Consider the following 125,477-nt stretch of genomic DNA (forward strand, 5'->3'; position numbering starts at 1 on the left):
TCTTCTTTTATTTTCTATGAATCAGTACGTCATCAATCATTTATTTTCGCAAGCATTTATTTAACTATTTTTTAAAATTTAAAAATCAATTCTCGTGTTATTTAATTTTCGAAAGAACTACTAGGAATACAGGAAAGGGTAAGGTAAAGCTTTAATATTTTTTTAATTTTATTAAGTAATAATGTTACTTTATCTAGTGTCAAATTAATACCAAAATTATTTCAATCCTTTTAAATACTTTAAAATTACATATATCGTCATATTTTTTCTGAACATGAAAATACAAGTTAAATGTTTATAATATAAATTTAAATAAAAAACGTTGCATTCTATTAAGTTCAAAACTATGTAAATAAGCTAGATGTATTACAAGAGAACATCGTTCAGACAAATAAAGTATATTATAGTAGGTAGCCCATAATTCTTCAGTGATAACGACGTATCGGCCTCATCGCTGTGTTATTTAGGCAGCTTGATTGATGGAGACGAATATTCAGACGGGCGGCGCCGACAAATCTTGGTATATTTCTACTGTGATCTGCCTCGTTCCCGTTTACCTTCTCCAATTGCAATATAAATCTTACACGACAACGAAATTCTCAAGTGTTGCCTGTTGAGCTAAAATGCAAGCTTATGTACTAAAATAAAAACTAAGTTGTGCTAGTGAACTATAGTGGATACCGAAATTCCGTCGTATTTATTTGCATGACTGCCTAAAATATAGGCTTAGAAATTGTTTTTATATCCTCTTCAAACAATGCGAATGATAATCTTCAATACGTCGATGTTCGATTTATTCTTGTATTTCCGTAATATGATTCGTATTTTCTAATGGATACAATTAAAATCCGTCAGGCTTATTAATCCGGATCGTTCTAGAACCAATGGACTGATATTTTCCTCGTGTGATAAAATAACGTTTCATTTATGCATATTACACAAGGTGTGTAAAAAAAAATTGAAATGTTTTTTTATTCCCTTCTACTTTAATATGTATCTCATATCTAAATAACTTATTTTAAAAATTGAAGATTTAAAATTTTCAAGGCAATGATTCAAATGTTTAATAATTCGTTCGAAGATTTTTTTTTAATCACAAAAGTCAAACATACTTTCAATAAATATATATTATCTTATAAATTTAATAATAACTATTATTATTATTTCTATCATTAAAGCTACATTGATCCGCCTATTCAGCAGAAAAGTGGTTAACCGAGTCGAATTCGCAGATAGTTTGGTGATTAAAGACCGATAATGTAACTATTAAGCAAATTCGTAGTAAACGATGCATCGATGGTAAAGCGATGGCAGAGTAGTCGCCAAATTACTTGCAGCTTCTAATTTGAACGACAAGACGCTCCGAGTCTTAGCGTAAAACCCATTGTCTACACGTTCCTTGAATTACGGGTCGTCTTAATCATAGTTAGAGATTAATTTCGTCACTCATATACATACATACCTTAAAATATATGTACATATATTTTTTTTTTATATTAAATAATTATTTATGATTTAGATATAATGTTCCTACTATAGTAATAACTTGAAGATGGAACAAATACTAAAAATAAATACCACTATTTAATGATGGTAAGTAATAGAGATATATTTTGATGAATACCAAATTTATACGTCATATAGTTTATGACGGAGTAAAATAGAGGAACACCACATGAAACTCTATTCGTTTTAAAAAACAGATATTTTATTATATACGAGCTATATATAATAACCCGTATGTTAGCGTGTAACTAACCTAAAAACAAAAGCATTCCCCAGGTGTGTTAGCGTCAGGCACGCAGCGGGTCGTAAGTCTGCCAAATCATCGTTTTTTTCAATACTTTAAAAATTATGCCGATCCTCAGTTAAGATTATAACGTAAATCGAATTATTACATAAAATAAGATTATAATGAATATAGGAATTATAGTCATTGATGCCTTTTATAAGTATAACAAATCTTAATTAAAAAGGGATATTGTATATAAAACAAAACATGACCACATCAAATGGTGACAGAAATTCTAGCAGCGTTTGACGTTTCTCTGTTGAGTTACAAATCTGATTCTGTGGACTGGACAGGGCTGGATTAAACAGCCCTGCTGTCACAAGTGGACGCAATAAGTCAAAGTATTATATGTTTAAGAAATATGTTTCCATTGATACTGCCTTGGAGTATTAAATTCAACTACAAATGGCCCAAATATATTCTTCGGTATTAGATATGAATAATGTTTATCTGTATGTTTATACTATATACAAACAAATACACATAATCATAAAATGATTTTGTAATGTTATATGTTCCTTTATTGCGTACAAAATTTGTTGCAGTAGGTTTGAGACTGTGGATTTGAAATTCACGATGCCGTAAAGAGTGCACTCGAGATGCAAAATACAGCAATAAAAGACTGAAGGCAGATCCTTGCTGCTTTAACCGTTCTCATAACATTTTGTTGACATTTTAGAGCTAGATGTTGATACTAACCATTGAACTATTGCGTCGTACTTATTTTAAATGTTCTAGTCAAATAAATCATATATATCTGACACTTTTTATATAACATAAAATTGAAATTGTCAAATAATGCTTAAGAAAGGGTTAAAAGGGGACAAAATTACATTAAACAGTTATAAAATTTATAATTTTTTAGGTACTTTTACACAATATTAATTATTGAAAACATATAAGTATTTAAGTATAACAAACATATAAATAAATTGAATTTCAATTAAAACATATATAAAATCTAAGAAAATTAAAAATATTATTTATTTAAGTTTACATTTTTGAAAACTAACATCGATAAACATCGTTAAGTTTTACATGATATGATATGTGTAGTTTTAAACAGAGAGTACCTGATGAAATAAACATCACTCGCAACTTGTGACTCAATATTTTATAGAAGTCACAATCACTGAGCATATTTATAGAAGCTAGAACTCCCTGAAATGTTAGATTTATCTGCCTTCTGTTGTGGTGAATGCACCGCGGGGAACGAACGTACATTTTCTATCGGGTAAAGTCAATCCAATTTACGGCGTGGACGGAGTGGTCGCGTTGTACGTTTTATTGTTAAGCGTGACCCGCTACCACAATAGCACAAATAAAATCAACATTTGTTGTATTCTTTGGCAGAGTCATGATTCATACGATTAATCAGACGGTACTGCCTTTCTTGTAACAATATATATTACAACGAAACCCAATAAGAAATTGTGGTTGATACTGAAAAATTCTCAACAGAAGAAAATCCATAACTTTCTACTGTTCCGAAACAAGATTTAAACACAAAACCTGGAGATTTGCATATAGATGAGCTACTCATTCAATTAACGAAACAGTAATATAACCTTTAATGGAATAATTATAAATATATATTTTTTTGTTAACATCAATTAACAATATATTTGTTTAACAGGCCTCTGTGAATCTTCCAATAGAGATGATCCAACCGCCATCAGTTTGTTTCCCAGAGGGCTCGACATGTGAATCTATTTATAAAACCTTTCTTTCCATACCTTCTTAAATGCTACATTAATCTTAGTCGCAGTCGGACATTTACGGTTCTCGTAGCTTTTCCCAAATGAATTCGTATATAAAGATCGCTTGTTGTATAGTGATATAATTATGTGAAAGCCGAAACACAACATGATTACATGAAATATTAATAAGGGTAATTATAAATAAGGATTTAATACAATAGTTTATTTAAATTTAATTTTAAACTATCTGTCTGTTTCGTATTCGTAGACTCTTATTTAACTTCTGTACTAGTTCACATAATCGTAAAACTTAATTCAACCTGAGAATGTTTATCAATAAAATAATTATTTATTTAAAAAACAGTTTTGTTTTTACATTTCGCTAAAGAGAGTGATCCTGTTTACGTTGAAAGTTCTAAAGATTATTATCAGAATAACACCTCACAATTTCCTTCGTAGATTATTATTAATTACACAGTTCTAAGCACGCTCGAGTCAAACGTTGCTCTGCGGGGGATACGAATCGATGCTCACCAAATTACTTGCAGCTTTTAATTATACCTCTTACAGATGAATTCTTAGTAAACTCTTATATTTAGTATATTTAATTAACATTAAAATAGTCTTTATAAACTGTAAGCCATAGATAATGTATAATTAAATAATTTAAAAAAGGCTTTTTGCTTTTATTTTATTTTTATATTTTTGGTTATCGCTGGCTAGGTTTCGGAGTCTGTTCATCATTTAACGCATCATTGTTGCAAGGTCAAACGTCAAAAGTACAACATTGTATATTTAATTATCTATATTTAAATAGACAATTTAAGTCGCTTTGAAATAACATTGAAGAAATATATCTTCAAAGAAATACGGCATCACAGCGTATTTTGTAATAGTGCGTCTATAACTACAGTTAAGTTCAAAGCTTAACGATGTTTGCCTTGTTAACTAACTCCAAAGCGTAGTTGAAGAAAGTGGCAAACCAGAAAGTTTATGTAAACCGGCTTAAATCATTATTGTAGGCACCCTTTTCGGCAACCGATACCCGTTTCAGGATTTCGAAATACTATTGGGCCTTATATTTAAGTTAACGTTTGTTTCAAATTAAACTTTTAATATTGAATTAAGCTGAATAATTAATTTACAATTCACCGTTAATAATTTCTTTTTATTAATATACTAGCTTTTTATGAATTCTAGTTTTTATACTGGCAAGGGAAGTTTAAGTTCTCTTTTCTCTATTATTATAAAATATAAACCATCTTTTGAATCACTCTTTATTGATGAAATCCGCATTAAAATTCGTTGCGTAGTTAAAAAGATCTAAGTGTACAAACGGCGGGAAGCATCGTGCTTTTATACTCTGTAGAGATAATACTATTTAACTTATCACATTTTAAAATAAATATAAAATAACATAAAATGTTTAAAAATATCTTGCATCAGTAGCGGAGATTTGTCAGATTACTGGTAGTAACAATGAGACTGAGGAACTTCCTCAATATACGTGCCGTTTCTAACAACACAGACTTCTGTAGCAGGTTCTTGAATCAATAACTAAGTTAAAGTTCCTTTAGGTGTTGGTCGAAATCCTTAACTATTAGTCTGAGGTTCGTCTATCATATTAATAATAATAATTGTTCCTATAATCAGGTAAGGGATCCGAAATTCATACTATAATTATTATACAATTAAATTATTAGTAATACAATCATATACTCTAACAAACAATATAACAAACTTCGGGTACGTGAAATAAATTACAAATGTACGAGAATGCGTAATAAATGTATGCGTAATATACCAGTGGTAGATCATTGTGGATCCGCAGACCTGTCAGGGACCAATAATATAATCATTCTACCAAAAATACCCAATACTTTGTCTTGCTGCATTTTAGGTAGAAAGGTTAGTGAGCCAAGGCACAAGCTTATTGTATATATTAAACTCGTGTAAACTCATGTCTCATCGGTTCATATCTTGTTCATTCAGTGCCAGAGTCTATTTATCTATATAACATTTATTATAAAAATTCTTTTTCTGCATGTACATGACAAATTAAGTAAGAAATGATTAAATAATTAAATGATTACAACGCTTACATTATTTATTGTGTGTTTTAATAAATTCTGTAATAATAATAATTAAGATTTAAATTAATTTAGTTTTTTTTTGTAAAAACTGAATAACGTTGATATTAAATAAGACGCTACTTAGACTCGTCTGTCCATTATTGTGAATCATGTGATTTGTAGTGAGGCTTATAAAAGTGAAGTAAGCTCCTTACAGAACACTTTTTCCTGGACCAGAAAGGTGTGTTACATTTAAGTGTTGTGTACATTTAAGGTATGATATAATTTTGTGATAAAGTATATAATTGTTATCGCTTTTTAAATGATTCATAATATATAAATTGTTTTTTTTTTTTTGCAATTATCAAGATACAAAGTTAGTATTAAGGTAATTAGTGATAATGTAAATAATAATAATACAATATAACGATTAGGTACTACGGCTATTATAATGATTAAATAAATATCTGTGCTTCATATAATTTTTAATCGGCTTATAATATTAAAATATTGTAAAGTAATAAGGAAATAGAAATTCCTCTTAAAATATTCTATCGTTAAGTCACTACAAATAAATCTAACAAATACATGTTTTTGCAATTTATAAAAATATTTTTTTATGGCATCGGCAGGCGGGCTTGCAAAATTACCTGATGTTAAGTCGTCACCACAACTCATTTACATTGGCACCGTATGAAAATTTTCAGACACAATCAATGCACCATCAAGCTTGGGACCTAAGATGATATGTCCCTTGTGCCTGTAGTTAATTTGGCTTACTCAACCTGATGGAAGCTTGCTTCTGGTTGATTTTATTACACATCTAATGTAGGCTGAAGTCTGATAACAATTTATTTTGCTTACGTATTGTATAGGATTGCTTAATTATGAGTTTACATTTTTTTATTGAATTACTAGTGTTTATAAACTTCGTATGTGTATCTCATAATGTTTGTAGTCTTCTTATCTGTAAATAGCATAGGAAAAACACGTTCACCCCTTTAACTCAAATGCAGGTAAGCTTTGAAAGGAATTACAATTTGCTCCTGATTTAAAATAATTTTAAAACAATCTTTCTCTATGTTTTCAAAACAAAGTGTCAGTTTCTCATATCCTGGTGCAGAGATTAGTGTTGTTGACTGCGCGGTCACGTAGGCCCCGTGTCAAGTATCATGCGATGGTGAAAATGCAAGGTACCGTGAAGCGTCTCCGCAGTTTATGCCCATGCACGTAGCACTAGCACATAGATTTTTATAGTAACCTCGGCACATGAAACATTGTTTTTTTACCTCTAATATATAAATATATTAGAGGTAAAAAAACAATGTTTTTGACGACCTCCATGGTCGAGTAGTGTGTACACCGGTTTTCATGGGTACGCCACTCCGAGGTCCTGGGTTCGATTCCCGGCCGAGTCGATGTAGAAAAAGTTCATTAGTTTTCTACGTTGTCTTGGGTCTGGGTGTTTGTGGTACCGTCGTTACTTCTGATTTCCATAACACAAGTGCTTTAGCTACTTACATTGGGATTAGAGTAATGTATGTGATGTTGTCCAATATATATATATTTAGGAAACTCATTTGTGCTATATAAAAAAAAAATCATTTTAAGGCGGCGTACGCCCGTACGTAGATTGGGTATTCTGTTCTTTGGCTTCGTACAGAACGGTAGCTAAAAGTATTTTTGTTTGTATTTTTATTTGTGTTTTATTTTGGTATAAAGGTTATGTAATTATATGAGTACATGAGTTTGTATTTTTGTTTAATTTTGTTATTATTTAATTAAGTGTAAGTTTTTTTTTGTTAATAATTTCTGCTTCGAACTCCTAAATATATTTATTTAAATTATGTTTTTAATAATTAATCTTTTATAACATTATTTTGATACAACTTATTTAACTATCTTTTGAAATACTCTAGAAATCTAAAGACATTGATATTATTAAAACTGATATAAAACGACACATATAATTTACTATAGTAATACGATAGTATTACTACGGATTAACAATAGTTAACCGTATAGGATATCCACCGGGAACATTTTTCAAAAATTCACGAAGTTTCTTTACCGCTTGAATTTTTTGGTAACCTGCATTACCCATCATTTTATCTCGATCACAGTACAAAGTCTGTGTTACGATGAATGTCCTTGTAAACTTTCATCGCCGTTTCTCCCTCTTACAGAATTACTTACAAAAATATACCTAAACATCGGTTTAGATATTTCTACCATCGAAAAAGGTGAACTTCCATATTCCCAATTTCATCCTCTTGGATAATGATAAGGGGAGCACTTTCACATAAATAGAAGCTTAAACACCGATTTCCATGTTTGAAATGGCATACTTCCAAACAAACTTAAATCCCCAATTTTACCTCCTTAAGTGATGAAATTTCAAACAGTCAATTTAAAATTGTCCTCAGTAAAAATGGCTATACTAGCGATCTGCTGCGCACGGTTGCAATTTAGTATTAAAAAGACTCAGAAGTGCCCACAGTAAAAATTGTTTGAGTCATAATTTTATTATAAACGATTAATACTTCTTTATCAATATTAAATAGATAAGAATAATTTTGATTTTACTTATTATTGATTGAAATGAACCATTGCTCTAGTTTATATTATGCTCGTAATGTAGATTTTTTTAATCCAATTATATAAGAGTTATGTGACTAAAATTTGAGGGATAGCAAAAATTACTTAAATATTATTATCGAATATTTTTCGTATTTTTTTTTTTTAATTTTAATACGTATATTTTCAAAGTCAAGAAAAGCCATATTTCTTTTGTGTGTATGCCATAAGTCAATTCAATTATGTGAAAAATTCGTATTCACTTTGTGAGCTTATGAAAAGGTATGCTTGAGAACGACGGTCTCCAAGGTCCTAGATCGTGTACATTGTTTGCGGGAGACCGAACTCTAGCACTTTCTAAATAGGGCTTGAACCAGCCCAGAACCAAAACAGTTAAGTCGGAGAAGTTAGGGTACCGTCTTGCATGAGTCCGGAAGCATAGATTGCGACATTCTGGCCCATATAAGCGGTGCTTGTGACCATATAATACCGCCCAAGCTCAAAGGACAGATGTATAAGAGCATCATCCGATCGGTCCATACGGAAGCGAGTGCTGGCCAGCACTATCTCGACACGCTCGAGATGAAAATGCTAAAGTGGATATGCAACGCAACGCGGGCTGACCGAGGTAGTGTCGGGGTCCGGGACGAGCGGATAAGCTCCATGAACGCTGACTGAGGTGGCATGGCCATGTCGTGCGTTGATCTAAGGACTATGTCGGGGGAATATGCCTTGATATATTTGTACCTAGAACTAGGCCTCCCGGGCGCTCAAGGAAGTGATGACTGGACGTCGAGAAACAGGACACGAGAGCCAATGAACACATACACATACACAGGATGACGCTAAAGACCGTGTAAAGTGGAGTAGGCTTAGTCGGAAGATGTTGTATGATGTATGTTTAATTAGTGTTAAAAATAATTAATCTCATGCTCGGCATAAATGAAAACATCTTGAGGAAACCTGCAAGTTTTTGCAAAAAAAAAACCCTGCAAGTGTCGAATGAAAATCTTTCACCAACCAGCATTGAAGGTGCGTGTTAGAATAAATTCCAAATCATTTCTCACAAAAGGAGGCCTAAGCCCATCAGTGGAACTTTACAGTTTGATATTTTTTTTGGCTAGACATATTCCTCTTAACTTATTCAAGGTAAGGCATGTCGAAAATTTAGCAGAGAAACTCGTAAATCACACCTTCATAGTCCTTGAAATTTCTTCTATTATTTTGATAGAAACCCTTGTCAGCTCCATTACGCTCCGACATGGAGACAGTTGTGATCCGCCCGTCCTTCATTTACGCGAATTACGGCCTCCTCGTATTTCCTTCGTAACATTCAGATGATGAATTTTAAAACTCGTTTAAACATCATTTATTGTCCATTTATAGGTATTAAACACACGTTACTTTACGCTGATACTATTTATATATTTTACAGAAATATACAATCGTATATTTTAATATTTGTTATCGCTATTAACAGAAACGGACAGGCGGAACTATCTCACTAGACGAAAGCGATACGACTTATATTACATTGAAGCCACGGAAAAGTGTGCTATTTATTGTTTTTGTAAAATAAAAAGTAAGTTCACGTCGTTTCAATTTCAAATGACTGATTGTATTGGTTTTGATTTTGTCTCAAGTAATGAAATATTTGATTAATTATTCGATTGCCAATATTAATCCCTATTTGTGCTACGAACCTTTCGAAATTGTACATATAAATGGGCCAGGAACTTTGAAGTGGGATTATATTAGATAATTAATTCATATCGAGATTTTCGTTATTACATTTTCTCGGGCTTGTTTTCATACTTTACAATTTTGAGATAATTGCTACACTCAAAGATATTTAACGGATAATTAACGCGTATGAGTACGAATTTTGCATGTTATATCTATATTAAGGTACGCTATAAGATATTCTTGAAATTCGTCGTCTGCAATTTTTTTTTTCTTAAATTCTGTACACAATCTTAACCTGTAATCAGTAGATCTATTGAATGTTTATTTCTTACTAGCTGTTACCCGCGGCTTCGCTCGCGTAGAAAAAGAATATATTTAGAAATTAACTTCAAATATTACGTTAATGTAAGATGTATGTATTTCAGCCCTTAGGGTTGAATATCCAGAAACGCTTAAATGCGAATCAACGCATTTTTAATCGGTAGCCCAAAAAAAATATTTCATGCTTCTAACTTCAAAATGACGGACTTCCAAAATAACTTGTATACGAAATGTCAACCCCTACTTTTTCCTTTTAGGCGTAAAATATCAAGAAATCCTTAAATACGTATCAACTCATTTTTAATCAGTAGCCCAAAAATAAAGTTTCCTGCTTCTAACTTCAAAAATCACGGACTTCCCGACTATCCTATATACGAAATGTCTACCCAATTTCTCTTCTTAGGCGTAAAATATTCAAAAACGCATAAATGCGAATCAACTCGATTTTAATCGGTATCCCAAAAATAAAACTTTTAGCTTCTACCTTAAAAAATAACAGGACTTCCAGACTAACCTGTATACGAAATGTTAACCTCTATTTCCCCCTTTAGGCGTAAAATATCCAAAAACGCTTAAATAGGTATCAACTCATTTATTATCAGTAACACAAAAATAAAATTTCATACTTCTAACTTAAAAAATTACGGACTTGCAAACTAATCTATATAAGAAAAGTCAACCCCTATTAAAGCCCTTAGAGGTAGAATATCGAGAAACCATTAAATACGTATTTAATCGTTTTAATCAGTATCCCAAAACTAAAGTTTCATGTTTTTAACTTAAAAAATGATGGACTTTCATAAAAACTTCCAACCCATATTTCACCCCCTTAGTGGTAGAATATCAATAAACACTTAAATACGTATTTAATCATTTTTAATCAGTATCCCAAAAATAAAGTTTCATGTTTCTATCTTAAATAATGACTGTCTCCCATAAAAACTTCCGACCCCTATTTCACCCACTTAGTGGTAGATTATCTGGAAATGCTTAAATAAATATCTCGTCATTTTTAATCAGTATCAAAAAAATAAAGCTTCATGTTTCTAAATTAAAAAATTACGGACTTTCATACATACTTTCATCCCTTACTTCACCCCCTTAGGAATAGAATATGCAGAAACGCTTAAATATTTTTGTACTCATTTTTAATCAGTATCCTAAAAATAAAGTATTATGTTTCCAACTTAAAAAATAACGGACTTCCATACAAACGTTTAACCCCTATTTCACCCCTTTAGGGGTAGAATTCCCAAAATTCCCTTTTTAGTGGGTGTTATGATATGTTATATATAACCTAAAATATAAGTTTTATGCTTCTATTTCTAAAAATGACAATATTTTCAACAACTTACAACCTTTCATCCCCCTTTTCACCTCTTTACAGCACTTTATTTCATCTCTAGACTATTTGTGTACCAAATTTCATTTAAATCGATCCAGTAGTTTTGGTGTTTGGTGTCAGACAGAGTTACTTTCGCATTTATAATATTAATATGGATTTTTTCGTGCTTCCTTATTTCAATATTTATTAATTAATATAAATATATTAACATCAATAGAAACTCGCACAGACTTCGCCGGTAACAGATATTTTTATTATCTGAGCTATCGTTTTTAGATTTGGAATGGAGCATATAATCAAATATTTTAAATCGAACAGCATCACGTCATATGCTCTTGTGCGATTCGCGGTTTAATCTTTGATGATAATTGTTCTTCCCTTAGAACTTTTGTTGAAAACCTTTCGAGTAAAAGATTATTTTCTATTTTATTTGTAAATAATGACTAAATTATTATTTTATTTATATTGGTAGATTTACATCCTGTTTTAAATGGATAAAGTTAGCGTTATTTTTAATAAAAAAAGGGACGTAATCAACTATCATTACATAGTATAAAACACTGCCTGTCTTGTGTATGTTTTAATCTTTAAAATTACTGGACGGATTTTCATGCGGTTTTTTTAAATTGATAGATTGATTCAAGAGGAATGTTAAAATGTATAATACATGCATAATATAGTAGAGAAACACTGATTATTTTAGAGGTATTTAAAGTGATGTCGAAAATAAGCACAATTTTTTGCGTTACATTGCAAACGCTGACTGAACCCTACGAGATAGATCAAAATTATATACTATAGTATGGTACAACTTAAAAAGGTCTTCAAAATATCCACTGGTATATGTCTGTCTCTTAGGGATAAGTCACAATAACCATTTTTTATCCTTTACTTTTTACGCGAAATAATGGCTTATTTTCGAAGCGATTTTAAGCAACACAGCATTAATCCCTATCCAATTAAGTACCTTAAATACACTGTGCATTTAATATGGATCAATATGGCCCTTACAGCATGTAATTTAAATGAATGTTTTCGAAGATATCACAGATTTAAAACATAGCGGTTTGTTTTGTCTAATGACTGAAAAGCTGTGCATTTTGTGTAGTGTATTTACTATTGCACCCGTGCGAAACCGGGTGGGTCGTATCTTATAAAATCTATCTATTTTGTAATCATAATGTTTACTGCGTTATTAAAAATAAAAAGTACGCTTACGAGTTTATCTCTGTATTAAAAATATTTTAATTTCAGAATGAAAACTGTCTTTTATATAAAGAATATTTCTGCTGTCGCGTTCTGTGCATGTTCGCTCGTCGTTAATCCAATCAAATCATACTTTTTTATTTATTTATTTAATAATATCCACGGGCTCACAGTTACCCGTGCCTTTTTTTACTTCATATTTTTATTTGATGGTAGCGGTTCACTATTTACTTATTGGCTAAACATAAACAGATCGTCGCTGGGGTTGGAGCTTGCCGTTCTTCTCGAATGACGTGGCCCATACTCATTTTTTTTTGTTGTGTTATTTTAGTAGTTGTTGTTCGTACTTGTTTAAAAGAATGAAATAGATGGCGCGCGAGAAGGTGCAATGATCGCCGCTTTTCGCAAATAATACATAACGGAACTTATACAACGTTCAGGATATACCGGCTTAACCGAACACATTATAGATGTAACTGTAACTGCAGACTGTGCTACAGAAGTCGGTTATAATTCCAAGTAAACCTCATATACTTCTGATTATGCATTTCAGTTCACGAGAAAGCAATTCAACATTTAAATTTGTTATGATTTAAGTTGCAAGGATTATTTTATTTAAAATAAAATCCTTTTGATAAAGCAATTTTTTACATATTTTTCTTCTGCGCGAACTGCTCGGAATAGCAGCTTGTTTTTTGCCGTCAAAAATGGTAGGAAGATTGAGTATTTATTTGTTCTGAGACTCTGGAATGCGATTCATCAGGAAAATGATACTGATAATTGCTATTTGTAGTTCTGATTTGTTGATATTCGATCAAGTATTTTATCATAATATTGTAATATCATTAAATATGCAACAATTATGCCCATCCTCGTACCAGATACCAAAAAACGATTGCATTTGGTTTACCGCACTATGAAATTCCAATTTTATGCACTTAAATACATTTTATTCATTTGATTTTGTTCAAACAAAATCCACTGAATTTATTTTAATTAAAATTACATTATAATACGATAATTATTCATTAAATATCGCACTAACTGACATGCATACACACACTACACTTTCGTCTAAAAACGCAGAATGTATACGCAAAATCGCGCGCAAAGTCGCAACGTAGTAAGATATTTTATTATTATTTATGTCATCTAAGTAGGCAAAGTAGCCTATAGGCCACCTGATGTAAGTGGCCACTATTGCACATAAACATTGACAAGTATGTATGAAATATTATTCGGTACAATATCAATGCGCAAACCACAAAAAATATTTATTTCTTAACATAAAAATATAATAAACTGGTACATGTTGAATTATAATTAACATATAATTATAAATAACAAACAAATATCAATTATTCTTTATATAATATTTTTAAGAAATGTAGCACAGATTTCTTAAATATCTATAGACAGTATAATTTTTTAAGTGAGATGGCCAATCCCGAAATAACTAGGAATACCGACTAATGCTCAAAGGAGTCTCGGATTCTGTTCTATATTTGTCGCGAAATTATGTTTAGTTAGCCTAAGCCATATTTTACAGTAAAAAACCTTTAATATAATGGCTTGAAACAAAAAGTACTTATATAAATAATATGTTATAATATAATAGACAGGGGATAACACAGGAGACAGGGCAATTTTAGTAGTTTATTTTTGTACGTTGTAAATCAGGTATTTGCACATCGGTATGTACCTACGACAAATATACTTTAAAAAAAACAATAACAAAAATGATTTAGTCGGTATATTAGTCAATAATTGCTATATTACCTCACTGAAAAGCAAGACTTAGAACTATGCGAAAGTTCTTACTGCTTGGTGCTCTCAAACCGTAAACACGTAGAACTTGTTCTACACAGTAAGTTATTTTCAATTATTTTCAATATTTATGTAACAATTTTTAATATATTACTTAATAATAGAACGATATTTTATAAAATTATAAATAGTATATAATTTTATTGAAATAATTTATTAATAATGTCAACCAATTAATGAATATAAAGAAAAATAAAACAAAATAATAGAGAATAAAAAAAAAAACTGCAGTTTACACAAACACGCGAAGAAGTACCCGCAAAGGTTGAAATAAGAGAAAAAGTCATACATCTTTCAAGGTATACGAGTGCAAGAATAGACGTTTCACCTAAAAAATAATTAATAATAAATATTTATTAATGATTCACAGATTTTCTAATTCATATTCTAATCATTACAAATTTCTTAAATTCGTTCAACTAAATGCAATTGTCAATATTAATCTGTGATTAACAAACAATTCATTAATGAAGCATTTGATTGCGGAACAAAAGACATACAAGTCCCAATTATGTAAATCGAAGGTTGATTCGAGACAAGGGTCGACAAGCGTGTAAAATAATTTCAGTAGATTAAGATGGCGAATGGTGGAGATTGTTTCAGAGTAATTATATACTACAATTTCTACAAATTTACATACATTGTCTTAAAAAACTTTATACGATAAGCTCAAAAATTACAAATTTGTAAGCATTCGATTTAATGCGCACCTTTTTTTTTAAATATTCGAAACAAAGCAGAGATGTAACTTTTTTCGGTTTCCAAAATTTATCCAATAAATTATATTCAATTAACTCATAATATCTATATTTTCATAATATATTAAGATAACGTCGCGTTAGAATTGTTTGTCTACAAAGTTGTGATTTATGCGGGTTCATTATAACTTTATGCGTATATTTTAGTCATAACTGTACGTGGAATCATTCCTAGGGTTAATTATAGGATTATTATAAGAACTGCGAAAAGCAACGTATTTACAATACATATTATTAAGATATGACAAACTAAATAAATAATACAACGTAGACTTTCTTTCCTCTTTTAATACTACATTAACTTTATAATGTTTAAGAGTAGCTACAATTTTCATATAACGCTCTCTTTCATAAGTTACCGCGACATAATAGTCTCAGAGACAAAGAAAGCGATACTTCACAATGCTTTATTACCAGTTTTTAATCTTCGTTTCGAGTTCAGCGCTATTCGAGTTTACAGACATATTTAGGCGACAACGACGAATATTTTGATGTTGCAGATACAATCTCGTTTATAAACCGTATGATTGGGTTAATTCAAAAACTTTACAAACGTAATAAATTCTTCTAAATATTCAATGTTTTTGCTATCTACTAGCCGCCCGCGAATTTGTGCGCGTTTGAATTTAACAAAAAGTTATTGTTGTAGCCTAACTTACTCCTTATTACAGCGGCTATCTGTCAGTGAAAGTCGAAAAATCGGTCGGAAACCACCGAACCGGATTAGCCGGAACAAACAGACAGACAAAATTGAGAAATATGTTATTTTGTTATATGTATCGTGTATGTGCATTTAGTAAAAAGCGGTTATTTTAATATTACGAACAGACACTACAATTTTATATGTATAGATTGTATATTACAGTGACCATTTGAATTACAAACGAGTCAAAACTATAATTTCAAGATAAAATAATTTTAAACTCAACTTCTCTATTAATTCGTACAAATGTTAATAGAGTATCCGTTTTTGTTTATATAAATAACTTGCACAATTGTACCTTTACTGTTCAAATTGTTTGTTTTCATTTTGGCGGTAGAACTTTTCATCGCTCCGTATATTGCTGGTGGATTCAGGTAACATATTCTTCGTTCTCTGTGGAAAATTTTAATATTAAAGCTAGCACGTAGATGAGCAAAGTTTCTTCATCGAGCGATGCGAGTTTTTGTATACACCTACATTGTCTGTTGTGAAAGCAAAAGAAGAAAAATGAACGCGCCTACTTTCAAAATAAGCACAATGTTTGTTTAAAGGCGCTCGAAAAACGCACATAATATCTCCAAAGACACATTCAACGATAAATCTAAAGAATAAAAATTTAAATTATATTTCAATCTAATACAATGTATCTTACAATCTGTCAGTCGGTCGTAAGTCGGTCGATAAAATCATACTTGATTTGCAAAGTTTGTTTTGTATAAAATATAAGTTTAATCATTAATAATTGCAACAGGTAAATATCAGGCACTGTATAACTACTACAACTTTCTAAAACATAATATATAACTTTAATAACTGGAATATGACACTGCAACACTATTAATAACGACCTCCTCCCATCCCGACGTTGTAGACATCTAGCAAGCCATTGGTCTTAACTTGATATAATGGTAGATTCCCACTAGACTTACGTATCGCATCGTGATTAGTAAATGTTGGAAAATCTTATAGAATTTTTATAAAGATCATGTTATAATTTAGTACATGCCATTCTAACATGATCCGTTTTGATTCTTCCGACGTATCACTAATTATCATACTATAGGATACAGTTTGAAATGTCGTAAGAAGGCAATACGATATATTGATTTGCACGATAGTCTCAACATAAAAACTCAATACGACACTGCTTGGAAGTCTAGTGTGAATCTGCCTTAATACACTTGATCCACTGCCACACTTGCACTTTAAATGAAATCATAGGTTACGCTATTGTAAATTAACAGAGCTATTTTAGAATATTATTAAGTCTGCGTATGATCTAGTATTTGAACTTGTATTTGTATAAATATTTATAAAAACTCTTAGTGTGAAACTAAGTAGTTATTTGTACTTAAAGTTATGTATTATAGAAATAGCAAATATGTAAATGGAACGAATAGGATTGGATTTTCGAGAACGTTATAGAATATTAATATTTATTTATTTATTGATCCTTTATTGCACCCAAACTTAAAACTAAAAATTACATTATTGCTACACAAAGTTGCATGAGGTGCAACAGGCGGTAATATATATCCCATCAAAAACATAAATGTAAAAATGAGAGCCAAGTTAAATATTATGATATATACCTTGGTTGTTGTCTTCAACGACAAAAGAAGTGAGATCTAAATTTGTGCCAAGTTAAATAGTCTTTTCTGAAATTTATTTATAACTACATAAAATATCATTTCTTCTTATAACTTGGGGTAATATATTGTTGCCTAAGGTCTGACTTGGCTAGTTCTTATATGTTTATCAACACATATTGTAGTTTGTGTTTAGAATAACAAATTATAACTCAGAACATCTAAGAAGAATTGAGGACAGCTCAGTATTGCTTAGTTAGTATTAACGTACATTAAGAGCTGCGATGGTCCAGTCACTAGAAAACATGAATCTTAACCAGATATTGCGATTTCATATCCAGACAAGTACCATTGAATATTTGCGTGCTTAATTTGTGTTTATAATTCATTTGTAACAGGCTTAGAACTTACGAAGGCTATAATATAATTCGTATATGAGAACTAGCCAAGTCAGACCTTAGGCAACAATATATTACCCCAAGTTATAAGAAGAAATGATATTTTATGTAGTTATAAATAAATTTCAGAAAAGACTATTTAACTTGGCACAAATTTAGATCTCACTTCTTTTGTCGTTGAAGACAACAACCAAGGTATATATCATAATATTTAACTTGGCTCTCATTTTTACATTTATGTTTTTGATGGGATATCACTACTTTTTGTATATAAATTATTAGTAGGTACTTATTAATAACAAAATTAATACCAAATGGTTTTTGTTAAGCTATTCTATTTTCTTATGTTTACGGGGTATAATTGTCTTTTTTTTGATACGTTCTTATTTTTCTTGTAGGTACCTCTGAAATGTTCTAGTGAATTGCCCATTCAGTGTCCGGATATTTTTTACGCGTTTTCTGTTTATACTTAATTTGCCCAAGTAGGGGTGGTATAATGTACGCAAACGGTTGTACACTACAATAGAGCTCTCTTGTGTCTTGATTTGACTTGGACCTAAATTGATAAGATGTACTCCATCTAAGTTTTTAAATCTAGAGAGGCCAACGTAAGCCTGCTCTTTACTAAATATAGAGGAGCCTATGTCGAAAAGAACACCGTCAAGGCGAAGGCCTTGTGATTTGTGTATAGTAGTAGAATATGCTAAGCAAATAGAGAATTGTTTCCTTTGAACATATATGTACATTACTTAATATCTGTAACTTGGTTTGGCTTCTAGTTCGCAAATTAAATTATGTTTAAACTGAATTGTTATTTTACGTGCGCTATTGCTGTCATAAGTTTTGATTGCTGGTTCTTACATCATTTTTTTTATTTTACAGTTATTACAGGAACTATAAGTATATAAGTGTTCCTATAGACCCAATAAAATGAAAAATTATAATAAAATGATAAAAAATTACCAGTTTCAGATTTTTTCCTTTATATTGGCCTAATTATCTACCTGCATGCCAAATTTGAACTTTCTAGGTCACCTGGAAGTAGGTTATAGTTTTGATCTATAGGTCAGTCAGTGATAAAAATGACGATTTTTAGACGTTAATATCTAAATAACCATTTGAGATGCGTTTATGAAATTTGGAACACATATGTATCTCACGAGTCTCAATATATGAGCCAAATTTGACACATTGATGTCAAATAGTTTTTGAGTTATGAGGAGGTCAAAAGTGGCTCCAAATGGTTCGTGTAATATTACACACGGTGCTGCACGCCAGTTCTGATACTAGAACTTGGCTGACACGCTACCGCGTGTCTAGATTTAATATGATAGTAGTGGTAACATTTATAAGGTTAAAAGGGATTCGTTAATAGGGGGCTTTCGGGGTGGTAGCATGGCTCATGCATCAAAATGTTATGAGACAAACATTGCATTACAATATAAATATTTAAGATTTAATCTTTATTTATCAATGAATTTACCTAATTATCAATTATGCATATCATCATATCAGACAGTGTAGTATAAATGTAACAAATTTTTTGAAAGTAGGTATATGTTACTAACTACTACACTGTCTGATATGATTGAAATCTGTTTATTTGATAAGATAGAAAGTTAAATCATATCAAATTTGTTTTGTCTAGAGCAATTTCATATCATGAAATGGACGCGACAGCTTTATTTGAGTGCACAGTTAAATACGAAAATAATATATAACAGTTTAAATGCCCTGTAATTAAAATTAGATATTAATATGCATACATTTGTTATAATATTAAACACAACGAATATATTTAAATATAAACGAGAGCTATAAAATATATATATGATTTTGGATGGAACTCATCAATTTATGCGAAAGTTTAAATAAATGGATACTTAAAAGCCAGGCTTAAAATTCATTTAATGTAGTTTAAAATTGTGCATGGTATTCCATTTACAATTATTTATTTAAAATTGTATTTTTGTTCATTATTTTATATTTTAAATGGACCAATGATTTGAGTTGTATACGAAAAATGCGTCATGCATTTTTCGTATACAACTCAAATCATCATGTTATTTATCATACTTATAATTTATACTCTTTGTTATTTTTACTCTATCCAATATTTTTGCCATAAGTGTATCGGTTTATGACATTAGTGTATAGTGCCATCAAATTGTTAATATTATTTAACAAACTTGATAACAACAATACTCATACAAATATACAATCCAATAAAATCTACATCCAATTACTCTTACAATTCTCAAAGAAAGACTGTCCCGAAATTGACTCGAAAATAATAGCGAATATAATTATTAAATGTGACAGACTTTTTATATTATAATGGCTCAGAATGGTTGTTGTTGTCAAAAACGAATCGTATGTGTTTGTTTCACAAACGCACACAAAGGATCTGTGACATCGATTAGACCTTACACTTGTCAAATTTTCCGTCATGGAGTAATATTGCAACTGTTTTATGAATATTTTAAAGTGAGACTGAAAAACAAATAATATCGTATTTTTTTCATGACACCAGTAGAGTTTCTGAATAAACTTTTCTGATTAAAATAAATAAAAAAATACTTCATAAGTTGGTTGTGGGATAGTGCGAAGTTATCATTTTTAAATCAAATATTTAGACGTATACGATATAACAATTGGATTTGGAGTGTGTTTAACACATGCGACAAACATTATGATACAAATATTTACATGCACACATACAGGCATACATCCTACTAAATAATAAATAAACTCCGAAAATAGAATTAACGACTTACAATGCAATTGTAAAATAAATGAATAAAACGTGTTATTTATTGGAACAAAAAATAAAAGTAAAAGTAACGAAATTATATTTATGACTACGACGTTACACTACGAGTTTTCGAAACGAGGGCGCATTTCTTTTCTATCCCGGGAGTAATATTAATGCAGCTGTCTGCGCGGTCACGTAACCATCGAGTCGAGAGTCGAAGAGCGTCGTCGAAGGGAGCGCAACGACATTTTCATGGCTTATGCCGTTGCACGCTACGCGTCACCACCTCTGCCTTTGTTCAACTTTTTAGCTTTTGAGCTAAAATTTAAGTAACTAAAAATTAATAAACTAGAAATAGTTTGTGATAGTTAGGCAAGACAATTTCAGTATAACTTTACATATACTGACATACATTTGAATATACCTGATATATTTTAAATATTCGTGTAAGAAATGTACACTACAAATTTTATAGCAAATTTATAATATAATTTTTATAAAAAGACAGAATTTAAAATGCTTTTTATGTTTCAATGTTTTAGAAATAAAGTTGCAACAAACAAAGATGCGAGTTTTTTGTAAAGAATTACGCGGTCGTATTTTTTTATCCCTAAGGAGAAGTATTTCAAAATACTCATCTTAAGAAGATTTTTCTTCATACCGAGTTTTTTAAATTATAGTTTTAAATAAATTTGTCACTTTAGTGTTTTTACGTGTAATAAAACTATTGATAATATTACTAGGCTCACATCCTGCATATCCGACAGCTTTTTTTTTTACATTTGTGTCAAACTACTACAATATAATTTATTGCTAATGATTCTCTGATTTCGTCGCGTAATGATAATTAACAAGCAAACAGACGATATTATTGTCGCTTTTGTAAGAGTATAGATTTATCTAAAATCATATATTGAATAATTATTTATTACAAATTTTATATTGACTTTGGTACTCTTAGTTGAAGTCTGTAGGTACAAAAGATATTTTTATTCATCAGTTAGTGAATAAACCCTTTAAGAAAGATATCCGTTGTTGACCTTGCTTGAGAGGGCGTTACCGATAAATATCTCTCACCACCTGTGCCCTGTGTTTACGGAGAAAAGTGTCACAAGTCTGTTCAGCTCGATGTCTCGACTCGCACTGATTTGTTAGCCGACAGAGGGGCTGCACTGCGATTTACGAACATTGTTGCAATAATGAGCCAAAGCCTTACGAAATTAATCCGAATAATTACGTAAACAATAAAATTTTTATTTATATTCTGTTATATGTAATTATTTTTTGTGGAAAGAAGAGGAAATGCTTTGAATATTGTTAATTAACACAATGTATATTGTTTAAGTTTTTTCGATAACGATTACATAAAAAAAGGTTTAAGTGAAACTCAAATAATGTCACTTTACGCAAACCCACGCCTTAAAAGTTGTTTCCGCGAGACTGCTTGACAAAATCGTTCTTCACTTTATCCCCTACGTGTCCACATCATCATTGATTTGTAGGAAACCTTCACACCATACGACCTTTACACAATTCATGTGTGTTGTGATTCAAAGCTGATTAATAACCGACTAACACCCTTTCCATAACCATCAATTATTTCAGTATGTTTACTGAAAAGGAACATTTTAATGAGAAATAGTATATAATAGTACAATAGATATTAATTTTGTAGGTTACCTAATAGACTTAATTAAATACAGAAATATTGAGTGATGAAATGTTTGTGAATGTTATAAGTTACGTTAAAAATTGTACTATAAAAATATAAAATAATCGTCTTCTTAAAACTGATTTGTTATGCAGGGTATAACTTTTTCATGAAATTGTACGCTTAATGAGACCTCATAAAATGATCATACCAGAAAGAATACAATTAAAAATTTTATCAAAACTTCGTCGTTCTCATTTAGGAATAATAAAAACTGGAGCAATATTAATTCTGGTTTCTGGGCGTTGATAATACGATTGTAAGATTAATAGGTTCTCGTGAAACATGAATTTGGCTTTGGATAACTCTCAGGATCCTTCCGTGACGTCAGAATACCCGTAACTTTTAAAACTGCCATTGATATTTTAGGTCCGCTTTATGGGTTTACATATTTAATTATAGAAGACGCATGTACAAATTGGGCAGAGCGCACAATATGAAAAATTCTACGGTGACGCCGTTGAATTTTTCGATTATTTATCGAAAAGAAGTTATAAAAATAATTGATTTATGAGAACATTCGGCTGTATCAATAACTATTATTAGTAATAGTGACTCATTTTGTATCTCATATTTTCCAAGTAAAGTGTTAATTTATTGGTATTTTGCAAGTGATGTACCTAAACCAACGTTATAATACATTTTAAAGGCAAATAGTTGGCTTATTTCCTTTTTTCGCACAATTGTTTAATATATTATATATTCATACATTTCTATTATCAATACGTTCTATAATTTTATTGTAAATAAAGTGCAAATCATAGGTAAATATGTACGTTATCTAGTCTAAATTTGCATGCGGTGACAACCTGAAGGTGGAATTATGTGTAATCTGTGTGTAGTGGTTCTGTTTAAAAAAAAACGAAAATAAAGTTATTTGAGTCTTAAATTTTAATTTACGAAAAACTGTTACTTTATCATTTGAAACTATAGAATTTTATTTTGTTGAAGATTTGTTTGATCGCTATATTTTTATTACCCTAACAATATTAAACAAATACATTAACAATTAACAGTACTATTAGTTTAACATATACAGTCAAGGGCCTTTAACTTTACCTAAACTTTCTAAGATTGGAATGCAGTTGAATTAGGTCAATTGGCGGTTAAGTCCCATCCGGATACATTTAACATTTAACCGCAGCATGTCGAGGTTAACTTTAGTAAAGCTAAATTTTACTTTATTAAATAAATATAGTTCAAGTTATAATAAATCTGTAAACAACACAAAATAATGAAGACTGAGAAAATCAATAATGATATTCCAATTGTAGATTTTTCAAATTCAAAATATCAATTGCAAGTCGTAACAGCCAATCAGAAACATGACACAATTCCGATATCGGTCATAAACGAAGAATTCTCTCGAGGAAATATCACAAATACAACAATTTAATCAACTACACTTATAACGTCCGTATTACTCGACTCAACGAAAACAAAAAGTAACATAATACGAGACCATTAAAAATACCTACGTCCTTATGGAACTCATAAAGAACTTCTCTGTACTCATCCCTTTCTGAGAACCCGCATCGCTCAATTCAAACATTCAGGTATGGAATTTCCTTACTTTCTTGTCCTACGCCAAATATTAAATTCTCTTACCGACGTATTAATATTCGCAATGACGGGCGCCCGACCTCACCTTTTCTCTTGTGCTCTAGAATTTTATATCTGGCAGTTATTTGAGAAATTACGAACTCGGCTTCTTACCATTTATTTTATTTTCAGTACTATTAGTAATGATTATTTATTAAAGAAATATTTACTGTTAGACGAAAGGAAATATTAAACATATTCTATTCGTTCTTATTCAGTTAATTATAACTATTAAGGCACCGCTTATCACTAATAAATAATTACTAGAAATGGCGTCAGGTTCGATACTTGTAGGGAGTTAAATAATTTTCTTTCCCCTTATAAATTTGTCAGTACGAATAAAATTAAATACAAACCACTGGAACCTAAAATATGTAATTAACTAACGATTAAACCGAAAGGAGAACTTAGTTGGGTCATCTTACAAAAACACAACTTATTCAAAAGGTCGTTAACGCCATATTCATCATTTGTTAGATTAGAATGGCAGTGCTGAGATGTATGTATATATCAGCTTTTCTAATATTAAGCAAAAAACAGAGTGGAGCCACAAATAAAATTTTTACCTTAGCGATATTTATATTTACTTTTTTCTATTCTAAAAGGTAAAACGGTATACTTGTATTTGTTCCATATTTGTTCATGCACGTACATATATAGTTTCAATTTTTGAATAAAGTTTTTAATCGTCGGAATTAAAAATATCCGTTATATCTATCACGTTGTGTACAAAATTTGGAATTTAGCTGAATTTCAAAAAAGGAAGCGGTTAAAATATATTCCACGCTCAACGTTTTTATTATACTAGTCAAAAACGGCTTAACTTATTTTAGATGAATAAATATTTATTTTATTGTGATAGGTTATCGGAACCACATATTTTCGTTGACGATTGTCATGTCATAAATGAATGCTTTTCATGTAATTTCTTATATATGTCAATAATGTGACAACCTATTTAAATCACTTAAACTAATTCATATAAGATATGGACATAATTTATTATTTTTATAGATATTGAATCATTAGATGCATAGATATGTATAAATGCCGCTTTCTTTAACGGCCAATTACACTCGTTTCCCCTTGTCACGAAATTTTTCAACAGAAAATGCACTAACAGCAATAAATAATTTAAAATTTTCAAGAAATATAGACATGTACCGTGTAATATAAACAAATATTAAGAAAACATATCGGATAATTTTTCAATGAAAAGCATCATCGTTTTTTTATACATTAATCTTTTTTTTTTTATTTACAGTGTGTATTTAAAAAGGTGATGCATCAACAACAGAACAGCCTGGTTGAATAAGCTTAAGGGCAGAGGAGGCCTTTCCCCGCTAGAGACGTTAGTAGCACCGGTCTTTAGTTTTCACCAAATCTATTTCAATTTTAATTACTTTCATATAAAGAATATGTAATTAACCCTTTCAAGTAATAAAAAGCAAGCTATCCTCTTGCATAATAAGTTTTTATAATAAAGTTTAGTTTTATATTCTTTTGAAAAATAGAATCACCGTAATACTCTTAAATCATTAATTGAATTGATAATACGCAGAGTGCAGTCGCGGTAGCACTTCATTATTCGTTTGTCTGAAAACTTTGTATGGAGAATGACATCTCCATAAATTTTACATTATTCGACTGTACCGCGGTCGGTATTGTCTTCTAAAACAGCCTGAGCACGGCTTGAACAATAAAACTCATTCATTCCTTTACAAGACAAATGTACACCTCCAGATTAATGGTTAAATAATTAAGAATTAAAATAAAAGTTAGAACATTATAATTTCATATTTCAAGTAGACGTAATATTCGGTATGATTTTTAACTTATATATATACTATACATACCTATATAAAAATAGAGCTTCTGCCCGCAGCTTGATCCATGAGTTACTTGAGGTGACCTTTGTATTAAGTCGAACATATCTCTATACTATTTCCAAATATACAAAACGTTTATATTTAAAATATTACATAATTATACTATTAATATATTGATGGTTTTAATAATAAACATTGTGTAGCGGGCGAGTTATATTGATTCCTTGTTCCGTCATTTACAATCATTTGAAATTCGAAAATAGAAGACAGCATTGTGTTACCACACAATCCGTAATACAATTTTCTTTTTATTTTAAATAAATAAATTATATGTAGGTAGAACTATGAATCTATACTAGTATTATAAGTGTGAAACTTTGATGCCTAACACCTGACGTCTAACCCCTAAAATACGAACAAACCTATAAATGTTACAACATAAGTGACAACCTATAAGTGTTAGATAGTGATTGAATAGTTAAACAATGATGTCTTCTTCTTCGGAATGTTAATTCAGTGATTGGAATTCAATGAGAGAAAGAGGTAAACAAGTTTTAACATGATTATCCAACACGTTACATACAATGTCATATGTGTATATTAAAAATATTTATTACGAAACGTTAGATATAAGTTGACTAACATTAATACCAGGAAAATACAATTATATAGGAATTGCAAACATACAAAAGTGCACATAAAATCATTTTTTTATAATTCAATTCCATTTGTGCAAAACCGACAAATTATGATAAAGTTTTATTATGATGTACTTATTAAATATACATTTAAACGTAGTATGTTCTTTTCGCGTTCTCATAAACAATCATAAAACAACCTATTTGATAAAATATAATTTAACTTGAATGCGATTAAATTTTTTAATAACAAAAAAAAAAAAACAGATTAAAAATTTTAATATAAATCTACAAAAAATAATTGTATATTTCTTTGCCTAGATGTAAAAAAAAAGTATTAAATCGTCAAACTACAACGAAGCAAAAGTATGTCAACAGATAAAATAGATGACTTTTACTTAGTCTGTGGGTGAAACATAAATAGGAAATCGCAATCGAAATAGGCCGATATAAATATATCTGTAACCGCTTCGTAAATGTCCACGATATGAAACATCTATAATAATGTGCATTAATAATTTGCGACAAAAATGCGAAAAATAATTATTTAACCAGATTACTATGGGCTAATTATAATACAAATCGTATAGTTCAATTAAAATAATAAAACACTGAATTCTTCGCATTTTATACGTAATATTATTATACAAAAACCGACCGAATTTTCTTAAGTATTTGAGTTATTCGTTTCGCAGAATATATTAAAATGCACAAGTGTGTGTATGTGTAAGTGTGCGTGAAGACATAAGGGCACTCTCTATTCCATGACCTTTATAATCCAATGGGACGGCAAATTTTACAAGACCGTACAGCATTTAGGCGGCTTTACGTCCTTTTCGAGATATGGAAATATAAGCACTGCCTACTTCCAGAATCTGAGCTTCTACAGAGAATTTCTCAACAAAATAATCAATAACTTCTATGAGCCCAAATCGTGGTTCAAACCCATAAGCTCATGGTTTACAACCTTGTATGCTACCCACTAGACTAACGAAGTATTGTTTACTAAGTAGATTGCCCACATATGTGAGCATAACGTATGGTTAACTAAACTAAAAAGTTGATTGAGTTGTCCATAGAGAGTGAGAACTAAGAAATTATCAGCCTTCGTTGCGTTGATTCTTTAAATACTTTCGTAAGCAATTACTGAATGCGAGACTGGTACCACACATTGTACATTGATGGTACACTACCAAAAAACTTACACTAATACAACTGTACTTAGTTTCAAGTTAATCAAACGAACGTTGCGTGAGCGCAACTAATACGAGCACAACGACTAATTCTATTTAATTTCCTGCATGTATTATCATATTCGATTTACGCTAAAATATTATTCCTCCTCATCCCTGCGATTGTCATGGTAATCGGTGGAATGGTACAGAAATAGATGCGCTGCTATATCATCAAGTTGCAAATTACAACAAATTAAATAGTATTAAAACCTATTCTATGAAAAAATACGTATGTATACGGCAAACTTTCATGATGATCACTTAAGCAGTATTGAAGTCTAGGAATTTCAAGCAGATATCCATTGATAAATAAGATGAGATAATAATAATAAGATTAATATGATGTGTTCAAAAGATAAATAATTAAAAATAATTTCAGGCGCCTGTTCATTAGATATTTTAATATACGTCAGACTGCAAACTTTGATAAGAGACTTACTGATAAATTCTATACTATTTGAATATACGACAATGGATGTCACTTTAAGTAGGTCGAGCTAAAGCTGAGACAATATTCATTACTTTCCTTAGGCAAAGACGAGAACTACAAATATGAGGTTAATAGGTTGAACGTAATATTACTTATCAAGAAAATCTTACGAAATCTAATAATTAAAATTAATTTGTTTGTCAAACGTAAGCGAAATAATCTTCTATCTATATAAAATAACATGTCCTGACTGACTGATTTATCATCGCCGAGCGTAAACTATTGAAGTTAGGACCATGATATTTGGTGAGTAGGATCGATTTATTGAGTAGACACCCTTTTTTTTTTTTGTTTAACGAGGAGGAAATGCATTTACGCATGCCGCCCGGTCGGGGGACCGGGACGGGTATGTGGGACTCAACCGGGAACTAATGCCCCGTGCCAGGGCACGCTAGTGCTAATGCCCTGTCCTACCCACTAAAACCATCCTCGGGTTTCCACCATGCCGCCGAGTGGTGAGGCCACGGGATCGCCAAGAGCATGCAACCGCGACCCCACCAGCGGCAGCCGCCGTAAGGCGGCTGAATATTCATGGAAAGCGCGCCTAGTGCGCGCCTTCCCCCTCATCCTCCACGCGGGAATGTGACGAACTCCCCCGAGTCCGCCACTAGAGGCTGGGCGTCAACGAAGCTGACGCCCTGCGGCGGATAAGATGGTAGGCTCCGCCGCTGACCGCCGGTGTGAAACACCTGGGAGTCTCGAGTAGCGAGCCCTCCCACTCCCTCCTAGCCAACGAAGCCACTCACATGGTCCGCCCTGATGCCGATCAGGGACATACCAGGAGCAGCCCCGCGGCATCCCTCCCGCCAGTCTTAGCCGTGGCCGACGAGCAAGCTCAAGCCGGCCCCGTTGCCCAGGGTACACCACGAGGAGGTGACTGACATGTACCCCTATTGAGTAGACACCCACTAAGGAAGGAATTTTGGTAATTATACCCATAAGGGGGTGAAATAGGGGTTGAAAGTTTGTATGGAAGTTTGTCCTTTTTAAAGTTAGAAACATGAAACTTGATTTTTGGGATACTGATTTGAAATGAGCAGATACATATTTAAGCGTTTCTGCATATTCTACCCCTAAGAGGGTGAAATAAGGGTTGAAAAAGTGTATGGAAGAAACAGTATATATTCCACGGATACCTTTGATACCATCAGAATACCTCTTTAAGTTCAAGAGAGTATGGTTTGCGCTTAAAGTCTGCTTTGGCAAGTCAATTAATAAAGAACAAGGTCAAATTTTTAAAATGGCCGGAGTAGACCTAAGAGAACTCTGTTTTTTGAATGGACAAGACAATGAAGTTTTAAATAACCTGTTCGAGAGTGCGCTATACAAACAGTCTGGTGGATCTAGCCCACGAAAGTCGAACCACAAATGTGGTATACAAAGAGGTCTAAAATTAACGTAATATTTTATATTATTCTGTAGATAATCAATTTCCAAAAGCCGCGGGCAATAGCTAATAAACATAAAGTTATACGGAAAGAAACGAAAAACAGCACATTGGTACGAGTATAGTTAGAGTAATTATAATCAAAGAAAATACAAAGACAACTCAAACATTCATGGGAAAAAACCAACGAACCCCTATGAAATATTTAACCTAAATAAGGGAACCGCAAAGATCGTAAATTAATGTGACTCGCTCGGAAGCAGTCGCTGAGTGCCGCCTCTATTAAGTAACGTTCACCGCATGTTAAAGTATTTATACTTCACTTTTACGCTCGTATAAAATAGTAACATTTGATTTTAAATTAACATTTCAGTGACTTTATAGATGTTTATCAAACATTTACATCATTAAAACTCTTACTTATCCATATGATAATTATTGATATCTGCTTTGTTTATACATGACTACTAACCAATCTGGAGTGGTATTTTATGACTGTTTGAACAGATATTCCTAGCGTGTAGGTTTTAGGAAAACCTTGAATTTACTGCAATGTATTATTAAACATTTATTTTTATTTTTTGGCTGTTCGTTTTTTGTCCAGAAGATCGAAATTGGGATTCAACGGGAAATGCTAAACTAGCCACCACACCACGCGGTTATGATTTATACTTTTAATTGTTATTTGTTAAGGACGTAAAGTGTATTTCTAAACTTATGTAAAATAATTTACTAGATTTTTTAGGCGAAAAAAATAAAATGTAAGCACTTAAAAAGTATTTAGAAAAGCCAGAAAATTTGACTAGTTTTAAAACCTCTACTTTATTCGTCATTCATTTTTTATGAGCCCGCAATGAAGCCATGATCAATTGGTCGCCCTAATCCATCATCTTCTCGGTATAGACAAAAAAACAATTTGACAAACTTTAACGATTAGTTTGCATGATATGTGCGAAATGTTAATGTGGATGCCTACTTGATAGGAAGAATCCCGCCATTCTGGTCAAATCACCATTTTTGTAGTACGTATTATTAAAGTAATAATTTCTTGATAGTAGATTTATTTAGTATTTTTAAAAATACGCTTAAAATAAAAAAGCCTTGCTTCGGACCCTCACTACACACCGATCAAGATAGAGTGATGATATTATTCTTAATGACAAAACAACTCTAATGTACGCCTTCAAATAATAATTGAACAACCTAATTTAATAAAGATTAGCGCAGCTTACGCACCAATATAACTTGGCATCTATTTGTAAAACTAATTAATTGTATAAATCTATGAAATAAAAGCAGGGTGAAGACAAGCTGCCAGTTAACTCATCGCGTATGGCCAAGGACACGACGACCGTTGGAGCTTACCCCTCGAGTTGAAACCGCGGGTCGGCAAACGCAGCGTAGAGCCCTCCAGCTAGGCGGATCGCTGACCTAAAATAGTTGATGGAACTCGACTGGACGCAAAAGATAGGAGTGCCGACTTTACCCAGTAAGAGTAGTTTCTTTTATAGCTTTAGTAAGCGGACGAGCAAATACGAGATCAGATCCATTCATCGATCGACAATTCGCCACCAACCATGTGAACGAAGATTTTATGCACCCTTGTACCTATAGTTACGCCGCTTACTCAAAGCAAACAATAAATAAAGGAACAGAACAATACTAAGTTTTACTGTTTTTTCCGTACAATGAGTAAGTGGTGTCAACCCAGCTTGTTATAATCATTCAACTCATATTTATATATTTCAATCTCTTATTTTAACAACAATATAAATTACATTATGACGTATACATATAACATTCAGTAACAAATACATACAGTCTAATATCTATCTGCCTAATATGCAATAAAATTATTCTTCAGTGAATTTGAAAATATGACATATATTGAATAATTTACATGAACTACAAAAGTTACGATAAAAAAAATTAACTTCATATTTCCTTAACTTCAATATGTTTCATATAAACGTCGGGTAGCTTCACAAGAGTACAATAAGAGCCTATTTATATAGATTGAAAAGCATACATTACAAGCAGAATCATTGTATTTTTTCGGCTGGGAAAGTTAAAATTCGCGGCTTTTCTCTACTAAAATATGCATGTATTATACATATAAACCTTCCGCTTTAGGTGTATAATATATGCAAATTTTAGTAGGGAAAAAAATCACTCAAATTATTGATGAAAGCCGCACAACAAATGGTCCTTGTCCGGGTTTATGGTGATGTTGATGTCGTAATGTAGATTGGTAAATCCACATAAATGATAACAAAATTTTAACTTAGAGTGACAATCGCATTAAAATTGGTTTATTTTAGCAAAAGACTAGTTTATCTAGAAACACAAATTTGGGCTTTATTTAATAATCTCGTTTAGTTTCATGCAGTGTCCTCGCAAATAACCATAAAACGACCGCTACTTTAATCCCTTCTAAGTACGGTCGGTCGCGAAAGACGCTGTACAGAAACGTATCTACTTATCTTTTCTACTTTTATTTTATGTAAAACAATTTTAACATATTACTTTCGCCTGAGGTTTTGTTCATCAAAAATATTGTTATATATATTCAGTTACTGCAATTCTATTAGAAGCAAGTTTGAATTATTATTTGTCGCAACTATCATCTTCCATAAATTATAATATACTTGGTGGTAGGACTTTGTGCAACCACGTCAGGGTAGGTACCACCCACTCATCAGATATTCTACCGCCAAACAACAGTACTCAGTATTGTCGTGTTCCGGGTTGAAGGGTGAGTGAACTACAGGCACAAGGGACGTAACACCTTAGTTCCCAAGGTTAGTGGCGCATTGGTGATGTAAGGAATGGTTAATATTTCTTACAACGCCATTGTCTATGGGCGGTGGTGACCACTTACCATCAGGTGGCCCATTTGCTCGTCCGCCTAACGATATTATAAAAAAAAACTTTTGTATGTTTGTTCTCTATGTATTGCTACACCTTTCATTCGATGGTGATCAAACTTGGGTGAGCTACTCTGCTTACATTTGCAGAGGTCCTGGCGCTAAAAAGTATTAATATTTCTTTGTTTGTTTGTCCCTCAATATAAACGTTTTGTTAACTTTATTCCACCCATCTGAAACCGAGACGATAAACGACTTAATCAATATTATAATCAATTTTAATCATAAATAAAATATAAATATCGCAAGCAGTCAAACCGATAAGATATTACACGAAAGTATGTCATCATTGTTCTGTAATAAATTATTCATAGAGAGATATGATTAATAATGTTAATAGTTATGGTACGTAAACAATATTTATCTTCTATATCTTGTATTAATATTTTACTATGCCTTCTCGTAAAAAGCAATTCATGTGAAAGTAATTGTAGCGAAGCATAAAAGTACTTCTTAAAGAAAACAATAATACACAAGATCTACACGAGTATTGCGAATTACGCGTGGAGTGAATATGTATGAAAAACAATAAAAGAAATAAGATTGCTTGTTTACTCGTTTATATACATATATGCACGATGTATATGCTATATGGCTAAAGTATGATACGTAAATTGATGAATTAAACATTCTTTATAATAATTTTATCTTCTTTATCATTTGTTAAGTTGATATATACCATGGATATACTTTTTTATAAAATACTTTGTTGGAGCGAAATGTTTTACGTTAAATAAAAAAAATAATCTAAATCATAATAATGAGTTTTATGATAAATATAATGTTGGAAACAATTGTAATTTACAGCCCGCAATCACATGCAATTGTAATGATGGCGTATCGTCATCACGGACGATCCATTGACGTCCATTATCGAACAGAAGCCTTTTCTCCTTTATAATTCAATCAGGACTGTAAATAATTGTTATTATATTCTGTGTCGGTAGAAAGATGAAGACTTTTATACTTAATGGGCAATTGGTTACTGATGTTAAGTGGTTAACCATTCCTTACATCGCCAATGCGCCACCAACCTTGGGATTGGGAACTAAAAGCTATGCCCTTTGAGATTGTAATTACACTGACATAATTAAAACCCTTAAAATCAAAAGACAGCAATTCTAAGCAGATCTGTTTGGTAGTAAAAAAAGTGATAAATGGGAGGCCTACTATCAGTAAGCAGCACAATTTTGGCACCGAATATCGCCTGTGTTAAGATTTTGTACTCCTTTTTTATATTTAGAAAAAATACACGTTTCGGTTTAAGATATACGAACGAGACTTTATATAGAACACCGCATTGCAGTCGACTTAACTATAACTTTCAGTTATCATAAACATAATTCAAATATCTTAAATCTAACTTGTTTTCTTTTTCGAAACCCTTGAGACTGTCTCTTTCAAATATTGATACAAAATATACGAGTTATATTTTTATTAGAAGCCTATATTCTTTTACAATATTTACTGCTGAATATAAATTAGGTCAATAATATTTAAATAACAAATACATATACGTTACTTTATTTAAATAATAAATTAAGGGGGAAAATATCTCTGATTAATTTCTTTCGATAAAGTTAAGATAGATTTGTGCATTGTCTTATCGAATATTAAAAATATACGAGTATATTTTTATACGTTATACAAAAGTATATATTATATCAACGGAATGTGATTAGAACAGCTGTCTGCGTAGTTACGTAGCCGTGGCGAATGACATCATGTGCGGTCAGAGACTGCATATTGAGATTTTCACATAACCTTATATAATATATATTATATCATTAAATTAATGTAAAAAGCTACCGGTATTACATATAATTGATAACGGTTCATAAAAGTTAAAAAAGACTTAAAGGCAATATCACGACTGATATTAAATTCTACTGCATTATAAATAAATGAAGTAAGTACACTTACTATGTAGTAGTAAAATTAAGTAAATATCCCACTGCTGGACAAAAAAAAGCAAAGACTAGGTTTGACGCTTATTCCAGTACAAATGATGGATATACATACATTTGGTAATAGTACGATGTGTTCTATATCATAGACCATAAAATAAACTATTTTGTAATTATAAATTAAGCATATGAAAAGTCAATTATGCTTAACCGAATTTATTTATTTAATTAAATGTACATTTTATTATATGTTCAATGTAATAAGTTTAATGTAAATAAGAACGATGTAACAAATTTATCCGTACACCCGTATTTATCCGATTTATCCATACATCGGTATTCGTTGTCAACACTTATAGGCTTAAAACTACAATAATAACAAGATTCAAATATAAAAGAAATGTTTCTTTCAAATCAAATCAAATCAGGTACATAGCAAATAAATAATGCTATAATTAGTTGTTTTTTCATAAAACTGCGATAAGTAGATTGTATTATTTAATAATAGTAATTATAATTTAAAACCGTTATTTTCGATAAAATAGAAATTAATCGTTTCTACATCAAAACGATTAATAAAAAAGCAACTATTAAATTAATTAGTGATCTAATAATAAATTAGAAAAACTTTAAATTAAACATGAAACAAAATAACTTCGTTACTTCCTCGGTCATATCACTCTGAGTTTTAAAACAGACAGTTTCGCAATACAGTTAAATAAACTATTTTTGTAGGGCAGATCACGAGTAAGGCTCGCTCACAATTATTACTACAGTAATTGAAATGAACAGTTAAGTACATATTTTAAGCATTTAAGCGTTAAAGTATTTGATTTGTCACGGTACGCTAAATATATTTAAAATATCGAAATTAAATCAAATAAAATCAAAAATATATGTAGTTTATTTATTTTTACAATAAAATATAGCAAGGAAAATAGAGTATACTCGCCACACAGACGCAATGGATTAAAGAGCGGCGGCAGAGAGGGGAGACACGGTAAGATGATGATAATGAGCGAACAGTCTTTCCCTTAAGTCACACCAATAGACGTTTCACCTCAAATTAAACAAGTGTTTTAATAAAAGTTATAATGTCGCATTATAGCAATATCGTTGGATAACAGCAAAACAAATTCGTTTAGAAAATACGGCTGAGTTCTAAAAACACTAGCCTACTACCTATATTTTGTTTTACCAATCCGTATTATATTCAAACAACTGTATCCAAGCCTTGAGAAACTTTAAAGTCATATATTCTTTACCTAAAGCGTGAATGCAAAAAAGAACTAGATAATTAATAAGGTGAAAATTTCTGTCTTAAGTTTGGTAAGTGTTTCACGAGAAACTTAAAAAAGAAAATAAAATAATGAAAAATTAGTTTTTTTTTTGTAAATTTTTAAAACTCTAATCTGAAATAAACTTTTCTTACATGAACTTTTACTTTTATTACAAGTCTTGAATAAGCGTAATTTTTCTGATTAGCCTAAAGGTTGTTTATTTTAGTACCAAATATAAAAATACTCTTATTAACGATAATATTTACCTCGAGAACAAGAGCCCTTAAAATAATTTTACATTTTATTCTAGAAAAAATCCGTCCATTGAAATCTAATTAATCTGCACGCTTTTTCTATCTCAACGCTTCAGTCCTTCAAATTCAAATGTTTTTATAGGCACTTTTTAGACACCAATTAACAATCTATACTAATCTATACTAATATTATAAATATGATAGTAACTCTGTCTGTCTGTCTGTCTGTCGCTCTTTCACTACCAAACCAATGAAACGAATTTGATGAAATTTGGTACAAAGTAAACTTGAACTCCAAGGAAGTACAATGTATATAGGTTACATTTTTGCCTAACACATGACAACACAACCCCCCACCCCCCAACGAATCCCCTAAAACGCGAGCGAAGCCGCGGGCGACAGCTAGTACTAAATAAAATATGTAGCATTACATTTTATTTTTACATATCACACCATATTTGAATATATTAAATACATTTTAGAATGTACATAGATGAACCAGCAAAAAACCAACAAACTTAATGCTTACTTTTTACAAACTTTTCTTAAATGAAATAACTGTGTAACTATGTGTGGTTCATTTTATGAGAAATTCCACCCAGGCCATTGAGGGACAAGCTCAGAATTTTGTTAGTGTGTTTTAAAGATTTGATCGAATCTGATCCGTAATTAGAAATACCAAAAGAGTTTTTTTTTTATTATTATGTCGATTTGCTTATTATTAACATTTGCTAATTGTGTTTGAAATAATATAAATTGCATAATAACTTCAAAGTCATTAAAATGTAATTTTTCAGACGGTTATGTGACTGCCTCACAATAAATTCGTATCATACTCAATTTCTCACCAACTCTAGACAAGGGTAGACAAGTGTATAAAATAATTTACAAAGTGAGTTGAATTGGTAACGACTCTAGAATCGCGTGAAAACTTTTATATTTGTCCGTTAGAGGAATGTGAGAACATTTTAACTTAAATTATAATACACATTAATATCATAATTCTTTAATCAATATATTTTCTAATTGATTAAATAATTCATATAAATACCGATTGTAATTTTTTTTTTCTACTTAAAAATTCGACTACTATGATTGATTGCTACGTCATGATTTGTACTGAAGCTATTTTTGGTTTTGATTTATAGTATACATATGTAGTTATACGCCGATTGAAACTATAAATTAAAATAATTGTTCTAAATAAATCATGTTGTAAAGCATATTAATATTTTTCTTTCTGAACATGTTATGGCTACCTTAAAGAGCAATTATGTTATATTTAACTTCAAATGTTTCGAGTGTAGCTGTTACTTTACTTTTACTCCGTAATAAATAAACAAATAAATAATATAACTAAAAAAACTAATCTTTTTTTTATGAGATGATTTTTTTTTCTGGAACGGTAATTTTTTTTTAAATGTTGTACTATGTGTATAACTCAAGTTATAGACACAGTACAATATTTTGACAACCAACATATAAAAATCTTAATTATCTCTTCTTATATTTAACCTATTTAAGCAATCAATTATACTGATACAAGTTTGTATAAAGAATGTATTCCTAGAAGTAACATAACTATTCTATCATTTTAAAATTATCTGAGCCGTGAGAGTTTACGTAAGTTCGAATTGAAAGTTATAGTTTTTAATAATCACGAGAAACTATTCAATTTCGTGTAATGAAGACCATGTTTTAATTAAGTAAATTTAAAAATTCAGAGTTACATGTGCACTGAGATACAAGCACACAACTGATAGTTAGATGTTTCGCAAATTGTATATAAGACCCTTTATCATATTGTTACAGATATATGAATATATAGAGAAGATGCTATAATTCCCGGATTAACTCTCGGGAACTTTGAAGATTAATATAATTAAGTACAGTTTAATATAAACTTTACTAAATCGTTGCGAAAACTGATAACAAAAATTATACGTAATATTTATATTCAAACAGTTCACATATCGAACTTTATATATACGTGGTAAGGTTAGGTAGATATTATTAATACTATATATAGTTTTATATATCACCTAAGAACGGTTGGGAGATCCAATGATAACAATTAACTAGGACTGTCGTTATAACTAGGTAGATACCATTATTCTAATACGTGACTAGTAAGCTTAATTACCGTCCCTTTAAAGGCTCACCCTTAAAAGAATCTTTTGAACAATGAACCACAGAGATTCAGTATTCGTTAATATGTAATTAGTAAACGTTTCAGCATACTAATATTATAAATAGTTTAGTTTAGTTGGTTTTAGTTTTCCGGATATACCAGAAAACTTCTAATCCTATTTATATAGAACTTTTATACGACGAGCCTGAAACTACTGGTGATTTCAGGATAGATAAAAACTGCAAATTTGTTTACGTATAGCATTTTTTTTTTGATGTTGGTTATTATATCAACGTAGGCGTTGAGAAAAATGTTGGCTCGAACGATTTTCAAGTAAATTCTAAAAAAAACCTACATATAAAATATGCTTAATACCGTAGTATTAATGAATAAATATTAATTAAATGACTCTTCGAAAAAGCCGCGATAACATATGTAATTGTGTTAAAGTCATTGTAAGTATTTTGTTGGTCCTTGAGTAAATAATTAATTATTAATTTTATTAGTAATTTCGCATTACAATATGATTTTTGTCCAGTTTAAATAGTAAACAAACGATCGATTACGAGGGACGATTGTCTACGAGTACGAGGTGTAATTTAGAAGCTCCTGTTACTTCGCTACGGACAGTAAGGAAAATTTATGGAGATAGAAATGCTACATTAAAAAAGCTATAAGCGTCAAATATACAGTTCTACTAAGCGTAAGCAAAACGAGTCGTTGTTAGAATTGGAATATTTGCACGATAAAATTATTATGTAATAGGACAGGATTGCCAGAGATATTACCTATTGTTTAAATTTTGACTATAATATTTGTATATGTGGTATGGTTCAAATCCTTATTTTACTTGTGCAAAGCCGGTTTGCCAGGTTAAGTCAGGCTTATTGCACAGTGATTATAATTTTAAATTACTTATTTTTTTAATATAAAATATGGTAAAGCTAAAGCTTATTTACACATGACAGAAAATATATTCTGAAACAATTTCATGTGATTAAAATTGTCATCTATGAAAATGTCAGCTATTTTCCAACTGTAATGTTATAAACATATTTTAATGTCAAGCTCGATGCCACTCTGGTTCTGTGAGTTTTGCTGATGTATTCGCAAACCACGCTTATAAAGGCTTGTTTACATTTTAATGAAAGGAAGGGCTTGTAAAATTGCTGTTTATTTTAGTAATCACGCCGTAACCCGCAAGTATGTACAGGATGTTTTTAATATTACAAATCATTTTATTAAATTAAAAGACTGCTGACTTATGTACGATTTTTATAATGCTGGTGTATTATTTCAACAAAAATAAATTGCTTCCGAGACGAAGGCTGAAAGCTACGCTGTGGAGATAATATATTGCGGTGTCAACTCAAACAGATTGGATGAAATGTCTGTAAGGAAAAAATTGTCACTCATTGTTTTATACGCGGCGTACTTTGTTTGCTGAATATTATTACATCATCGAATCATTTCTATAGAACGACAAAACAAATTACGTAAATGAGCTAATTCGTTTTATAGAAGCAATTCCTAAATTTAGTTTAAGCAAATTCTAAAACAACTCTTCCGAAATACGATCACAGTCAGTTACGAAGAAAGGGTGTTCTTAAATCACTAAGATTAATTTTCTGTGCACATAATTTATACCAGCAAACCAGGCCGTCGGCCGACGAGACCATGAGGCAATTTACAAACTCGAAAATCGCGGAAGTTCGTTAATTATTCGACGGGAGCAGCTCGGGTGCCCCGGGACTCACGTTTATTGACAATTAAGACAAGGCTCAACCGCTTCACGCGCCTTATTGCTCTTTCCGCGGTCGCCACCTAAGCCCGATTCGATATTCCCTATCCAATAAAGTATATTGATTCGGTAAGCTCCTCGATATTTTGAAAATTCAAAATCTTATCAAATAAAACTTTAGTAAGTATGATGCATAGGTAAGGTTAAATAGAATGTTATAAAGTTCATTTGTGAAATGAAATTTACCACCCATTAAAATTGAAAAAAAATGCACATCAATGTTTAAATATTATATTTAGTTACCTTAATAACATCTGAGATATATGAGCTGAATCAATATATAAAAACCTTTGTTTTATGATACGAATATCAAGTTATGAATAACTAAGTTACGCAATTAAGCTATTGATAAGTCTAGTTCGATTATGATATATCAAAAATATAACGATCGGATATGAAATAATATAAAGTTAAACTTCTTACGAAAAGATTTGAAGCATCACTCTGCTCCAATGCGAGCTGGTGGATACATGTGGCAGACTTTCATCTGACACTTGCGGGTTTCCCCTAAATCTTCTTCTTCACCGAGATGAATTACAAACAAATTAGACACATACAGTTCAGTGGTACTTACCCGAGATTGAATCCACAATTATCGGTGAAGATAGAACACTTGAATCTTCTGGGTCATCTTGGCTCACAAAATAATTTACGTAAAGCAAAATATCCCCACAAAATTGACGTAGACAAATATTACTTTATGTTTAATAAAATATAGTCAAGCTTCGTAACCCGAGAACGGTTTACAGCGCGATAAAGCGAAAAGAAATTTTAGCTCGTGATTCGATCGCATTAAAACATTTATTACATAATTGACAAGTTAAATTGAACATCAAATCATAATGAAATTGAAAATTAAATTATAATCCAATCCTACAGAAGTGTAAGACAGATATTAACATAACATTATACGAATATCGCCTACATATTTTTACATCATTATATTTTACAAATTAACACATTTACAGTTCCTTTTCAACGTCTGCAAGAATAGATTGATGTTCTATATTCTACGCCAATGATTTTTATGTATATATCTGTTTCTCGGAGCATTTCACTGATTTTAAATGTAACTCCAGCTATATTTAAATAAGATAGTTTCAAGGTCCCATATACATTTAAAAACATAAACATTGCACAGATTTACCAATCACAGACGGAGGCTCTCCTATTCACGGTCTATGTCCGGATCACACTCAAAGGGCGTCTATCACCGTCCAAGGGACGATGATTAAGGTTCAGGTCTAGATAAGGTATCTGCCTGATCCTGGACGGAAGATGGAGCTTCGGGCAACATTTTGTCCAACTCAGCCCGAAGCTCATCAACGCTGTTGCAGCCTTGGAGCGCCTTCTATCCAACACCTTAACGGCGTTAATACAATGGCGCATCCATGGCATTGCATCCCTCACCGCAGAGACCGCAGAGGTTCGTAGCGGTGAGAGCTATACGAGGTTACCGTACTGTGTCGTGGATAGCGGCACAACTTCCGCCCTGGCAACTCCCGACAGAAGTCCCAGATTGGTGGAGATTCAGGGCTCTAGCCTACATAATGTGGGGAAACGAGTTAAGGCGTTTTTCCTGAAAAAATATATGTAACAACTAAAAAAAAGGAATAATTGCCTATATTTCATCGTCATCGGTTCAGTTGTTTCTTACTTATATCGTTTACCTATACACAACCCTTATTACCGACGTTAATCGGTTTGTTGTTTATTTAAGAACTTTTAATAAAAAACCGAGAGCTGAAACCCAGTTGGAATACAATTACTTGACAAAATAATAGAACTTAACAAAGTTTTTGAATATATAAATGACAATGATAAATTGTTATTAAAAAATAAGTTAAAACAATATTTTATTAAATTGTATACAATAGAAAGAGACAGAGAGAAAAATATAGCGAGGGGACGGTAGCCTGGACATATGACGCTTTTACCTTACGTGATGATTTCTGCCAGTTCACTCTACTGTAAACCGCGTAAAAGAACTTCGTTTCAAAAAAACCTAATTGAATTATGTGTCACTGTTTTACTCTCTGGTTCACATAAAATATTATAAAATGCACTTTATGATATATTTTTGTGTTCCATGGTTTTGTTTTTTTTTTTAACTTCACACTTTGTACAGTTTCAGTATTAAAATATAAAAGGGGATCAAACTAAGTAATATGTGTACATATGTTTCTTTGAAGTCAATATCTTAACACTACAATAGTAAATATTAGTTTCTGCTACACGTATTAAATTTACATTATAGCAATACCAAAAACAACAATATTTATTTAAATAATATAAAATGTTTATAACTACTAAAACTAAACTTTTATAATGAAAGTATATAAGATAACAAATAATATATGAAAATAATTTATTATCCACTACGAGAATATCTTTAATATGGTCCCTTAAAGTAAGCACTTAAGACATGAAACCCGGATCGAGTTACTGTCGCCCCGAGAGAGCGACTTCTTATAATAAACCTTCAACTTAAATTCGTGATTTGTCTCCTGATATTCACAACTTAACCGAAATAAAGCTTATAGAAAAGTAAATACAGAAACAAAACACCTTGATAAGTGCTAGTGCATAACATTTGAAAAATATATTAAAATATACTCATTTTTCTACACAATGATTTTAAGGTTTTGGCTTTGACTTGATTTATGAGATTACACTTTATTATTTTCTTGGTCACCAATAGTACCTACGAGTGTTATAATAAATTTATTTCACATCTATTAAGTTTCGTTTGACGAGGCCAAAGTCTGCAATTTCATTTTATTGTGCGTTAAAGTATAAATAAATAAATAATCACGGAGCATAAAATATTTGTAGCATATCTCATTGCTCAGGGAAGACCTACTCTGCTCTTAAAGATAAATTTGGAGTTTATTTCACCAGACTCTGCTCCAATGCGGGGGCGATTCGTTGATACATGAGCGGCAGAATTTCATCCGACCATGCAAGTTTCTTTACGATGTTTCCTTTAACGCCGATGAGATGAATTATAAGCACAGATTGAGCATACAGAAACTCAGTGGGCTTTAACCCGATTTCTATTAAACAACTCCTAGATTTTTTAAAATTTTCTATCTCGATAGAAAAATATCCCGGTTTCTTGATACACGCTTAAAGGTTAATTATATTTTAATATATCAAATGGTCGTAACAAAACTATGAATAAAATGCGAAAATATAAAATGTGACACTAGCAAAGTTAATCTACATCGCTTTTGAAGCTCAACAAGTATTTTCCTGATAACAGAAATAGTATAATAATGCCTACGTAAATCATTTTCGATGTGACATTTGACAAATGGTTTCAAGTTACATAATTTGGAAAGACAATTGAATATATGACTGATTCAATTTCATAACGAAATTGAGGTTCTCAAAAAAAGATCAACTTAATTATTACACGTAGTATTTCTATAAGAGAATAAAAAAAATATTAAAATAATACCGAATCATTAACAGCCTGTAAATTTCCCACTGCTGGGCTAAGGCCTCCTCTCCCTTTGAGGGGAAGATTTTGGAGCATATTCCACCACGCTGCTTCAATGCGGGTTGATGGAATACACATGTGGCAGAATTTCGTTGAAATTAGACACATGCAGGTTTCCTCACGATGTTTTCCTTCACCACCGAGCACGAGATGAATTATTATAAATACAAATTAAGCACATGAAAATTCAGTAGTGCTTGCCTGGATTTCAACCCGAAATCATCGGTTAAGATTCACGCGTTCTAACCACTGGGCCATATCGGCACAAACGATACCGAATCAAATGCCTCGATTTATTTATTGTTATTTAAGAATTGGTTTTGGCTGACTTTGCCGATAACCAATAAAAATAATGTAGAGACACTAAAAGAAGTCAATCTGAATCGTATGTTTCTAAAATAATATGAAGACAATTTAAATCCTACAAAACTTATAAAGCTATGATACATTCTATGAAGATTTTATATTAAAAGTTGCACAACCCGTCGCGGCTTAATGTCATAAACGAGTTGATTGAATAAAGTTGAAGATTGAGAGCGCCTACTTTAAATAATATGTATATATGTGTAAATATGCGTCAATTACGTCACTGCGTTATGAATCGCCGAAACCTAAACATTTTAATATGAAATAGATATATACTATAGGAAACTATAACTTACCATATTAAATTAATTTTAAATATTATTTTTAAGGCATAGCGAGAAAACTGACTACTGACCGTTCACCTGACTGATCACAATAGACAACTGTAACACCAGAAGGCTTGCAGATGCAAAACTGACTTTTAAAAAAAAATCACCTCATAAGGTGGTTTCTCAATCAAATCGGTTCGGAAAACCACAGGCGGTATCTGGTTCCTCAGAACGGTTGTGCGAAGCAGAAAATGTCTTAAAAAATGCACTTTTGTGGATTTACTAGACATCGAGGGAGTATGGATGAAATTTGAAATTTAAACGTGATGTTCGTAGGTGTAATTCAGCTGCTGGTATAATCTGAATAATTACTCGAAGCATTCTCCGTGAAATTTGCCTAAAAAATGCGAAGTGATACGCCATCTTTGCCCAAAACCGAAGGATCTTGATCGTCAACAATTTCAGCCGCTCTACGTTAGGCTCCCACATAATGGTTAGAGCAGTGCTCCATTTGGGTTCAATCTAAGATTATGTTTATTAAGACTCGATTCCAGGCACAAATTTATTCCAAATCTTGTTATCTTGTTCCGAAAAATATTAGCAAGGATGGTGTATAAGGTGTCTACAGTGCAGTCTTCTGCATAGCAGTAAATATTGTTAATTTACAACAAGTCATTGATATGTAAAAGAAATAAAGTAGATGATTTATGACATGTGCAAAAAAGCTGTGGATCCAGTTGCATAATTTCCTGGAAAGCCCATAGGATAGAAGCTTCAAATAACGCGCATTGTACTAAATCAAAAAATCAAAAGCTTCTCCAAATCAGCTATGCATTTCTCCAAATGCTGATATGCTACAAACTGGCAGCTAAAGCGTCCCCCTAAGATTTAATTGCATCTGTCTATCTATGCTTCAGGTAAATGAGACGATAACGAGATCAGTGAATCCCATATAAAAACCATATTTGCGGTCTATAATCAACTGCTTAGACGATGAGCCTACAGGAATCTGCAGATAAGAATGGACTCCAATATCTTGAAGATCAAGGGAAAAATGTCCTTAGACCTATAATGAGCAGTTGCTAAAGCATCAATAGCACCAAAGAAGTCTTCTAGGAGTTCGGAAATCTTACGCTTAATGCGCAGATTTACCCGAAAAGACGCGTTAAAATCTAAACAGCACAGCAGCAAAAGACCATAACGCACGTTCTCCTGATGGAAGACGCACTAATCTCTAGCCAATTCTTCCAATATAACTTCACCTTAACAATAACGTATACAAAGGACCTAGAGACAGAGTTGTATTCCTTTCTGAATTTGCTGGTATTTACATCGAGACGCCATGAGTATTGTAAGTACTCTGTCATCTCTTAACTTGTTTGAGGTCGTAGATTGCCTTTGTATCCACACTCTTTATTAGCTGTCCCTTATAATGTAACATATATAAAAGATCACCTCTTTATATCATAATAAATAAATATAAACCTTAGTTGTTGCTCTTTATTTATTCCCATTTCTGGGAAATGGAATTATATATGTACATTGTGTTATGTTTAGAAGTTAATATAAGTAAACAATGCGAATATAATAATTAACCTGGAGTTTAGTCATGTCATATATGAAAAATGATTTATTCAGTTATTGTTGTGTTTTGCAAAACAAAAAGTTTCTAATCTACGATGTGTAACAGATAATCGTAACTTTTTTGTTCTTTTTTTTTAATAATGACATTCAAAATATAATTTACTAATTTAAAACCTAATAATCATCGAAAGATCAGTTTAGCATTTAATAACACTATTTTTTAAACATTTACTGTTTACTCGTTGATGTTACGAATAATGTTTCATATTTCGTTTAACGTAAGCTTTTATGTTGGCAATTAATTGTTTCACGGCTGTAAAAGTTTTAAATGCGATATGCATTTACCAAAAATTGCATATCACCCAGCACAGACAGTGGTAGTTTAAATATGTGGACTCAGTAAATTGTCTCTTAACGATGGTATATATATAGGTGTTTAAAATAATTCATTCAGGTAGTACATGATCTCGTTCATGTGTATATAAATAATTCATTGAAATCCGGTCCGCGGCCGCAATACGAGCTGGCAAAAATCGTTTTACGTGTGGGAACTCGCGGACGGGCTGGGCTACGCCTGCGTTGATATAACTCGGTACAGGCGGCACGGCGCAAACAAATTGGATGCTTAAAATTCAATTTAAAGGTTTCATGGTCCGCTTCATCTGTTCGCCTCGTTCGTTACGAGTCGGACTCGTTCACATATCCAAATGGAAACGCAATTATTCTGTAGTAACTTGGGAATGCTTGAATGTTTATCATAGGCAATGTAGCGGTCAAGTAATGTCGCGTCATATATGTCGAAATAAACGTACGGATGAACATATATTGTTAGTTTACTAGTATATAATAAGTAGAGGAAAACTGTTTTAACTAGTTATTACGACGTTTAAGCATTGGTGAGCGAACTATTTATGACAGTTAGATGAGTGATCTCTTCTCGGTTGAAGATTAACCAACTTATCGTTCTTTTTTTAAATTCAATTAGGAAGACAGAAAAATGGGCCATCTTATCGTTATTAATACTTCAGATTTTGCCAGTATAAGGAATATTGATTATTACGATCGCCGTTACTGATTTGTCAACCATGGGAACTAAACTGTTATGTCCCTATGCCTGTAATTAAGGACACTGGCTTACTAGCCCTTCCAACCACCAACCAATATATAGAACCAGAATACTGTAAAATTAAATTATAATGTTGAACGGTAGACTAATTGAAGTGACTTGTATCTAACCGGACAGTCTTGCACGAAGCTCTATCATCCACTTAATGTTGTAATATATTTATGTGTTGAAAACAATGATTTAAAAAAAATCAGATAAATTTAAAGTAGTGGCCACTTTGTTGAACAAGTTTGTTACCAAAGCAAAAACGAGCTTGCGGAATGGAACCAAATCTGTAATACTGTTTTATGCAGAGGAATTTGTAATAACTGTAAGAAGTTTCCTTCCCGGACTTGCAAACTTGTAAGAATAGGATAAAGTTTCCTGAAGATGTAAATTGATGAAGATGAATATTCTCTTTTAAGAAAATCTATAAGAATTAGAACAATCGAACTTAATATTAAGCAGGAAAGTCTGCTTACTTTTCTTATATCGTTCATTAAAAAATCTTTATTAATCTTCAAATAATCGAGATATTAAAAACTCCTGAACCCATCGATATATCTTTCTTATTTGTTCTGAATAATTATAGATCAAATGTACATACAAACATATTATATGCGAACGTAATGATAAAAATACTATTAAAAAATAAGATTATTCGATTCACGCATTATAAATCTCGTATTTATTAGCTACTAAAATCTGATAGTATTTTTCATGCGAGAAAGTTCGACTGGGTAACTATTAATTTAACGATCGAAAAGACGATTACGTCAATTTATAAGCAGATAATAATCAAGAACAAGACTTAATTTAAGAACATGCTCTGTGTATGAGCGAGATGTCCCATTTGATCAAGAATTTAGACATGAAGAAAACTTTCTTCATGTCTAAATTTGTGTTTAATAGATCTCTTCGTGATGAAAAATATTTAGTCTAAGACGAACTTAATGTACGACGTGTGTCACTAATTTAAGCAGCGTTGTAGAATAAGTTCCAAATGTTATCATTTAAAGAACCAGTAGTCAGTAGTGGGCCACAGGCTAGGTATATAACTTTACTATTTAACAAATAGGTATAATTATTTTTTACAAACAATATTTAACCTAAAACGATCAAAACATACGTTCCAGACAAGATCAATAAAATAAGTTTGCTCTTAAAAGTTTTCTTATTCTCGAACTTATCTAATATTATGTACAGCGCTGTCTCGTATTAATAAAGTTATTCTTCCAATGAAAATAATGTCGTATTCCTCATCTCTAGTAAAGTTACTTAATTTAAAAAACCGACTAATTAAAAATCACATATATGATTTTGACATATTAATTTAAAGGCATGGTTACGTTTACATGGTAGGGGGGCTTTGGAAAAGTCCATCTAAGTAGGTACTATCCACTCATTATATATTTACTTAATATTTTTGTTTAAGCGGTGAGTGAGCCAACGCCTGAGTGAGCAAGCCTGGTGATACCACTATGAGAATACGTTAGGACAAATCAAGAGCCTAAGACTTGACTCATTAAAAGACCTATATTACCTAGTAATGATGTGTAAATAACCATAACCATACCAACCAACCACCAACCATAGTCTATTTTAATAAATATTTATGTAATTTTTTTATAAGTCAACAAATAAGTCTAGATTCATAATAATGATTGTATGTGATCTAACGCTACGCTTTGTGATCTACGCTAACGTGTTCTAAACAAGAACATTCGTTCAACTAATTCTGTGTGTGTGAAATTCCATTCGATAATGCATCTTAGTAGTGCTTTCAATCGCTGAAATATATTTACTCCGTTCCAAACATGAATTAATCACGGGCTTGTATTTTGACTGGGGTAAATTTGGTCAGTGCAATTCCGAATACGTCACGTCGTATCCTGTCGCTTTGTAGCCAAGTAACGTACGACCTGAATGAATGATCACACAACACCTGCCGGTCAGCGCTTTCGTTAACTATACTTTTAACACCATATCATTTTTCTATATATATATGTATGAAATTTATTTGTATATGTAATATACAGCCAATAAAGAAATAGTAGCTTAAATTATTGCAAGACAAATCGAATATAAATTTGAATGAATATTCCTTTGGGATATTTTTATTTTTGAGTAGGACTTTGACCTTTCAATATTATATTTCATGCAATCGACCAGTTCACTGTAAATAAAGTAAGGGCAGTGAATGTACCGTGATAGGCTTAGGCTACCTCTTCTTTGCGGACGAAGATAAGAGTTTATTCCTTTACGCTGTTCCTATGCCGGTTACCTTACGATGTTATCCTTCACCGTAAAGCAAGATATAAACTACAAACATACATGAAGCACCTGAAAAATCATTAGCGCTAGCTGGCACTTAAGCCCCTTAATCATCGATCAAGATTCACGTGTTCGATTGCCTCATCAAATATCAATATTTTTATGAATGAATGCAATTTATGAATGCATTAGACAAACGTATCAAGCTGGAAACATTGATATATTTTTTTAATTCGCGGACGATGCCGCTAGTAACCGCTGCTAGTAGACGAGGACTAGTACACGTAGTTCTAGTTGAAAACGACATTTGAAACTATGTTCGTAACATTCATCGACTGTCACGATCGCTGATGGATTTTTCGCTGAACAATGAAGAGTTCCGAAACACATCTGCTGTATCTACTTTTTTTCAATTTATTACATCGTTTATAATGAATGTAAATTATAAAATATTGTTATTGTTACATAATTATTATATTTAGAGTTAAATTATAACTTTATTTACAACCAAATATTTAACACGAATAAATCCTTTAGCAATTCGACAAACGGGTACAGATCTCGACAACGAGCTTAAAATTTCGTCAGCCCGGAATTCCGACGGATGGCGCCTACTTCATAATACTTGGTAAATTAAATTACTTACATCCCGCTTCGTTCTTAAAAACGATGAGAATTTTATTTATTACTAGATGTGTCCACGACTTCGTGCGCGTTTGAATTTAACAAAAAAGTTATTGTTGTAGTCTAAGTTACTCCTTATTACATCAGCTATCTGCTAGTGAAAGTCCCGTCAAAATCGGTCCAGCCATTCCAAACAGCCAGAGAGACAATAATTGAAAAAATGTTATTTTGTTACATGTAATGTGTAACATTATAATACTGTTGTAAGAAAGATAAAAATTGATTGATTTGTTTTCGATTTGTATTTTTAATTTACTACGAAAACACACTTAAAATATTTACTACTTAGCCTGTCCTTTGCATATATACAGTAAAATGCATATATCTATCTATTTCAATAATTTCGTGCAGGTCTACGATCTGATCGAAACCTATGCATAATTATAGAACGGTAAAAAAAATATTATTTTTAGTGGACAACATATATCAGCAAAATTCGTATAACCGAGATATTTCGAAATTAAATCCAAAAAATTCAATGACATGACAGTTCAAAAGGGCGACCATGTTTGACGTTTACGAGTGCATTAAGAAAGTGTGTTCCAAATAATAATTTCGTGCTGAAGTACGGGAGACTCGATGGAAACTTATCCACGATAAATTATTGATTAACGTTTATGAAAAAAGTTATATGTTATATTAAGAATAAAGAATAAACCGCATTTGTTTAGTTTTTATTATTTCACCCTAGCGAAGCCGGGTTTTCATCTAGTATATATATGTATATTGTATGTATATGACGGAAAGCCGGCAAAATTTTTTGATTCGGGGTCACCATCTTCGTCATACATATTCATGAAATAATACAACAAATCGATAGCTCTATTATCGTATATTGATTTTTACAATATTTCATAGGCCGCGACAAGATCTGTCATCTCCTTCTTGTCAACCGACATTCCCTGTTTTTTTTTAACGTGACAATCAAAGTATTTAATTATCTGACGCTGTGACATATACATAGGGTTATTTTAATATATTGGTAATTCGACGTATTCCCGTTAGGAGGTGATAGGGGTGGTTATTTGCAATAATTTTAACCCCCATATGCATAATGCAAAAGTGAACCATTTTTGAGTTATAACGTTTTTTAGATTTTTTCAAAATAAGTCAAAATTGCAACTTCAAAAATTTATTCAAAAAAAAGTATCAATTAAAATCTATTTTTTTCTTCTGATTTATAAAAACGATTAAACACTGGTTATTTGTCAATATTAAAATAGTAATTATCCGTATAAATTTAAAAATGCGAGACGGAAAAAGATATTATTTCAATATTTGTTTGATTTTTTTCCCTCAAATATGCCTGAAAAACAAAAAAATCATTATGAAACTTGTTCTGCAGATTAATTTAAAAACATAATCGTTTCCTTAGCTTTCCGAAAATGTATAAAAACTAGGAATTTATTTCAAAGCAACCGAAATAAAATGATCAGAAAAGACGCTGGTGGAAATTCGTATTCGAACATGACCGAATTCGTACTATCACCTCCTAATGGGAATACGTCGAATTACCAATAACCCTGTATTTAACAAAAATGTTAAGTTAGAAAGAAAAAGAGTTCATTGCATCCTGCTTTCGTGAGATAAACCGCGTTAAACTCATTAAAAGCGAAAAAGAAATAAGAAAAATAACTTACATAAGCTAATATAACAACTTGAGAGTTCATCATTACGAAAGTAAATGTCATAATAATTTTAAAAAAATTTCGTACATAAAAATTGCTGCTTAGAAACTGTTCTTTAGATGAGTAGTCGGAGATATCACAAGGAGAAGTGGAGCGAGCAGTACGTATGAACGAGTTCATCAGCATGGCGCTATTGTAAATGTAAAAGGTCGTATGTAAAATTAAGTTTCAATTTACATCCGCATAAAATCCTATTTAACTATTTCATATTGATAGTATAGTGTTCTTTAAACATTACTCAATTAAATATATGCTTTTAAAAATAACAGGGTACAAATTCAATAATTATGATAGCCGTTTAAACGTATACCTGTAGCCTGTGTAATAAAAACGCAAATATACACGCCGATATCTACTCTTACAGGCCATGGATAAATAAAATCTTATTATATATATAAAACAGTATTACATACCTATCTTTAATTATTGTGAAACAATTTATATCATTCGTGTTCTTTAAGAAATTTTATATCGTATGTTTGTATGAATTTTAAAAATCTGGTATATTTTTTGTGCTCACCAACTGGCTCGCGTCATTGAAAATGAATACAACGGCCCCTGGACATCTACGACACCGGGTGCCTCGCCGTGCAAGTGCGTCGCCGGCTTTTGAAGGAATAAGTTCTCTTCCAAGAAGTAAGATTCGTTTCTTGAAGGTTCCAATAAATCCCAAAAAATCCCAAGTCATATTAGTTCGGAAAAACCGCCGCAGAAAACTGGTTCCACAGAATGGTCGTGCGAGGCAAATAATGCGCCCTTAACTGCGAGGGAAATAATATGTATGTACAAATAGGTACAAATCGGTATTTTATCGTAAAAACTATTTTAAACATTTTACAAATTTTAAATTTATTATTAACTATCGTTATTTGAAATGCAGTCTGCGGTGCGGACAAACTATGCGGTGAGTTTCGAGTTTGTTCTTACAGAATACATAGCACGCATCAAAATAGCGTATCGCCGTAGGTAGTTTGGTAGTTGGTTTTTAACATTTTACGTACATATGCGATTATATGGATCAAAATAATTACTTACAGAAGCGTTATGTATTAATAAATAATATGGACTTGTAGATTTTATAGAGAGCGGAATACGTTGCATCGACATTTACTGGACGTTTTACATGTATGTCAGCTAATAATTATTATTAATTAAAAAGTATTAATAATTATTAAGATCTCATAAAATAAACTGTTTTAAGTTAGGTTTGATTTTTATATTATAGGTAAGTGGACGACCAAATGAGCCACCTGATGGTAAGTGGTCACCACCGCCCATAAACAATGGCAACGTAAGAAATATTACATCGCCAGTGTGCAACCGATCTTGGGAACTAAAATCGTATTTCCCTTGTGCCTGTAGTTACACTGGCTCACTCGCCTTTCAGTCAGGAACACAAGAATACTGGGTACTGCTGTTTAGCGGGAGAATATCAGATGGTATAAAATTTTGGACTATTGAGTTGATCGCAACTAAAATTTAATACAAATAAAAAAATGAATTATTTTGATAACATTTTAGCTAATTTTACTGTAAAATTCGACTTCTAGATTTTTTAGTAAAATAAATGCTTCCTCGCTTGTCCTAGACTTATTCAAGAATACGATTGTAAAGTGGCTCCTCACCCGTTCATCGACCTTTCCATACGTGGAATATCACCCTATCTTCTTAAGCACATTCAATTTAACTCACCTCGCTTAGACATTACAAAATGCGTTCAGGTTAGATGTTTAAAAATAAAAGCTTTTCATCGCAAATTAAAGTTTTAAAATTTCATGTTTTTTATTTAGTTTTTGAAATTAATCGAAGTATAATTGAGTTGGGTTGGGGACTATTATTTTTTTAGTTAATATTAAACGTATTATAAATGATGAATTAATGTGTAATTTTAATATTATTTATATTACAAAACATTTCTTAACTAGAAATGTCATGACAAATGATTATAATATGAGACCCTATTTTTTAAGGCAGAAGTTTGTAACTTAATGCAATGAAAAGCCGTCGAGAAGATCCGTTATCTCCAAAGATTTTCTCGAAAGTGTTAGAGTTGGTTTTCAGAAGTTTAGACTGGGAAAACGAGGGAATAAAAATAGCTGGGAAATACCTAAGCCAAGTCGCTTCGCTGATTACATCATAGTATAATAGTGTTTTTTATGTCAATGCAAGAGAATTTGAATTAATGACCATCGGATTTTAGAAATAAAGTAATAATGTGAGAACATAAAAAATAAAAATACATATTGAAAAAAAACGGTATTTTTTTCGAAAATATACTCGTTACAAGTGGACATTAATATAATATATTAAATATATATATATATATATATATATATATATATATATATATATATATATATATATATATATATATATATATATATATAAAACAGTAAGTAAGCAATTACTAAAAGAAACCAAAGTAAAAAACGAGAGGTGTCTTGAGACAATCGCTAGGAACGCTTTTGCTATAATTTATGTAATAAATAACGAACACAATTAACTAAATTAACAATGTTTGAGAATAATTAAATAACATTTACAAAATTGTTCTTAAAGTCCCGTGTGAATGAAAACAATAACAACAAATAAGTATAAATGATATTGTTCCAGCGTAAACTCAACAACAAAGCATTTACAAAAAGCAAACTGACGTCAACAACTGCGATTGGTCCTTCAACGCTTTTCTAAAATCATAAATTGTAACGACTGTTACGATACGAACCATCTCTGAAGAAAAGCGCATACTATTTTTTAATTCGCTTTTTTATTTTTAACTCCGACCGTTAACATATATTTATATAAAACCGATTACAATAGAGCGAGCGATCTCTTACTATATACCTTACATATTCGTTTTTATATAGAGAAAGAGAAAGAGAAATAAAGGTCTTCGAGAGGGCTTTTTCCTCGTGTGATGATTTCTGCTAGTTCACTCTATTGTAAGACGCATAAAATAACATCGTTTGAATTATATTAATACAATACGACCAAAAAAACGTAAAAGGACAGGCATCTTTGTATAGTTGAACTCCATTAGAAGAAAACAAGGCCATGGTTGAACATTCATATCTATGAATAAGTGTGGATTGATATGGACATCAAACGCACGCAAGCGCAAAGTATGCAGAGTTCCAGAGGATGCTACTCCGTAATAGTTGCCTGTAAAAACAGGCAACTATTACGGAGTTACAACAAAGTCTAAGAATTATTCATTTAATTCATCCGTATCCGTAACTGAGGTCAGATAAGAGTCAAAGTAATATAAAAGTTACCAAATTTTGACACACACAAATAAAAAGTCAAGATATTTAATATACATTGGGCAGCAAAAGAGGATGATACACTGTTATTGTTTTTTTCCTTCATGAATGACTCGATCTTCCCTATCTATTTCTAAACCGGTGTGTATTATTATCTTTTATGATTATAAGTCATATTTGATTATTTAATCACTACAAGTGTAATTATTATAACAGAGGTCGACATAAAAGTAAAAACTAAAAAAAAACTCTTACAAAGCCTTCTGACGTACTGTCAAATGTAAAAAAGACAATACTAATCAAAGACAATAAGATTTTAGATATTTACTATTTTACTACTTTTTACTCATTTAATATATTCCTAACAACGTACATTATTGATTATGAATAATACAAATACATTGAAATTGAATAAAGATTTTATTTCTACATCACATTCTTAATTTTGTGACCGAATCATAATTAAATTTGTCTTATATAATCATGGGCAGTGATCGTATCTTGCGTAATAACGCTTTCGAGAGAAAAATTAATAATCTAGTTATTATGTTAGGAAGACTTTGATTAAAATTTCTTTATAAGTTATTTTTATTCTTAAAGTCCAAATGATTGCTACATTTTTATATTTATAGAGGGACTTATAATAAATCGAAGGGATGCAACTAGAACAATGATCAGATGACAAATAAGATATTATTTTTTTACATTTTACAACTATTTTTATGATAATTCCGAGCCTGGATATTTCATTCTTTCGTTTCAGAATTAAACATATTAAATTAAAAATTAAATTAAGTATAAACAAATAATATAGTACATTTGTTTTTTTACAAATTTTAAGCACTGAAATGCAAAATCGTATTGAAGACTTTAATTTAGTTGAGCAAATCAATATGACAGGTCGGAATTTTAATCCGTATCAATACCACATGAACAAATTATAGACCAAAATGCTGACCGTCTCCCTATCCATTACGTTCGTGTCAATAAGTTATATCAACGATATCAAATTACGAGCAATATAATATAGCTCCGACTATTTGTTGTTGGGGCTTCTATGTGAGCCGCGCACAATTAATTTATAAACAGATTACGTAACTATTGTTTTGTCGTCTTAGATCTATTTTGATTACTTCGATATTAAGCTTTCTGTTGAAAGCTCACGTATCAGATTTTGGTCTTAATAAACATATAAATTTATAATACGATATCGTAGTATCGGTTTATTAACTGTTTTGTTTTTAAAATATTAGAATTTACTAGTTTTCCTACAAATTTAAATGACTCTTTTCTTTTTGGTAATTAAATAGGTTCAATTTGGCTACTTATATGATATATCTTCGAGTACAAGGTTGGTGATGCATCGGCGATGTAAGGAATGGTTAAAAATGTCTATTAACACTTAGTAGTGGTGACAACTTACCATCAGGTGACCTATTTGCCCATCCGTCAACGAATAACGATAAAAAATATATTTTAAGCAGCCGCATCCACAGAACTGGCAAGTCAAATAAAAACCCATCTTAAGTATAAGTCATCCAACAGCCTATTAGTAAAATATTTATGTAACAAAAAATCAAACCATCGAAACTTTTTTTAAAAGCAGAATAATAAAAGGTTTGCGTTTTAGTCGCTTAGTCATTATATAAATATTTATAAATTCATGAACAAACGGTACTTTTTTTAAGTTGCTTAAAAATATACTTTGGTTTAGAGTACTTAACTGTGTATTTTTTAATTTATAATATGAAAGCGGGCCGGAAAAATGTCACCTAATAATGAATGGTCAGCACAACCCATAGACTTTAGAGCTGTAAGAAATGTTCGGCTTATTATTGTTTCGGTCGTTAATGAGCCAGTGCCACCAACCTGGCGAACAAAGATATTACGTCATTTTTACATGTAATCATACCGCTCACTTTTACTCATTACTTACCCTTCAAACCAGAACATATCAATACTAAGAATTGCTAAATAAGTGTGATAGGTACCACAAATCAAAGTTATCAAATCAATCACCAATGCTACAAAAAAGTTTTTTTAACTTACGGTATTTTAGAAGAATGAAAAACAATTTAAATTTCAAATATTTTATTTGACACCATATTATACGCAATCCATTTATATACCAAATTGTAACAAAATGTCGATATTTATCGCTATTTCACAATAACAGTTTTAATTATCTAAGAACAATATTTAGCTACAGAAATCTCCAAATTGTTTTATCACAAAATTAAAAAAAGTAAAAAACATTAAAATATAAAATTTCTCAATCATCATTGGATAAGATTTTTTAGCCTTGTCATATCAATAACGTCATAACTTTCAACATAACATCGTTACTTGTAGTCGTTAAACAGAAGCACATAGAATTTAAACACAATCATTTAACACAATTCCTTTCAGGAAAAATTCAATAGATTTTATTATTTTTATATAATTTATGTCAATACAACAATCATCATATATAAAAGAATTTATCACGTAAGATACAAAAAATTATAATAGCTAAAAATTCCGTTATTAAATTCCATAACAGTCGTCGTAAACGCTGCGATTTCAAAATCTTATCATTATTAATAGTAACGCCCTTATTTTAATCAATTCCACAGTTACATGTATGATGATGAATATATTTCGGGTTTCGTTACCTATAAATTTAAACTTATCCTTAATGTCACATTTTGTCACAATGTGGATTATGATGGTTAATATTACTAAATCACTCATCATTACTTATTCATCAATTCCTGCGAAGATAAAAGTTTGGACGAGTACAATTAGTATAGTGATAACGTTTCGTTAATTACTTTCGCAACAGTAATTATATATTTCAATGAGAAAACAGATGATAGTTAAACAGGGGAACCGTTGAAACCTATAATAACATATTTATATCGTTGTTCAATGGAATATAAAATAAAAAAGTATTTACCCTGTTTACCTTAAATTTAAATTAAAACATTAATTAGTTTGGGATTATGAACCAGATTTGAATAATCATACAAACTCGTACTCGCCCATTCGTCGTAATGTAATAGTTTTCAATATTTACTTATCAAAAACTACTTAAAATTATAATATATCATTCAAATTAAGTTTACAAAAAATTACATATGCAATATAAATAATTTATCCTACGTCATTGAAACACTTTTTTCGGAGATAAAATTATGATACACCTATTATTTCTTTAGTCTTTTTGCACTATGTTATTGTTATATTCACATTTATTAAGTATACGAGTCAGGTTACAATTAATCTACAAACTTTATACATTAATCCTCTGAGCTGAAACATCTAATAGTAGTCAAGACATACGTAATTATAACTTTCAGGATCTCGTGTGATCTAACTAACCATTTATATTGACTGATCTTGTCTTATCTCCTATTAAACACATCTGTAGCTCAAATAACCTCTCCTCGACTTCGCAAAAAGTTTAAAACTAACCTATATTTACAACCTATTTTCACATACGCAAGAGAATCGCATCGGTACTTTTGAATTTACTTACGCATATAAATATTACTTAGTTGTGTTAGGTTTACATTATTTACATGATAATCAATACATTTGGTTTTGAATAAATTATTTTAACATTTATTTACATGGCAATAAATTTGAAAATCACAACTTTGTCCGTGTATTCACTACAACTTCCGCAGTGTCTAATATCTGTAAATCTCATACAGATATTTCTTGTATTTGCACTCGCTTTTTCATAATTCCCGGAGGTGCAGGTGTTGTAGCTGCTGGCGGCACTCTTAAAATACCAGAGCCGCCTGCAGCAATAGATTCAGAATCACCATTCGTATCTGATGTCACATCCGACGAATCCGTTATCGGCCCAAATTTGACTTGAGTAGAACTATCTACAACGCGTGGTTCAAAAGTACTAGTTCTACCAATAGCATCTGAATTACGGCCATCAACTCTTTGTATATCTGGTTTTTGAGTATCGATACAAACAACACTACCCGCCTCTATCGCGCTTCCGACACTTACATCCGGTAACGAACTGCGCGCTGCTCGATGTTTCTCATCGTAACAACTGTACTCGCCAAAAGTGGGCTCTCCACAATCCGATAACGTCCGCAAATCGAACTTGGAACCCGAACTGCGCGGCACGTGTGCAGATTTACACTCGAACCCGAAACCTTTTCCGTCAAATGCTCTCACCTCGTAATCTAATTTGCCATCGTAATTGTCTGAAGATGAAGAGCTCCCGGCCTCGGCAAGATCATCTTTGCAACGCCGAGGCCGGGAGCCTCGCTGGTGATAGATTCCCGCGAATATCAGCACGTTTAAAAGTAAAAGAAAACAACCGACAGCTATGGTTACAGTGAGGGCCGCGGTGTAGGATTGATAATGGGATGAAGCTAGCCGACGCAAAAGAGCATCATCGGGTTGTATGGGCGTAGTCGTAGAATTGGGAGGACATTCCGTTGATAGCGCAGGAGGAGCTGGAGACGGTTTTGGCTGGGCTGATCGTGGTGGAGGAGTACTGCGACCTAATTCCCCACCACGACTTCCGACGTCAATGCTTACAACATGCGGTACATGTGCGCGCGAAAGTGATTGCGTTCTTACTGCACCTAATAATAGAATAGATAAAATACATAAATTAAGAATTCATAAACCAAAAACATTTGTCACAAAACAGCTATGATTCTGCGATTCTTATTTAAGAAGATTTAAGAAGTAAGTAAGTACCTTCATAATAATTGGCGTTATCGTCTTGAAAGTGATGATGTCTCATAGCGGCATCTGGCAGATCTGATCCGGGGCGATGCAGTTGCGGTATTAGGGACAACCACAATGACATTTTGTGACCACGATAGTGACTTCTCATCTCCGACTTGCCGCCTGTGACCCAAATTATAGAAACAAATTGAGATAAATGACACTAACTCTTACGAGGGGACCAAACAAGGTCAAAGTAATCCCAAAACTTTTAATAAATAATTAGACAGATTGATAACTTAGGAAATAAATTAGATGAGAACTCGAATCTTGGAATTCACTTTATATAAATTTTAATTATACAAATTACTTGTTTTCAGATTAAAATTTCTATTTATATTATTTATTAAACCCGTCAGAGTTTATTTGTTTATTTGAACGCGCTTATTGTAGTAAGAGCGAATCGACAATATAATCATCCGAAAATATATTTTTGCGCTTATTCTAATTGCCTCTACTGGAGACAGGAGGGCTGGATCATTTATTGCCCAGAGGATCGGGATTGAGTTCTAAAGGGGGATTGCTAGCATTCTTGCCACCATTCCACGAGGACATGATATGTACAATAATTATTTAAATTTTTATGTGTATATAGTCAACGCCTTAATGTTTATAATTCTTATATAAATAAATTTACCTTTTTCTTTTATATTATTGCATATATATTCGCTCCTTTACATATTATAAATCTTTGTTTGCTTTTGATAGCCTATGTGTTGGGGGCTGAATATTTAAGGCCAACGAAACCGCACAAAAAGATATGAAATAACATAAAAAGTTTTAGTTTCTTACAAACTAAATTAGGCATACTATTTAACAAAACGTACTGATTTCCATATAAAGTTGGTTAATAGTGTCGTAGGTATCCCAGTAGGGAGTCTGGTCGGGTCCGAGTGGAACCGATTCCCCCATCACGGGGCTCGGCGGCGGTGTTGCAGAGGGATCATTTGGATTGCTGTTATAAAAAATAATAAATAAAACAAAATATTTATAATGTATAAAGTACAAATGAAGTCAAAATTATAGTTGGGTATTCGAATGTAAAAAAAATGTACAAAATAAGTTTTATAGATTAACCTACATTAATAAAGATTTTATAATCTTCTCTACAATTATTATTCTTAAGATGTAGTTGAAATCTTAATCCCGGCTCAATCTCGTTCTAACTAATCGGATGTGATTAATAAAAGCGAATATAAAGTAATCTACACTTTTAATTAGTTTTAAGTATCAATCTGAGCTTAGATTTCTTTTTATGTTATCTGAAAAATGATATTATTTCATAAGTCGACAAGATAAAGGTATTGTTCAGTTTTATTAATTGTTTAAAGAAATATTTAATATCTCATTTTTATAAGTTTTTAGCTAAATGTAATATATATCAGTCAATTTTTTATGACTATTTGTTTTAATTAAAAAATACACACTTTTGGTAATGGGGACAAATGAGTCTTCTATTTATTCGAATACAGATACTCTTAATATATTTTATATATAACTCGTATTTTTTAATTTGTAGAGTTGCTTCAAAGCGGAATATAGTAGTCGCTGTCGCCGGTGACGCTATAAAAGCCAGTTGGGCCAACAGTATTGAATCAATAAGATATTTTTATAATATCAGTTAATCCGCTGACAACGATAAGCACTGAAACTAAACACGAATATAAAATTTTACAACTAAATTTTTGAATTAATTAGACATTGATTAAACACTTTCGAATTAAATAGTCTCCTCACCTTCGTAGCATATCTCAAACTTCATTTTAGTCAGTCTACATCGAAGCAACGTTATAGTTTAATTTTCGAGTTCCAGCGATGGTTTGTTAGAGGTCAACCACTTTGTAGAATCTGGCTATTTGCTACGAATGCTTACTTGTTCAATATCTAACAGTTATATTTTCAACGCTGAATGGTTCTTATTTACTCTTCCTGTGTAGATATTTGTTATAGACAAAAAAAATCTTACCCATATTTAACGAAATTTGCGAGGTAGTGCATGCACAGCTTAGACAGTCTTTGTTCAATCTGCGTAAAGTTCTGCTGGTGGTGTGACAGTGATAGTGGCATGCCAAGGTAATACGGAAGCTCCTCGCCGTGAACAGAGCCTGGACGCTACGAATAAACATACGATAAAGATTTCAACGTTGTATCAAATAAAACAGCGTCGGAATTAAATTTAATTAAAAGATAAGTACACTGTTCTCACGGGTTAATCTTAGGGCTTTATAAAACTGAAATAAATAAGAATAGTGTCTTGTCTAGTCTAGTATCTAACTTAAATAAGTTACGTTTTATAAGGTTTTTCTACATTCATCCCACTATTTTTATATATTTTTAAATTAAATTGTTTATATACAAATATCATGTTCCGTTTTCAAGTTCAAAATGATTGTGAATGTAAACAAACTTTTGCTCCACTTTAGTGAACAAAAGTTTTAGACAATTTTCACCTAGCTTGTATACATACAAATCTGGGGTAAATTTATCCAATTCAGTCATGTAAGTCTAACTGTAAAACTATATTTTATTTTATCTTCGAATAAAATCCTCGAGCATTATCGACTGGGCTCACTTTTCGACTTTCACTTTTTATTTCGTCACACTTCTTATCATTTATAAGAAGAAATAATCATTGAATAGACGGAAGACTCTACTATTGGTCCATATAAGAATTCAAGGACGCGTACAACTTACCTCACTAAAATGAAAGCACATTCACTTTTATATGTATATCTCAGAGATATGACGAAAGATGATAAAAACACGCGAATCTATTTTCTATTCCAGTTTCATTATTTATTTCTAAGTTCGTGTGTGTTTGTGATGAAATATTACAAATGATTATAAAAAAAATGAACGGTTATCTAGAATTTAACCTGAATTAACGAATTCTCGAAAATTAAAAATTAACTTATAATAATTTATTAAAATTAATTTATTACTATGCACCATACATAATATTTACGAATTAGGTATATAACTATATATATATATTATACTAGCTGTGCCGGACTATAGGACTTTCATACAAACTTCCAAGCCCCATTTTACCCTCTTAGGGGTAGAGTTTCGTAAAATCCTTTCTAAGCGGATGTCTACACCATATAAGGAATCTACTAGGCAAATTTCAAGATTGTAGGTATTATAGTATCTAAGATTTCGTGATTAATCAGTGAATCGTATTTCGCTTTTATATACACATAATATAGATTATTAAACTTAATATTAAGATCTTGTGATTATGATGAGTATATTTAATTTCCTCTCAAAGCCTTTTATATTTACATTCTAAAGTAACGTACAACTCAGATTAAAGGAATACGTGACTAAACTAATTTTAAGCAAGGCTTCATTTTAAAATAGTTTATTTTTCTTCTTTTTACTAATGGTCTTTTCTAACGTTACGCTATATTTTTTAAAATAAGTAAAGATATTCTTCTAGCAACATTTTTAAAATGAGTGAAAATTTTTAGTGGCAATTTTAAACAGAAACTAGCCAAGTACGAAGAAAAAACTATATTGCATAATTGTGTGCGCACACATGAACTGAATATTGCTCCACTATTATAACTCTGCCGAAGTCACCGACCAAGGGATCGAGTCAAGTGATCAGATGGTGGTACGCAATGCCATCAGGCTTTTTGCTATCCAAAGCATAGAATACCTATCTAACCTTGGGCTGCTACTGACAGTATATTCAAAGAGAAACGCTATAACTTTTATTGCTTCCACCCAGGATTCGAACCTACAGCCACATAGATTGCAGCCACATGACGAATGAACGTTTGTATTATTGTACAAAAAATAAAAATATGATATTTGTACTCACGAATTTATACGTATAATATTGATACTAAACAATATTATTTTATTATATTATACAATTATTAAATTAATAAACTAATAAACAAAACAAACTTCCATAAATCACACAAAGTAATCCTAAAATATAAATTAATTTACCTGCGGGTAGTCTTTATCCTGCGAGAGATGGTGAAAATGTGTGAAATACGTTACACCGCCGCGCAGTGCATGGAGGTAGCCGAGTCTAATCAAGGGAGCTGCGGTCCGGCCGTCGCTTAGAACCTTCAACAAGTTGTACGCTTAATTATCGTGCACAAAGTGAACGAAATAAACACGCTACGACCTGTACGGGTCTGGTCCCGACCCGTAGCGGTGAGTGATATAAAATAATTTTTAAAAATACCCTTTAAAAATAAATTTTCGTTTTGAATATTTTAAACACGAGCCAAGTTATTATTATTAAAAAGAGGTTATATATTTTGCTTAAACTCGCAAAAGTAACTATTCTAATTGATATGGAACTTAAAAGTTATGTTCGATGGAAGTTTTCAATCAAAATCTGTTACAGAAAAGAGAAGAATAAAAAAGATACCTGGGAACAACCGTTGGCAGAAACTCAGCGGGTTTTTTTTTGTCAATTTGTACTTAGACAATATTTTCAATATATCAAAGAAATGGTCAGAAAGTGATCGTTTCATTCTCAAGGTGTGCTATCAACCAACTCATTAATTGTATAATAATCTTTTGCACACAAGGGTTCCTTTTTTAAATTATTAGCAACAGAAGCATTTTTAACGCTTTCTGGGATACTGTTGTAAAATTGTATACATTGCCCCACAAAAGTGTTACTGACTCTATGCAGTTTCGTGACGGATGTACACTATGTATGTATGCTTACATATGTATGCTTTTTTATTTTGTCTATTTCTTAAGAAAGCTTAGCTTATTCTGTAAACATGTTGAGTAGAAAATTATTGATCCGTGCATTTTTTAATTGGCCTGCACCAAATAACTTTGTCTTAATATTTCTATAATAGATCTCCAAAATGATTACATATTTATGTTCAAAGGTAACATATACATTTTAAGCGCTTTGACAACCTAAATTACACATTACCATTACCTTACTTTAAGATCAGTCGCTGTGAAGACGTTACAAGCTATTTGAACATAGTAATATATACTGGCGAAAAAAACACTTGGAATCATACGAAATTAATTGAAATATTTATGTATAAATAATTATATAATATAAAAATAAAACTTGATTATTAAAACTACCCATGCGAAGTTGACTTCGCGCGATAGTGAACTAACTGCCAGCTTCAAAATGAATAGCTATCCGTTTTAGAAAGGGTAGCTTCACGGTAGAGCGTATTTCGTAAAAACTTCTTGAATATATCACTATACGGTTCATAATTTTTTATAGGAATCCAGTAAACCCCTTAAACTTTTCTTATCAAATATGCATTTTTTCCTCCTAAATGAATTCGTCGATTTAAGTTAGTATGTTAGTAGTAATATAAGCAATACTTGTTTTCAAAGACTAATGCTCCTATTCTCCAATCCAATCAAGAGCAAAACTTTAGCTAGCTTTGGAATTTAAATCTGCGACTTTGACACCACTTAGCTGCCAACACATCATTCAGCTATTGATTTTTTTTTTATAATATTGGTAAGCGTACAGGCAATACATAGACCACTTAATGGTAATGGTCACATTAGTACTCTAAGAAATATTAACCACTTCTTACATCACCAATGCGCCAACAACATTGGGAACTAAGATATTCCCATCTGCCTGTAATTACACTGACTCACTCACCCTTGAAATCGAAACATTATAAACTAAATATTGCTATTTGGTGGTACAATATGTGATGAGTGGTCGTTACCTACCAATGTGCAGCCCGCGCATAACACTACCACCAAGTAAGGCTGCAATATTTTAAAGTACCAGCTATAAAAAATATTTAAAATTTAAATATATGATGATTTCTTTTTTATTATTGACATAGTAAATGTATTGATTATTTTTAATTAATTCATAAAATGTATTAACCGGAACACTTTTGGTACGTCTGTCACAGTCAAACAGAATTAACACATCCAAACTGCAAATGCGGAAACGACGATTGTTACAATGGACTTTATTAACCCAATCCGAAATAAATTCGGCTTTTATTCACGTCATGTGTATTAATTTATCACTTTACAGTCTATTAGGTCGTATACTATCAAACGTAAATCTACACTAATTATTATTTATTGAAATAGGCATCAAATTAAGCACAGTTATTTACTTAATAAACGCCAATAATAATTACTGTTTGTCATAATATGTTATATATATTGGGCTTATACCAATAAATAATTTCTATATTCTTGTCTCTAATTTTACGCAAATATAACGAGAACCTAAATCGATTTTCCTAATCGAAACAATTGACTGAAATCTTACCCAGAGAAAATTGATTTTTGTAATCAACATTTAATAAAAAAGTCAAATCATTAAAAGTTTATAACCAGTACAACCTATGTCTTAGGTACTGTTAAATAAACATACGTTTCCCACGTATTATTTACCTTTATATGGGTCAAGTTAAAATTTCTATCTCTTCCATTATATATACAAACTTATAACTCGCTTAAAATATTTTATATAATTTCGCCGTTAGTATGGATAGGTCAAATATTGTGATAGAGCCATCGTCCAACCAATCTACTACACTATAGTGTGGAGGTAAGTGGAACCTTACCTACGTATGAAAAAGTATCCGTCAAAATGTTAAATTATCTTGGCGCACAAAAGCAACAAGGTAAATTTCAATTTACGCCCTCTTCGACAACTTTTATCACGCAAATTGTCCATTATTTTTCAAATATTTCAAAATATAAAACGTTTTAAACGACTAGTTTTGAAATTAAACAGTAAACACTAAAAATTCAATAAACGTATTATATTTCGAAATTACTACGTAAATAGTTGGGGTTTTGTATAATGGACTGTCAATAACTACTCCATTCACCAAAAATATTATTTTTTTTAACTCGGCACTCACCAACTGCTACATTCATGGGTATGGGTAGGGTTACCATACCTTACCACGCTAGCGTCATTTTGGATAGATTTTGAACTATAATTTTTACAACTAGACACATTTTTGAATTGAGAACGTTTTTTATGCCTCTACACCCCAGGGTCTAATTCAAAATAGCCGCTTTTTAAAAAAGATTTTTAAGTGCTTATTAAATATATCTTCAAATAACTTTATACATATATAAAATGGCCGGTTTTGTAAAACAGTAAAGGATAATTAATGGTCTTTACATTAAAACTCGTTAATTTTTAAAAATCACCATAAAAAGATAACGAATTAATTATGATGTTGATAGCATCATAAATTTCATTGAAGATAAAAGTATTTTATAACAAAGCCTTTTAAGGTTGCCATCTTGTATTCAACGTACACGAGCGTCATTAAGTTCCTTTGTACATCACAAGAACGATCGATGAGTTGCGAAAACCGCTTGAGGCTTAAATTAAGATCGTCTGTGATACCGGAACGACAGCTACGACATGACGATGGCTGATCTCGCTAGTTCTATCTAGTCTGCATTTATATATCTGTGTTCAACTGTTTTGATATAAACTTTCACCATTTTCAATAATTCAAATGACTACATTTTTTTCCTTTATAGATATTTACGCTGGAAGCAGACATATCCACTTTTTTTTATTATTTTTTATAAGATTATATATCGAGTTTCGTTATAAAAACAAATAGCTGTCAAACATTTATCCACACCTTTGATATTCCGAAGCATTTTTTCTACATTTTTACGACTACGCCCCATGATGGTACAGACTTCTGGATACTTCCCTTACAAATTTTCTTAGCTGCACCATAGTTTTGATCATCAGAACCAGATATAGACACCTTCTTACAATTATTAATACTGATCTGAAATTATCTAAACTTTTATCACGGAAAATCATATACCGAAAATACCTTGCTCCAATTTCTGAGGACCGATTAGTTGAGAACCTTAATAAATTGGAATCCAATTTCGATGATCCTACTACAATTCTTACCTCAATATTATTCCCGGTAACCAGTAAATACTGTTCCTCACTGATCTACTTAACTCTTTCGTAAAATGAAGCAATAAAAATGAAAAAATATGTCGCGAATGTAGACTCTTGATTTGTCGTAAAAATTTAAAGCCTTTATTTTGATGAAAATTATATACTTAAATATATTTATCACGACTTGCAGTTCATACAAATTTTAATTATTTTATAGAAATTTATTGTTCCAATTTGTTAATTTAATTACAGCAGTAATAACTATTGTGGTTTTTTTAAGTATAGTTTAATCATTAGGAATAGAAACCTTCTCATAATTTCTCCTTGACGTGATAAATTCAATCAGTTGTGATAACTACTTAGTTATCTCTTTAAAAAATTAAAAAAAGTCAGAGACGAAAACGTAGTTCATTAATCATCACGCCTAGGGTCACGTACAGCGAATTGGGCCTCCACCTTTTGCGCCTACGCCCTTGGAACCAGAGAACAAAAGAATGACCGTTAAAAATGGATCGTAGAACGCACGAATACAAGATATTTCCATTGGAAGTGTAAAGATAAAGTGAAATTTATTTTTCACGTCTGAGTTGTTTTAAATTTTGTATTAAAATGAACGAAAATAATTGAGGCTTATTTCAAGATTTTAGACGAAAACTTGGCACTCGTTAAACACAACTTTGTTTGAATTTAGAAACTTTACTTACTTAAGCATGAAAAAACTTAAATGTCTTAAGACAAAAAAAACGACTAATAGTATAACTCACGCATTTTTGATTGCAGGCAGTTTCTTATTTCAATAAAAGTAACATCGTGTTTTCTGATTTAGAATAAATTAAAACTTACCTCTAGCGTAGCGTCTCGTACACTAAGCGGATTCTGCACAGGTTTGTCCCAGTCCGTGTACTCGTTCTTTAGGGTGGAATAAATCTCATTGAGGTGGTAGTAGTAGGCGTTACGGACGAAGGTGCGCAGAATGCGGTCCCGCCGAGTCTCGTTGAAGCCAAACTCCAAGTCTTGAGCATTGAATTCCAAGTAAGATTCTGCAAGTAATGGCATGTCATTCATTTGCATAAATTTATGAGCGCGCGTGGCATTCATATTTAATTAAAAAGTAGGAGAGTTTCCTAAAATGTTAAACCATTTTTCATAGTTATTGACGGAGTTTTATTATAAGAACTTAGCTTAAGTGTAAATTTGTCTAAACTTATTCTCTATCTTATCTAAAGTTTATTTAATATTTTTATAATCATATTCGTATAACTTTCATGAAATAGAACATAAAAAGTTATTATAGATTTTATAAAACTATCTGAAGAATATTTTATTTTTAGTTACATTCATATTCAAATTGTAATGTAACCATTTTTAATTGTATTATAAGTTTACGCTGAAACAAAACCCGCCTTTGTCCTATGCCTATATTAAAGAATAAAATCATAAAATATATTACCTCGTTATTTATAACAAGTTACCTGTTGTGGTCAGACCGAACAATAGCTCCCTGTGCGGAAAGTCGGCAAGCTCGTGTCCCGCTGCGCTCGCCACGGCAGCCGCACCCGCGCCAAGTCGAGAATTGTCACTCGGCGGAGGTGCCTACGGGTAAAACTTAATTAACGCTTCTATTGGTATTCCTTTTTTAGCATTTAGCATTTCCATTTAATTATGATGTCATCTTTTAGAAAGATCAATAAGTAAGGCATTCCTTGATAAAACATAAAATTATTCTCGGTACTATTTAAAGTCCGAACGGCTCGTAGTTTTAAATTTAAATTCATCTTGTAAAATGGGTATTAAAACTGTACTTGAATGTGGTCTACTTTAATTTGATAACATTTCACAATTTCGATTTTTTATAAAAAAACAAATTAATTATGATAATATATAATAAACATTAGTATTGCATGGTACGGACATTAACCAAATTTATAAAAGGATAACATTTCGTCGTATTTTATCATCATTGTAACTTTGCTTGGATATAGCATATATATATAAATCATAGCTTTCGCCCGCGGTTTCAGCTGTACCTATCGGATTTTAGATATAAACACCTCCTTATTTGGGCCTCAACCTTGCTTAATACCAAATTTAATCAAATTCAGTTCAGTAGTTTAGCCATGAAAGCACAATAGACAGACAGACTGAGTCACTTTCACATTCATATTTTTGTAGTATGGATTCTTACATCTTCACAGGCGCGTATATATTCTTCATCATAATATGCAGAGTAAAACTCTCAAATAGACACTTTTTAAACAAATTGCATTAATTATGATTTGATTGATGCTGATATATATAACAAAACTAGAATACATTTATTGTTTTTGTTTTTAAATATTTAATAAAACATAATACGTAACATTCTTCAAAAGACGTAATAAATCTATTTTAAAGCATACATTTTTAAAGAAAAATAGTTATAGCATAAAATAAGAACTAATACTACACGTTCGTAAAAGCTATTGGAAATAAATGGAGCGTCTAATAAACAAGGGATTTCAGTTTGGGAACTTTCTTACGGAAGAGGGATTCACGATAACAGTCCCGTCTACAAATGGCGCAAATCCAGGTAAAAAGCGGGGCGGGTCGAGCCGAATGGCCAGCAGCTCGGCGAGCGGCTTGTTGCGTAGACATGGCGCCAAATCGTCTTCAAGTAAATCCCCATGACATCCGGTCTGCTCCGCTACCTAATTGTAATTTTAAATATATACAAACATTACTGTAGTGAAACTGAACGATGTAGCTGGAGGAAAAAGATTTTATCGAAATAAAGCCTGCAGCCCATATAAAATAGTTCTTACAGATTAGGTTAACTAATTTACTTAAATGACTTTCAGCAGCTCACTCAAAGCAAACACTTTATACGTTTTTAATGTAGCGAATTTACCTTTCTTTTTATCGTGAGCGGTTCCCTCTGCAACGCCCATGAGCTAAGCCCCGACCCGCTTAACAAGACGACGCGCTTCAGTAGTTCTGAAACAGATAAGATAATTTAATTTCGTTATTTCCGAGAAGGATCAACTGCCTAATGAAATCTATTGGCTAAACACGTTTTGGTTTTAATAAAAGAAAAGCAATTACCTCGAATAAACGGATTATTTGGGATTATTAATTATTTACGTTTTGTCAAATTAATCGAATTATATTAGGTTTTTAGCTTTGTACCTGTACTGAGAGCTATCATAATTACATTAAGTGACGAAGGGTCTAAACGAGGCTCTTGACACGAAAATATAATGAAATCTGCCATGAACCGGTCTAATTATAAACAAAAGGAGACCCATGCATCATTCGTGAACGACTGCTATTTGTGGAGAACGCGGTCTCGGTAATGGCGATTACGAAAGCGGACCCTCGCAATTTTATTTCATTGTATCATTTTTTAAAAGAACAAGAGAATTTGTGATAATTAAATTCCGAGAGTTAATTGTTATTGAAATATATTTTTTTTTTTACAGATTATTTTGCAAAATTCAGATCCGATCTAAAAATTCTCATCAACAAAAATCAAACCTCTGGCAACGGGAGAAACCGCTAGAAAATTGGCAAGCGCTGCTCCAGTGCCGTGTCCCATGAGAGTAACTTTTTCAGGATTTCCTCCAAAAGCTGGTAAATTTTCTCGCAACCAGTGTAACCCAGCCACGAGATCCATTAGCCCGAAATTACCCTGTGCAGATCCTTTAGCTCCAGTCTTGAGAAAACCTAATAAAACGGTAAAATATATCAAAATAACAGCTTTTTTTACAACTTTTATTACTGTTAAGAAAACATAGAGCCATACATATTAAAGCACTAGGTATGAAGTCTAAGCCCAATGGTAAATAGCTAACAAAGGAAATTTAATATGACATAATTGATGTCTGCAATTTCGTGATAAACATTAACACGTTGTTGATGGCTTGTATGGTGACGTATAACATCGCATGCGGGTAATTCGCACCAAATGCGTCAATTTGCGGGCGATGCCATCCGCGCGTCACGACAAGCCCGGGATCACTTATCAGTGAGTACTATCGGACATTCCCATTTCCATATTAATTAATGACCACGATTTTGCGTAACACATCCTATTAAGATCCAGCCTAAATATTGTATATGTATATTTCCTATGACATCGATATACAAGTTAAATCCTATACTTATACCCGTGAGGCCCGTCGGGATGGGTAGCACCCGCTGCTTAATTAAACTACCGCTAAGCAGTAGCACTTTATTTTGATCGATTTGAAATGTGACTGAGTTATTGATATTACGGGCACAAAGTAAATATAAGCGTAGATTCTTGTGATTGAAGTTTGTGGAATTAAGTGATTTTTACTTCATACAGATGCACCTCTTAAACTTAAGTAGTGTAATCTAATCATCTGATTGTCTGTTTATCAAAAACATCGAATGTTTTAATGTCAGGAACTCGTGAAGTTAATTCTTTATTACAAAAAAACAATTAAGATTTTTGCATGACATTGTTTTTTTAAAACGTATTCGTTTTTGTTATGTTATTGTGTGTTAAACAAATTATGCTTGAATTCATTTTTAATTCTGAGCGTTTATTGAGTTTAAGCTTTATTTAGTTTCGAGATATCTTATCTTAAAGAATTTAATGTTAAATTAAAACAATGTTAAATGTAATAATTTTCATTCTATTGAGTGTAAGACGTCGATAATTAATTAAAAAGTTGAGTCTTTTGTAAGTTCTCATAAATGCAGTAGTTACTCCTTAGCCTCAAGCAAGGAAGAGCTCAAAGCGATTTTCCAATATTACGAGTAGGTGTTAAAGTTTACTTTGAACTTTAAATACACAAGGGCTAAATAGATCGAAGATATTCTATAGATGTTACGAATTCCTTAAGACTTTCAGTGAAATTATAGTTTTAATAAACATATATTTCGTCAACAATAAATCTTTGCGGTATCTTCAAAATAATACTATCAGCAAATTACTTACCAAGTACGCCTAGTCTAAAGTTGATAGTAACTACAATGATGTTTCCATGTGCCGCGAGCGTAGTGCCGTCGTATGCATTACCCGAGCTCCACTCGTAAGACTCCCCGTGCACAAACACAAGGCACGGCAGACCTGCTCCCTCGCTCTCCCCCTCTAAACCTGCGTATTAAAAATGTCTAAAGAATCGTGAAGAGCAATTTTCTAACGCAGAAAGGACCGTCATTACGAGAAATGGCATATTAACATTCTATTGAAGTAAATATTATGTAGTGAAATCAAAATTAACATGTTCTTTATACTTTAACATAAAGAACTGTTTTAATGACGATAACACACTATTGAAACAATAGTACCTAAATAATTATTTAAAATATTTAAATATGTTATTAAATAAAATACCTTAAAGAATAATTATACTATTTTCAGTTGCATAGCATTGCAATAGCAATAGAAGAATAAGCATAAATAAAATTAAAATAGTTTTAAAACTAGAACGCATAAATACAGTAGAACGACAAGTTATTAAAATCTTCACATTAAGTAAATTAATAGGTTAAATAGTTGCTTCCACAATAACTTCATTGGAGTTTTCCATCGACTGTTCATTGTTTTTTTAGTTCCACGAGCTTGACGTCACGTTGCTCAAGGAGGTCTCTGCCTCACTTCCGCACTGCTTGCAGGGAGCAATATGCACTGCAATGCACTACGGAATTGAGGCCTCGACACCCTTTGCGCCCCCCTCTTCCTGCCAGGGTATATGCTTCTCAATGGCTCTTGGTTTTCACTCTTCAGCTCTTCATGGATAATTATTACATTCCTTTTAAAAGGATTCCATATTAATGGCCATTAAAATCTTACGTTGTACGAATTATGTCATATATTCGTATCTGTTTCTTACAGTTATGGAATGCTGATGTCAAAATATTTGCGTTTTTATAGTCTTATCATGTATATTTGTGTGTTAATATTTATGAATGTACACGTCGTATCATAAAAGTTACTTACATTAAGTCACACAAAATAATAATATATTTTTTAATTAATAATCGCAAGCCTTCGTTCACGGCCGTGCTCTCTTGGGTATTGAGGTCAAAGATGATATTATGTAATGAAATGAACCAGTAATTTTATGTACTAGAACAATGTGCTTAAGAAATTAAAAAAAATACAAATAGTTTACTGTACATAGTAAGTAAAAGTTACGAAATTGTAAAATTGCATTAATTAATTAAAACAAGTATCACGCTTCTTAGTAATAGTTTTAAAAAGAATAACACTCGCATTCTCCTCTCTTCGTTTACTTTACTAACACTTAGTCTACAATTGCAAGAAAGAAATTGAAATGAATTAAGTCTGCTTTTATTTAGTGTGATACAATTTTCAACTGTCGTTAGAAAATGAGGTCTATTTTCAGCATATATTTTTTGTATGTAACTTATTGGATAATATTATTAATTAAGGTGTCTATCGACCGATTTTGATGATTCTATTTTATTAAACGTCAACTCAAAGGTTTCTTACAGATACCATTTACAACGGCTAACATCTAAGCTACGGCTATGGTTAAGAACATCTACTGAGAGTTAATCTATAAGAACACTATACTACGTACGAATTATCATGAAAATAAAAATAAATATGAAACTGATTAAATAATCATTCATTTAATATTTAAAATGCTAAATAAATTTTTAAGGTAAATAAACAACGAATTTAAAAGTATTAGATTTTCAACGAAATAACAAAAAATACTATATTCGATCTAATTATTATTTCGTATATTTATTGATTATTTCATGAATCATGATAAGTCTTAATTAAGTATAACGTGCGTCCGATCAAATAAACATTCAACACCATGAATACTAATGGTATGATACCTAAAAATATTTATTAGAAATAACGATTCTAATGAATATATAAAACATTTTAAATTTATATTCCGCCAATAGCAGAATGATACATATTTGAAAAGCGGCTTATTTAACGGCCTGTGAATTTGTGGTGAAATGCTTTGAATAAATAATGAATAACTGGCGAGGATTAAAGGGCGCCCGAAAACTCATTGAATCGTCATCCCAACAGAAGCAGTTCAATTACAATACGATTGTTTCATTATAAATATAAACCTTCTGAAACATAACACTACATACTTAAATTCACTTCATCACTTTTCGTCGAAAATATTAACAGTATTTGTTTTTGTATACCGGAATTACTTTATATAATTGTTTAGACAATTTATATTAATATGTCCTACTGCTATACAAAGGCCTCTTCTTAAAGAGAAGGTTTTGGAAATAATTCCAACGTGCATCCCCACGGGTTAGTGGATACACAAGTGAAACAATCTCATCTGACACATGCAACCTTCTTCATTATTTTTTATTCGCCACAAAACACGAGATCAGTTAAAAATACAGGTTAAAAAAAAACTACTTTGTAAATCTAAACACAAAAATACAGATACATTTTATGTATAATAACACAGATATTAAAGATAATTTACTAAAATATATTAGCCGCAGGCTCCTAATTTACAAATAGGCGTTGAATTTTGCAATATTCATACATTCCTCTCTAAGCTGTATCAGGGGAATATGCGGCAACTCGAATACGATACCCACATCTGATATTATCGAGCCGTAACATAAAGTATACAACATACATGAGGTCTACATCGTAATTGAGAACATGCTACAAGTACTATAAATTCGAGTTAACTGATTATAAAAAATATATTTCGAATCATGCGTGTAAAAATTAATTATTTTATTAAGCAAATAATAATTAGTGTCATAAAGCTTAAAAGAAAAAAGTTTCGGCTATTTTTATCAAGACCATAATTAATTATTATTGTTTAAAAATATAGTATGATTATTATAAAAATAAATTTACTCAAATGAAAATATCAGAGCTGGGTACAGAGATTGTAATGTTATTAGGGAAACTAGGCGCTTTAAGCTTACCGTTAACAGGCACATAGAGGTTAACGTAGAGACAATCCTCGCTCTGGTTCACAAGCATGGGCAATAATCTTTCGAGTTGACGAATACGAGCACGCGGATATAAGAGCAATGCTTCTTCACGCGGTACGGTCGCAGGAGGCACTTGCGGACACGCGGATCCTAACGCGTCCGCCAGTCGAGTCGTACGCCACTGTGATGGTGTCACAGGCGGCATGTATCTGACACATAAATGGTTACATGTTATATTGACTTTTTTAAATAACTGAGATAACATTTATAAAATAATTAGACACCAATTTAACATATATTTTTTATGGTATGCGTCTAGTTACCTAAGACTTCCGAGGGGTGGAGTCGCGTAAGGAACACCAAGGTACGCCTCCACTTGAGGGTGCGAATGCACCACGATCCCACGCAATGGTCCGTACTTGGTACGAATCACACGCGTGCTGTATTTATGCGTAGACAGAGCGGCTGCGCAACAGACGAGCCACGCGTAGAGCGCGGCAAGGTCCGCGCGCATCACGCGCACGGCGCGGGCGCGGGCGCGGGCGTCGCGCCGCCGGCTACGCGCGCGCTCCCGCGCATCACGCGGCCCGCCGTTCTGCGCACGCACACCGCCCCATACGCCACCAGCTCATCCTAAGACACCTTTCTCGCGTGCTCGGGGCCACTGTTACCATAAATTTGTTATTGTATGAATGTTAGACTAAAATCTAACTAAGATGTATCTGATATACGATAAACTTACCCAAATCATGTTTCCGTCTCAATAACGTCATATGATATAATGCGGAGCATTAGTTTAATCTGCAAGAAAAACAAATATAAAATTAATATTTAATTGTAATTATAAGTACTTAATATGACACTGTATGAATGGACAAACAACTTATTATGTTAATATTTGTATAATTAATTTCCATTTTAATCAAATGTCATTGGAGTTTGCTGGGTGGCGGAACAATGGCGGAGGTAGCGCAAAATGTTTACCTTAACAAACCTAACCCGACGTTCGTATAATTTAATGGAACACAAACACGACAACAACGTCGCATATTTAAACAAAATTTGCCGGCTTCGATACAAAAGTAGAAAGACAACTTAGAACGTTCGTGATTGTTCCTCTTATTAGGTACCAGTAATTTAATAATAACATTAAACGGAACGTGCCATACTTAATGCAAAAGATACCCGTGGAGTTCAACAACGAAGGTACATCAAATTGACAATTAAAAAAACAAACTACTTAAACATCGAATAAAAACACATTCGCGAAATAAAGTTAAGAAATGATTTCTGCGCTAGAGGCACGCTCATAGTATTCATTAAATTAAGTACATAAGCTTGCAACGCGCAATATTCGTGGTAGTAATATATAAAACATTGCATTTGCACTCAAACTTTCGCAATTAAATCCGTCAGACCACATGGATACGGCTAAATTTACTGTTTGTATCGTGTTTAATACTTGAAAAATGTAGAGCTACAAAATTTATATTTGTAATTTTAACATTCATATTTTTACAAATTTGAAATTAGTAATTGTAGAAAGAATATTAAAATTGTTCTTTATAATTTATACTTGCTAATTGTTTTATTTAATTAGTATTGTCAAAATAATTTAACGACTTGTTTTGATATTGTTTACTGGAACAAAAACAGTTTTTTTCCAAACTGTATTGTTGGCTTGTATTTATCTATTTATATAAAAATATATGCATGACAATTATTTATATACAGAGGAATAATTATGCGGGCTCTTACTATAGCTTTCTTAGATGAAATATTTAAATTCCATTTACCTTGGACTACCTTTAACAAATGATCGTAATTAAAAATATTTGCATTTTCCCCTTTATAAAAGTTTAGCTTTATTAATTTGAAAAAACTCACGAGTGTACTCCAACGCTTAGTTAATTTGATTTCGAATAATTTTGTAAGGCTTTTTTAATGAATATACAAACCAACATAACCTTAATATATTTTATAGAGATAAAATCAATCCACTTTAATTTAAACCAATTTTATTTTTACTTTGACAAGAACCATCTATACAGTTATCTCCGAATTTCACCAGAACATCACACTATTACCAAACATGATATAGACTTGTATCTAACAAATCTTCTGTGAGAAAATAAATTAACAAAAATAGAGGACAAATATAGTGAGTTAATAAAATTAAAATTGACACGTCATATAACATACTCACGAATGATCAAAGTCGTCGATAATATTCTTATATGAGAATTTCATGACAAAATACTAATAGCCTTTTGATCTTTCAGTCAAGAAACGTCTTTATACATTTCAAAAGAACGTATTTAACCGTGATAACTTCGTGAATGAATGGAAATTTATTTAGCAAGGTTTTTTTATATGGAGATCAGTAGCGGTATCAGACTGTGCAGCAAAATGTGAAACGACAACAAAGATTCTGCGTGTCACGCGAGTGATTGATGTCCAATCACCCTCGCTCTCTTTGCGGGCCGCTTGCGTAACCAAATAAGCCTGTAAATACCGCGGCCGCCCTCAATAAAAACAAGTGTCAAAGTCGAGAATTGTATTGCAGTCAACCCAGTCAGAATATGTCTAAAGTAAATAGAAAACAAAAGCATTTGACGTAATAAAACATTCGAGGATTTTCTAAAATTGTTTTTAACCTTAATCTGCTAATTTTCCTTTTACCGGCAAAGTAACCGTAGAATTATTTTGTCGCTATATCCACTGGCGCGTAACAAAGCCGATATTTACTTGGTAACTTTCAGCAGTAGCCAATTTTAAAGTGAGTACTAGCTCTAGCGCTCCTCAGAAAGTTCACATGCCAGAGTTAATTGCTTTAAGGAGCGTGTTTAATATCTTAGTGGAGGATTTGCTAACGTGTCAACATCAATTTGTGGTGAACATGTTAATCTTTTTCAGTTTGATCGAGCCAGGCGTGTCAAGCCTGCTCAAGATAACACGCCGATTACCCGTCGTACGGGTCTGAGCTCGCCTGCAGTAATCAATCACTCGTATTTTAACAGATTTATTTGCATAATACGAGATGCATCCCTTAAATATTGCCGCATATATTTCAAACATTTCATACTTACAGAGAGACGTTAAAGTTATTTGTTACGTATAAAATTCCTTGTAAGTAATAATTCTAATATGCAAATAGGGATTTGATATAAATCAACCTGAAAGTCTATATTTTTTTTTAAGTATAAACCGAATACTCATGACCGTGGTAAAGGCACTTAAAGCCATCAGATATTTAAGAGGAAATTCGAAGAGATTTTGAGAGTCTTAGGACTTAAGAGAGAGAGCCGAACAATAGAAATTCATGTAGCACATACGTACGACAAAAATAATATCTTTTAAATATATTTCAATACTATCTATATTTACTAATATTATAAATGCGAAAGTAACTCTGTCTGTTACCTCTTCACGCTTAAACCGCTGAACCGATTAAGGTGAAATTTCGTGTGGAGATAGTACGAGTCCCGAAAAAGACATAGTACTAAGTAACTAGTACTTTTATCAATTCACCCGTTGAGTGGGTAAATTAAGGGGGAAGGTTTATGTGCTATGGTCTTATAAACTGCGCGGGCAAGCCCGCAGATTCGTTAGCTTATAAATATTTAAAAAAAAATCATTATATTTTATTTCCACGTATTTGTTTAGGTATGGTATTCATAACGCAAGCGTTTTTCCATACTACAAATCAATTTAAATACCATAATTAGTTGTATTCACGTAAACACATGTTCGGGTATCCGAGTGACTTATTAAACAAAGTTCTCACCATTACCGAATGTGCTGGATAATCCAAGTCGTGTAACTCAACGAGCAGGTGTTTACAAAGTGTTCATTAATTACGTAGGAGTAGAAATTTATTTCAAGTAACTTAATTGATAAATACCAACAGACTTGTTATGCCGCGGTTTCATTAAAGAGAAACGCATGCTCACCCTGTAACCAATTAAAGTAATGGGTACAACACTAACGGAGAACGGATGAGGTGTTTCATAAATTACGAACGGTGACGTACGTTGAAGTCAAATTTAATATAGCAAAAAATAGCTTTCTGCGCTTCGCCCTATCATTAACATTATTTTATGCGAATTTTACCGTAATTAAGAATACCTGACTCAATAAGTATGTTGATGGAAGTATCCTATATCTGAAAAAACTGAAATTTTGACGAAAGCGGAAAATAAAGGCATGCCGTCCCGGTACCACCCACTCATCAGATACTCTACCGCCAACAGCAATACCTAGTATTGTTGTGTTCCGGTTTAAAGGGTGTGTGAGCCAGTGAAACTAAAGGCACAAGGGAAGAAATATTTTAGCTCCCATGTTTGCTGGCGCATCGGTGATGTAGGGAATGTTTAAAAGTTTTACAGCGCTAATTTACAGCGCTAACAAGTCTATAGGCCGTGGTAACCACTTACCATAACGTGGCCCTTTGCCCGTCCGCCTACAATTATTACAAAAAAGGTACGAAATAAATATCCGTTATTTAAAGCGAAATTATTATAAGACAGTCGTACGATTAATCTTAATATATAAAATGTTATTCTACTTTAAAAATAAAAGCAATCATAAGTATTAATTACGGTTTATAAAATAAATGGGTCATAAAGTCATATTACACGAACATCTGGATTGCCACGGCAAGAAACTTAAAAGACTCGGTTAAAATATGTCTTATAACATCAACTAGTGAAGACAGCGATTAAAAGCCGTGCAGAGCACAGCGCGGCCGGACAAGTGGCGGATTGCCTTCATCAATCACTACCAGTCCGCCGCAGAGCTTTAATGGCAATCGCCCATCTCCCACGCCCGCGCCACTCTTAGGCTGACCGTTCACAAAATAAATTGCTTTACACCGCACAGAGGCTTCATAACATAATCGTTTATGTACACGATGATCAGTCATGACCGATTACCTCCTGGGAATGTAATTGTATTTAGTATTTTTCTCCATTAACAATATTTGTTCATAATGAGTTAAGTTTTGCCGATTCGACAATTTTTAATACATACATGTTTAGCGACAAAAAGCAATCAAATCATCAAACAAGATTTCCTGCGAAATATCTTTTTGTAAATAACGCTCATTTATTTACGCCAAAATAGTATCACGATTTTCATCTGTGATTTTATGGAAGTGACGATTATATAAAACCATTTGATTGTGATAATATTCAAATTTATTCAAATAACACTTTAATTCACTGGAAAGGTCCGAACATATATACATATAAACATTGTTCAGCTGATGTTTAATTAAATACTATCGTTTTTTTCTGCTATGATAGATTTAAATTCGAATAAAGAATCAACAACATTGTTTAAGTAATCACCTATACAAAAAATTACAATAGAGGCGACAGTGTTCAGTTAAAGCAATGATTTAAAATTATCTCTCTTGTATAGCGCTATACATTTATTGGAAGTTTAGACTTATTTTCATCACGCTAATTAGCTCCTCAAATTGCGTCCTATTGAATTAGCAACAATTCTGCAAACAATTGTTATTTCGACGTTGAAATGTTGTTTATTACGTTCCAAATACGTTGATTTAAACAAATTTATGTAAAACCTAAAAATACGAGCAACAAAGACAATGGATCCTTATTAAAATTATAATCATCCATTGAATCAGGATAAATAAGTTATACAGTTTACGATATTGAAATTTGTGAAAAATAATGTATTATTATATTATAGTAGCATATTAAAAGCGAAACTGATTATTGAATTCTTAAGTAAAAACAGGCAAAAATTTATCTGAAGGAATCAAATAAAATTATTATAGTTTGTCACTCGTTAGACTGGGTGGCTGGGTTATAGGGCTTATAAAGCTGCAGATCCCAAGTTCGAATCTTGGGCCAACAAAAGTTTAGTTGAGATTGAGTTGAGTTGAGCTGCACACACTATTGTGCCAATGAATATAAACAGCACAGTTATCGACTGACTAGTTATGGATGACATAATCAAATACTAACTATAACGAAAAAATACGAATAAATAAATTTTTATTATCATACGACATTGAGATGTTATTGCTATTAAACTCTCAACGAATATCCGGAATAAGTGTTTATTTTTGCAAGAGAAACATAACAATGGAATTCAATCACTCATATAAGAGTGGTGCGAACTTGTATATAACCATTGTGTTGCTTTGACATTCTAACAAAATTGTTATATATGCGTTGGTCAAGAGATAAAATAGATCATTACACATATTTTAATTTTATGAAGCTATCTTAGAGATTCGTACTTCCAATGAATTTCATATGAATTAAATATATAACACTTATTTATGTAAGAATTGTTTTAATTAAAACGTTGAATATATATACATTTATATATAAATCAGTATTAAAAATAGCTACTGAACAAATCATGACCGTGAGGAATGGTGTCAAGAATGCCAGTAGAATTTCCCTGTTGAATCGCAATTTCGATTCTTTTTGCAAAAATGTACCAGTATTCCTGTCACCATTGGAGGTGACAGGAATGCTTAGACAGAGTGGCGTGACTCGGCACTATTATTCTAAGGCCCAAATGTTTCAATTGCAAATGGAAATAAATAATAGAAAATATTTGCGTAAATATTTTATTAACTGCAGATTTTTTATGGAATATACCATAAAAAATCTTTACGGAAAACTTTGCTCTAACGAATTTAGTTTATGGTTCTTTTTAAATATATTGCCACTATCAAATGAAACAGGTTTTTTCAGTTTTATGCCGTTTTGTCTGGAATCTAAATTCTCTTCTACTGCATAGATACCTTGAGTATAATAAAATGTATGTGAAAGAAATTGAGAAACACTGTTGTAATTGCACAGATTGCCGAAAAACCATACACAGTGATCATATTATAGCTTTCATCCAGCCCAGTTATTAGAAGACATATTCAATAAATGATTTACGATCAATTATAAATTATTCAATAATTTATATTTGTATATAAATATAATGATATGTATTTTCATTTATTATTTAAACCGTATAAGATTAATTACGGACTCTAAAAGTAAAATGCTTTGTGATGCATTTCTTTTAGAAAACTTAACTTCTATAATTATTTTTTCTTTCTCCAGTTATTTATGTAAATTAATTATGGTGGATTTTTCCAGAAAATCATAGTCAATGTTATCCAAAAAAAAATTAAAGGAAATTATTTTTATCTATGCAAAAAATCCTTTTTCTAAAAGATAAGAAATAAAATAACGTAACTATAAAAGAACGATTCCATTTAGCTATCTGGGGCTAAGTGCTTCTCTGATTTGCATAGGAAATTGTAATGAAACTCTAGTCCATCTCCGAGATTCATTCCGTGACGCTCTCCCAAGATCCCTTTCCCGTTGATAAGGTGCGACGGGGCGGATGTTGCGGATGTGGAGCACAATGCATCGCGGCTGTGTACGACACTAATGGAATATTAATGAAAGAGACAATCATTCTTGTGCTAAACCTCACTGTTAACTCACTTCTGTGACGACAATGTACGTAACTTATGAATTCACTTTAAGATATGTCTAAACTAACTATTCAAGCCAATCATGAACATTTTTCCTGTTAAATAAGTGAAAGCAATTTCGACTTCCAGGCTTTTTTCAATTTCACAAACTTTTATAGTATAATACCCTGTAATACAAAAAATAGAGAATTATAGTGATTAGTGGAATCTTCCTAAATGAATCTTCGCATGGTATAATATGACGCAATCCATCCAAGTATTATCCGTATCGACTCATAAATAATGTATAAGTGGAATATCTCTATACACATATAAAACGCAAAGTCCGGACTGATTATTGTTATTGAACTATTCATGAACAGCCTAAACTATAAGACGTAGAGATTTAAAATATAAAAATGTTTACGAAAATGAAGCCGAGCACTAAGAAAGTATTTCGTGGTTTATTATTATACGAAAGACGCTGCGCTCTTTAATCTTCTACTCCAGACAATCGAACCGTTAAGAATAACATATGATTCTTTCATTTCATTTTAGCACAACAACATAAATATGTTCATATATGTCGTTGGTGTAAAACAAACGGATCGCTATGAAAACGCCCTGATATAATTTTTAACTTTTGCGACGTATAGTACTAGTTATAACATATGATATATTTTTGTATCAATTTCAACATGAAGTAAAAAAATAATACTTCTTATAAAGAAGCCCTTAAATATAGTTCTAGTACTGAAACTCGGCTGAGCTCTCCGCTGAATCAAAATTTGTTACTCCTCATCGTTAGCTTATCTCAAAGTTTAATGTTTTCACATTATTATAACGTTACAAAGTGCTAATAGCAATATAATAGGGTAACAGTTTACATTTGGCGTTTAACAAGATTAACATAAGCTTAGTCTTCGTGGAATTTAATAGCGATATTTTACTAATTAATGTAGTTTAGATTACAGTAAATACTCATGAGATTGATGCGAAGCTATTATTTACAAAATCTTACATAATAATACGTTTACTTCTATACTAATTATAAATAATCGGTATTTTCCGTTAAAGTATCGCCTTTAGTGATCGATCTCGAATGCTTGTCATCTACGTAAAATATTTTACGTAGCACAAGAGTGTACGTAACGTACGTAATCACACGTACATACTCTATTCTATCAAGCTTGTAGGATCTGTAGCATGGGTCAGCAACTTGAGAAGAATGGAAAGAAATTAGGCTCAGAACTATTCATAACAGCGTACTTCATAACTACTAACTGAAAAATGACTAAAAGGAACCAATAAATAATGACCCAACTCCGCCTACTCCGCCTACCTATATGATAAAAAAAAGAAAATTAAAGACGTTAGAGTATGAAGATATCAAAAACACACCAAAAAGAAATCGTCTGTGTAATTGCATGAAATTATTTGGTCGTGAATAGTAACGAAATTGTCCATAATTTCTAATATTCCTTTGGAAAAATAAGAAATAACCTCAACCTAAGCGTCAACGGATCAAATTATGTCTATTGAATAAACGTTTATCTGGCCGTCAAAGAGGCGGATAGATTTATTCCTCAGTTAGAGGCGTTATTGACCAAATAGAGCCAATATGACGATTGAAAAATGTTATATTTTATGTTCTTTCAAATATGTACTATTTCACTGACCTAAACTAAACTTAACTCGATTAAATTAAAAGCGTAAAAACATATAACCCATAATATTAATAAATTACCAGTTGCTTCTAAAGTTTAATATTATACTTATGACGTAAATAAGTATGTAACATTATCATCCCAGTTGATCACGGAGTTGTTGCAAGGTATCTAAATGCAACATTAACATTAACATTAACAGAGCTAGAGATAAATGCTTCATTATGAATAAACATACTATTCACGAATTCTTCGCATTAAACGTTACTGGTCCGCATCCGCGATGTTATACTCGTATATAGCTTTTATCTAACGCAAGTTTTTTTTTTTCAAATCGAGTAATATCGCTCCTAAGTTCCTGTGATTAGTGCGCTCAAAAAAACAAACTCTTCAACTTTATAGTATATTATGATAAGGCAAATATACTTTTTGAACAATCAAGAGCTCAAGCTATTTCATTTTTAATTTGTATAGATCTATCGAAAAAAGTAAAATTCGCTAATTTTCATCATCGTATTTATAACAAAAAGTTATATTCATAAGCATAAATCGCGAGTATCTTTTGACATAAATAATTAACGATCGGACATTGACAGGTCATTAATCAGCCATCTTTTACAAGATAACTTTTATTTGTTTCACACGAAAATAAGCTATTCCATTTCCCCAGTGGCTCGTGAAATTGATTCGGAATATAGAAAGAATATCCTTTCAAAGAGATTATATAAACTTGATTGCACTCGAGACTTGACATTTTAATGCTAGCAACATTATTTTCAGTGCGTAGTTTCAAAATATTCTTCTCTATGCAAATTTATTCATGGAATATGTGGAAAGATTTTCTCATGCGTTCTATGAACAAAAATAAAATAACATAATTATAATTGAACTGTCATGTAGTATATATTATAGTTTATCCTTTTAATTAACTTGTGTAGCCTCATTTCAAGACATATCTAATTTTAATACATAAATTCATAATACGAAAAGCTAAAAAAAGGTTCGAGTTTACACAATATTTATTAGGGCCGACTAGGCTTTTTTTGTGAATAAAAGTAAAATAAGAAACCAGACGGGAAAATGGGTTAACAAATGACAACTGGTAACTGGTGACCATCGCCATAGATGCTGGCATAGAAAGATTTATAAATATCTTCTTCGACTGTCATTGGATATTATGACTATGTTTTTAAATTTAAAGAAGAAAATCGTATCGAAAAGTTAAGAAAATCATATACTTAAATATTATCAATAATTATACTCGCTATTATTTAAACGCAATAAGAAACATACTCTTGAAGTATAAAAACGATATGAAACAGTTTTATTTTTTCTTCGAATGATAGATAAATCATTTAAGATGGGAAAGTAATAAATAGTAATTGGCAATAGCAGGCGGACATGAAAACAATTGTCGGTTCTTGTCTCATAAGGGATAAGGGAGTCGTTCTCTATCATCTGTCAGATCGAGAGGCTTGTACGAAGAAATGTGAGGCTATTAGTGCTGGTTCGACTCTCGCCGACTCGAGCACCCTCAGACGTTCCGTTCAATAAACTAGATTATCTCGCCGACCCACTCTCATCACCAGATCCTCTGTTCCATTTCCTTTAGTTTACGAGGATTGTTAGAATTAATGTAGTGCTACGGAATAAATTATTGTCAAGCGATATCCAATATCTTTCACATGGTATTAATATGATTAAAGTATGTGGGTGACCTTAGTACGTACGACACAGTTCAACAAAGTGGCGAATTTAATGCGATAAAAATGAAAACATTGTATCATTTTGTGCTTGTGTGCAGAGTTGATGTGTTGCCAAACGTTGCGAGGGGAAACCCGACACCATATATCATGTATAAGAGTAGTTGTTTCGATGGTTGCCCACTATATGAGTTTCTGAAAAGGCCTTTGCGTAACGATTGTTTCACAATAATGTCAGCTGATATTTAACATTTACCGAAACATTGAATGTCACAATATGAATAATGACTTGGATTAATCTTTATATAAAGTCAAAAACCGGCCAAGTGCTAGTCGGACTAGTGCACGATGTGTTCCGTACTATTGACTAGGTAAACATATAGTACAGTACGTTAACACATTTATTGATATCGAGCAAAAATAGGCAAAAAATTGCGTTTTTTGTATGGGATGTATAAGGGTTAAGGTAAAGGTTTTAAAATTATTATAATTTAATTGTAATATTTATTATTAAAGTAAAAATACAACTAAGTATTTTGTAAATATTTCAAGTGCCTACCTATTGCCATTATCGATATCAAGAAAAAAAGGACAAAAAAATCGTATTTGTTGTATGGGAGCTCCCTAGCGGCAACAGAAATACATAATTTGGGAAAATTACAACTATCCAGCTAGCTATTGCGGTTCTTAAGATACAACCTGGTGACAGACAAACGGAAGGACAGACGGACGGACAGATGGTGAAGTCTTTGTAATAATGTCCCATTTTTACCCTTAGGGTACGGAACGCTAAAAGTAACAGCCCACTGCTGAATGAAGGCCTCCTCTCCTCTGAGAAGGAGATCTTGGAGCTAATTCCACCACGTGGCGTTATTATGGACTGATGAATATTTAAAGTATTTTGTTTATAATTAAAACATTTAACGAAAACGTTTTATTATACACTAGTTTGTGCCCGCGACCCCATTTGTGTGATTTTAAGCCTCAAAAATAGGAGTATTATATGGTTGACATATCTTTGTGTGTGTGTGTATCATTTTAGTTCCCAGTAAGTATTTGTCTAAATGCGTAATGTATATTATATCACAAAAATACACGTAGTGCTGTCGGGGATTGAAGTCTACTTATCTATCCTAGTTAACGAAAATAATACTTACATAAAAGATTTTAAGTATAACACATAGCATCCAAACTAACTAATAAACAAAGGCTTGACCTAAACTTATGATATATTTATATCCAAGCAAAGTTATATGTACCTACAGTTTTTATTATTATATAGATTTATAATAACATATTTATAATATTAAATATAATATATTATATTTATAATAACCTAACCTAACCCATAATATATTCTACTATTCAAACAAAATAATATTTTATAAGGCTAAACTCATTATTGTTAGCGAAGATTTGTAACAAAATATTTATTAATTAAGTCTACTTATCTATCCAAATAATCGACAGTAAAACTAATAAACAAAATATTTTTAAATATAACACACAACAACCAAATTAACGAAGAAACTAAGACACAAAAGATTAACCAATTCTATAATATATATAGTATCTATGCAAAGTAATGTGTTCATAAAACGAAATCCAATCGAGCAAGATGGTAATGTCTGAAACAGATAAATGATAATGCCTCGGGTTCATGTTACGAGCCGGCAAACAGTAAACAGTTTATCTAAAAACTAAAACTATTTCACTAAAGTCGAAATATTCCCGAGGCTCGGACACCGATACAGCAGTGGAAGGCTAAGTCCGCAATACACATAAAATCAATTTACCAAAGCCACTCTAAATCGTTTCGACCCTTACAGAGATAGGCACAATATATCAAATTTAACTTAATCTCAAAACCTTTCTATTTAAGTTTAACTTTAAAATTTTAAAAGCTTGTATCAATCAAATAATGAAAATTTACCATTTAAAATATTATTATAAATGTCATAGCAACCTTGTTCAAATTAATTGTGATGATGCCTTTATAATAATATATACAATTTCTAAATTTTTATTTATTTACATGAACTAATTTTAACAAATAATATATTTATTTAAACACATTTGGACGGTATCCTTATAATAAACATTTGAATATCAATATTAATAGCTAGAATCCCTAGCTCATTACAAAATAATGCCAAATTTCGCGGAATGAATATCTTTGGATATAACAAAACCTCTAAGTATGCAGTGTTAAATGCTATGCAAAGTAGGTATTATTTATATAGAAAGGAATTATATACTCTTTGATTAACATTTTATCAATTGACAAATTATTTTGACTGCTTACAGACGACTTGATTACTCAAAATTAATTAGCTATTATTATAGCGAATTCGTTATATGATACAAGAATTATAAATATATATATATATGAGTATATCATATGTTGAAAGATAGTATATAATGGTAACGAACTTAAACGTTATTTTTATAAATAAGAGAAAAAAAACAATATAGTTTTAAGCTAAGAAGGCGTGCAATATTTTGTAGGCTAGAATACCATGTTGAGTAATACAATAAAATTGAGTTACTTTAAATGTTTAAAGTAGGTATTTCGTCCTTGTGTTGTTAACTCGGTTACATTCATTAGCGTCTCAAGATAATAATCGTTACACAAGTGGAATAACAAGTAACTAAAGTAATTCACCCTTAGTGAATTTCAAGTATGATATATGTTATTACGTAGCTATGGGGAGGTGGTGTAAAAGAGTATCTACTCAGTTTCTTGCTGACTCATCTCAGTAAAATCTATAGTAAAAATCAGAAGCATGTGGTCGGTACGTCTTGTTGGTAGTAGTAGGGCTTTGTGCAAGCCCGTCTATGTAGGTACTACCCACTCATCAGATATTCTACCGCCAAACGGTAACACTTAGTATTGTTTTGTTCCGGTTTAAAGGGTGAGTGAGCTAGTGTAACTACATGCACATTGGACATAACATCTTAGCTCCCAAGGTTGGAGGCGCATTTGCATGATGTAAGGAATGATAATTATTTTTTACAGCGTTAACGTTTATGGACGGCGGTGACCACTTACCACCAGGTGGCCCATTTGCCCATTCGTGTACCTATTACATTTTTTTTTTATATATTATTTAATCTTGCAACATTTTAAATCAATTTGAATGTGCCCATAAGAGCCTACTTTAAAAAATTGGATTCATTTAATTTTGTTTCCACAAAATTCATTTTCACAAAATTGTAATGAGATTAAACTATGCATTGAAATTACAAAAAAAAATTAAGTAACCATAGAGAATTCCTATTTATAACATTCTTAGTACCATAGAATTTTTCCGATTTATCACATCCTTTCGTGATCTCGAAGTTTCCACAATGCGAGTTTGAATAATGGATAAAATTAGCGGTAGAGCGAGCATTCAAAAATGATAAAGGAATTCAATAAATGGGAACAATGATCAGCTTCTTTGCATATTAAATTACTTCGGAATTATGGAATTTTCACAGGTTTCTATTTACAAATTAATTAGTTTTTAACTATAAAGAAATGATCGTTCTTTTGTTTATTTGGATGACATGAATATTTTTCTGAAAACAACTTTAATTCGTTTTAACCTTGTTCTTTTCAATGTGAAAAACCCTACACACTCACAAAGCTACGAAACATACGTTACATTTCCTCCGCATATTAGCTACAGAGACGATCGATCTAATCACTTTTTTCGCCTTCCTCTAATAGAAAAACTATTTCTTCCTTACTCGGGAGTGAAATAAAACGTAATGAACAGAGCTCTTCGGGCTCTCTTGCAATTTATTTTATACAGCAATAACAAAACGTCCTCCCCATAATACGTGCTATACTCAACACCGAATAAATTAAAATAAATTATTTAAAAAAAAAAACAAAACATACACACAAAAAGTAAAAGACGATATGACATTATCGCATCGAATCAAAGTAATATATACGACAGGGGCTAACAGTTTGTTATGAATTTCAAATACTTCTAAGAAGAGTTCGGAGCACTAAAGTATTCCCTATATTTCATTATGCAAACAGTAGCTTTGAACTTCAAAATTTCTGCACTGCACTCTTTTCTGGAAAAGTAAAGTGACTAAAAATCTTCTATTGACGTTGGCTTCAAAAGTACAATTTATCTCAACATTTTTCAGATTTTTGTATAAACTTTGTAAGTGTTATTACATCACTTTGCAGTTTTTTTTTAGCAATTTTCTTAAAAAACGAGTATTACAATCCTAATTAATTAATCCCTATTATAAAGTTAAATCATATTTGATATTTTTTATGTTACTTAGGTAAGCGGGCTGGCAATCTGATGGTAAGCGGTCACAACTGACCAAAGCGCTACCAACCTCGGGAACTAAGAATAATACAAATATATGTGTGGTACCTCCATGGACGGATTTGCACAAAGGCCTACCAATAAGTATTTATTATGTAACAGAAGGCGACTTATCAATAGTATATTTTTAAGTCAAATTTCTCGTCAGTAACATTTTATTTTAAAATTCTACAGCACAAATTACACATCAACTCTAAGTTTGGCGAGCAATATATATAATTCAAAATGGAAGCCCGATCGAAATTGGGTATAAACACTTCAAGATATTGTGCCTATTTTAGTAGAGCCGGAAAATGTATCTTGACACAGCGCCGGTTAGTCTATACATAGACGAAATGGATGGAACTAAAAATATTACAGATACCATTTCAATAAATAAATAAACACTGTCCGGTAAAATGTTGCAGCTGAACTTTGAGCTTGGTATAAAAATCACATTTGTTCAAATCGGATTAACACGATTTAGATTTCGTTTTCGTGTATAGTGTAGTGATTTTTACAAAATTAAAACTTTAACTGATTCCTTTAGTAGCTATAAACGTGCGGTCAAATATTTTCAATAAATAATTGGCAAGTATCAAATAACACTTGAAAACTCATTAACTCGTCGCACCAACAGTAGCAGTTCAATAACAATACGATTGATTAATTTTAAATATAAGCTTTCTGTAACATACACTTTAATTCAATGTATCAAATTTATCACGTTTTATTAATTATATTTTATATCAAATTACTATTTTAAAATTAGGCAATAGGCGTGTTAATTATATTTAAAAAAAAAACTTTGTAAATTATAACTAAAAGGCTCTCTTTTTAAGGTATGAAGCTTATTCGACCACGCTTCTCTGTTGCGGATAAACTATTCTCCGTAATGGCTTCTTTCACTACTGAGCACGGGATGAAATATAAATACAAATAAAATACATGAAAAGTCATTGTGGCTTCACCGCTTTGAACCAGCAGTCTAAGGTTAAGATTTATGCGTTCAATTAATAGTCTTCTCTGACCGAATTTCGGCTATAGCAGCTAATTTTAAAGTCTAGCGTAGGAAATATTATAGTACTCATATGTGTGTATGCATCAGAAACAATCCCTTACAGTCATAACCTAGATAGCAATTTGACACGAAGAATAAAATTAGGCACAGAACGGAAACGTTTGTTACTTTCCGATGCACAGCGTGTATCACTGTCCATCCTAATTCTAGGCAGCTGAGAATTTACTATAAAAAAAAAAACAATTATATTTTATATTGGGCCGATCACTTACCACTAAACGAACGAGGCAAATAAAATCAAATAGAAGTTATTATAAAAATAATCATATAGCATATTTACTCATAATTTTGTTCGGATTTCATGAACGGTATGGTTCTCGTATACACTCAAGATAGGTTTATATTTTCTAGTGTTTCACGAGAGGAATTCTACTGACATATACATTTTCACAGGAACGAGGATAACCAGTTCCATAGTTCAGTTCCTAATACAACAATGTAAACGAAGACTATAAATATTGGGATACAAGATCCACAAACCGCGCCCAAACCATTTAAAGGGTCCGCGACTTGAATTAGTAAGCGATAAAACTGAATCTTGATCAAACATGAACAACGAACACGCATGTTAAATATTTACTACGACTGAAGCTCACGACTTTGTTCGCAAATTATTCAATGTGAAACTTAGTTATTTGACTATACCATATTTTATCGCAGGATTTATTTTACTTATAGATAAAGATCACATGTTTAACCAAATAACTACTAAGTTTTTTCTACCATATGCTTTTCCACCAGCCTCTTGGTGGATAAATTGGTCCATCAGTGGAACATTTACAGACTTTATTTTACTTTTAATTTAAATAGGATGATTGATCGCTACTAATCTGGTATATTTATCAAACGTTATTTAGTATGTACTTTGAATTTAGTCCTTAACAATATCCCGAGCAATGTAATTAAATCAGTATTGTATCAAAAATATATATTTTAATTAATCTGTTGTTTATATCATGACATTATATGTTACTATTGCCTAATATTTAATATTTAAACTACACCGAGTTTCATTAAAATATTTTCTATCACATGAACAACAGACATAATTTTTAGAAGTGTGACTGACAAATGGAAAATATCTAAAATCATTAGCTTTCGATAAAATGTTAATTAAACTAAAATAAGTCAATTAAACTGTTTTTATATTTAAAAAATTATCTGCGTTTACGTACGGTTCTATTACACGTAATGACAACAATTCCCTATTGACTCTTTTAAAAATCTTTGTTATATATCTATGTAGATTTTCCGCAACCAAATTTTATTGCTACGGCATTTTATCTCAACTGCCTCGTAAAACCCTGGATATGCAAACACATGCATACTCGTATAAATTCGGCCGAACCGAACCAAACTATAAAATAACCTAATAACATCTGAAAATTATATATTCATATTTTATACTTTCGATTATTATTATTAAAGTAAAAAAAAATTCAATATTTACTTATAATATAAATACAAATATTGTTACATTTATTTTCACTATTTCAGATTCTGTTGTAATAAATAATAAAGAAATGTGTTAGTTAGCAAGAACCGATTCGAGCTGTTAATTCATGTTATGGACGGCATAACATGAATTAACAGCTCGAATAGGAATGAAAATATGGTAAGGATAATAAGGATATCTTCATGTGATAGATAAAAATAATTATCAAAAACTTTTTCTTCAAAAAGAAAAGACGGCTTAGTTTAGTACTACTTGTTATACGGACGGCTTAGTTTAGTACTACTTGTAATTATTTTAATTTTTTTACCAATTATCCAACGAGTAATTTTATGCAATAACCAAAACTAAGCATTGCTTTCAAGTATACAACTAAATTATCCTTTTCTTTTCTAACAGCGTTGCTTGCTAACCCTTTTGTTCCATTTTTCACGTCCAACTTTTTCCTACCCGTCGAGTTGTGGCAGCTCTAACTTGTATAATGTTTGTCTTTGTTTTTTATTTCACTTGAACAACATCCAACCATTAACTCTTCGAAAATGGAAATTATTAATAAAACAGGCGAGCATTCGCTTTAATAAAGATACATTTTGATGCAAACGGTACCAGATTGAAAAATTAAAATGATGTTGCTATTGCTTAATTGGTGTATCTTGCAAATTGTAATTGCTTTTCCCCGATGCATAATTTACTGATGTTATCTATGGTAAATAAAATCCGACTGCGTAATTTTCAGTGGGATGTTACGCCGTTATCCGCAGCGATGTAACCAACCCCGCTGCGATTGCGCGACCGCCACGCGCTGTTAAATCGGACGCACCACCGACCAAGATTACAACCTATCGATTCTACCAACATTCAGTTTCATATTGAAAGCAATTAACTTGGCCAACATAATAAGGCTATTTGGAATAGAATAAAACTCATCTACCCAAAAAATTTTTTTGCCGGCAGCTTTGTTTATGGATTAATAGTTCAAAGGTCTTAAATGAAATATATATATATTTATATGAGGATTAGGCTTAAGACGTATTAATTGTAAAAAAAACAACTATTCTATGCGTTGTAATAGCTTTTGAAAGAACGGCGTAGAAACCTACGCCTCTCTTTACGTACTCTCACCTATTTCAAAATAAGTTATAAAAATATTTGTTTGTGTGATGATTAGTTAAACAATGTCCCTCTCTTACAAACGTCAAATCATTGTGGATAAAAAGAGAAAAAATCAGTGCTTAAGTAAAACCCGGTAAACAACGTTTATGAGTCCTTACTTAACGAAATAGTATATTTATGATTAACATTACATATGTCTATTGCATATACGATTAAGTTTTCTAAAACATTCAATCTAAATAAAACATTTTTTTTTTATTTAAAATTAAAACTTGCGATTTCTTTATGGATTACTAAATATTATTCATTGAATGCTGATAAGCTTTAAAAATCCACTTAACACGTATTTATGGTAAGCCATAAAATTAATTCGAACTTCGTATCGAAAATCTATGTCACGAATTCTTACTAATAATTGAATGCGTAAATAAGCGTTCAGTACGTAATCAGTAATATTCATTAATCCTTGTGATTTAAAGTTCGCTCCGCAGCTACTTTATATGTTGATTGGGTAATTTTACCAAAGCGTTCTTTCACTCGAAACGATTAGCAATTTGAATAAGCTAGTCTTTCTCGCCATTTAATTTAACACATTTTATCAGATACATTTTATATCACAAATTTCTTTTTTTATTACATAGGCGCCGGGCAAATGTGCTATCTACAGTAAGTGGTCACCATCGCTCATAGACATCGGCGCTCTAAGAAATATTAACAATCCTTAGATCGCCAATGAAAACACAGATTTTTTTTTATATTCTAAGTTATAAATATGATATAAAGCTATTATAAGAATCTTATGACCCGGAATATTACTGACTGGAATATCGTAAACAGTTAAGTATGCTTAACTGTTTCAAAATATTTCAGTATACTATGATATAATATACCCTACGATACATAAAAGATTGGATTAAGTTTAGTTCGCTTTGAAGTCGCTGGGCTGCATCGGTCGCTCTTTGAGCGAGCATCGGTCAAAGGTACTAGTAAGAAGGGTCTCAAAAGTCAAAGATAATATGAAGTCTGATAGAAAATTATAGGCTATAATTAAGAACCGTAAAGTTAATACATAAATTTAATAATTATGTCGTATAATTACTTTTGATTTGAATAATTCTCTCGTTCGCAATAAAACTTTGAAAAGGTGTCGTTTATACTAAAAATGAACTTAATTCATATTAATAATGATGGGTTATGAATTACTGAAATGTATTCCACAGCCGGACATTCTTATCATTTCTCACCATATTTATTACCAAATCTATAAACGAAAACTTAGTGGTCTTTGCACGCACTTGAACCTAGTTTCATCGGTTAAAGAACTCGTGTTCTATTAATTTAGACATTTCGATATAATATTATATATTTGATGATTAAAGACAACGACTAAAACAACTACAACACAATTAGTATAAACCTTATTTAAATTTAAAGTGATTACTGATATACAATTATTGCTCAATCCGGGGCTGAGACGCAGGACATCGGCTTATGCAGCCCGATAAGTTACGATAGCTACTAGCCCAATCTTGAGGGACCGTGGGAGGAAGTTCGCGGTCTCAATGCCAGTGTCGTGTGATCGATTACCCTCTATGGAGCGCCCGCTGAGACACAAAGACTGTCGTCTCTAAGATCTAAAGTTCGCAACAGTGAGTGGTCATCCACATAGTTTGGGGATGCCGCACGATATCCTACGTGGAGACAACAGTAAATGAACGAGTCTATCAGTAGAACGATAAACAGCCCCGAAACAAGGAGCTAAAAGATAGATAGATAGTTACCTGTGTAAAGTGGTGGCATTTTTATCAGATGGCACTGAAGAGGACTAAGCAGGAATGGCCTCGAAATCTGCACAAATCTACTGTTTTATTATGTTATCTCTTATGTTAGGATTAATCAAAAGGATAATCTATTTAGTTCACAACCAACCATAACTCTCTATAAATTTAATTTAATTTTTAAGTTAACGATTTTAGAGAAATTTCGATTTTGAACTTTATCTCATTTTTATCACTTTACTTGTTGATTTAAACAATGAGATTTTATTCCCGATCGATCAGAATTCAGACGTCTGAATATAAAAGGTAAATATAATTATTCCACCGAAAGTGGCACCTCCGTCCGCTGGGAATGTAGACACGTGACATCTGTGAGTGATGCTTTCATTAAAACGTTTGTGATTACACGCACTGAGCTACCATCTGATCCACTCACGAAAATGCGATATTTTTATTATTGGCTCGTTACACTGTGGGAAATATAAATGCACTAACACATGCATACAAAAAATAAATTTAAAAGAGGATTCATTATTTGCTTTGGCAGAGTTATTCTTTACAGAAAGTAATAAATTTTTATCTACCTAAATATATTTTATAATTAAGTGTGTGTTATGTGTGTTCGTTGTCTTGGTATTTGATAACAATAAGAAAAAGGTATTAAAATATCGTATGCATTTATTCGATGTTCTTATCTTTGTAAATTATTCCTTAACAAGCTACTATTTATATGCGAAGAATTTATCATTGGCACTCAAATTTTAAGCGATGGAAAACGACCGCTTTGCCGCACTCGTTACAAGAATTCTTATAGCGGATATTGCTTTTTCTTTTCTCTTCTCTAATAAGATTAAATTTTATTAATGAAACAGAAAATGGATCTTTTTACAAACAGAAACGGTATACGCTAAATAACTTTGTACCATTTGTCTTGGTAATGAAGGATTTTTTGTACTTTCCTTAAAGGGCCTTTTTCAAAGATCATTGCACGCAAGAATTATTCGTTATCTGCGAAATGAGGAAAACAAAATAAATATTATTTACATACTTTGTTTCTTAGAATTTTATTTATATAAACCATTTCGTTAAGAAAATATTTTCTATTAAAAAAAAATTGTTACAACTGTGTCATAGCCATAAGAAGCCGATATTGGCTAATTTAATTTTGACAAATAGTAATTTAAATCGGCGAATAGAATCTTTTGTAATACCCGTTTCATTGTGAAAAAGAGGACAAGTGTGTTCGGATTAACGCACGAGGACTTCGAACAATATTGAGTTGAGACGGAAATAACGAGGAACGGTAGAAAAATGATGGTAAATATTATATGTATTATACTCGTAGTATGTATTTTATAATTCTGATCAATCATTGTAATCGTTATAGTCAGATTTTATCCTGGCAAATAATACTTTTGACTTTTTTAAATTATTTTTGAGTAATACCTTGTCTTAAATTAGGTAAATTTTGTTCCTATAATATACATTAACTAAATCTTAAAATACTTAATTTTAACGCATATAAAAAAGTGTCAATATATATCAAGTATAGAATACATATTTATCCCTTAAAAACATATTTCTCTTATGAAATTCTCTGGACGAAAACTGAAATGAATAATGTTTAATATAAAAATATCTTTGAAATGTTAGGAAAGCCTAACATTGTAAAAACTTAATTTGAATATTGCTAGTATTTTCAATTTCATCTTCTAACGTCGTCTCGACCTCAATGTGCATAAAATAATTCTGAATTTAAAACACATACTACTTACACCAAGTTTCTGACTTTGCAAAGTCAATGCTCTGGCAAATATTTTCAATAGTATAATAACATTCCGCAAACTTTTTATAATTTAATAAGTTTGAAATTTATTTAAAAAATTGTTGAAGATTATGAACTAAATTTATACTGAAATTAGGGTCTAAATCCTCCTCATGAATCGCTCGATCCATTGGTAAAAACAGTAGGAAAATCCGTTCGTTAGTTTTTTAGCTCGTTCATACAAGAAGTCGCGACGGAAGAATTTATTTTTCAGAATATGTAGGGATTAATAAATTAAACACTTAAAAACAATAAAAGAACACTGATCGGAAATAGTTTGTAAGTTTTTTCCGCAAAATCTATATTCAAAAATTATACATCTAAGAGGCTTGGTCTACAAGACTTGTACAAATACTAGTTTTATATATATTTCCACGTTATTTCGAATTATTTATTGCTATTCATACATAGATACGATATCGAAATCATTTCGAAGCGTTGGTTTCCTGAATATTATGGCCACCGTAGTTATCCTGAAACTTGTCCAACATTTAATAAATTAGAAAAGTCAGGCGGAAATAGTTTATAATAATAAAAATAATAAATCATTTATTTCAGACTATATGTCCTTTTTTTAGTAACAATTATCTTATTATAGTGCTAGTAAAATAAATAATACTAAAGAAGAAAAATATATATAATAATAATATAATTAATGTTTAATATTTCCACTTTTTTATAAATGTATTTTTCCGGAGTTTTAAAAAACATTTTCTTCTATATTATAATAATTAATGCTAAGTAATCCATCAATATTTATCAGTTACTTTAACTTTTTAACGTAACGCAAAACATTTTATATAACTTATTATGTTAACTAATAATGTTTTTATACTCAGGTAAGTGCATAAACATTAGCGCCTAAAGAAATATTAATCACTTCTTAAATTGCCAATCCCCAAACGGGCTTGCACAAAACCCCACCACCAAGTGGTATTAATCGAGTTCTTCTATTCTCTAACACATTGCCAAATTAACCCTCCAGATAGGTATTATGCTGCTATAAAAATCTAACAAAGTCTTTCATATCTATATTTACCAGCGACATGTCCCGTACCCCTAAGGAGGTAGAGATATTATCATGACGCGATCTAATCTTTAGAACTGTTGAGAAGAGATATTCCATAATTATTTTCTTAAAATATTATTGTGTTACGCCCACGCCTTAAAAGCTCTCAGGCGGGATAATAATTCTACGTAGCAACTTGACAAACATAACTATATTAAATAACTGAACATAATTCATATTATTTACATATAGATATATAATTTCTGAAGTACATATAGAAAAGAAACTATATAAAAATAAACCTGGTACATTGGCCTACGACATTCGATTCAAGTCAAAGCGATTTCTATCGTAATTCCATCCTCAGTCGTCTATCACGTGACATTTCATTTAGTGTTATCTACCATTCGTTAAGCGATATGTTACTTGCCTTTGCTCTCAGGCTAACGCATTACGAGCATTTTAAGCTGAGACAAAAATAATTACGATTAGTTTATAGTTGGTGTCTTTGCTTTTGTATTAAAACGATGTTTTATACCATTATGCTGAAATTACTTGATAAAAAGTCGTGAATATAATCGTCGAACTGTCCGAAACAAATATTCTTCTTACATACGATAATTATTTTTTTTTAACAAAACGTGTTAAGAATATGATATATTCAAGACATTATATATTTTATAAGGTTGTATAGAATTAGTCATAACACACGTCACATTAGTCATGTAAATTAATTAATACATAAAATGCTTGTTAACTTATGATATACGAATGATTTGAATTTTCATTAAAATAAAATGGTACATCCACGTAGCGAAATGTTACGTGCGCTATTATATTTTTATTTAAATATTCAATACATAATAAAAATTAAAAAAATATACAATATATTTAAATTATTGTATATATTATAAAAATTAAACACCGTTCTTTAGTCTTTTCTGTGCCATTGTACCTAAGACGCTCGCGTTGTTGCCTCTTTGAATAGCGAAACCCAGGCTTTGAGCTATTTAACGCAGTTCTTAGGGCGCCAGAAGTATAGACCAGTCTTGTACAAAACATTTTTGAGTCTGAACACTAAGAATTAACAATTTCGTAAACTAGCGCAGCAATTTAAATAAGTAATGAATGTGGCAGCTGTTATTTATTCTACGTGAAACGTATCTAGAGATTCTCATTTATTTACTTTGGTAAAATCTGAATTTCAGATATCAGTCTGTATTTTAAACAGTAGTTGGTGCAAACAACATCGCACCCGAATATAAGTAACATTCAAACAAAGCGCCCCGCATTTCCTCCTTTGTAAGCCGTTACCCTTTCTCAATACTATGCTATCTGTTACGATAATCGGTTCGCTCGTTAAGCAAATGCCTTATCAGTATAAATCTGAATATTCCGCCGGAATGAGACATCGATCGTGCTCAGTAAGGAACGTATTATGTTTTATCGTACGTTGAAAATATCGTGTTAAATTATAATAAACTATTATTTATAAAACAAAAAATATCGTTAATTATTATGCGTGTTGATTTTAGATAACAATCATTTTATTTATAGAACAGATTTTAATTGTAGTAAGTAAAAAAGGTATTTTTTAATAAAAACTACATTGGAATAAATTACACGACACGGGTTAGTACTCACGTACGCAATCGAGTGCATGATAAAACTCGCTTACTACATAACGATTTAATATGTTTAGGGATGAAGAAATTTACTTATCTGTTAAATACATATATTTATGTATAAATGTTAATTCGATTACATTATTATTTCATCTCGACTCGACTCGATTCACTCGCACAATAGAAGATCATATTTTGATAGGTATTTTTTTTTCATGTAATCGTAAATAAGTTTATATATTGACATGATACAAGTCAGCGACGTTTAGTGGATTAAGAAACAAATGTCCTTTAGTTCAACTGTATTTTATCCCATGTGTTGTTTCCTAAAAGTTTAAACAGGTAACCCTCAAAGTATAAGCTTATTTAAAAAAGAAATAAAAACAGCGATTCCAAATCAGCGACGATATTACATATAATATTCTCTTTGAAATAAAAAAAAATATATTTTAAATTAATTTTGATTAAAATATAAGCATTACAAATGAGATGATTCATTATTAACGAGATTCAAAAGTAAGTTTATTACTTTCTTAACAATCCTCGCTCTTGATTATTCTAAGGTCGAAAATCCTAAAGCTATTGTTTTCTGTGAACAAAAGTGAGTCGAATGCGACCATTCTCCAATGCTCGATTAAAAGCCATGCCTTCGATTTCGGTCGGTCGGTCACAGAACTTTCCACAATGAGACTGTTTGAGCTTGCTACTCGAAACGTGTAGTCGTATGTCGAAGCATCCTTCCTTTCATGTAGATCCACTTCCGTAGCTGACTGTTTGATAACTAATACCTCTAAATTGTAAACCATTTCAATACTATATACAGAATATGTATGATTTAATTGTTCTAAAACATTGATGAATGAAAAAAATTGACCTAAATATTTAAATTAATTTACAAACTTTATTTAATTTCAATATATCATCAAACGAAACCACTAAAATTAAATTATCCATATAGTTATTATTATTTATTTTAAAACATGTGGAATGCAATTATAATTGTAATTTTTGAATCCTATGTGATATGTGGAATTTATTAATAATAGCCGTACGTCAGAAGTAATGAAATATCTAATATATTAATAGCGTAAGACGATTTTGTCCAAGTGATTTTGGGACGATAGATGCACATATAAAATCGGTTATGGTCTCATTTTGAAGAGCTCCAGCCGTAGATGTGCAGAAAAATAAAGATGACTCTTTATTTGCTAAATTTTTACAATTTAAAAAATAATTAATCTCAGACAGCGGAAAAATGTTACTGGCCGGTTGGAGAGCGGTGCTACGGCTGTGTAAGAAAATAAATAAAAGAAAGTAAACAAATTTAAAGTAAATTGTTATCGACAAACTCATTCAAGTTTTAACTTAACTAATGTATACTATTTGTCATTAAAAATTTCATAGAAATAAAGTATCATCATTTGGCGCCAAATGTGGATGAGTGACTTGCAGTTTATAATGAAATTAAATCAAAATAAAAACATGTCATAGGTTTTGAAATTCCTAAAAAATCTTTAGAATAAACGCGAAGTTTCGCGGGCACCTACTAGTTATCTATTATTGTCATTGAAATAATGTCAATATCTCTTATTGACGGTTATAACGACACAGCTCGTAATATAAAACTTTATGAAGGTCTGTATGACATTTACTTAAACTTTATTACTGTAATAAAATTACTTGATACTTTTATATAAGTAATTTTAACCACAGTATAAAATATAGATACATATTACAAGACAAAGGAAAATAAATGCTCAGGGCGAATATAAATTTAAAACTATAAAGCATCAACTAGGTATTATTTGCAATGATTTTCATTGCAGCATGAACATTTTCTAAAACTCTTATCAGTAACAGAATAACAAAAGGATTGCTTGAAAAGATAGAACCTGCAGGCGAAAGCAACGTTAACAAAGGTCTTCGATTTTTTTAACAAAACAAAAAGTAATTATAAATGCACAGTATTATTTATAATACCTGATTTATTTAACATTCAATTGTTTTAAAAGGATTGACTTAATGCTTTTATTTGTTACGTCTACGCATGAATTTTCATATTAAAATATTCTGTAAAAGGAGGGCTTAGAATCGAGTAAATAAATAAAGTTTATATTTTAAGTTTAATTATTCTTTTAAATCTTTGCATGGAAATATTGTAATAGAACCCACTAAAAAAAGTTATGAATAAGGTTTGATTTAATTTTTTTGTCGTTTGTAACATTGGTCATTGCAGTAATTTAAAATAAATCATTTATGTGTTCCATTTTTTATAGAACGCTATTGATGGGGAATTAGAGATGTGAGCGTGACAGATTAAGAAATTATTAAATAATTAGATGATATATAATAAATAAATATAAATTAATTTTAAAATATCCTGACGTAATGTGTAAGTCCTTACATTGCCTATTTCTAAGGGCGGTGGTTACAACTTACCATCAGATGAGTTACCATTTGCCAGTCTGCCTACATATTTTAAATAAATTTAAAAAACCCACTCGTAGTGACATTCAGTGTATCCTTCAAAAATGATATTGATTACAGTCATTGTCGCATAATACTCTCTGATATTTCACGATCATAATCCGCGAAAAGTATCGTGTTCTTATAGAATGACTCTGCTATATCTAATCGTTATATTAATATCATTTATAAATAAAAAAAATATATTTAAAAACGTTTATATAAGTACGTAATAATAATATGTAATTTTATGGTGACGTTGTACACTTTATTTTCATCGTAAGGGAAATGTCCGAAAGCCATACATAAGTAACTAGCTAGCACATATGTCATGTAAACGACTACACAGATTGATTAACCTAGAGCGCGGTTGTACTGTTGTTGATAGGTCGTTAATTTCTAATAACTTCATTACCGCTGTTTATCTCTGTAATCATTTTATGTGACCTTATAATGATATTTCTATTGGTTATACCATTTAATATTCGTGCTTGAACATGTTACAGTGTTGAGCAGCGTTTTTATTTTATCCAATTTAGTTTTTTTTTAGTTTAAATTTAGTATAATTGTTGGTATTTGCGTGAAAGTTTCTTAAATATTAACGTAGATATTTTAATTTAATTAAAAGATAATACGACACATTTCGAAAATTAGCGAGCCGTGTACATCAAATAAAGCAATTTAAAAATGAACACACAATATAATTTAAGCCAATTTTTTCAACGAAATAACAAATTGAAGTCATAACGAAATAGAAATATTAACGAGTAAAAATAAATTCAAATTTCGGTTTATTTAATCACAAACAACCGAAATTACAAGCCTTAAGCATATTATATTTTCATTATGCAACTTGTACAAAAGTATTCGTTATGTCTCGTAACAAAATCGCGTCGTAATGAAGCCAGAGATTTATGAGATTTTACTAAGCCGCAGGCGGTCAATTCATTAAATATCCACAAACTCTGCTAGCGATGACAAACCGACTGCTTTACATTTTATAATCTACTAGCGATGTCTCACGGTTTAACCCGCTACACAGCTTCACCTGTCGGATCTAATTTTCCTTGATGGTAGGGCTTTGTGCAAACACATCTGCCATCGTCCAACAAATAGCAGTTCTCAGTACCGTAGTGTTCCGGTTTGAAGGGTGTTTGAGCCAGTACTAGACTACTGTCTACAGAGCCAGACATAACATCTTAGTTTCCAAGGTTGGTGGCACATTGGAGATGTAAGGAATGGTTAATATTTCTCACAGAGCGATGGAGACCACTAAGTTGGCCAATTTGCTGGTCCACCTACAAAGGTCATAAAAATAATGTTATATAGAGATTATTGAAAACTAATCCACACACAGTTAGACCTTGCAAACACCTATGCACAAGCGAGTGGGTATCGCAGGTTTTTTAATGGTTATTCCAACGCCATCGACGCCGGTGAGCCCCACATCATATGGAGGAAACCCGAAAGGCCTTTTTCAACAAATAAAAATGGGTTAACGTTACATTAATTTCATTATCAACATGATTTATTTTATTTATTTCAGTATATTAAATAATCATATCAAGTTAAAGTTTATGTTAATTTCTAAATATAGAAGGTGATATTTTATGTAGTATATTAAATATAGATAAGTGCTATTGCAGACTTTGGGAAAACTTTTTCAGATGCAGCAATCCCCAAGACAAAGTTTTGGTGTATTCGTAATAGTTTTGCCAGCGTTTACCACGAAAGCGTCCGGACCGGCAATGTTCCCTCCAACTACATTGACATAATTAACTGTAAATCGTAAAATATACTACATAAATGTACATACGAAACTATATATAATTGTAACTTAAAAAAATGCGTTAACAATTCACAAACTATTACACAGAGTACTACAATATAAATGGTGTAAAAATTTTAAGTCGATAAAAATATAAGTGTTACGCCAATTCCTTAAAACGGACCAAACCAAACTATTTTGTATTGAATATCGTTAAGCATTCCTAAGTTACCATTTCAGCTACGAACCGTCTAAATATTCTAAATTTGTAAGTCCTGTAACGAGCTAACTTTACAACACAACAAGTTCACAGTCGCGATATTGCTTAAACTGTCAACTATTTTGTGGCAGGCGAAGTAATATCAGAATGTATTATTTAATCTAAGTTATTATAGTATAGAAATAGTTTTAGTTTCAACTAGTAAATATACCACTGCTTGATAAAGGTTTCATCTCTTAAGGAGAAGTGGATTCGTGGTACTGATACACGTCGTATAGAATATCATTCGACATCGGCAGATTTTCTGAGTGGTAATTTGCAGAATTTGAACCTGTAATCTTTGATTAAGAAAATATGTTTTATCCATTTGGCAGTGATTATAAAAACAATCTATAATTCCTTCATTTGACTAACAGCGAAATAGTAATGTTTAGGGCAAGAATTAGTTGTCTTATCTGTAATTATACAACTAATCAAGTAACCTTAAACGAAGAACTTGAAACTAAAGCCATACTAGTGAACCCAATTCATCGAGGTCTTTAATTACAGTATATAATGTATTTCAGATAAAGCGACAACGAAGTGTAACTTCTCAGATATATGAGCCCGCTTTGTTGTCTCCATGTATACAAAACTATCTGTTGTTTATTTTCTGCTGTTCTACCACAAAGACTCTTATCCTGTTGAAAAATACCACACAAATAACTCCGTAATCAAGCCTCTGAAACTAGAGGAGTATTTATGTACCAGATACATATTTGTGCCACGGTAAAAGTTATGTATTTTAATTATACGTCTATGTTTATAAAAATTCAGAACTATATTCATATTTCTCTGAGTTTATTCTAAATATATTTTTGTAACATTTTTCACTAATGTTTCGAATAATTTATTTTTTATTATTTTCTAATACAATAGAAATAGATTAGTATTCGAATAAAGCTCTAGAAAAAAAGGGTTTGATCAACATCGAGGCAATAGTATAAATGTAACTCCGTCCTTTCCATTCTGTATTCCACAAATTACCATTTTATCGGTTTCGGTCGGAGATTTTTAAAATGTTTTCATAGTTTCCGGTTTGATTGCCGTTTGTGTATTACTATATTACTAAGTCAATAAAAAAGATAAACTCAAAATATTCCCGTCAAAATGCCAAATATTTGTAAAACTAATAAGAATACAATAAATATTATCATATACATATAAGCAATAAGCATAAGAGTTCAATCGTTGGGATCCATGTATATTTATTTAAAAAAATAGAAATTACGTTTGGAAAATCATGTCTAGCAGTGCAAGAAAAACAATAAATGGTTTTACTGTACAGTGTGGATTCTAGAACAGTAGCAAAATATATTTTATAAAATTATAACTTATAAGTTGATTATAATTATCATTAAGATATAAAATGTATAGATTGATTTGTTTTTTATAATGTTTAATTAAGACATTTATTTAAATATAAAATAAATCAAAAAGGGAAGCCATGTCTTTAACAAGATATCCCGATTTACTCAATAATAGAGTTCTGACTCAATAATGATATTGAGCTGGGATTAAGCAATTAAAGAAGGTTCTATTTTTATTGAGAGAGGATTTTAATAAGTCTTTATTAATATTTCGTAGAGAGTGAATTTAATCGATCAATACAAAATAAAGTTAAACGGTTTAGCTATGTGAAATCCACAAGCTATACATATACAAATTCGATTAATAATTTGACAGAATTTTGCTTTTAAGAAATAACATAATATACATTAAATAATGTAACAACAAGTCGGAGCCTAGGCTAAGTGGCAGTCAACACGTGAATCTTAAGCTTGCTCGGGTTTAAAACTTTGCAATGTTCAAATCTGGGCAAGCACGATGGAATTTTCGTGTGCTTAATTTACATTTAAACAAAAACGTCGTAAAAATCGTATATGTTTTGAATGATTATATGTCATATGTATTCTACCAAAACGGATCGCCCTCCTCAGAGGACAGGGAGAGCCTTTAACCAGCAGTGAGGCATTTACATTTGTTCCTCCTTCTTTATTACTTTTTATAACAACACATTTTATTCTAACTTCATTAAAATTAAATAAATTATAACGATGCTATTGCACGAACTCTTGGAATGTTCATTTTATTTAACCGGAGTAAAATGTAAAGTTCGAATTAATTCTAATTGAGTTAATGAACTTAATTATCACATTAATGCTGGAAACAGGGAGAATAACAATAATAACTTAAATAATGTTCGTTATTACATGAATCCGATTTACAAATTACGTACTTATTTTTAGATATACTGCTCTAACGTAATAAAAATAAAAGTGCACGCTTATGAATTAATATGACCTATTACGTACTTTTATGAAATAATTAATTAACTTTACAAGGCTAATAGCGCTAAACAGAACAACAATATTCTTACGCTCGATAACACTTATAAACGTACCTGTATTAAATTTAACTTAGCCACATTAAGGAACAGTTTTTATTTTAACATTAATTAACTTTTCTATGATTGATTTTATATTGTCAAGTTCATTAAATAATATGTAATATTTATGTTTTAAGAATGTATGTATATTACTTACAGTATACTGAACTGGATATGTACCCACTCACTAATGAGTGCTACCGCCAAAAAGCAGTACTTTGTAGTGTTCGGGTTCAAAGGATAAGTGAGTGACATAAATATAGGTAAAGGGATAACGTCTTAGTTCCCATGGTTGGTACTTTATTGGTAAAAGAAATGGTGCATATTTCATACAGTGCTAAATTCTATCGATCGTGTTGTCCACTTACCATCAGATGACCCGTGCCCCCATCTGACATCCTATTTTAAATTAACATAAAGGTCGTTGAACTTTCAATCGTATATAAATAACTATCGTATAGAAATACAGTTACCGTTCATTGTTAATGATTTTATCGACTCAAATCCACTAATCCAGTACTTGGTCGTTTACTTGATGCATTTTCAACAAAGAGAGAGTTAAATAAAGGGGAAGGCAAAGTTCAAGAATCAATTAGTGGCGTAGCTTGTCGTCCATAATTCATGCGCCTACACTGACTTACCTGTTGCAAACTGGTTTAAACTGTCCACAAAGTAACAGGCATTTTGAGCCTTAGATTGACTGTACTAAATTTAACAAATTATGTAACTAATCGATGTTGAGAGTGCTTCAAAAAGGGGTTTTCGAAATGATCGATGTTGATCATCTACGATTGCCTTAATACTATTTAAGGTAATACTGAGGTGTATAAACCGTATGAATAAAAGTTGTCAAACTTTTACAGCAAGACTGAGACCAAACCGAGTCGGTATTATGGCCCAGTGGTTACAAAACACGAATCTTTAACGGATAATTCTGAGTTCAATTCCTAGCAAGCACCGTTGAATTAATGTGTATAATTTATATTTATAAATCATCTTGTGCCCGCCAGTGAAAATATCGAGAAAAATCTGCACGTGATGGATGAAAATCTGATTAGAACCGCGTCGTGAAGCATTTGCCCAAAAGTGGGACATTAACAGTGTGTTATTTTTAATTTACTGACACCAATGATTGCCTTGGGTAGGTAGCAAGCCAACTATTATTTGCGATGTTGAAGTTGATTACCGAAGATCATACAGATAGTCGAGGTACAGCTCACTACATCCACCCAGGTTAAATAAATCGAATGGAACACATAACATACCTCCATCATTTAGAAATTAATCATCAAAACAAAAGCTTTGTGTAGTTTTATGCAAGTTATTTAAGACAATGAATAGGTAGGTTATATCCACATTATTTAAGGCAATTACAACCCGCCCCTTTAACGAAACTGAGCTCGTTTGAAACTGACATAAAATTAGTAAGGACCAAAAACCCCGAATATAGTACATTTAAACAAGTCATTCTAATTCATTACTCGAAACATTTTATCATCATTTCCTTAGTTATGCAAATGTAAGATGGAATTTATACTGATGATACGAAATGTTAAATAAACTTATGTTCTTACTCTTTTCTTTTATCTGTTCTTTTAATCTTAAGTACAAATAAAGCCTGATACCTAATGTCTGACAAAAATCCTTAAGACCGAATGATCATACCGCAAAAAAAAACGATTATATTATTCGGCTTACATATCGATTTCTAAAAGATCAAATGTGCTGAATATTCTAGTTTAATTTTTTCTTTTTTTTATGTTGTAAACCAACTTTTATCGTATATATTACCCAATTATTATTAAGTCAATTGTTTATCTAAATATAGATTTTACATGAAAATTAAATAGAACCGGTAATTTATATAGACATGAAAATTTAATTAATAATGATAATATTTACCAATAGCTTTTTTACGTATTTTTTTTTCATTTTTTAAGGAACAAAGAGTAACGCTTTGTTATGATGTATGATTCATTTTATCAATAGTACCAAACAAATTGATAAAATGCAATGCTGTTTTTAGATTATGGAAGACAGAGGTGGTCCAGTGGTTAAGACACCCTAATCTTAACCTATAATTGGGATTACACCCAGGCAAGATCCACAGAATGCTTAATTCGTGTTTATAATTCATCTCATGCTCGGCGTAAAGGAAAACAACAAAATATACTTTATTCAAGTATGCTTTACAAACTCTATTGAATCATCAGTCATTTTACTGGATGGTATTAAATATAGGACTAGGACTGGTTCGAAACGTAGATTGTACGCAGAAGAACCGACACGAAACTCAGTAGTTATTCTTTTCCAAAATTTTTAATACAAAGTTAAGTCAATCGAATATAATTAAACTAATATCCTGCCTAGCTCCATGCTTTTTTATCATCTATATAATATTGTTGAGAAATATACTTTGTCTAATAATGTTTTTTTTTTTTTTATATCTTTAGCGTTACCCTGAATTAATATGTCAAAAGATATAATACAATGAAAAATAACCAAAATATAATAATAAATTGTCGGGCAGTATCAATATCAGTTAGTTGACTATCTTTTCTAACCACGTATGTTGCTGGAGCTGAGTCGCTGAGTGATTGAGAGTAAGGGAGGATAAATGAGAATTCCACTTAAGTTTCGGATCCAAAAAAGAGTTTGAAATATTGTAGCATCTTTTACACCTATATCATAACTGCTAGGCATCAAAATTATAAAATAGTTATAATTTTGCTTTCCAGCGTTACAAGCTACACATATAGATTTCTTTTAAATGTTGTTGCTATTTTTATTGTTATAACTAATTATTTTTCTTCAATCAAACAATGAAATGTCATAAATAAGTTTAATATCGAATGTGATATCGAATCTAAAATTAATGCATGTGAAACACCACAGATTCAGAAGATTTTATTCTATTAATGAAAATTAGTTTGAGCTCTTTGACTTAAATACAATGAGACGAATTGCTTCACCTTACAGAGCTTAATATTTTAAATAAAAGTATTGCGTGTTCAACTCAACCAAATCGCCGAATAAGCAAATAGCATTCAGTGATTTTTCCCAGGCATCGTAAATATGTTTAAGAAGTGCTATTACCGCATCAGTTGTCGAGCGACCTCTTGTAAAACCGAATTGCTCGCTATGAAAAATAGCATTTGTACCGAAATGGATGGGATGTTGATTCATAAAGATGTTTTGAAATATTTTTCTCAAAGGTAGCAAAATATAAATAGGCCTGTCACATCGTGAGGAAACCTGCATGCGTCTGAAGAAAATTTGTTACGTGCGTATCTACCGGCTACGGTTTATACTGAATTAGAGTGATATAAGCTCTTAAAGTTATCCGCAAAAAGCTGTTCCTTTTAGATTTTGTAAATAAATTATAATTGTGTAACAAGCTTACTACTTATAATATGTAGTATTCCGATACTATCATTATAACAAATAATGTTCTTCTCGACACAAGGAAGTCCTCCAGACATTCTATATACTTGGTGAACTTTCCTCAAATACGTATTAATGAACAAACTAAATTAACTTAAACGGTTTACAAATATTATGAAGCAGGATAAGTTATAGAAAAACGTATTATTTTAATGAGTATATTCTTAGAAAATCTAGTGAATATTGAAAGCTATTTGGAACGTAGGTTTATTTTGTAACTTAAATATCCGCTAAGAAAAGATTTTTGGGATGGATGAACGAACTTTGTATGAATTTTACCCATAGGCGGGATGAGGAGTATCTCAAAAAGTTACCACATTATTTGCGTACAGCAAAGCGAATGTGCATAAACAGCGGTAATGTGCGTGACTTGAATAGATACCTTCTGAATAGAAGAAGAATACCCTCAAAACTTTTCTCACTCAAAAATTATTCACATTATACACATCCAATATACATTAAACTCAAAGTAACTACATTTGTTGCGTGCGTTACATGAATAACTGATTTCCGAAGGTATTCATCATTGAATTTTTCACAAAAAAATATCTGGATATTTAAATATAATTCATAATATATTAAATACAATTCATAATAAAGTAAAATTTTTGTTAAACTTAAAAAACCCAACTCTATCAATATTTATTAAATCTCGTGAAATGAACGAACGCTTAATTTGTTTATCATAGTCAAGTATTAAACTCTTTTTTATTAACATAAAGATGCATTCACTCTAAAGTGTAATATCATTCGTCTATTCAACCCATTCACTCTTATAACACCTTTCTACATCTCGCGCTGCAACCTGAATAAAATAAGAGGACCAAACCCCATGAGAGATAATTCAATGTGTGATAAGACGCGGATGACGATGTGGAATACCAATAAACGAAACTTTTAAAGGTATTTCACGGACAGAGTATGGACAACTCTTTTTTATTTTTACTCTATATTTTTATAGTCACGCTACGTCACATCATACTTACAGATACATAATGTGATATATTGAAACGAGATACCGTCCCTTTCCGCATTTGGGTCAACAAATGCCAAAGAAAACAGTGAATTTTCTCTACTTTGTGAGTTTAGCAACGTGATATGAATCGAGACCCGCCCAAAAAAGATATAAAAAATATGCCCCTAATTTTCACACAAAATTGAACTTACCGCATTATAGGAAGATTTATATTACGGACAAGCGTGGGTTCTCGTCTGCACATAAAAGGACGTTTCACTTTAGTTTTTATTTAATTAACGTGGTAACGTTAGTACCAACAAATATTGACAATTATTCAAGATCCATATCACATTTTATTAGCTATGGCTCGTTGTAGTCCAACATTCTATGACTGAGTACAAACTTCAGTTTAGTCATATAATATATAACCAGTTTAAATAACATTACGATAGCATGACATCTTTACGTTTTGAAATTAAATTTCAATTTAATTTGTATTATTCTAAAAACAAATTGTAATTATTTCGATTATTTTTGTATCTATTTAAATTTAAAAATTCAATTCTTGTGATGGTAACCTAAGCCATGGTGTGTGAAATAATAGAAACTTAACATAAAATGTAAGAGTTCACAGCGAGAAAGAGGTCAGAGGAAGGCGCGTAATCCCTCAATTCTTGGACTCTCGCCCGAATGTCCGGTACCAAAGTAAGATATTTCAACAAGACATACGACTCTGAAATAAATTTTCACACAATCTAAAACTACACCCCGAAAACGAGTGTAAGGTTTTTTACCAATAGCTTGGAGCGAAAAGCAAATTGTATTACGGTTTATTACATTTGAACCCGGGAGCTGAAATTGTACAAAGAGACTGAAGCGTGGTATTATTAAATATGTATGTGCTTATTACTTACACTTAGATACGTATATGTAAAACAAATATTACCCGTAACAAATTATAAAGTTAATCATATGAAGTGCCTCTACGATGTTTTTTTTTGTTTATAGTGCGCAGACAGATTAGAGACAGATAAATATTACCTCAGAAGATAAGCGACCCATAGATATGTCGTTATAATTATACATCATTTCTTAAACTGTCAAAATACTGTCATCAAACACCTAAAATTAAAATTACATATGTACCCTTCAAACTGGACTAACAGATACAAAATATTGCTTTGGTGGTAGAATAACTTATGGGTGTGCCTACACTATACAATCTACCAAGACGGACTGATAGAAATACATACCTCGTAAAGAATACCTCGAAATATATAAAATACTTTAAAAATTGTTTCTTTCGTTATCATACCATAAAAATTGTTTTTTTAATATTATTTTCAGAGGGTAGTTAAAAGTTCAAGTGTACAAAACTGTATGACTCGTTTATAAATAAGTTATCCGTTTATATATTTATCTTTACAAAATGTAACGACTATGTTATAGGTAAATAATTTCATGTACATATTTTGATAACTAGTATTACATCAAAATCGGTTCAATATTGCGAAACCATAGAATTATTTTGCAATTGTCCATCAACTAAGCATCGATACAATACATACGGCAACCATATATGACATGAACAGTAAGTTTATATTGAACTACATTCGATAAGAGTTCTTAAATGTTCAGTAGCCTGTACTCTTCACTACGCGCTGGCGGATTAATCAAAATCGGTCAACTATATCGTTACATAAGCTATCTGATATGCAACATATTAAAGTTTTTATTTTTACTACAACAATATCAAACTATGTACCATTGGTACATTTAAAATAATATTTTGCATTTATTACACATTTTAAAAGAACATCTAAAATGTGTAATGTCTTTAATTTGGTTTTCAAACTAAAAACTCGAAATGAGTTTGATCTCTGTCTGTAGGTAAGATTATCTTATATACTTTTGTTATTTGGAAATTAATAAAAGTAAAATTGTTTATTTTACTTTCTCTATCAAATATTATTCTCAATGAACGATCAGTAAAGTTGTTGAAATACAAATATTAACTATGATGACATATAATAGGTAATTAAACTTATACGTAACAATATCGCTACGTGCAATTCGCCACTGTCATCAAAATTAATCAAGCAAAGACATTACATTGTAACTACATATATTTTTTCATCCTATTTCTAATACGTTAAGAAAAAGCCAGTTCCTACTAAATCATTAGTAGCACTCGATATTCTTATATAGATGGTATGTAATTATCGTCTAGTTCGACAAGATGATATACGCCGCCCTCGCCGCCCGAGATAAGGCAACCGACCCTTATCACTATACGCTTCTTACCGTTCGTCATAAATTTTATCACCGCTGAGCGAGCGCAAGCGAAAACCTCTTTTTTCGAATTCACTCTGAATTAACGAGCCGTGAACTCGTAAGCGAGCCTTCAGACGTCTTTTTCAGTCACTAGCACGATCACTCGAAATGAAAATTATACACTTTAACATTTTAGTCATCACTTCACATTTTACAATATAATCGTTCATCCAAAAGTCATTCGTAACTTTACTAATATTTTTGATTTTAAGAAAAACTTTAAAAGTTGTAACACAATATAGTCTAAATTCAACTTAATTCTTTTTGAAAAGACAATTTGTATAGCCGTTCCAAAAGTTTCAGCCCTGAAGCAATTCCTTGAAAGGAGACGGTTTAAGGTTGTAATGTTGTCGCGCGCTGCGTCTGAAATGTCAAACGTTGCGGTGTGCGCGATGGTTATAACAGCGTCGCGGAGGCAGTCGCTCGCCTGGCGGCCAGCTGCGGACTGCGCGGGTGATACTGAGTGTAATCGCGAGGCCCACCGACGCCGCCCGCACCCGAGCCGCGGCGCAAGCGCCCCACGGAGATCGATACACCCCGCCCCAACCACTGGCGCGCCCGTCGGGGTGCACCAGCCCACACACGCATCCGTCGCGACGCTTACACTTAAGACATACTCGCTTAAGAAATCCTTCGCAGTTCCTCTAGTTTTCTAGTGGACTGAACAAATGCAAATGTTGTCATAAGCATATTAAGAAGATAGAGCTCGACATGTATTACACTACCTCAGTGCAGCTTTATATTCTCAGGTGATGTAATCTAATGCAAATAAAATCGGTGACTTTATATTTTTACTTTTCTTCATTTGTTATTTTTGATAGAATACAACTATAGCTTTGCTTAGAATTATACCTATAATAATTGTTACAACTTAACATTCCGACTATAGAACATTGAATATCAACAAGTGGGGTAGTCCACTGCTACTTTTAAACGAACCGTAAAATCATTTAAAAAAATAGAAAATTCATAGTATTCGAACTTGCCTGACCATGTCTCAACCCTCTTGACATAATAGGAGCACAATGCCGCTGGAAAAAGAATCTAAAAATAATATTCACTCTTAGACCCGACCTACTCCAATACATCTAAAAGTCGTTGAGATAGATTGTACTTCTGTTCTAAATGTAAAATAAAATCTTTCTAAAATATATTTAAACATAAATCTAAAGCAAGAGTAGTAGATTCTTTGAAAAGAGAAAGTAAATGTTGATTTTAGCTCAGAGAGATAAGCAATAACTATTTCAGTACATGTGTGGCCCCAGAGGACTTACATGTAGAAAGGCAATCCAAATTTATAGCGCGCTCAATCAAGTCCCGGTAACAACATACTATAGCCACTAAGGAAACGCTATGAAGACATATTCCTGTAAAAATCTGTCTTAATCTTTACTCAGTTTATACGATCTTTATTTGATTACTGTTATGTTTGCAGTTTTAGTAAAGTAAGAGTTTTAAATTTTTTTTTTTTTATAAAGTGAAAATGTATTATTTTCTATTCAATGAATATGTTAGAATAAATTCCTACATCATCAATTATAACGCTAAATTTCACACATGAAAAAGTATTTTTTTAATCTTAACCGATAGGATACAAATGGGCTAGTTAGGTTAGTTTATTACCGTTGAAATTACCTTCGCCCCATCAGGAGAACTCCGCTGAGCCATGAGCGGAGCACAGGCCAAGGAAGCGTTATATTAAGACGCAGCCTTCCTGATAAAGACGGTCACCGCTGGTCGTCGTGGTTTTATTGCGTAAATATCACATAAAGGGTACCTTTCTGAAGGTTTTCACTGCGTGAAGAAAATAATGTTAGTATTACCTAGTAATCAATTCTACCAAACTACAATTCATCCATAAATAGTATATGATTAGTCTTCGTAGAATTACAAATAGTCACCATATTAATGTCACTAATTTGATTACTTGCTTTTCGTTTTTTTTTTACAATTAGTATATTAGATATGATTTTACAAAAAAATTGATATAATGAAATAAGATAATTGCAAATATAATATTAGGTTCATATGAATTTAAACTCTAATATGGACACACATTACAGTTTTTGGTAATAAATAAACGCTATCGAAAATATTTTATATTGATAACTCTTTAATAATTTCTCATGATTTATTAACGAGGCGATTAAATTGCTAATGTATTCAACCGCCTCGTTAATCTATTGGATACCTTAGAAGGCCTCATATCCAGTAATCCTGGGTTCAAATCCGAAGTTGGACCAATAAAAGTTTCTGTAGTTAGAAAATTTGGCAAAGTTACACTACCTTGGAAAGCACGTTAATCCTACACCTGATCTTTTTCCAGTAATGTAAAACCGGCGTCCCAACCTCGTGATATTACTATATCAATTGAGAAAAATTTAATACTTCATTTAAAGTATTTATTTTCACTACTTTTCGCAAATTTAAATTAAGTTTTTGTCAAGTAGGTACTTATAGTTAACATCGCTTGATAAATATAAGTGATAATGCCGGACCTCAGTGAAGCTGTAGTCTCGCGAGCTGTTGATTTAATTAAAATAGTTACACTTTAAATGGTTACAAATGGTTCAAATATACTGTTATTTTTCGCAATTTTAAATATTACCTGCATATTGGAGACTGTATAAAAACTAAAAGAGCAACGTTACAAAAAACGTAACAACGATATTAGAGATGATGTCAGATTTACAGTAAGTAGGTACTGCGCTAAAAAAGCGTCCTTCAGTTTCGTCTGAGGATATAACTAATTTCCAGAACGTCTGACAAGTAACAGCAGGCACCAAAACTACAAGAAAGAGATAAATGAGACTGAATTAGAGGGATACTTGCCTGCCCAAGGACTACCCACTTGTCATGGAGTAGCTCGCTCTCATCGTTCTTGTGATCATCGATACCTTCTTAGAGATAATCAACTAACCCGTACTTGAGTAGCGTAGTGAAATAAGCTCAAAAACATTCTAATAGTAAGGACAGGAGGCCAAAGGTGGAATATTTACGAGCTGTTGTTTCTATCTATATAAATCATATATGAAAAAAATATATATAAGTCATTATTTAACCAGACACACAATATTATAATCGGAGATGTTCATTCTCAATAAAGTTTTCAAATATTTTGACAAAACAATATCGATCGACGATTTCAATTGCTATTAAAAATTCTATCAAATAATGTATAGTTAAGATAAATAGTCTTCAAAGAAATACTACTGAAATAATAAAATATTCAAACCAGCTTCACATCACGATATGTTTAACGGGGACCCTCCCCCATGACGCGAGGAAAAATTTTATTAAACCAACAAAAAGTTCTATTCATCTGCCTAAAAAGTACGTAAAATATGGGAAATGGGCTTCACAGTTTTGGAAATGCAACCTTCAAAGGATTATTCCCGCGTACATTTAATGTGTAATAGAGCAAAATATGAGAATGACATTCAATTCCAATGTCAACAAAAACCTTTGAAAATAGTGTTTTTTATTATTTTTAAATTTTTTATTTTGTCTGAAAATTTTTGAGAATGCTCATTTTGTTTTTCATTGTTTTTCAAGTATATAATTTATATTAATAATCTTGAATAATTTTAAATTATAATAAAAGGTGTATTGAGTGAAGAAGTTATTCAATTAATTATGATTTAGGGGTACTATAGATAAGTGAAAATAATTCTATAACGAATGCAAGTTTCAATATTGATCATCCCATATATTTAAGCTACTATGATTCTATCCAATGTTAAATAAGATATAAAGCCCGTATATTTATAAACATTTTCTCTTGTCATATTCATATAACTGCGAAAAAAACCCAGATGTAAATGTTTGTATAGATTCATCGAAATTTTGCGAAGAACATGGTAACATCTGGTTTACCTGCGGAGTGAATTTTATCACATTGACATTAAGATTATTTCTACGAGAACTATCGGGATTGAATATACCAATATTGTGTAACATCACGTTAGTATGCAATTTTAACCGATAATTTTTGAATATTCTACGATATCTCAATATCATAAACTCAATAAAATTGCAAACAGTTCTATCCATGAACTAAGAATGTTTTAATTTCATTGAACATCACCATTTTTTAAATTATAATGGACGTATCGATATTTTATAAGTCTTCTTTTATGGGGTAATTACATATGACAAAACAAGCAGAAGCATATTCTTACGTAGATTATGCTAAGGTTTACGAAAAACGGTTTAAACTGAAACTTAAAATTTACCTCTCCGATACGCATAACGACCGTGGCCCAAAAATAACCAAAAACTCATTATGTAGCAGGTGTACGGTCGACGAGCAATAAAACAACTTTTATGGATATTCCTTTCATTGCTATCCTATTCTTCACACATTAAAATAAATTAGAGTATATCGTACCAAACAAATACAAACTTTTATGAACCGCTTTCAAACATAATTGAAAATGCAATAAAACGTGAAAATTACCTCTTAGTAAAAGTGTTTGTTCCATCACGTCATTAATCATACTATGGTAGTCATCTTATATTGGAATTTTCATAATCCTCATACTACCTTAATGCCATTCTTTATAAATTTTCTTGGTATCTTCGAAGGTTAAGGTCAAATAGCAATAAATTATAGGGTGACCACCTTGATGGGATATTGAACCCATCGTAAAAGAGTAAGATGAATAATTAAAATCGATTTAAAAAGAAAATTTTTATATAATAATATTTATTATAATATATAACATAGTTATAATGTTAATTAATAATATTATTTATCTCTAATATTAGTTCCCATGTAAGTGATATATTATATTATATTATGGTGGTAGGGCTCTGTGCAAGCCCGTCTTGGTAAGTACTACCCACTCATCAGATATTCTACTGCCAAACAGCAGTACTCAGTATAGTTGTATTCCGGTTTGAAGGGTGGGTGTGCCAGTGTAACTACAGGCACAAGGGACATAACATCTTAGTTCCCAAGGTTGGTGGCGCATTGGAGATGTAAGGAATGGTTAATATTCCTACAGCACCATTGTCTACGGTCGGTGACCGCTTACATCAAGTGGCATGTTCTCGTCGTGCTCATTATATATTATCTCATTCTCATAATCTGATGGGACGGAAATCCGATAAAACCGCGGTGAGATCAAGCGCAAAACCAAAACTGTGTTATTGAAACAAAAGGTTGACTTAAGCTTGAAGGCATCAAGTCATCATCGTATACGTTTAGGTAAGTCAGAAATACGTGAAATGTTTATTACTACGGTTAAGTCAATATGGAAATCAATTACACACATATCCCTTTAATTTCAGTCGTGCAAAGTCAGAACGAGAACTTAGCTAGTTTATTACGAAGATATTTTCACATATATCAAAATACAGTTAAATGAAAAAGCGGATATACCATTCGAATTTCAAACAGTGGACACACAAAAATCCTAGTAATGGAAAAACATCACCATTTATCAAAACATGAACAAGAGCTATTGAAATGCTAGAATCTTGATACAACGACGTGTATGTAGCGTGTTCGTTGATTTAGTAGCATAAAATACGAGGTATCACTCCATTGTAAATCACTAATCAAATAATAACGGTGTATGTAGATAAAGCTAACGTAAAGGCCACAGCTTCGAGAAACAGGCTAAACTTACCAAACTATATTAAGGAACCGATTGATTAAGTTCGTCTACATTAAAACAGTCTTCAGTTCTGAAAACCTTTCGAGTTTCAATTTAATGTTACGTAGTTGCGCTTCGACTTTAATACTAGGAAATAATAACATGAATTGAACTTAAGTAACGTCAAATTTATGCTATAGTATTTGTTTTACTAAATCAATAATGTTGAAAATAATTCAAAGGAATATTAGTGATCGAATTTCGCTAGTGTATCTAACAAATAAAAGTTGTGATGGTAAATCTTATAATTAACATTAAAACGTTTAAAAAACACAATGCTTTTGAAGTGTAGAAAATTATAGTAATTCACCGTAATAACTTATAATTTTAATTGATATAAAACAAGTAAATATTAAAAGTAAACAACTTTTAGTCGTTATTTTAATATACAATACAAATTACGCGTATTATTATTATATTATCGTACGATGTAACCGCTAAAAAAACCGGTACAAAATTGAACATTTCTGTTACTAAAACAGACAGATAAAAACTAAAACAACCGCGAAAATAGTTTAATTTAATTGACATTGAGCATTTCGCAGGCAAATTGTGCGGGAGAACTAATATCTGATGCTGTTTATCAGTGGTGAATTTAATGTAGCTTAAATCGTTGTATAAACCCTCGCCATATTGAATAAAACGTTTATGTTTAAAATAAATACTAATTAATATAATAAAATATTTGTACTAAATACGACCCTACAGTCGACATATGAGCACACATTGGATGGGAATATAGTTTAATATTTATGAAAAAGATTTAAGTCGGTTAATTAAAATTAAATCAGTTTTCATAAGAAATTTAAGATACTCCGGTGACTTTAATTTTATTCTTATATGTAAAAATATATTACAAATACACTGCAAAGCTGTAAAGGCGGAATTTAACTAAACATTAAAAATTTACAGATTTAATGTTTAGTATTTAAATTATAATTTGATAATGCGAAGTATTTTACATAAATTCGAATCATTTGTTAAAATAAAGCATATTATTCCAAGATTATATAGATGTCAAAAAAGCATGGAGCTTATACTTCTTTAATATATATATAATTGTATTTAACCGACATAATGTATCTCAAACTTTGGAAAAGAGTAAGTATTGAGTTTCTTGCCTGTTCTTCTCGATAGAATCTATATTCCGAACGGGTGGTAGTTTTAATGAATATAGTTCTATAAAATAACTATTCAAAAAAGCTTGTAAAAGCCTGCTTTAATAAAGTATATTTAAATTTCGATTATATAACATAAAACAATCATAACGGAAATACATTTATAAAAAATTGAATACAGGTTCATTTTATTTCATCGGTACAAAGCTTCCAGCGTTGTAGTCTGTTAGTTCCATTACTAATATTGCTTTTGTGGCGTGGAAATTATGCGCATAAAAATAATAGGACCGTATAATATAAGCGACCGACGAAAAGTTTGCCGTCATCTGGGATGTATGACCAGTCGCACACTGAAGTTAATGTCGTACTTCGCAGGTATGTTTTAAATGACTATTTATAATGTTGTACCGTTGACATAATCAAATATGAAATTAAAAAAATATATATTTAATTAAAAATTCTAAAATTCCTAAACTTACTTTATTATTCATCCTTCAGTCTTGATTGTGTTTTCCCAATATAAAAATGATAATTGATGATAATTTTAATATGGAAATAAGCAGTCTTCAAACGAGACACGAGAGAATATTAAAAAGTAAACAACATAATAAATGATAAAAGAACACGTCACAAAGATCAGGCTTTGATGTACTGACGGGTTGGGTATCGCAGGTGAGAGCTTGAGCCATATTTGCCGCGTCCTCGAACGGCGCTGTTTGCGTGGCAAACACTCTGCTCCCTCAGTCAGCTTCGACCCTCGCCACCCGCCGTCAAATCCCGCCCACGATAACCTGCCCATCACCTGTTAGCACTGATTTTATGATATTTGGGATTGCATTTTTAACTCAATTTGTGTTACTACTTTATTAGCAAAATATTCGTCAAGATATTTGGTCCATATATATTGTCCTCTTTTATTAGTATTTTAAGTATCAAATAAAAATATGGCCATGTAAATTACCCAAGTAGGAATTCCATAGAGAATCTTTCGTTTATCATACTGTTGTAAAAATGCATCTGTGATATAGAAAGACAATGCAATGTCGTCGAATAAAACAATTCTAAATAATAAGCCTCACGAAAGAAGTGTTTACATTTAGTTCGTTCCAGTGATGTTTGTAAGCAATATGTGGAAGTATGTAAACGAGCTCGATGTAAAGAACGCGTGCCGAAGAGACTTACTCATATCTCACCAAGCCAGCCTCCTCGTTTCAAATATTTCTGTCACATTTTAGCTATGTTTATATTCCATACTTCTTTATTTAAATAAAGTACATGTGTGTATTTTATTACTTGTTTTTTCGTCAACAATATATTACTAAACCCCTGTGGTAGCGTTTCGTAAAATACAATAAAAGTTTGTAGAATCTCCAGACCATAAAGAGTATCCTTTAATTAAGTTTGTACTTTTTATCGTGATGAATCTTATCTGAAATTAAGTAATTTACATAAGGAATATTTCATGCCTTTGCAAATTAATATGTATTACTTATTAAAAATACTTATTTTTTAAGTTACTATAGCGGACCCTTTTATTATATTATATACATGCTGAACCTTCTTGGCCTCAGGCCATCTTAGACTCATAATGTTTGAACATTAAAAAGTTCACAGAATATAATATTACATAAAAATAAGTCATATTTATTTTAATAATATATGAGCATTAAAATCATATCAATGATCTTATTCCTTCCTTAATTATTTAAATACTTGCTGTATGATTTTGAAGATATTTCTTTGAATAAAAAAATACAGCGACGTGAACAATGCTCTCTCAGAAATCGTACACTAGTTCAGTATTAATAACACATAGTTAAATTACTAGATAGTAAAAGTCTAATTGTATATATTCCTATAAATGTGTAAAACCAAGAAATGTGAGACCTTATCGATACTACTAAATTTCCCGTTATCACTATAGATGGCAAGCTGCAATTGAGTTCTTATACATAAAAGGTCCTCATGTTTAAGAAGCGGTTAAGAAAATTAGATAGTAGACGAACTGAAGTAAAACTAAATAATTGTAAATACAATTACTTAAATGATTAGGAAGCCGCGGTAGTATAGTGTGGTGTAATTTTGACTGCTAAAAGTAAATCTGATTTTTAGGATTCCGCACCCAAAGGGTAAAATGGACCCTATTAGTAATATATTAGTAATAGGGTCCGTTTTACCTTTTGGGTCTTAGTTCCGTCCGTACGTTTGTCACCAGGCAGCATTTCATGAACCGTGCAAGTTAGACAGTCCTGTTCGCACTTGGCCGGTTTTTCGAAGTTATGTCCGCACGTACGTGCGTACGTTTTTTTTTTTTGTCAATCATATTAAGGCATTTGTCTACTATAATAATATTTTTAAAAAAAGGAAATTTGATACTAACGGAGCCGAGATGGCCCAGTGGTTAGAACGCGTGCATCTCTTCTTAACCGATGATTTCGGGTTCAAACCCAGGCAGGCACCACTGAAATTTCATGTGCTTAATTTGTGTTTATAATTCATCTCGTGCTCGGCGGTGAAGGAAAACATCGTGAGGAAACCTGCATGTGTCTATTTTCAACGAAATTCAGCCACATGTGTATTCCGCCAACCCGAATTGGAGCAGCGTGGTGGAATATGCTCCAAACCTTCTCCTCAAAGGGAGAGGAGGCCTTTATCCCAGCAGTGGGACATTTACGGGCTGCTCATGAGACTAACTAGCTAGCTACTGACAAGTTTAGCTAAATCTGAAATATTAGCTAGACTTTTATGTAGCTTACAAAGTCAGTACGTAAAATAATAAGTGAAAATTGATTTCCATCTTCTTCTAATTGCCATATTAATTTGAAACTGCTAGAAATTGTATTTGCTTGTGTACCATTTAGGTAATCTGATGGAAAGTTGATAGTGGAACTCTATTTGAAGTGGCTGCTAGTAAAACCCTCAATGGTAGGATCTAATACTGAATGTTTCTTTTTTAGATTTTTCTCGCAAAATGAAAAGCAGTGAACCGTAGTTAGTTAGCAGAGTTGGGAAAGAGTAAATTTGTTCAACATATTTCTCACAAGTCTGTTAATATGTAATGCTTCTGTACAATATTATATAAATAACGTTATAATACTTGTAATACGGTGTAACGGCTCGTAGAATATGAAATATTGATATCCCGCTGACCACTCCTATCGATTCAAATTCATCAGGCAACGACTGACACAATAAAATTAGTAAACTGTGTATACTTTTATACATTTCGTATAGAGTTTATTTTCCTTACTGGATCTCAATTCATTTGCCTAAAAGACAATGAAAGGAATAATTTATCCATGAATATTAATGAACTGGGATTCGCACTCATCTCCCTGCTCACGCTTTTATTGCGTATTAATATAATAGCTTCTGAATACCAGGATATCGATAAATCTTCGTAATTTACTGCCTTGATTTGTAATGAGCTATAAAATACCGATTTGTAATTATTAATTCTTATTATAAAGTTTAACGGATAAATTTAAAATATTAATTCAATATTGAATCACGTTTGCTTATTTATTGTCATAAATGTACAATGTCAAATTCGATTTTTGTGGAACCAATACTCAAATAATTTTATATGTTTGTATAAAAATATATCTTCTCTAAGCTTAGCTTACGATGGTGCAATCAAAACAATGAAACGTATGTTTGGAGAGACTATTTTTAATACCAAAAATAAAAACTAATAAGATAATACTGCACTAATATTAGTAGTAGTATAACAGTTACTATTTACTGAATCGACTTTTTAAAAATATGCATGCTCAAATAATATGCATATTCTCCCGTGCAACTGTTATTTTAAATTAAATTTAAATTAAATTTCAACAATTTAAATGTCTACTTTACATAAATGTCTTCAAGGAGTTCTGTTATCGTTAGAAATGAAAGTCCGCCAAATTTAATTTCCTAAAAATATTAATTACTCGAAAGGGATCTTTCCCCTGGAACCGCGTGGGGTAAAATACTGACACATTAGTTATAAAATCCGTCAACCCGCAGTGGTTTACCATGGCGCAATAAGCTCTAATTCTTTTCTTCCCAGTAGTCTTTGCCGAGCAGCATAATACATACATCCCATAACTAAATTTGTGTTTTAATAATTAATCATTTTCAAATAAAAAATTGGGACAAAATAATATTAAGCTACGATAAAACCGCGTCGAAAACGGTTTAACAAAGTTAAACGTAATATAAACAATTTGTGGCAACACGCTTCGTAAAGTTACATTACACTACAGACCTCCTCGCTGGAAATTTATATTTAGTCGACTACGCTTGGAAATATATATTAAACCCACCATTCGTTTATGTATACTTTATTTTATTTTCAAATGTATGACGGCAGCTTATATAAATGTTCTTGATAAATAAGTATAAAACAGCAGTAGTTTATATAAAGACCATACTGACGTAGAAACTACTTCAAACATGTGCTAATTGTATCGCACACTAATTAGACTTTAGCTTGCAATTAACAGAGCACCTTAATTAAGTCGTGATTTTGAGGTCGTATCAAAAAGGTCGCATAGGTCAAAAAGGTTTTAATTGTTTCTAAAATATATATAAATAGTTTTATTAAAAAATACTTTAATAATTTTTAATAATAATATTTAAATACATTAAGTTATTATTATTATAAATCTTATGTTTAGGGTACCGGTGAAACGTGAGCTTTATATTTAATCAATTTACTTTAAAAAAAAATATTGTTTTTCCACTAGAACAGAAACTAGACTAGAATATAATGAAAAAAGTATGTAAATTTTCAGCATATTCATAATCAAAGATAATTATTACTTAGGTCAT

At 31.5% G+C, this 125,477-nt stretch overlaps 1 protein-coding gene across 1 annotated transcript; it reads right to left on the reverse strand.

Moving 5' to 3' along the window:
- Positions 1-58,263: 58,263 nt before the first annotated feature.
- On the reverse strand, positions 58,264-114,018 carry LOC125077024 (neuroligin-1-like). The gene is made up of 15 exons (XM_047688796.1): positions 113,849-114,018; positions 75,968-76,026; positions 75,549-75,889; positions 75,217-75,434; positions 72,248-72,406; positions 70,816-71,004; positions 70,190-70,275; positions 69,822-69,989; positions 68,775-68,895; positions 68,146-68,342; positions 63,372-63,494; positions 61,375-61,520; positions 60,236-60,363; positions 59,379-59,531; positions 58,264-59,260 (listed from the first exon to the last, which is right to left on the reverse strand). The coding sequence occupies exons 3-15, from the start codon at positions 75,737-75,739 to the stop codon at positions 58,350-58,352; spliced, it is 2,790 nt and encodes a 929-aa protein (XP_047544752.1). The 5' UTR covers positions 75,740-75,889; positions 75,968-76,026; positions 113,849-114,018; the 3' UTR covers positions 58,264-58,349.
- Positions 114,019-125,477: the final 11,459 nt, after the last annotated feature.

This window comes from Vanessa atalanta, chromosome 3 (genome assembly GCF_905147765.1).
Source record: "Vanessa atalanta chromosome 3, ilVanAtal1.2, whole genome shotgun sequence".
NCBI classification, from domain to species: Eukaryota; Metazoa; Arthropoda; class Insecta; order Lepidoptera; family Nymphalidae; genus Vanessa; species Vanessa atalanta.

Bases quoted from the DNA above. Each gene is read 5' to 3' on its own strand.
- LOC125077024 (XM_047688796.1), bottom strand. From the start codon at position 75,739: ATGCGCGCGGACCTTGCCGCGCTCTACGCGTGGCTCGTCTGTTGCGCA. The intron at 69,990-70,189 runs GTAAATTCGCTA...AATTACAATTAG, and splicing joins CGCTCACGATAAAAAGAAAG to GTAGCGGAGCAGACCGGATG. The intron at 59,532-60,235 runs GTACGTTTTGTT...TTTGGGTCACAG, and splicing joins CCAACTTTATATGGAAATCA to GCGGCAAGTCGGAGATGAGA.